The sequence below is a fragment of the Gymnoscopelus braueri genome, assembly GCF_963280865.1.
Source record: "Gymnoscopelus braueri genome assembly, chromosome: 2".
NCBI lineage: Eukaryota > Metazoa > Chordata > Actinopteri > Myctophiformes > Myctophidae > Gymnoscopelus > Gymnoscopelus braueri.
In genome coordinates, this window is record NC_137604.1 from 15,740,709 (window position 1) to 15,884,887 (window position 144,179).

At 41.7% G+C, this 144,179-nt stretch overlaps 12 protein-coding genes across 14 annotated transcripts in view; 9 read left to right on the top strand and 3 right to left on the bottom strand.

The window, feature by feature from the left end:
• LOC308074347 (annexin A11-like) overlaps positions 1 to 8 on the top strand; it is a 12,060-nt gene extending 12,052 nt beyond the window's left edge. Inside the window, exon 12 of the mRNA XM_080413763.1 lies at positions 1 to 8. This exon is cut by the window's left edge and continues 280 nt beyond it. The gene's annotated coding sequence lies outside the window, so the exon portion shown is untranslated.
• Positions 9 to 4,674: 4,666 nt separating this feature from the next.
• Positions 4,675 to 11,148, top strand: LOC308074323 (GTPase IMAP family member 9-like). The gene is made up of 3 exons (XM_080413731.1): positions 4,675 to 4,798; positions 7,191 to 7,245; positions 9,417 to 11,148. The coding sequence occupies exons 2-3, from the start codon at positions 7,212 to 7,214 to the stop codon at positions 10,451 to 10,453; spliced, it is 1,071 nt and encodes a 356-aa protein (XP_080269857.1). The 5' UTR covers positions 4,675 to 4,798; positions 7,191 to 7,211; the 3' UTR covers positions 10,454 to 11,148.
• Positions 11,149 to 18,292: 7,144 nt separating this feature from the next.
• Positions 18,293 to 19,354, top strand: LOC308094419 (GTPase IMAP family member 7-like; the record flags this gene model as incomplete). Its single annotated transcript, XM_080441064.1, has 1 exon — positions 18,293 to 19,354. The coding sequence occupies one exon, from the start codon at positions 18,293 to 18,295 to the stop codon at positions 19,352 to 19,354; it is 1,062 nt and encodes a 353-aa protein (XP_080297190.1).
• Positions 19,355 to 24,783: 5,429 nt separating this feature from the next.
• LOC308074241 (uncharacterized protein) lies at positions 24,784 to 31,518 on the top strand. Of its 2 annotated transcripts, XM_080413612.1 has the most exons (5): positions 24,784 to 25,767; positions 27,659 to 27,796; positions 28,087 to 28,256; positions 29,235 to 29,301; positions 29,956 to 31,518. In XM_080413612.1, exons 1-5 carry the CDS (start codon positions 25,563 to 25,565, stop codon positions 31,122 to 31,124), a joined length of 1,749 nt encoding a protein of 582 aa, XP_080269738.1. In that variant the 5' UTR covers positions 24,784 to 25,562; the 3' UTR covers positions 31,125 to 31,518. The 2 variants fall into 2 exon arrangements, with proteins under 2 accessions (XP_080269738.1, XP_080269739.1); XM_080413613.1 differs by lacking the exons at positions 28,087 to 28,256; positions 29,235 to 29,301.
• Positions 31,519 to 34,437: 2,919 nt separating this feature from the next.
• On the top strand, positions 34,438 to 36,594 carry LOC308094428 (uncharacterized protein; the record flags this gene model as incomplete). The annotated part of the gene is made up of 2 exons (XM_080441077.1): positions 34,438 to 34,558; positions 35,226 to 36,594. 2 exons carry the CDS (start codon positions 34,438 to 34,440, stop codon positions 36,365 to 36,367), a joined length of 1,263 nt encoding a protein of 420 aa, XP_080297203.1. The 3' UTR covers positions 36,368 to 36,594.
• Positions 36,595 to 42,334: 5,740 nt separating this feature from the next.
• On the top strand, positions 42,335 to 48,528 carry LOC308074225 (uncharacterized protein). Its single transcript, XM_080413582.1, has 4 exons — positions 42,335 to 42,851; positions 44,363 to 44,448; positions 45,409 to 45,535; positions 46,942 to 48,528. Exons 1-4 carry the CDS (start codon positions 42,542 to 42,544, stop codon positions 48,351 to 48,353), a joined length of 1,935 nt encoding a protein of 644 aa, XP_080269708.1. The 5' UTR covers positions 42,335 to 42,541; the 3' UTR covers positions 48,354 to 48,528.
• A 1,039-nt stretch (positions 48,529 to 49,567) lies between these two features.
• LOC308074255 (uncharacterized protein) lies at positions 49,568 to 59,705 on the top strand. Its single transcript, XM_080413630.1, has 4 exons — positions 49,568 to 50,075; positions 52,121 to 52,221; positions 53,198 to 53,309; positions 55,400 to 59,705. The coding sequence occupies exons 1-4, from the start codon at positions 49,751 to 49,753 to the stop codon at positions 56,473 to 56,475; spliced, it is 1,614 nt and encodes a 537-aa protein (XP_080269756.1). The 5' UTR covers positions 49,568 to 49,750; the 3' UTR covers positions 56,476 to 59,705.
• Positions 59,706 to 72,390: 12,685 nt separating this feature from the next.
• On the top strand, positions 72,391 to 76,775 carry LOC308074436 (uncharacterized protein). Its single transcript, XM_080413879.1, has 4 exons — positions 72,391 to 72,481; positions 72,619 to 72,927; positions 73,849 to 73,958; positions 75,348 to 76,775. Exons 1-4 carry the CDS (start codon positions 72,427 to 72,429, stop codon positions 75,630 to 75,632), a joined length of 759 nt encoding a protein of 252 aa, XP_080270005.1. The 5' UTR covers positions 72,391 to 72,426; the 3' UTR covers positions 75,633 to 76,775.
• Positions 76,776 to 77,092: 317 nt separating this feature from the next.
• On the bottom strand, positions 77,093 to 83,860 carry LOC308094436 (P2Y purinoceptor 12-like; the record flags this gene model as incomplete). The annotated part of the gene is made up of 4 exons (XM_080441088.1): positions 83,769 to 83,860; positions 78,667 to 78,868; positions 78,181 to 78,570; positions 77,093 to 77,587 (listed from the first exon to the last, which is right to left on the bottom strand). The coding sequence occupies exons 2-4, from the start codon at positions 78,847 to 78,849 to the stop codon at positions 77,093 to 77,095; spliced, it is 1,068 nt and encodes a 355-aa protein (XP_080297214.1). The 5' UTR covers positions 78,850 to 78,868; positions 83,769 to 83,860.
• A 2,976-nt stretch (positions 83,861 to 86,836) lies between these two features.
• Positions 86,837 to 91,798, bottom strand: LOC308074315 (uncharacterized protein). The gene is made up of 3 exons (XM_080413719.1): positions 91,711 to 91,798; positions 88,951 to 88,992; positions 86,837 to 88,463 (listed from the first exon to the last, which is right to left on the bottom strand). Exons 2-3 carry the CDS (start codon positions 88,970 to 88,972, stop codon positions 87,199 to 87,201), a joined length of 1,287 nt encoding a protein of 428 aa, XP_080269845.1. The 5' UTR covers positions 88,973 to 88,992; positions 91,711 to 91,798; the 3' UTR covers positions 86,837 to 87,198.
• Positions 91,799 to 95,545: 3,747 nt separating this feature from the next.
• Positions 95,546 to 122,369, top strand: LOC308074205 (uncharacterized protein). Of its 2 annotated transcripts, none has more exons than XM_080413549.1 (8): positions 95,546 to 96,120; positions 103,458 to 103,546; positions 106,241 to 106,352; positions 106,880 to 107,061; positions 113,431 to 113,542; positions 114,124 to 114,239; positions 118,933 to 119,365; positions 120,509 to 122,369. In XM_080413549.1, exons 1-8 carry the CDS (start codon positions 95,793 to 95,795, stop codon positions 121,252 to 121,254), a joined length of 2,118 nt encoding a protein of 705 aa, XP_080269675.1. In that variant the 5' UTR covers positions 95,546 to 95,792; the 3' UTR covers positions 121,255 to 122,369. The 2 variants fall into 2 exon arrangements, with proteins under 2 accessions (XP_080269675.1, XP_080269676.1); XM_080413550.1 differs by having other exon boundaries at positions 114,130 to 114,239; positions 120,509 to 122,368.
• Positions 122,370 to 131,539: 9,170 nt separating this feature from the next.
• Positions 131,540 to 144,179, bottom strand: part of LOC308094445 (transmembrane protein 132C-like) — a gene marked incomplete at both ends in the record, with an annotated part of 13,851 nt that continues 1,211 nt past the window's right edge. The window contains 12 exons of the mRNA XM_080441101.1: positions 131,540 to 132,484; positions 132,812 to 133,003; positions 134,128 to 134,347; positions 135,563 to 135,765; positions 136,217 to 136,360; positions 137,499 to 137,694; positions 138,814 to 138,954; positions 139,575 to 139,841; positions 140,329 to 140,445; positions 141,210 to 141,442; positions 142,019 to 142,231; positions 143,045 to 143,271. Coding sequence (XP_080297227.1) covers positions 131,540 to 132,484; positions 132,812 to 133,003; positions 134,128 to 134,347; positions 135,563 to 135,765; positions 136,217 to 136,360; positions 137,499 to 137,694; positions 138,814 to 138,954; positions 139,575 to 139,841; positions 140,329 to 140,445; positions 141,210 to 141,442; positions 142,019 to 142,231; positions 143,045 to 143,271 — 3,098 coding nt within the window. The remainder of the gene's footprint in view (positions 132,485 to 132,811; positions 133,004 to 134,127; positions 134,348 to 135,562; positions 135,766 to 136,216; positions 136,361 to 137,498; positions 137,695 to 138,813; positions 138,955 to 139,574; positions 139,842 to 140,328; positions 140,446 to 141,209; positions 141,443 to 142,018; positions 142,232 to 143,044; positions 143,272 to 144,179) is intronic.

Below are 144,179 nucleotides of genomic sequence, written 5' to 3' on the forward strand. Positions count from 1 at the left end.
TAATTATCTATTTTTGTATTTGTTTTATTATCCTGTTTTGCATTGTCATATAATAATCCATGTATTCCTGTGACATTGATTAATTAGATTAGATCTTTTCAGGGTAGGTACATAATGGTCCAAAAATTTGATATATAATGTTATATATATATATAATGTTGGACTGTATGTCTTCCTTATCCAACATTAAACAGCAAACTGCATGGTGTGTTGCAAGTAACTATGTCTAGATATCTAAGTATGGCAAACAATAATAATCCTATACTATCCTAATTGATTGATTAGATGCTTTAACCATTTAAGCCCTATTTTATACTTACATCATATGATTATGTCACACAAAAATTACTATCTACAAGCTCACAAGTCGGTGCAATTGTGATGTATCCTTGTAGATCTGCTATTTTTTGCAATTAATGGGCTTAAAGGACATCGATCAAACATATTGTTTCAGTCACAGTGTTATTGTTGTGTTGATATGATTTATAATAACCACTAGATGGCACCATCTACCATATAACATTTACCATACCGTGCTATAGGCCACCTACAAACATTTAGAGAACATAGTATGTAGAGACATGATGAATGCTGTAGCTGAGCGACTTGCTACCAGTATTAAATAAATGACATTGAAAGAACCCCATCATTGAGAGAAACGTTAGATGGTACCAGGAGTGGGATACAAGAGTTTTCACAATTCGTCAGGGACAGGTCGATTTTTAAAGAAGGGTACCCCTGGAGAAAATATGTGTGCCCTAATCTAAAATGCCATGACCCTCCCTTTGACTAAAAAAAATCAATGGCCCTCCCCAAGTAATACAAAAAAAAAGATGAACCCTCCCCGCCTATAGGAGTGTCACGATATATTGTCCCACGATATAGCCTATCGTGGTATTAAAATGTGACGATAGGTATTGTCATGATGTCATACTGTATTGTAATATTGTTTTAATATTTTTTTTAATATAAGAAAAAAACTTTATTTTTTTGCCGGTGAAAGTTATAGGAGTTCTTGCTGTACGGTATGAAATGTAAAGCTTATCATAATCACAGTAATTATTAATCATGTCTTCCATCATATTCAAGGTGTTTTGGAGAGAAATGTAACAGACTCCAGTCACTTTCAGTTTAAAGCACTGCAGAGGGGGGAGGTGTTGTGTGTCAGCTGATGCTCGTTGACGCTTGTTAATGTGACATGCATCAGAGCAATTATGCCCTAAATAATTAATATGAGGTTTGTGGAATTTACAGTTATGCAGTGTTATATCAATATATATATATACATATATCAACACTCCTGGATCCTGCAGGAGTCTCCTCGATTTTGACCACGTCTCCTGACAATCTCCTGGATTGTCAAACTCCCAAAATTCACCAGAACACAGGAAATTACATCTACTGTGTTAAAAAGTTTCTGCGGGAGGACCCCCAGACCCCCCGCTTGGGCATTGTGGTCAGTGCATGCAATCATACAGAGATATTCACTTTTAAGTAATGAATGGTTATTATTAAAGATGGGTCTTACATTCAGTCATCAAATGAATTTCTGTAGGCCTACTTTAAGTGGTTTAATGGGTGAAATTGTACCCATTGTCCAATGCTAGTACAGCAAGCCTGATAAAAGTATCAAACTCACACAAAGATCTTTGTTGTACCGTCTGTCTGTCTGTCTGTCTGTCTGTCTGTCTGTCTGTCTGTCTGTCTGTCCAGCCTGATCTCCAGAGCAGCCCAGCCAGCCGTCTGTCTGTCTGTCTGTCTGTCTGTCTGTCTGTCCGTCTGTCCGTCTGTCCGTCCGTCCGTCCGTCCGTCCGTCCGTCCGTCCGTCCGTCCGTCCGGATTGTCAAACTCCCAAAATTCACCAGAACACAGTAAATTACATCTACTGTGTTAAAAAGTTGCTGCGGGAGGACCCCCAGACCCCCCGCTTGGGCATTGTGGTCAGTGCATGCAATCATACAGAGATATTCACTTTTAAGTAATGAATGGTTATTATTAAAGATGGGTCTTACATTCAGTCATCATACATTCAGTCATCATACATCCATCCGTCCGTCCGTCCGTCCGTCCCTCCCTCCCTCCCTCTCCTCCCTCCCTCTCTCTCTCTCTCTCTCTCTCTCTCTCTCTCTCTCTCTCTCTCTCTCTCTCTCTCTCTCTCTCTCTCTCTCTCTCTCTCTCTCTCTCTCTCTCTCTCTCTCTCTCTCACACACACACACACACACACACACACACACCACACACACACACACACACACACACACACACACACACACACATGAAGTAAGACACAGACACAAGACAGACATGTGTGCAGATTCTATAAGCAAAAAGAACGATGAAGGTATATTGTTCTTATCAAGATAATATTTCACTGAAAGGAAAAATATATAGTTACTCCACTGGGCCCTCTACAGATCTGGTCAATGGAAATTTTCTATTGACCAGATTTTTCTAAACAAAAAGTTTATTTTAGACGTGAGGTGGGGGACTCCGAGTGTGGGAGAATCCAGCAAACAAGAACAGACAACAATGATGAGAGTAATAAAAACCCTCTGACCTAAGTGCAAAGGTGAAAAAGGTGACAACATGTTGTTTTCTTTCGGGTCAGGTGTCACACAATTGCCCTATTTGGGTTCAAAAAGGTGACTGTAGCTGAAAATTGACACTTTTGCATGTCTGTAAGTGTCATCTGATAACAAGGCGTTTGAAGGAAAACAGAACTTCAGTTCAGATCTGATCTCCAGCTGTTCAGGTCAACATAAATACCTTCACATAGTGACCATTTTGCTCTACATCATACATGGGCAACTGGCAGCCCGGGGGCCACATTTTCCCCCCACCTTCACTTAATGCGGACCACAGGTTAATATCAGAATACTGATATATTATTGCTAGCTGTTATGATTCCAAACATGACCCGCTTTAATTACTTCAGTCGAAGTTCTAAATTCTAAAATTGTCTTTTTTTATGTCCAATGTATTTGTATTTAAGTTCATAAGGCTAACATAAGTATAAGTAAATGCATTTGAAATTAAATACAAATTTTACTTTTCAGGATTCCAATTCAAAAATAGCAACAAAAAAAAAACAGAATTCCAATTAAAAAAAAGCAGATCTATAAGTTTGTAGATCTGCTATTTTTGCTACTTTTGTGTGACATAGAATGTCCCGACAGTATATGCTATGTGGCCCTCTGGAGTGAGTGTGGAAATATAGGGGACCTCTCCATCATCAAAGTTGCCCACCCCTGCTCTACATCATACTCTACAATGATGCAATGATACAACAGGGGTCGACATTACTGTAAGGCTTGTCCCACTTGTCCTGACAAGTAATAAATCATGAAGGACAAGTCCATTAAAATTGTACTTGTCCTTTGGACAAGTTGAAACGTTTTTTTTTATTTATTCAGACCCCCCGCTTGGGGGTTGTGGTCAGTGCATTCAATCATACAGAGATATTCACTTTTAAGTAATGAATGGTTATTATTAAAGATGGGTCTTACATTCAGTCATCAAATCAATTTCTATAGGCCTACTTTAAGCGGTTTAATGGGTGAAATTGTACCCACCATTTCCCAATGCTAGTAGGACTACAGCAAGCCTGATAAGCTTGGCTAGTGGCCACGCCCCCCAGCCCCCCAAATAAAATCTCCTGGATTCTGACAGTCCAATGTTGGCAGCGCTGTATTATATTATATTTGTTATATTAGTGTCTATGTGTCCTCTGAAACAATGGGTTTATAGTTAGTGAGAACTTCACTTCTCCCTTAAGCTTGCACAAATGTATTTATTTGTGTGTACAAAGCACTTTGTAATTGTTTTTTAAAGTGCTTTATAATTGTTATTTTAAACTAAAGATGATGGCCAAAAAGCTTTGTTGTAAACCCTTCCAGTGAAAGTGTATAGAATGTTTATTTTGCAATGCAATGCAATGTTGGCAGCCCTGCAAAAAGTTTTGGACGACGTGAGGTGGGGGGCTCCAACAAACAAGAACAGACAAGAATGATGAGAGTAATAAGCCACACCCTCGGACCTAAGTGTCATCTGGTTTGAAAGAAAACAGATCTTCAGTTCAGATCCTGATCTCCACAGAGCCAGGTGTTCAGGTCAACACAAGCAGTTAATACCTTCAACATAAATACCTTGCCCTCAAGACCCTCATATCTCATGAACTTTCCACAGCTGCTTATGGAGAGAGGATAATGTTTTGCATATTTGAGTTAATTTAAATGTTCACATCTCAGAATTATTCGGATAAAAGATAATAGTCATTGATTGTGTTTATTGCACAATCTGTCTTCACAGTCTTCATATGCAGATCTATTGTTATAATAATACCAACATTCTCTGTTCGTCTGTCTGTCTGTCTGTCTGTCTCTCTCTCTCACATGAAGTAAGACACAGACACAAGACAGACATGTGTGCAGATTCTATAAGCAAAAAGAACGATGAAGGTATATTGTTCTTATCAAGATAGTATTTCACTGGAAGGGGAAAAAAATAGTTACTCCACTGGGCCCTCACAGTAACCTGACTCTGCCAGATGGGTGCGGTATTGAGTAACCACGTTCCTCAAGCTGTGAAACAAATGTGTGACGCAAGCTTCTTGGATCTGGAAGCGTCAGGTTAGCTCTCTGGCTCCCCCCATCAAATGAATGACAGACTGTAATGTATAAATGCAGGGAGACAACAGAGCCGTGTCAGTGAGCTGGTCCGTGTTGATGAAGTTTCATAGCCTGTCTTTATACTTCCTCTGTCTCTCCAGACCTACACCAGGATTTCAACATTGAAGCAGGTAAGACACTGAGACCTCTTGTCTTTTAATGACATGTTGATGGGAAAGTGTGACTTAACCTCTTTAATTGATGTTAATGCCATCATTCATTTTACAAATGACTTTACTTTTAATACATTATGACAGTGCTTATAACAGTGTATAACTATATTTATAATCACTCATAAATATTTTATAGCTATTTTTGGAGCACGACACCTGTACACAACCAAGCATAAAATGACTTGTCTTATACAGTAGTTCTATGGGATCTCTAACATTTTAGTCTAGTTTTTATTTATTATATTCATTTATATATTTAGTCACAGTTTTAGTCATCATAGCTTAGTTTTTATTTAGTTTTTATTTAGTTTTCATCAGTGAAAAAAGGTAATCGACAACAATGTTAGTCATAGTTTTAGTCGACGAAATTAACACTGGTAGGAAGGGCCTAGGCCAAGCAGTGCCTTAAATGTGGGCCTAATCAATAAAATCTTTAGAAGTGATTCTAAAAATGGTAACCAAGGAAGAAAGGCAAAATTGTGGTAATGTGCTTTTTGTTAACAGTCAAGCTCAGTGGTTCCAAACCACTGGGTCGGGACCCAATTGTGGGTTGTGGACACATGATATGGGTCTTAAATATCCCATTACTTTTCGTTTCCTACACTTTGTTTTTAATTATTATTTCAAAAGATTTTCAAAAAATTCAAAAAGAAAAGAAAAAAAATCACAATTGTTCATTAATTCAAAATGGAAATGATCTACAAGCTCACAACACATCGCACGTCCTTTGGGTCTCGAGCTAAAACGGTAGAGCACTTTAGATTTTACTTTAGATTTACATTTAATTTACATTTCAGAGATGTTTCTTAGCTGGTAAAAACAGGACAGAAAGACTCTGATCACTGTCAAAAATCGCCCCTAAATTGTGGGGTGTAGACTTTACATAATAGACTTTATTGGCAGATTATTCAGCAAGTTTATGACACATGCAGTGCACTACTGTGTAGGCCTACTATAGCTTATAAAGTCAAGTATCATAAGGCACGTTTCACTGTTTTAACCCAGCAACCCTATGTAAATTACGCCACTGCTCAAAAGCATCCCAGCCCAAACAGTAACGCAACTAACAATTGGGCTGCGCGACCGGGAAATGACCGTAATAATCCTAAAACGGGAGCAAAAATATTTTTCTTTTTTTTGGGGTGGCCCACCGGCCGTTTGCCCTGTCTTGGCGGCCTGGATTGGCGCGGCCGTTCTGGAATTGTCCCACATTTCCCAGTGGCCATGCACATCCCTGAGTCGGGTGTCAGTTCATAAACCAGTGGTGGAAAAAGTACTCACATGTTTTACTTAAGTAAAAGTATCAATACTGCAATGTAGAAATATCCCTTACAAGTAAAAGTCCGTAATTCAGAATGTATTTCAGTAAAGGTACAAAAGTATTGGTAAAAAAAATTACTTAGACTGTAAAAGTGCTCCTTGTGAGTTATTTTACTCACAATTTACATCGCATGCATCGTAGATCAGCTATTTTGATTTATTTGATTTATTTTGATTTATTTGATTTGCACAACAGTTACTTAAACATAGGCATACATACTAGCTCTTTCCATGGGAAAGTTTACAGTATTAGTTGTTGTGCCGGTGAGGTAAGAAACCCTGGGGGGCTTATGCGAGTACCTCACCCTTTACATTATATATATTGATTTATTTATTATTAAAAACAAAAACAAAATAAAATAAAACATAACATTTTTCAAATGGCCGAAATGTATATAGGGCTGAGATCTGCTATTTTCAAAAGATTTGTAAACATTTTAAAACGTGAAATGGCATTCTGCATAATGAGTGCTTTTGTTTTGCTTTACTTTGGGTACATTTTATACTTTTACTCAAGTAGTACCTTTGACACAGGGGGGTTGCTCCGTTGTGCAACCAGTAGTATGCGCCAGTGATACGCACACACATGTACAGACGCGCGCGCGCGCACACACACACACACACACACACACACACACACACACACACACACACACACACACACACACACACACACACACACACACACACCATGTTGTTCGATTCTGTTGAAGGTGTTTACCTCATGGGCAAACGGATGCATCTCACAGAATGTACCCTGGCCTATACGTCTGTCAAACATCCTGCAATAGTTGTCAAATCATTGTCAAATTGTAGCCTACGCCACATTGTTTGTCTGTGTTGCCAGTAATAGAATAGGCCGACAGGCTAATTTTCATAGAAAAGACAATTACACACACTTCAACAGACTATTCATTTTATTTGGTAGCCTACATTGAAAATGTATTGAGAATAAAATGTTGTCACATGACTCGTATTTTGTCTCTCTCTCTCTCTCTCTCTCTCTCTCTCTCTCTCTCTCTCTCTCTAGAACAAAAGCCCCAAGACAGACATGAGTGCAGATTCAGGAAACATGGGAGATACAGGTATGTAATGCATTAAATATACACTGTACACAAATGTTCTCTTCCGGGCCGAAGGCGTGGCCGAGGCAAGAATATGTTTTCCCCCTGTCTGTCTGTCTGTCTGTCCGTCCGTCCTGCGTGCTTCCAACAGGGGTTGTGTCGCAGGCCCCACCCCTGGAAGCCAAACGCCGCCCACGCCTGTTTCCATTGGCCCATAGGACCGCGACAGAATGTTTTGATATTTATTATGATGTTATGAGTACAGTGAGTTTGTTTTGATTCATTCATTCGCAGTAATATTAACGGCTGTTTGTTATGAGTCGGCTACATGCACACTGTGCGCAATTATGAAGGGACATAATCATTTTCCTATCCACCACATATCTTTGGTGCAAACTCACAGAAAACAGCAGGTCTGCTGCCACTCTTAGTTCTTTTAAATGACACCTTTCTGTTTGCCGCTGCCACTTCTGGTGGATTTGTTTTTATTAATCCGCCAACCTGTAGCCTATGAATGAGGTATTAAAAGTTTAGTCTGACATAAGCCGCTTTTTAGACTTGTGTATTTGCAGACGCAAAATTATCTTAATAAGTAGGCCTATATGCCACCCAACTTAATAATATAATGTAATAATGTTTAGTCCTAGTTACCATTCACGCTGCTAGAACTTCTATATTGAAGTACATCAAATGTCATGTGAAAGCATAGAGATGAGTCACTATAATGTATGACTGTACAGCAGAAGCATGCTATGTACATGAAATACTACATGAAAGTACATGAAATACAGAATACATAGACAGAATCAGGATCTTTATTTGTCCCTGTTGCACAAATATAACCAACAGAATGATTACCATCACATCATCCATAACTGCTGTTGTGATTTTGGTTAACCAACCGTGTGGTCATGTAAGAGTCTGTAAGGGTGGTGAACGATGTTTCAGTTGAGTTGCACGCGCAGAGAACATGATGACACCAGGCAGTATCACATCAAGATCTGAAGTTTAATACACATAGAGAATATGTATACAGTATTGGACACATTGCGTGACCAGAAGATATGAGACAAGAACATTAGGACACATGCATCTTGTATCATTATGCACAGACTGCAGAGTAGGTGAGTGATTCACTGTACTGGGTCGAGCAGATAAAAGGTCATAAATCATGACAACTGCGTCATCACAAAATATATATATGCCACCTAACTAAAAGGCTAATAATTATATATTTAGCTGATGACAGAAAGGTGTTTAGCTGTGATTTAAAAGAACTAAGAGTGGCAGCAGACCTGCCGTTCTGAGAATTATAAAAAATAATTATGTCCCTTCATAAATGCGCTCATAACAAACAGCAGTTAATACTGCAAATTAATCGCATAATGAAAACGTATGATGTCGCTTCATCGCCTCGTTATAACAGCACTCATTGTGCATATACTGAAAACATTCTGTCAATCGTGGTCTACGGGCCAATGGAAACGAGTGTGGGCACTGTTTTGGTATACATTATCTCAAGACGTATCTGTCACATTTCTCATATTTGATTCTGATTGGCTATGATTGGCCTCCAAAGTTTGCGGGGTGGCCTGTTTTGCACAAAATGCCACACATCATGATTGCAGTGCCGATTGCTGGTAAACTTTGCACGCACATTCCCAATAAGCCAAGGAAGAATCTCCATCCCACATTTTTCAAATCTCCTCATGGTGGTACTACAACAACCCTCTTTACGTTTTGGCCTATAATTCTTGAATCGTAGGTCATACAATCAACATATTTTTTCCCCATGATTCCTTGGATCATTACGTAATGTATAGGCCCTGTTTGTGCCAGTTAAGAATTTATGCCATTGTGCAAACACATTTTTTGCTACTACTCCTACAGATTTTGTCCAAAACTCACACATACACATTATCTCTGGGGTCATGTGCTCAAGATGTATGACTCAGATTTTTCAGATCCCATTCCAATTGGCTAAGACTGCCTTAAAAATTTAGCGAGCCCTGGGTTGGCAACCCGGCTTGGTGGAGACCTGTGCTCAGAGGAGCACACTTTTCTAGTTTCTTTATCAAGACATTAAGAAAATGTCCAATGAAATCGAATCCTAGATTGGCATAGAGTAATGTAACCCTATTTTTGGAAACCTCAAATGTTTCTCATCAATAACCATAATTGTAATCCACCAGATCTCATAATCAATGATGAAGATATTCGGATTGTGCTGGTTGGGAAGACTGGAGCTGGAAAGAGCGCCGCTGGAAACACCATCCTGGCTTCTGATGATTTTGAATCTGATTTATTGGGTGAATCAGTGACGGTTAGATGTATGAAGGCCAAAGGTGTAGTGGCTGATAGAAAAATCTCTGTCGTTGACACTCCAGGCTTGTTTGACACCAGGTTCAGCAAAGAAAAAGTCATTAATGAGATCAAACAGTGTATTTGTTTTGCTGCTCCTGGTCCCCATGTGTTCCTGGTTGCGATCAAAGTGGGAAGATTCACAGAAGAGGAGCAGAACACTGTGGAAATGATTCAAAATATATTTGGCCCAGAATCAATTAAACACACAATGTTTCTCTTCACTCATGGTGACCTGCTTAAAGATAAACCAATAGAAGACTTTTGTAAAAGTTGTCCAAAAAAACTACAGGGATTGATCAGTAAAGGTCACTATCATGTCTTCAACAATGAATCCAAGGATCCCTCTCAGGTCACTGGGCTGCTGGAGAAAATCAACAACATGGTGTTGAAGAATGGTAAAAGAAGCCACTACGTCAGTGAGGTGTTCCAAGAAGCAGAGAAACTGATAGAGATAAAGAAAAATAAAATTCTTCAAAAGAAGAAAAATAAGAAGAAAAAGAGGGAAGAGGAAGAAAACCTGAAGAAAGATTATGCAGGTGATCCGGAACAACTGAAACAAGAACTGGAAAAGATGAATGACCGATTCGAGCAAGAGGCAAGAAAGAAAGCTGAGGAAAATAACAAATTCTTGAACTATGGATTGTTGTCTGGAGCTGCTGCTGGAGCTGCCGTAGGAGCTTATGCTGGGGTTTATGCTGGACTTGTGTTCGGTCCACCTGGTATTGCAGCAGGGGGTGTAATAGGGGGTATATTTGGAGGGATAATTGGCGGTGCAGCAGGGGCTGGTGCAGCTATTAACCCCCTAGCTGCAGAAGCAGGTGCTCGGGCAGTGAATGCAATGAAAGACAACTGCGTTACCCAATGAAGGACAAAACTTCAATGATATATATCCATGTAAGTCACCGTCACAATAAACATCCCTTTAAATAGTTTATGTTTGGAAAATTGTGCGACAAATTCAATTGAAGTCAACACTGAAACAAGAGACAATTCATGAATGGAGAAGGGGTGAGAATAATTATAAGGAGGGAAGGAGCGCCACTGGAAACACCATCCTGGGTCATAGAGCTTTTAAATCCAAGATTCTGTGAAAGTGTCACTGGAACAAGTGTTGCAATAGCAACTGACCTAGGTGGAAGTGCCGCAGTTGTCGCAGGCCCAGTTGGTGCAGCAATAGGGCTGGTGTAGGGGAAGCAGTTGGAACTTCAGTCTACTTGTACGAAAAAACAAAGACAAAGACAAAGCTTCAATAGGATGTAAACGATTGGAAAGTAAAGAATTTCCTGAATCTCCCCAAGGGGCTGAATAAAGTCTGTCTGTCTGTGTGTTGGTAAAAAAAAAAGATTGATCAATGAAAAGCATTAAAAAGCGCTTCTGACAAAACCAGCTAACTCCATTGGATCCTCAAATGTTCTGCTAAACCCGCGAAGTCCACCGGAGTTAGCTGGTTTTGCTGACTCCTGGCTCCACCCCCTTTTGACCTCCTACCTCATTGTGAGCTTGGAGGTCCATTCAGCCGTTTTTATCAATGATGACCAAACTCCACTTTTTTTAATTTCCTGAAAAATGAACATTTTGGAGTTAGCTGGTTCCTGCCGGACAGCAGAGATATCAGACATAAACATTTGTTTGTATTGTAGATATTTGAACCTTTCCTAACTTTCTCTTCTTGTACTCTGATCATTACTTGCATAAACCTTGCTACTTAATTATCATAATTATGTTGCATTACAATATGTTAATCTTCCAATAAACTGATGTAAGACTTGATGTGTTACGTGTTGACTATATATGATTATGGACAAAATATATTACTTTGGTCTGAAAAAAAGTGAAGTAGCTGAGGTGCACCTGGTTTGTTAGACTAGAACTATCAGTTTTGTTCATGCTTTGCTTGTCCATCACAGCTAAATTAATAGTGGGAATGATGAACATGATCAGAGCACAGTGGGTTGTATAAGATAACAAGAGACAACAGCGTGTGCTTTCTATGTTAAAAATGTTAAGTGAAGTTTTATCTTAACACCAAAATCGTACATTCCTCCAGTATTTACAGCAGGAAACTATTGTTCCTTTAAAGTCAACACTTTAAAAGTGGTAAGTAATTTTTCTTTGTTAAAAAATATATATTAAAGTATTAAATAGCTCAATATTCTGATAGTAATCATTAATAGAGTGTTTGTTCAGTAACAGTGGTTTCCACGTCTCTCCAGCTCTTTAGTAAACGGAAAATGCATTTTCAGGTCGGGATACCAATTTTATCCAATCAGGAGAGAGAACTCACACAGGACACAAGATGAAGATGAAGTTAATTTGGGAGTAATTACATTAAGAAATATGCTGACAAAATTGGAACTGAAATATTAAATGGGCACTCTGTCCTGATTGGCAGAAATTTGGCCACCCACCTGAAAATGTATTTTCTCTTCATTAAAGAGCTGGAGAGACCGGGAAACCCCTGTTACTGAACAAACACTCTAGCAATGATTGCTATCAGAATGTTGTGCTCTAACCTTTTAACAAAAAAAAAACGTTTTGTTTTAACCAAAAAATATCACGCTACGACCTTTAATCTGTTAATGCTATTTTCATCCCTTGTCCTCATCACACTCCATTTCAGCATTAATTCATGTATTAACATGTAGGGTTAACAGACTCCTCTCTATTGCATTATTGTTCACGCAGCTTCTCTCACGCTCTGCCTCCGGGTGTTTTACGACTCCGCAAGGGGATCTGAGTTCATAGTGAAACTATACCAACCACTGTACTTTCCTCTCCTTGCCGTACATGTCTTGTCCCAGCCTGAGTGGTTGTGTTCTAGTGGAACGTGTTGTGGCTGTTTTGGCAAGATATCTGTGGCTGTTTGAACATGCCCAATTCTCTGTTAGTAATGGGGTATGCCAAGGGGGGATTTTGTCTCCTGTTTTATTTAATGTTTATATGAATGATCAGTTGAACTAAACAAGTGCAATACGGGATGTATGGTAGGAAACTCTATCATCAATCACCTGATGCATGCTGATGACCTGGTTGTACTAAGTCCGTACAGTGGAGGGTTACAACAGCTACTGAAAAATTGCTCTAAGTATGGCACTGACCATGACATTATATATAATGCAAAAAAAAGTAGTGTCATGATTGTGAGAAGTAAGGATGACTAGAAATTGGCTTTTCCAGCCTTTTCTTTAAGTAACAGTCCTTTATCATTGTGTCAGGAAATTAAGTATCTGGGCCACATCTTTACTGACAACCTCCAAGATGATAGAGATATCTCTAGGCAGTGCCGCATACTTTATGCCCAGGCCAATATGTTGCTTCGAAGGCTCAGCATGTGTTCTGATCCTGTTAAATGTGCTCTATTTAAAGCATTTTGCTTTGCATTTTGCTTTTTCAAAGTTTGAATTGAATTGAATGATCTGTGATGAACATACTGTACATTCCTCTCCTCGTCACATGACCCAACCTGTTGGTTATGTGCGTTTTATCAGTATTATATCAAAATGTTTGAAAATACAGTAATGATAAAGAATAGTGAGGAAAGGACTTCGCCTTTGCGGTGGAGGTTCTTCCTGGGCTTACTGGGAGTGTGGTGTAAAGTTCCACGCCCCTCTGCCAAAACTGCAAAAATAAGTAAACATCGCTGAATCCCAAAAACTAACACAATGAGAAAACTAGAAAAAGTGCTCCTCGGAGCAAAGGTCTCCTGGCCTGATTATCAGCCTGAAGCTGCGTGGAGATTACCAGGGGGAGGGGATTCAAATTTCCCTAAACCAATCACAAGAGATCCACGGATCCGCTTACATCTGACGTCATCGCACAGCTTGTTTTAGCAGATATTCGCTGATTGGCTTGTCGTTAGACCACCCCCACCTCCGACTCTGATTTGACAGGTTTTTCTTCGACCGTGAAAATCCATAGGCTCACATTATGACACCAGAACAAGAGGAGCAGTCCACTCAGAGAGTGGGCGGGGTCTATGGTCTGGAACCAGGCTACAGGTCTCCGCCAGGTTATTGTGGCCTTCTGGTGGCGCTATAACAGGCCAATGTGAAAAGGATGGCATTTCTTCCTCTGCCTAGTGGGAATGTGCGTGCAAAACTTTCACGGCAATAGCACACTGCGTTGATGATTTGAGGCATTTTGTTTAAAACGGACCAATCCTGCAAACTTTGGAAGTTAGTGGATGTTAGCCAATCAGGATGGAATATGAAAAATTGGACAGATCGGTCTTGATCACATGACGATAGAGATACTGTGTATGGATTTGCGTGATGTTTGGACATAATCTGTAGGAGTAATATTAAAAAGAATTGTTTTGCAAAAATAGGCCTCCTGGTCGCGCTATAACAGGCCGATCTTAAACTTTTGGGCTAGAGGTTCTATAAGAGATCAGCTGTTCTTCGCTTCCTGCATGAGGCCCACTTAATTTATTCACTTATATCGTAAGTGATACAACAGTTACATTAATGATCTCTCTCATTAAGTCTCTTTGTTTAGGCTAAACATGATCTCTCTATTCTATAACAACTGGGAACCCATTTGGTAAAAAGACAGATTTGAAACAAATCAGATTCGCTTCCTGGCTTCTGTCGTTGTTGTATTATTTTCAGACGGGGGTCTGCGGTCAAATACATATTCATTTAGGGGTCATGTTATTGCCTGCCTTTCATTATTTTCAAGGTAAAAAAGCAAACCCTTGTCAACTCTCTTGTCTGCCCCCTGCCTCTGTCTGTCTGTCTGCCTCTCTCTCTCTCTCTCTCTCTCTCTCTCTCTCTCTCTCTCTCTCAATAGAAGAATGGCTGAGGGCGAGCAGTCCGCAAAATAAAATGGGGGCAAGTGTGTTTTGGGGCGAGTCTTCCGGTTACCATATGAAGCATAGCCTACATCAGCCATAGAACCTGTCCATGCCCTCATGGAGAGGGGACTCATTGCGACTGCTTTAAAAGTTGACCCCGACCGATGCCAGATTTTTTTGTCCAATGTTGATACCGATTTTGGAGAGACCACTGATTACTGATGTTTTGACCGATATAGTCAGAAATGTTTACGATTCCAAATTAATTTGAAAAACTTTTGTATTTAAGTTGATAACATTTAAACAAAAAGCAAGCAAATAAATACAAATAAACACAAATAATGTTTTGATGGATAAATGCAAAAGATGAAATCATATATATCCTCGCTGTTGGGCAGAAATAAAACCTTGTATCTCCATATTTCAACTTTTAATGTTTTTTCATAAATGAATGCTCTACTTTGTTAGTGAAAATAGCACATCTACAAGCGCACAACTCTCTCTGAGCTTGTCGATTGGCTATTTTCACGATTTCAAATAGTTTTTAAATAATACTAAATAAAAAGGAACTGTTTCGGACATCCACCCGACAGCAACGGCACGTGCAGCACAACAGGTAAACGCAATTAACTTCAACGTGGACTGTGTTGCACCAAAAACTCTCAAACAATGTCAAACTGTCATGAAGATTCTAGCAGATGAAATAAACTTCCCATCATTGTTGACAAAGGAACAGAACATGGATGTTGTTTGCAAAAACTTTATATTTCTTGTCCATTAGAGCACGAGGTCACAACTTCTGATATTGATAGCCTAAACTTTTCATTTGTTTGCAGTTATTAATTTCAATTGCTTGCTGAATATTAAGACTCTCATAATTTTGGTATTTTGCTGTATTTTGTCACATTTATTCATCTATATTTTGTTGTGATCAAACGTGTATAGGCTAATGTTCGATGTGCACACATGCACTGCCACTCAAAGTCATGCTTTGACGACAGTAGTGTAATTATGGGTGATACAACAGGGGTCGACATTACTGTAAGGCTTGTCCCACTTGTCCTGACAAGTAATAAATCATTAAGGAAAAGTCCATTAAAATTGTACTTGTCCGTTGGACACAGGGGCGGCCTTTCCTCTGTTTCACCCGTTTCAATTTAAACGGGCCCCGAACCTCAGGGGGCCCCAGAATTTTCTTGAAAAAAAAAAAAAAAAAAAAAAGTCTAGATTATTTTTATTTTTTTTCAAAATACAATTTAAGATTTTTTCGCAAACAAAATCCGCAAATTCCGCAAACAAAATCGGGGGGACCGTGTTTTGGGGCGATTATTATTATATATAATATATTATATATATTTTTTGGGGGGTGGGGGGTTGCATAGGGGGCCACATATTAGCTCTTGAAACGGGCCCCCAGATCACTAAGGCCGCCCCTGGTTGGACAAGTTGAAACGTTTTTTTTGTTTTTTCAGACCCCCCGCTTGGGGGTTGTGGTCAGTGCATTCAATCATACAGAGATATTCACTTTTAAGTAATGAATGGTTATTATTAAAGATGGGTCTTACATTCAAATCAATTTCTGTAGGCCTACTTTAAGCGGTTTAATGGGTGAAATTGTACCCACCATTTCCAATGCTAGTAGGACTACAGCAATCCTGATAAAAGTATCAAACTCACAAAAAAATCTTTGTTGCAACTTGCAATGTTATATATTGTGTGGGTTGTGTGAGGGTGCTTGGGGGGCGGAGGGTGCTTGGCTAGTGGCCACGCCCCCCAGCCCCCCAAATGAAATCTCCTGGATTCTGACAGTCCAATGTTGGCAGCCCTGTATTATATTATATTTGTTATATTAGTGTCTATGTGTCCTCTGAAACAATGGGTTTATAGTTAGTGAGAACTTCACTTCTCCCTTAAGCTTGCACAAATGTATTTATTTGTGTGTACAAAGCACTTTGTAATTGTTTTTTAAAGTGCTTTATAATTGCTATTTTAAACTAAAGATGATGGCCAAAAAGCTTTGTTGTAAACCCTTTCCAGTGAAAGTGTATAGAATGTTTATTTTGCAATGCAATGCAATGTTGGCAGTCCTGCAAAAAGTTTTGGACGACGTGAGGTGGGGGGCTCCAACAAACAAGAACAGACAAGAATGATGAGAGTAATAAGCCACACCCTCGGACCTAAGTGTCATCTGGTTTGAAAGAAAACAGATCTTCAGTTCAGATCCTGATCTCCACAGAGCCAGGTGTTCAGGTCAACACAAGCAGTAAATACCTTTAAATACCTTGCCCTCAAGACCCTCATATCTCATGAACTTTCCACAGCTGCTTATGGAGAGAGGATAATGTTTTGCATATTTGAGTTAATTTAAATGTTCACATCTCTATTGTTATAATAATACCAACATTCTCTGTTCGTCTGTTCGTCTGTCTGTCTGTCTGTCTGTCTGTCTGTCTGTCTGTCTGTCTGTCTGTCTGTCTGTCTGTCTGTCTGTCTGTCTGTCTCTCTCTCTCTCACATGAAGTAAGACACAGACACAACACAGACATGTGTGCAGATTCTATAAGCAAAAAGAACGATGAAGGTATATTGTTCTTATCAAGATAATATTTCACTGGAAGGGGAAAACAATAGTTACTCCACTGGGCCCTCTACAGTAACCTGACTCTGCCAGATGGGGGCGGTATTGAGTAACCACGTTCCTCAAGCTGTGAAACAAATGTGTGACGCAAGCTTCTTGGATCTGGAAGCGTCAGGTTAGCTCTCTGGCTCCCCCCATCAAATGAATGACAGACTGTAATGTATAAATGCAGGGAGACAACAGAGCCGTGTCAGTGAGCTGGTCCGTGTTGATGAAGTTTCATAGCCTGTCTTTATACTTCCTCTGTCTCTCCAGACCTACATCAGGATTTCAACATTGAAGCAAGTAAGACACTGAGACCTCTTTGTCTTTTAATGACATGTTGATGGGAAAGTGTGACTTAACCTCTTTAATTGATGTTAATGCCAGCATTCATTTTACAAATGACTTTACTTTTAATACATTATAACAGTGCTTATAACAGTGTATAACTATATTTATAATCACTCATAAATATTATATCGCTATTTTTGGAGCACGACACCCGTACACAACCAAGCATAAAATGACTTGTCTTAGTTCTACTGGATCTTTAACATTTTAGTCTAGTTTTTATTTATTATATTCATTTATATATTTTGTCACAGTTTTAGTCGTCATAGCTTAGTTTTTATTTAGTTCATCAGTGAAAAAAGGTAGTCGACAAAACATTTTCGTCATAGTTTTAATCGCCGAAATTAACACTGGTAGGAAGGGCCAATAGGCCAAGCAGTGCCTTAAATGATTCTAAAAATGGTAACCAAGGAAGAGAGGCAGAATTGTGGTAATGTGCTTTTCGTTAACAGTTAAGCTCAGTGGTTCCCAACCACTGGGTCGGGACCCATTTGTGGGTTGTGGACACATTGTTATGGGTCATAAATATCCCATTACTTTGTTTCCTACACTTTGTTTTTAATTATTTCAAAAGATTTTCAATAAATTCAAAAAGAAAATAAAACATCACATTTGTTCATAAATTCAAAACAAATTCAAAACGTTTTCGTGGAAATAGATGATCTACAAGCTCACCTCCTTTGGGTCTCGAGCTAAAACGTTTGGGAACCACTGGTCTAGCGTGCTGCTCCGTTCAGTTGGAGACCAGATATAAGAGAGAGTATATGGATTTGCAGAGTTACAAAATACTTTAGATTTTACATTAGATTTACATTTAATTTATGCTATGCAGATCTATTGCTAATACCCCCCCCCCCCCCCCCCCCTCTCTCTCTCTCTCTCTCTCTCTCTCTCTCTCTCTCTCTCTTCAATAAAGTAAAACAAAACCTCAAAACAGACATGAGTGCTAAGAAGAAGAACCATGAAGAAGTTCGGATTGTGCTGGTTGGGAAGACTGGAGCTGGAAAGAGCGCCACTGGAAACACCATCCTGGGTTCTAAAGCTTTTAAATCAGAGTTTTCTCTTGGATCTCAGACAATGAGCTGTCAGAAGGTCAAAGGTGTAGTGGCTGGTAGTAATGTTGCTGTTGTTGACACACCAGGATTGTTTGACACCAGGTATAAGGCAGATGAAACCCTTCAAGAGATCAAAAAGTGTATGTGTTTTGCTGCTCCTGGTCCACATGTGTTCCTGGTTGGGGTTAAACTGGGAAGATTCACAGAAGAGGAGCAGAAATCTGTGGAACTGATTCAGGAAGCATTTGGCCAAAAGTCAAATAAATACACCATGATTCTCTTCACTCATGGTGACTTGCTTGAAGGTCAACCAATTGAAAAAAGTCTGGAAAGTAGTCGAGAACTACAGGAAGTAATCAGACAATGTGAAGGTCGCTATCATGTCTTCAACAACAAATCCAAGGATCCCTCTCAGGTCGCTGAGCTGATGGAGAAAATCAACAACATGGTGTTGAAGAATGGAGGAAACCACTACAGCAATGAGATGTTCCATGAAGCAGAGAAAGCAATAGAGGAAGCGAAACAGAAAATTCTTGAAGACAATGAAGAGAAGAGACGTAAGGAGGAGGAAGAACTGAAGAAAAAACACGATGGAGAGGCTCTGATAGAAGAACTGAAAAGGTTGAAAGAACGACATGAACAAGATGCCAGAGAGAAAGCTGAGAGAAAGAACAAATTTTTGGCTTATGGATTGGTGGGTGGTGTTGCTGCTCTTGGAGCTATCGGTGGAATTGCCTACGGAGCTTTTGCTGGGATGCAAGTTGGACTTGTGTTCGGCCCAGTTGGTGCAGCAGCAGGGGGTATAGCAGGGGCTATAGTAGTGGGTGTACTAGGGGCTATAGGAGCAGCTCAGGAGGTAGATGATAATGATCGGGTTAGAGCAGCTTGTGCTCAGACAGTAAATGCTGCAGCAAAAACTGTGAAACAATACTGCATCACCCAATGAAGCTTCAATGATATACAGTATGAGAGATATATCAAACTCAAGAAATCCACATCACAATAAACATCAATTTATAGAGTCTGGAGACTATGTTTTTGCCCCTGTATGAGTGTCTGTCCGTGTGTCCATCCATGTGTCCCTCCGTCCGTCCGTCCGTCCATCAGTCTGTCTGTCTGTGAACAGCTAGTCTTCAGCACCTTTGGACCAATGGACATGAAACTTTACACGCACACTCCCACACTCCCAAATGTATCAAAATTGGCCTCATGGTGGCGTTATAACAGGCCAATTCACGTTTTGGTGTATAACTCAAAGAACTCATCATCAGTGAATTTATTAAAGACAATAACCTGGATTTCATTTTTCTTACCGAAACCTGGCAAGAACCCCTGGACTATCTCTCACTAAACAAAGCAACTCCCCCCGGTTACTCATATATGGACAAACCTCGCCTGGATGGGAAAATTGGCGGTGGAATTGCCGTCATCCAACGCTATGAGATCAAAACGACTTCAATTCCCATCCAGGCCCCCACCTCATTCGAATCCCTCTGCCTTAAACTATCCGGGCCCAAGCCCCTGGTCATTGCCGTCATTTATCGTCCCCCCAAACCCAACCCTACCTTTCTCTCCGACCTGTCTGAATTCCTCACCCAGCTCTGTGTAATATAATTAATCTTCCCTCTCCTCATCCCTCTCCAACACCATTTCCGATTCCTCCTTCACTCTGACTGTTTCCCCCACTGATCTGGTCAAGATCTACAACGACTCACTCTCCTCCTCCGAGTCCTCCCTGGACCAGCTTGCACCCACTCAAACACGGTCTGTCTCCTTCACCCACACTGCCCCCCTGGTACACAGATGAATTACACCTCCTCTAAAAAAAAAGACAGCTAGAAAGGCTTGCCAAGAGAACCGGTATCACCATTCACAATGACATCCATAAACAACACCTGCAGCTCTACAAAAACACCCTCGACTCCACCCGCTCCTCCTACTATTCTGGAATCAGACCCCCCCCCCCGGACCTCAACCATTCCCTACTCACTCCTTCTCCACATTCCTTGATATAACCCCATCTGACCTCTTCTCTGTTGTAGCAGGTATGAAGTCCTCAACCTGCACCCTGGACCCCCTCCCCACCACCCTCCTTCTGAGTGCCAGAGTATTTTCATAATATACTCACCCAGTGCCAGCGATTTTTGTGTTTTATAACTGTTAGAGTTAAAACTATGTATTTTGTCGACAATATTGATATATATGCCATCATATCCTATTTTAGTGTGCCATCTTCGCATAACTCAAGTTTGCCTACCAATCTTATGATTTTATTAAGTTCGAGGTTGGACAAAACTAATCCTAGTATCAGGTCTCTCCTTTCCTCTAGAGACTGCATGTGTTTTGAGCTGTACAGAGCGCAGGCCCTCCAAGGTCACTGATTATCTCTGGAGGAATACAATAACAGCTCATTGGAGTTAACTTGACCATCTATTGACAAAGCAACAACACCTCCAGCGACGCCGGTCAGAGTTGAGGTCAACGTGTTGTTTGAGACATTTGGACGCTGTTTGTCCAAGATAAACTGTCACACCATCCGCTTGCCATCTTCTCTCTCAACCTACGAGCAAGGCTCCTCATGGCCAGATGTCATCGTCAGAGCTGATAACAACTTCATTTGTGTATAACTGTTGTGATCATTGACTGTTTAGTCAGAGAGATATTTTTGCTGTAAGGTGCCTCGTGGATTGATTCTTTCTCTTAATACAATGTCAACCTTTTAATTTGAGAACCGGCCTGTGTCTGTCTTTGATTTCGTCTCATCCTTTTTACACTGGGTTTTCAAGCTGTTTAACTACAAATAGTTTTAATTAACATAGAGCAGGATTTACGACCCTTTATCAACTCTATTAATTGGTCCTTCGACGGTATAAACACCTGTCTGAGAAAATTATTACAATTATTATTAGTGTTTTTCTCGGTGTGTTTAGAATCAGCCTTAAATATTTTTTTTTTTCTCCATCTCCACCAAATTTTACTTTTCAGGATTCTAATTAAAAAATAGCAACAAAAAAAAACAGAATTCCAATTCCAAAAATAGCAGATCTACAAACTTGTAGATCTGCTATTTTTGCTATTTTTGAATTGGAATTCTGTTTATTTTTGCTACTTTTGTGTGACATAGAATGTCCCGACAGTATATGCTATGTGGCCCTCTGGAGTGAGTGTGGAAATATAGGGGACCTCTCCATCATCAAAGTTGCCCACCCCTGCTCTACATCATACACTACAATGATGCAATGATACAACAGGGGTCGACATTACTGTAAGGCTTGTCCCACTTGTCCTGACAAGTAATAAATCATTATCCGTAATAAATCATTATCCGACTCAGTGCGTTCCGAGTTATGTACCGATAGGCACAGAATCGTAAATCATGTTTTGGGCTGAGCGTTTGCCCCAACTTTCATCAACCCACAGAATAACGACAAAACACCTACTGAGCCCCGTCGGTAGCTCTGTATCTCACCTACTTAGACCAATCAATAGTCTTATTAAACGTGATAATCTCCCATTCAGTGCATTGACAGCATCCGAAGCCGGTGCTATTGCACATGGTACCTGCACACACAATTGCATCAGGTGAAGACAACAAGACAGCTAAAAGAAATGATTGTTACTAGCTGCCTCAATTCTTTGAATATAGCAAAAAATTAATCTTTCTTTTCTTAAGACAACGGATTCATGGAGTGTATGTGGTGTGGTCAGACAATTAAATGATAAAAGTCAACTGCATGTGAGGGACCACAGTGAAAAAATGGTGCAGGAAAAGAGCAAAAACAGAAGGCATGTCATCTGTTCAGATTGTCTTTTGAAAAGCCAGCAATCTCTATATTAGCCATATGATGTATAATACGCACCCACTCACCTTTGCAGCTAAGTGGCCCTTTTGAGGTTGAAGCACTGTCTGTACTGATGAGACTCAATTATTATTTTCCAAAATAATTAGGATTTAATCTGTTGGTCATTAAGTGGCTCAGTAGTTAATGCAGACATACTATTGTTTTAAAATGTGCAGCACATTGGTATAGACCCTATGACACATTATGAGTCCATTAGTATACATTTAGGGCCCATGCCCATGGCAAAAATTTAATATTAATGAAAATGTCCATCACAAACTGTCATGGTGATGACCCCTGCTCAAATGTCTTACTGTAGGATTTACACTCAGAGGCAAACATTGTACTTTTTACTCCACCACAATTGTTTGAAAACATTAGTTACTATAGTTGCTTTGCAGATTTAGATTACTAAGCATACATTTAGTGTAATGTTATACTTCAGCTATTCGAAAATAGTCGATCTACAAGCTCACAACCCTTTAAAAAAAATCTAATTTTGAATAATCCAATAACTTTTTTGGTACTGTAAGTATATTTTGGCACCAATTCTATTATACTTTTACTCAAATAAAATATTTAATATAGGCCTTTACTTGTAGCAGACTATTTCTATATTGTGCTACTTTTTACTTTTTAAGTAAAACATCAGAGTATTTCTTCCACCATTGCAGGTGAGCCACTATGCTCTTATTTTCAAACTTGAAGTGTGTCATTAACCCTCAAATCCACTGTGTGTAAAACAGTGTTTGTTTTATGCTGCAGATCTGGAAGTTGATAGAGAGATTTCATATTGAGGAGGCAACGGTGGAGGAAATCTTGAATAAATACATAAATATTAGGTTGGAAGAAAGGAAACAAAACCAAGTGGGAAACAAGGATGGTAATAGGCAAGAAGAAGTAGGGAAAGGGATGACATGGAGAGAGGAGGGAGGAACACATGACAAATGCAATGTCTCTTTCAATGTTGTCTTCAGAATTGTATATAAATGAAAATAATAATAAATGACAAACACATAATAGCAAAAGGCCCCTGAGTCATTGGTGACTCATTAATTTCATTGTCATAACATATGATACATGTGGTTGTGTGTCATTTTCAGTTGCTGTCTCTTGACTCTGTTCATATCTATCTTTTTAATTAAGTCTTTATTAAGCCCAAGTGATTGCAATGCATTACATTGGATTTTTAAGTAGTAGAATGGATGATGGTTTATTTGTGGATAATATTGTAGTCCATCTCTTCAACACAGATTAACGTTGCCCTCTCCACATTACTCTTTATTCATAATATTTTCCATAATCTCCAAATATGTGATCTGGAACTTGAGTCACTTCCTATGAAAGCATCAAACCCCATACATATAACAGAAAATTACATCTACTATGTTACATCCAAAATGTAGTACGCTACACACAAACAAATAAACAAAAACTGTCTGGTGTTCAGAAGCCCAAACAAAGTGTGATGGAAGGACAGATAGACAGATAAATACATAGATAGATAGATAGTGATAGATAGATAGATAGATAGATAGATAGATAGATAGATAGATAGATAGATAGATAGATAGATAGATAGATAGATAGATAGATAGATAGATAGATAGATAGATAGATAGATAGATAGATAGATAGATAGATAGATAGATAGATAGATAGATAGATAGTTGTAGCACTTGTACTGCTGTTGCCATCTTTTTCATCCCATCAACTCCCCAATGCGCCGGTAGGTGGCGGTACAGTCCCGTGAAGTCGGTTTGCGAGCCGCCAACACATACGTAACAGTCTGGTTTATACTTCGTCGTACTGCGGTGTACATAGCCGATCTATAAGCCCACAAGGCGTCACGCGCGTGCCGCGTTGTGGGCTTGTAGATCGGCACTGTTACCACACGGCCGTACGACGAAGCATATAATCAGCAGTGTTGCCATGTCGGCTTATTATAAGCGACCTTGGGCTTCTTTTTCTGTAAAGCTGCCCTGTAAATATTGCGGGTTGCGGTTTTGGGGGGTTTGTTTCTAAAGTGTAGTTGCTTATTTAGGCTTGTTTCCAACTTCTCTAATTATTATCTAAACCAGTGGTTCTCAAATATTTGTATGAACATGTTTTGTGGCACAGGGTAGCTCCAATCGGAACCTCTCCCTCCGCTCCGAGATGAGCTACATAGCGGAGGGAGAGGTTCTAAATGGGGCTATGCCACAGGGGAGCATTAGTGTTGTTAGAATGTTTTAAAAAAAAGATTCCAAATATTCCACATTTTATTGCAAGAGTTTTTGTTTTGTTTTTTTAATATCAAATCTAAAAGCTCACAACGCGTCGCGACGTGTTGTGAGCTTAGATCGGCTATTTTCAAATTGCCGATGCAAAGAGGTTTAAAAGTGCGCATGTGGCCATAGTTGCTTCTTTTGGCCTTGTTTTCCTAGACCTGGTTGCTTATTTCTCTCACAAAATATGGCAACACTGATAATCATGCATTGAGAGGACTGACATCATCCAGAGAGACACAATCAAAACAATCTGGATTAAAAAAAACGTAGATTGTTGCATTATTATAAACAAATATTATTATTAAGTCGTGCTTTGGATGTTAAAGTTTAGATTAAAACCATCATCAAGACGCAGGGTTGCTGAATATACTCAACCAGAATTAAATCATGTATTATTGTCCTTTTAAAGTTTGTAGCCTGGCATCGAAACCATTTTCGTGTTTGTGATCCGGTCGGAGCGGAAATAGCTACACGTCATCAGGTGGCCGGGACCCATGACGGGAACTTCCGGTGCCGTGCACCTTCAAAATGATTCCCCTATAGTTTAAAATGTGTTTAGTTTGGTATAATAGTTTCGTTTCTTTTGGTATAACTATCGTTAGGTATGTCTTTTATTTTAACTCGTGGCGAGACTAAACTACTTGATTCGCATTATGTGGGGAACAAAAACAATGCGACGCCAACCGGAACCCATCACCGGAACACGATAGTTGTTTTCCCCCTTTTTCCTAAACCGGATCACACAGCTAGTTTTAGAATGAATACCAGGCTTTTCCTCCGCGGTGGAAAGGCTGGTGACGCGGGGATAATGGAGGACTGACATCATCCAGAGAGACACAATCAAAACAATCTGGATAAAAACTTAGATTACTGCATTACTATAAGCATAGATTATGGATGTTAAAGTTTAGATTAAAGCCATGATCCAGACGCGGGGTTGCTGAATATACTCAACCAAAATCGACCGTTAAATCGTCCTTTAAAAAAAAAGCTTTTCTGCAGGTTTGTAGCCGGGGTGATCATTGTAAAAAAAAAAAAAAATATGTCTCATTGCTCTTCGTCCACGTTTCGTGCACGCGTGGAGCGCGTGCTGCAGGCGGTGATGGCCCACACCGCCACGGAGATGGTCCAGCTCTTTGAGGAGGCGTGCGTGGCTCTGAGGACGGAGGCGCTGCAGAGTCAGCGGCGCCGGAGGAACCTGGAGAGCATCCTCTGTGTCTCTGCGCACACTGCTGCTGCTGAGACAGGTCCTTAGAACATTGGTTCTCAAAGTGGGGTCCGGGGACCCCCAGGGGTCCTTGAGGGAGTTCCAGGGGGTCCCCAGCTAAATGATGGATTAGGCACCCAAATGGCAGCTGTAACTCTGAGAGTGTACACATGGAATCAAATGGACCCTATCCTATCGGGTCCATTTGGTTCCATTTGTACACTCTCAGAGTTAAACTAACATCGATTTTACAATATAATTGGGGTCCCAGAGATAGAAATGCCATTAAATGGGGGCCCTTAGCCTAGTGCATGTCAAGCTGGGGGCCCTTGAGATTAAAATGGGGGGGGGGGGGGGGGGGGGGACCTGTCTGCTGCTGAGACAGGTCCTTAAAACACTGTCTGTTAACATCACTGTCTACTGTATACTCTGAGAAGGTGCAAATGGAACCAAATGGACCCTTCCGGTCCATTTGGTTCCATTTGCACCTATCCCAGAGTTACAAATGGACGTAATTTCTGAACGCACTCCTGCAACAGGTTCTTAGATGTGTTTATCACCGTTTAAGACGTGCACTCTCACAGTTACATCGGTGTCATTGTCATCTCTAAGCATAAGCACCCTCCTGCAACAGGTTCTTCAACGTTACATAACACTATTTAACTCTGAGATGGTACATGATGGAACCAAATGGATCCATTTTGTACCATCACAGAGATTTAAGATACCATTCTGACAGTTGACACACCCTACAGGTTTGGATAACACTAACGCTGTGTTTAAGTGAGTTATTATGTATAACATTTTGTTCAAATAAGTCTTAAATAGCTCTATATTCCCATAGTAATCATTGAGTTCAGTAACACGGGGTCTCCTTATCTCTCCAGCTCTTTTGTAAACAGACAAATACATTTTCAGGTTTTATGATGCCAATGACCTGTCTGAGAGAACTCATACAGGATACAGGATAAACAAGTGAAAGTGATGAAACAAACAAAAATTATAATGAGCAGACAAAACTGTAACTGGAACACTATGACGTTTAAGCTGATAAATGATCTTGGGAGACTGCAAACAACCACTGCAGATGTGTTGTATTAATACTCTACCATTATAGCTTCAACTCTGAGAGTGTACAAATGAAACCAAATGGACCCATAAGCGTCCATTTGGTTTCATTTCTCGGAATTACACAAATTGGCACTGAGGATTTTAGCATCAATTGTGTGTGTGCATTCAAAACATACAGGTACTTTATAGGAAACCTCAGAGGCTTATTAGTTGCCCTCTCTTCTGGCCACAGAGTTCAGAATAGGCCGGAACATCTTGCATGATCAAGGTCAAGTTTTTGGGGTGCAGGTCCATTCAGGACGGTCTCTACAAGCTAGTTGGCATGGCTCCCAGAGTGACTCAATTGATGATGTACATCGTTTTTTGAGGGAGTCCTTTGCGGTTTTATAATTTTAGCATTCCATTACCTACATTTCATCTTTGCACTTGTTTCATGTGGTCGAAAGCTGATATACTGTAGTTGGTTAATCCATTAAGACCGGGAACGAATCTGTGTCACATTCATAGCTATGTAGGTATTTGGCATACAAATTGAGGTATGACATTTTTTATCACACAGCCCCATAAAGTTAAAAAGAAAAATGGTAAATTGAACGGTAATTGAAATTTTAACTTTCATAATGGACGATTTACTTTTCGGGCAAGTGGGCATGACCTTTGGGCAAGTAGAACATGACCTGTACTTGCCTGATGGCAAGTGCCTTTGAGACCTTAATGTCAACCAGTGGGTTAAAACAAGTAAAAGCCATGCATGAGGGCTGGTTTTTGTCTGCCTGTCAGCGATTGTTCTCGAGGGCATTCGTCTTGAAACACCGACCTAAGAGAAGGCTCAAGACATTGTGTGTCTCTTCTTATCACAGCTTCAGACAGAAACGCGATGGGTCCAGAGGTTCTGCCTGCAGTGGAACAGGTGCTGAGTGGAGAAGAGGCTCTCTCTTTGTTTGGACCAGTTGAAGACGATGACTGGACCGTAACGGAAAGCCCTGGTCCCTCACAAGGTTATTATGGTTTAGAAATGTCATTGTTTTTTTTTCTGTTTTGACTTCATTTAATTTGTTTTTAATGTGGGTTTGCTAGTTTAGTTTAGTTTAGTGCTAGTTTTAGTCAGTTGTTTTATTTTATTGCAGCTTTGCTGAGCTTTACAAATGTTGCTATTTTTTAAGAAAAACATGTCTCAGATTATTGTTTATTTTAGTTAGTTGAAAACGATACAGTTTCAGTTAGTTATCGTGTTTTTTCTTTCTTTTTTCAGTTGACTAAAATGTTTTTTTCCATCATCACATTGCAGCCAGAGATGTGAATTTGACTGGTCCTTCGTCACATACTGCTGTCAGGGGACGTGTGAAGATGGCTGGACCTCCACGCACTGCAGTCAGAGGACGTGTGATGATGACTGGTCCTTCATCACGAGATGTGGAGCACAAGGAAAACATGGGAGCTACCAGTGTGTCAGAAGAGGTGTGTACAATGCACGATTAGTTCAAAGTCAGCATGACTACACCGTTTAAACATGAACAGTTACTGTATGCTTGCGAAGACGGTTGTTGATGTTTTCTCTGGCTTAGTCAGCATAGTGAAGGAAGTTTTCTTTCTCTATTAAATCACCTTCAGTGATGAAGGAAACATTCATTTATTTTTATATATATTTTTAAACTAAAGAATATGATTTACATCACCATTAATCAGGCTGTTAAGCATTTACCTGAGTCATGTATGACATGTAAGGAATGTAAAAGACAGCCAAAACCTGGGTCTGCAGTACATTTTATGTTTCCTAATTCCCACATATAGTTTTATAATTATCATTTTAAAAGATTTTTTTAAAAATACACAAAAATATGTATTTCTAAGGGCACGCTCTCACCAAAAGTTGGCTGGCCGCTGTTAAACGCAGGTTGTGCGCGGCCACAGTTTTTTGCAGCCAGCGGATTCTAAAAAACGGGAGTGACGCGCCTGTCACTCACTTTCAGGACCCTCCCCGTAGCCCGCACCGCCTGCTGCCTTGAGCACCATGGTGCTTCCTGAGTCTTGGGACACTCCGCCTTCGACTCACCCGATTGGACAGAAAGGGAAAATCAGCTCCTGCCTCCAGCAGTTTTCTGCTTCAAATGGACAAGTCGTCTAGAGCAGATAAACGCAAGGTCTGCGCGACAGGCGGAAAAATCCGCTCTTGCGTGAATCCACGCATTTACATTGACAATGCATTGGCAGATTCTGCCCCAGAGGTAAAATAAAAGTGCGGTGAGAGCGCGCCCTAAATTTGGATCCAAAGGAGACGCCAGATTTATCTTTTTGGTCTTGAGCTGGAAAAGGTTTGGGAAACCCTGCTGTAGAACAAAGGACCACAGAGATAACACACTCACTTCAGGCTAACAATACTTTTAGTGTGTCTAACAATACCAGAAGACATTTATGACTCTGCTTCATTTCTTAAAGGGATCACAAGCATTCTCAGTGACGGCTGTTAAAATGGAGAAAGATGACATGGACGATGATCATGAAGGTCAGTCTAATGGTGACACTAGAGAGAGGCGCATTCGGTCAGCAAAATCAATAGGGATCAACCAGCAAACGGCAAATTCCGTGGCAATTGAGCCAGTAGTTTATGATGCGTAAAACACCAAAGTGGTGAACGAACTGACATTGTCATCCTTATACAGCCCTGTCTCTAATGGGACTAAAAATACATGTGATAACATGACCAAGAGCCCCACAACTGATTACTGTTATTCTAAGGCTCACTGTTGATGTGATATGACCCATTTATATCAACAGAAGGAGGCCAGAAATGTAACCAGTTTATCTGGTAGACCGGGGCCCACCAGGGTTTTTTACTTGGTCCCCTCCTTTTTCCCCCTAAGTGTTTTGCCAAAAATAGCCCAGTTATAATCTCACGACCTGTTGCAATGTGAGTGACACATTGTGTGCTTGTAGATTCTATTTTCGGTAAATATTTGCCTATTATGACATGCTGACAATAGGGACACTAGGGTTAAAGTGGTTAAAAATGATACGTATATGCCGAGTACAAATATGAGTGAGGGTCGCTCATTGATGACACATGACTATGCAGAAAAATATGTTTTCTTGTTATCTGAGATGATGTTTGAACATGATCCCTCCTGCCAGGTAAAATCGTAAATTATTTGTGTTGCAGGTTATGATGACTCTAGATCTTATGCGCAACCAGAATACAGATACAACACTAATGAAGAGTTACCGGAGGATGACGATACCTCCTACACACCTAAGAAGAGGAAGAGGACGAGAGGCAGGAAGCGGGGCACCGAATGTCGCCTATGCAAGACGTCCTATTTCTTCGGACTGGCTGAACACCAAAAGAAATGCAGAGGTGATTTGGTTTACACGTGTAATTACTGTGGCAAGACGTTTGACAACCGATCCAGTTTGACCCACCACAAGATCAGCCACAACAGCAAGAGATACAGCAGCAAGAAATACAGCTGCACTTTCTGTGACAAGACGTTCGTTTACGACAAGTGCCGTGTCGTCCATGAGCGCAACCAACACAGCAACACGAAATACTGGTGTTCTGATTGCGGGAAGATGTTCCAGGAGCGCTTGGAGCGGGACCAGCATGAGTGCATAGTGTTCACGGGGAGTTTTGCATTCACCTGCACGGAATGCAACAAAGGATTCAACAGGCAGTATATCCTTAAGAAGCACCAACTGGCAGAGCATCCGGAGATTTTTAGCAATAACCAGAAAGTACAAGTAGAAGTGGGTGAAGTCCATGTGAAGATAGAAGAGGATTATGAGCAGGACATGGACCCTACCAACTATGGTTATGAGCAAGACATGGACCTTAACAGCTACTTTAGTTATGAGCAAGACATGGACCTTAAGAACCAGGATTATGAGCAGGACATGGGCTTTGAGATCCAGGATTATGGGCAGGATGTTGGTCTTAAAAACCAAGATAATGAGCATGGCATTGGCCTAAACAATCAGGTTAAGGAGCAGGACATTGACCTGAACGACCAGGTTAAGGAGCAGGATATGGACCTTAAGAACGATGTTTGTAAGCAGGACATGGGCCTCAAGAACGATGGTTATGAGCATGACATGGGCCTCAAGAACGAGGGTTATGAGCAGGACATGGGCCTTAAGAACCAGGATTATGGGCAGGATATTGGTCTTAATTACCAAGATTATGAGCATGACATTGGCCTAAACAACCAGATTCATGAGCAGGACATGGGCCTAATTAACCAGGTTTATGAGCAGGATATGGGCCATGACGGTTATGAGCAGTATATGGGCTTCATGAATCTGCCAGAGAAGGGGCATTTTAATCTGGAATAACATTGGACAAATGCATGTGGAACGTTCCAGAATAATAATAGACTAAACAGTTGAAGTCAAGAGTATGGTGTAGAGATACAAGTACTATAGTTCATCACTTCTCAAAAAATCTGAACATTACATTACATGAGCCCAACCCTACAGGAGATGGGGTGATAACAAGGATAATTGTAACACTTCTTTCAACTGGAGATTGCCCTTTTCAGAACTACGTTTGAAATCAGAGAACAATTAACCCTGATATGACAGCTGTTGCTAATGAAATGCATTTGAACCTGGCTATGTAGATGAGTCTTATATTTTGCAGCTATTTTGCCTAATTACTCATTAATTGTATGGGGAAGGTTTAATGGGTTCTCTAGCACACTATATTGTCATTGTATCTCTAATATGTTTATTTAGACTAAAAGGATTTCTTGAATTTACTTTTGGTATAACTCAAGTATTTGTTTTGTTTTGTTTGTTTGTTTTTTGTTTTCATAAGAACATGATTTTAAACTCTCCCCTGTGACAACAGATGAGGTGTTTAAAGGGATTGTAGGTGATTCAGAGATAAACAAAGAAAAAAACTCCAGCTGTTCGTTTCCCCGACCACCAGGGGGTGACGCACGGAGGACTTCCATAGAGTTAAGGGTACTTCTAAACGGGCCATGCCGAATATAGGTTACTTTATTCGGATACAATTCGCGGAACTGGCCGCCCCTGCCGGTTCTCTGAATTTTTATTTTTAAATAGGCTCTTTCATGACAAATTGACCACATATATGAAGTTAAACAACTAAATTCTATCCAAACGCTATCTGAAATGTAAATTATGTGCCTCAAAAACGAAGTTTGAGAGCATTTTAAAACCGAAAGTAAAAAGTTCACACGGACACGGACGCGCACGGATGCGCACATGCGTGCGTTAATTTACGGCCCGCCACAAACATAAACAGTAGGGAAATACGTATTTCAGAAAGAGGACTGTTTCAATGCAGGAAAACACCCCAGCATCATTATATAGTGGCTGATAGAGGGGAAAAAATGCAAAATGTATATATAGAGATATTTTTCAAATTTAGGCTTAATGTTGCCAACAATCCCTTTAAAAAATTGAGCGCACTACAACAACACAGAGCCACAGGCCTCGACAATATCCCCTCCAAATTTCTAAAAGACTCAGCCGCCTCCATTGCTCCAATCATTACTCACATGATAAACCTCTCCATCATCCAGGGACGGGTCCCTAACGACTTCAAAAAAGCAAGGGTGACCCCTCTGTACAAAAAAGGAAACCAATTAGACCCTGGCAACTACCGCCCTACTTCTATTCTTAGCTCCATCTCGAAAGTCATGGAAAAAATTGTCTACGAACAGGTTGATAAGTATCTTGCCGAGAAAAATCTAATTTACAAATTCCAATCTGGTTTCAGAACAAACCATTCCACTGACACATGCCTTCTCTATTTGAACGACTCTATCAAACAAGATGTCGACAATGGCAAATATTGCGGCATGGTCATGCTGGACCTCCAGAAGGCCTTTGACACCGTTTACCCAATTATGATCGATAAGCTTAAAGCAATAGATGATACGTCGGTGAGCCGGATGAGATCCTACCTGGAAGGGAGGGAGCAAGTGGTGGAAGTAAACGGCACCCAGTCCCCTCCCCTCCCAGTGACTTGTGGTGTTCCGCAAGGAAGTATACTAGGACCTTTACTGTTCCTGATATATGTGATTGTGAACGATATATCTTCAGCTTGCGACTGCAAACTGTTCCTGTTCGCAGATGACTCGGCTCTGCTGGTCTCGGACAGGGACAGGCTGCAGGTTGAGAAAACTCTCAGCTCTGAACTCGACAAGATCTGTATCTGGCTCTCCGACAACAAACTATCATTACACCTGGGTAAAACTGAATCCATCTTCATTGGGTCCAGTTCTAACCTTAGCAAGGCTGAGAGTTTCACGATCAAAGTAGGGGATGATGTTATCACAAGAAAGGATGAAATTACCTACCTGGGTTCCATCTTGGAGGCAAACCTCTCCGGTAACAAAAAAGGCAGAAAGAGTGATCAAAAAGGTCAACCAAAGAATACGCTTTTTGTAAAGGATTGGACGTCTAGTCAGTAAGAATACTCTGAAGATTCTTGCAGGGGCCCTCATACAAGGTTATTACGATTATGCATGCTCCTCATGGTATCACAACACCTCCAATGCCTTAAAAACAAGCCTCCAAACATCCCAAAACAAACTAGTAAGGCTACTTCTTGGCCTCAATCACAAAACCCATCTAACCCCTGCTCATTTTGCTAGGATTGGATGGCTTAGGGTTGAGGACAGAGTACAGCAACTTGCTATGGGCCTGGTCTTCAAGATACACCACAACATTGGGATTCCCCTGTATTTGTCAAAATACTTCCACAACGTTAATGAAGTCCACGATAATAACACCAGAGGCAGCTCCACGAATCATGTTCAACGCAGATTTGGCTCAACAAAGGGAATGAACTCGTTCTCATGCTATTCATCAAAAATGTGGAATGCCCTACCAAAAGGAGTAAAGGAGTGTAAAACCCTACTCACTTTCAAAACTGCCCTAAGGATACACCTTCAGGAGGCTGCAATTCGAAAATGGCCCCTGTCTAAGTCTTAACCTACCCCCCACCTCCCCTTTTTTTCTTCTCTTGTATATATTCTTCATTCTACATACCAGTAACCTCAAGCTCAGTTCTTAATGAGTCTTCCAGTTTAGTAGACCTTGTATTGTGAATTTGTACTTCCATGTACTGTTGTTCTCATGTCTTACTAAATAAAGTACATCAATCAATCAATCAACATTTCATCTTTGCACTTGTTTCATGTGGTCGAAAGCTGATATACTGTAGTTGGTTAATCCATTAAGACCGGGAACGCATCTGTGTCATTTTAGATTTCTTTGGCTATTCAAAAATAGCAAATCTACAAGCTACGAGCTTGTACATCTGCATTTTTTTTTAATATCGTGAACATTTGTGCAAATATTTGATTTATTCCAGGACCCCCCCAGAAGCAAAGATTTGAGTTACAAATGTTTTTTTTTTTAATCGAAATTTGCACTTAATGTTCAAGATTTTTCAAGTATAAAAATAATGGTTATAGCTAAAAATCTAAAATGGCACGGATGCGTTCCTGGATTGAAAGGGTTAAAACAAGTAAAAGCCATGCATGAGGGCTGGTTTTTGTCTTTCTGTCAGCGATTGTTCTCGAGGGCATTCGTCTTGAAACACCGACCTAAGAGAAGGTTCAAGACATTCTGTGTGTGTCTTCTTATCACAGCTTCAGACAGAAACGCGATGGGTCCAGAGGTTCTGCCTGCAGTGGAACATGTGCTGAGTGGAGAAGAGGCTCTCTCTTTGTTTGGACCAGTTGAAGACGATGACTGGACCGTAACAGAAAGCCCTGGTCCCTCACAAGGTTATTATGGTTTAGAAATTTCCACTGTTTTTTATTGTCTCCGCCAGGCCGAAGGCATGGAGGAGAGTATGTTTTCACTTTGTCAGTCCGTGTGTGTGTGTGTGTGTGTGTGTGTGTGTGTGTGTGTGTGTGTGTCCGTCTGTCACCAGTTGTGATTGGCTAGAGAGACACATGATGACATGATGACATCACTCATATCATACCTACCTGACCTGGCGGAGACCTGTGCTCCGAGGAGCACATCTTCTAGTTTTTATTCTGTTTTGACTTCATTTAATTTGTTTTTAATGTGGGTTTGCTAGTTTAGTTTAGTTTAGTGCTGGTTTTAGTTAGTTGTTTTGTTTTATTGCAGCTTTGCTGAGCTTTACTAATTTTGCTATTTTTGAAGAAAAACATCTCTCAGATTATTGTTCATTTTAGTTAGTTAAAAACGATACAGTTTCAGTTAGTTATCGTATCGTAGTTTGCCTATTATGACATGCTGACAATAGGGACACTAGGGTTAAAGTGATTAAAAATGTTACGTATATGCCGAGTACAAATATGAGTGAGGGTCGCTCATTGATGACACATGACTATGCAGAAAAATTGGTTTTCTTGTTATCTGAGATGATGTTTGAACATGATCCCTCCTGCCAGGTAAAATCGTAAATTATTTGTGTTGCAGGTTATGATGACTCTAGATCTTATGCGCAACCAGAATACTACACTGATGAAGAGTTACCGGAGGATGACAATACCTCCTACACACCTAAAAAGAGGAAGATGAGAGGCAGGAAGCGGGGCACCAAATGTCGCGTATGCAAGACGTCCTATTTCTTCGGACTGGCTGAACACCAAAAGGAATGCAGAGGTGCCTTGGTTTGCACGTGTAATTACTGTGGCAAGACGTTTGACAACCGGTCCAGTTTGACCCACCACAAGATCAGCCACAGCAGCAAGAGATACAGCTGCACTTTCTGTGACAAGACGTTCGTTTACGACAAGTGCCGTGTCGTCCATGAGCGCAACCAACACAGCAACACGAAATACTGGTGTTCTGATTGCGGGAAGATGTTCCAGGAGCGCTTGGAGCGGGACCAGCATGAGTGCATAGTGTTCACGGGGAGTTTTGCATTCACCTGCACGGAATGCAACAAAGGATTCAACAGGCAGTATATCCTTAAGAAGCACCAACTGGCAGAGCATCCGGAGATTTTTAGCAATAACCAGAAAGTACAAGTAGAAGTGGGTGAAGTCCATGTGAAGATAGAAGAGGATTATGAGCAGGACATGGACCCTGCCAACTATGGTTATGAGCAAGACATGAACCTTAACAGCTTCAGTTATGAGCAAGACATGGACCTTAAGAACCAGGATTATGAGCAGGACATGGGCCTTGAGATCCAGGATTATGGGCAGGATGTTGGTCTTAATAACCAAGATTATGAGCATGGCGTTGACCTAAACAATCAGGTTAAGGAGCAGGACATTGACCTGAACGACCAAGTTAAGGAACAGGACATTGACCTTAAGAACGATGTTTGTAAGCAGGACATGGGCCTCAAGAACGATGGTTATGAGCATGACATGGGCCTCAAGAACGAGGGTTATGAGCAGGACATGGGCCTTAAGAACCAGGATTATGGGCAGGATATTGGTCTTAATAACCAAGATTATGAGCATGACATTGGCCTAAACAACCAGATTCATGAGCAGGACATGGGCCTAATTAACCAGGTTTATGAGCAGGATATGGGCCATGAGGGTTATGAGCAGTATATGGGCTTCGTGAATCTGCCAGAGAAGGGGCATTTTAATCTGGAATAACATTGGGCAAATGCATGTGGAATGTTCCAGAATAATAATAGACTATACTCTTGACTCAGAAGTCAAGAGTATGGTGTAGAGATACAAGTACTAGTTCATGACTTCTCAAAAAATCTGAACATTCCATTACATGAGCCCAACCCTACAGGAGATGGGGTGATAACAAGGATAATTGTAACACTTCTTTCAACTGGAGATTGCCCTTTTCAGAACTTTGTTTTGAAATCAGAGAACAATTAACCCTGATATGACAGCTGTTGCTAATAATATGCATTTGAACCTGGCTATTTAGATGAGTGCTATATTTTGCAGCTATTTTGTCTAATTACTCATTAATTGTATGGGGAAGGTTTAATGGGTTCTCTAGTACACTATATTGTCATTGTATCTCTAATATGTTTATTTGGACTAAAAGGATTTCTTGAATTTACTTTTGGTATAACTCAAGTATTTGTTTTGTTTTGTTTGTTTGTTTTTTGTTTTCATAAGAACATGAATGGGTGACACAAGTTTACTGACAACTATGATTTATTTATTTTTACCACCAATTTTTATTAGGGCAACTAAATGTCAAGATCTTGTGTTAATACATTTCCAGGAAGAACAACGACTGTACTTGAGTGAATTGTTTGCAAGCATTGGTTTATACATAAAAAATGTAGCTTTTTCCATTTTCGACAGCCATTTCAACAGAATGTAGTTACTTGTTTTTCTCCTTTCACATAAACCACGTGTTCCAGTGAAACTTATGTGAAGTTTTTGTAAATAAAAGAACAAGCATAAAAATATGTTTGTGTGCTGGTTGGTGTGGTGGAAGAATCAAGAGGCAGTATTTGTCACTCAAACAGGTACAGCAGCAAAATGTTGAACAGTAACAATTACAAGAGTTTATTTTTGCAGAAATCCACAAATGGCAACAAACCGCTCCGTTCCCATTGAAAAGCATTGGCAGAATCTGCCCTCATAGGTAGAATTAAACTTCGGTGTGACTGCGCCCTAATAATACCTTAATAATTATATTCGAAAATATAAAATAAAGTTTGAAATAATGCAGGGAAGTAGCAATGCAGAATATGGAGTGACAATAATGTAGCAGAATATATAGAATGTGCAATAAAAGGTATACATACAGTATACACACATACAGTATATTGTGTGTACTGTGTGTGTATATATATATATATATATATATATATATATATATATATATATATATATATATATATATATGTGCACACACACACCAAAAATATGTAATGCCATTCTTTGTACTGATCTTCATTATGATAGCCTATCCATTCATATCAGCGCACATGTTTAAAACTGAAAGGTAAACACTGTATGGTGTCCACACAGTAACTATGTTTGTATTGTTTACTGGGGCACGTGCACCAGTAAATTAGGTCAAGCGACGTCCCTGTATCAAAGTAAATAAACAGTGCATTGATGTCTTATCGAGACCGTAATGATAACAAGATTCAGAGATGAGAGCAGAGAAAAGAGCATAATGATTCCTTCATAGTGGAGTGCATCAATGTCTTATCCGCCTGATAAGACTTAATAAATGACACCAAGACGTGTCATTTATTCAGCATTACATTACATTACATCAGCATTGTGGGTCTAAAATGCAGTGCATATATTTGCAAAGCACTTATGAAAAACCATTACCTATTGTCAGTCATGTGCATGTGTACACACACAACCATTGATTGATTGTGAATCATGGTAACATTTCTGTTGTTACTGTTCTATTGGATCAGTTCTTTTTGACTGGGAACACAATAGTAGGTGACATGAAATGAAGATTGAGCTACACAGGAACAGTGCACTGTTCGCTGCCCACTGAAGACAAGTTACGGTGGCCCACTGTAGGTAGCGTCCACGTTCATTTTCACAGATTTTATTTCTTATTGTCTCCAACAGGCCATAGGCATGGCCGAGACTATGATTTTGCCCTGTCTGTCTGTCCGTCAGTCCGTCCGTCTGTGAGCTCCGGCACCTTTGGACCGATCAGCATGAAACTGTGCACCCACACTCCCTGGAGGCCAGAGCAGAACATCTGCCTGTTATAGCACCACCAGGAGGCCGATTTTTGCACAAAAAATATGTAATATTACTCCTACAGATCTTGTCCAAACATCACGCAAATCGGTACACAAATCTCAATAGGCATGTGATCAAGACGGATCTGTTTGATTTTTCATTCAAAACTTTGCAGGAATGCCTCCTTTTGCGCAATCATGAACACACACTGATCCCATTCCAAGTGGCTATGACTGCCTTCCAAATTTTGCGGGCCCTGGGTAGGAAACCTGGCCTGGCGGAGACCTGTGCCCAAGGAGCACACTTTTCTAGTTCAGGTTTATTCTTTCTTTTGTATTATCTCATTTTAGTGGACTTATGGTTGTTTGTACTTTGTTGTTTGTTTTAACCTTATTTTATTTTACCTACATTTTATACTATTCAGTAGGCTATAATACTCTGGACAGAAAATATGACTCTTGTTGAAAAGTGAAAGACAGAACAACAGTGGCATGGTGGCGAGTGTGGTGGTGAGTATGACTATGAATGTTGTACATTCATTATTCTTGCTGTGGAAATGTAGATTATGGTGAATTGTCCACCATCTTTATTCAGGTTTTATTGGGGACTGGCATTGATTTAACTACACACAATGCCCCCGATCGGTGACCCAGATATTATTGGAGTTTTTGTAATTTACAGACAATCATAATAACAAGATATTATACTGTATAAGGGGGGAATAATTCTCATAGTGATTTTTGGGAAGGTATGCAACCCAAGTGCTAGGAAATATGTTAAAACCCTTCATCGGTGGTAGCTTTCTGTGTGTTATCACTCCATTTATAACAACATGCCAAAACACAGTTTTCAAAATCCGAATGAAGCATTCTACTTCAAACTGATTGTTCTCTTATTATTGACCCTCTCTCTTTGAAAAATGGTTGGGATACAGCTCAAACTACATATTTTCAGAAAAGTTGTTAAAACTAGCGTCTATCTATTACGGTCAGGCAGTGACAACATAGTGACTAGTACATGAGATGTATTGTTTTCACAGAAGATGTAACACAAAGGTTTCATCTGTGTCACAGTCTCAGACTGTGCCCGTCTAGGTGTTGTATTTCTATGTTGTGTTCTAGTCGTTCTGGTTCTATGTTGTCTTCTCCAGCTGTATCTCATGTGTAATCAGCCCTCATGTGTATATTAGTCTTGTTCCCCAGTCAGTGCTTGTCGGATCATTGTTTGTGTCACATCCTCTGTCTGTATGTTAGTCTTTAATAAAATCCCAATCTTGGGTTTGAACACTACTCTGCCTGGCTGTCCTCACCACACCACCAGATCGTGACAGAATGATCCGACCAGACTGGACCCAGCGGACAGCACCACACACCTTGGTCTTCCTCTGACCTGGAGACCCCTACCTACCCTCCTACCCTGCCGACCAGCATGTGCCCTCTGCCCCGCGGCGAGCGTCCAAATGATGACCCGCGCCAGAGCCCTTGCTGGCCACTTAAAGGTGCTCTCTGCTCCACTGTGCCAGAGCCCTTACTACCCATCCACCCTGATGTGGAGATGTCCTCTCCTACCCTGACGTTCAGCTTGTGCCCTCTGTTCCGCGTCGATGCGTCTGGAAGATGTTCCGCGCCAGAGCCCTGGCTAACCGTCTTCCCTGATGTCCTCCCTGATTGACCAGCATGTGCCCTCTGCTCCACGTTGAGCGTCTTCACGATGAGCCGTGCCAGAGCCCTTGCTGGCCACTTCCTCCCTGTCTCTGTCCCGGCTCCTCGCCTGCCGTCCGGGCCTCTCCGGCCGCCTTCCGGCGGCCGTCCTGCCTCGAGCTCCTCTTCTCTGCCCCGGTTCCTCGCCTGCCATTCCGGACTTCCCCTGCCGCTGTCCGGCCGGACCCGGGTGGCCATCCCGGCCTCGACCCGCGCCTCTTCTTCCTGCCCTGCCTGCGCCCTCTGCGCCGAAGCCCTCAGCGCAGAGCCCTGGCAGCGGTCGCCCCCCCCCCCCCCCCGCGCGTCCTGTCCTGTCCTGTCTTGTCTCTGCCCTCTCCCCCCCGGAGGTTCTGGCCCGCTTCTCTGCCCCCATCCACCCATCCACCCATCCACCCATCCATCCATCCATCCATCCCATATTCCGGTTCTGGGACGCCTGGAAGTCGTCCCGTGGGGGGGAGGTACTGTCACAGTCTCAGACTGTGCCCGTCTAGGTGTTGTATTTCTATGTTGTGTTCTGGTTCTATGTTGTCTTCTCCAGCTGTATCTCATGTGTAATCAGCCCTCATGTGTATATAGAGCGTCGCATTTCCATTGACATTTCCAAAAATATTTATATCTATTAATTTAAGCCTCGAATCAAGCCATCATGACATGACATGAATCATGACCATAAACGTTTGATTCTGTGATTTTTTTTTTTGTTGAAAACGGCAAAACAAAGGGTATTTATTAAATATAGTATATCATATAATTAAATATAAAATAAAATAAAATCACAGAAAAAAACGTTTTATGGTCATGATTCATGTCATCTCGTGATGGCTTGATTCGAGGCTTAAATTAATAGATATAAATATTTTTGGAAATGTCAATGGAAAAATGCATTGAGTTTTTTCTTCCGGCACCAAAAAAAACAGGAAGTGGGCGGGAACTGCGACGCTCTATTAGTCTTGTTCCCAGTCAGTGCTTGTCGGATCATTGTTTGTGTCACATCCTCTGTCTGTATGTTAGTCTTTAATAAAATCCCAATCTTGGGTTTGAACACTACTCTGCCTGGCTGTCTGCATTTGGGTCCTCACCACACCACCAGATCGTGACAATCTGTAAATAACCATATACATAGATTCTAAGGAAATGTAGATTGAAATTCAATAAACAAAATATAGTGCAAGTGTGTAAGATATCCAAACGGCCACTGAAAGCCTGGCGGAAATTTAACTTTTGATCTGCGTGTCCAAGAATGATGTGTAATACCTCTTTAGGGTTTTCATGTAATATATATATATAACATATTCCTGATATGTTTTTTATATCAGGTTAATCTCACGCGTTAAAGATCATGGTTAAAGTTGACCTCTGGGAGAACAGCACATGGAAACAACTTGACATTCATGGTTCACTTTAGTCATGATTTATTTTTGTTTATTTTTGTCATTAACATGTCACATTCATAATGTGTGTAATTTTTTTTTTATCTTTTGCAACTACATTCAATATCTGTAAGCTCCAACTCATCAGGATCAGAAAGTCCACCCACCACATCCTCCTGGCCCGTGCCCTCCTGATTTGCACACACAAAATTATCTTACCCACATCCTGGTCTACCTCATCCTCCAAAGTATCCTCCTTATCGACATCACTAAATCATCTGTAGCTTGAACATATCATACATCAGTAACCATCTTCACCAGAGCAGTTACAGTACCTCAGTGATGCACTGAGGGGGGGGGGGGGTGAATGGGTGTGTGTGTATGGGGCGGACGCATGCTTCATGCGAGTGTGTGAGTCCGGCCTGCAAACTCTTTAAATCCAGAGCCAAAATAGTAGTTTTGTGTCTCCCCAGGACCCAAGCTAGTGAAAAAAGCAGATCTACAAGTTCACAACGAGCTTGTAGATCAGCTATTTCCACTACTTTTTCTAATTTATGGAATTTCTTTGATTTGTTTTTTTATTTCATGAAATTATTTTGGAAAATCATTGAATTTGTTTTTAACTCAAGAAAAGCTTTGCATTTTTTAGGTTTTTTTTAAATAATATATTTTTTAAATGTACAAAACAAAAAAATTATGGGATATTCACTCGTGACCCATAAAAATGTGTCCGCGACCCACAAATGGGTCCCGACCCAGTGGTTGGTAAACAGTGAATTATAGCGTAGCCTACCCAATTTCAACATGCCAGGCTGGAAGTGGTGAGGCACGTCTACACGCATACTTACGGTAGACACCCCGGAAGTAAACAGAAACGTAAAGATCCACGAGATCTCGGTCCGAGAACAACAACAAACATCAGTTTTGGGATTGAGCTATCATCAATATTATTATAATTGTATCACTATATCATTGCACCATGTGACGATCGCCGCTGTAGAGCCGTTTCGTTCTGAATAAAGAAAAGCATCACAGCCAGACAGACAGACACGATCATGGCGAATAACACTAATAATAATTACGCGAGTTTCCACAACCAGCTCGCGTCCATCATGGAGGTGCTGGCCAACGCCGCGGTGGCAGAGATCTGCCAGCTGGTGGACGACGGCTACGGCTCCCTGAGGCTGGAGATCAGCAGGACCCAGCGGGAGAACCTGGCCCTGAAGAGCAAGCTGAGGCTCATGGAGATCCGAGCACCACGACCCGACAGGACAGCAGCATCATCAACATCATCCTCCTCCTCCTCATCCACGAAGAGACCACCCACCGTGACCCCCATGCTGATGGTCACCTGCACCAGGAAAGGTAAACTCAATGGTGTAAAGTTATTAAGTGCATGTACTCACTACAATTTACAACAACAATAATAATAATAATAATTGTATAATGTACAATTTTGAGGTATTTTTTACTTTACTGGAGTATTTCCAATAATCCATTTTTCAATACTTTTACTTCTACTCCACTACATCTCAGAGGCAAATATTGTACTTTTACTCCACTACAATTATCTGAAAACTTTAGTTACTTTGTAGATTTGTATTATTATTACAAAACATACACTAACCACTTTAGCTCTATATACATTTCGGCCATTTAATGGCCGATCTACTAGCTCACAATGCGTTGTGAGCTTGTAGATCTGCAAATTTCAAAAGATTTTAATACATTTTATACATTTCAAAACCTGCTAAATGGAACATTCTGCATATTGAGTACTTTCTACTTTTGGTACTTTAAGTACATTTTGATACCAATACTTTTGTACTTTTACTCAGGACAATTTTTTATTCCGGACTTTTATTTTACTTTACTTAACAGAGTATTTCTACATTGCAGTATTGATACTTTTACTTAAGTACATTTTTTTAGTACTTTTCCCACCACTGGGTAAACTGTCACTGTCACATCTCTCTCCAGCGCTAAACTTGCAATCCACAAGTTGCATGTCCTACGTGGGATTCGAACCTCTTGTAAACTATTGTAGGCGTCCTACCTAACTATCCGACTCAGGGTCTTGGGGGTTCTCAAGCTTTTTTAATTTCAAGGACCCCCAGTTTGGCATTTGACTTTTGGCCACAGACCCCATTTGGTTCCATCTGTACATTCTCAGAGTTACAGACCTGTAAGGTTCCATTTATCCTAACTATCAATAATTTACCTGTGGACCCCTCTGAAACCCCCTCAAGGACCATTAGGGGTCCCCGGACCGGGCCCCACAATGAGAACAACTGGTCTAAAATGTCTCAATGACATAGTATGGAGATCACTGCAGATGTACTAATATTGTATTACATACTCTGAGTTGTTAAAACTATGTTTTATTCTGGAAAATTATTAAGTTAATAATAATAATCAAGAAGACTACACTGTGGCTGTGCTGCTTGCCAGTAAAATATTACACTAGTAATAGTACAATTATGGCAGGGCTTTATGGACAAAATCACACATCACAATATAGTATTTTACCAAATACCTCAATATCAACAATGGTGCTTTCACAAAATATTTACACAATGTGATTTTTAAAAAAAAGAGAAGAAAGAATCATCAGTAATGCCTGTATAATAACTAAGTGGTTAAAGGCAAATATACTGTTTTCCAGCTAGAACAGTCAGGTAAGAATCAGAATGCAACCTTTAAAACTAAGAAACACTTACTTGCCATATGATGATATTAAACTATACAAAAGTGATAAAGATATACACACATTTTGATGTATTTCCCAGCCCTAGTAGTGCATGCAGTATCTGTGGAATCTGTCTTGGGACGTTGTTCCTCATATCATTAATTCACAATCATGTTCCTTATGTCAGATAATGTTGGAGAAAAGCGTCCAACCACTTTGAAAACAGCTGGAAGATCGTCCATACTGGAGAACACTGGCTCTCACATGTCAATGGTAAGTGTTGCGATGACATTGCCTATAATATGGTTAAGCAGTCTCGTTCTGCTTTACTCTAGCTCTCTCCCCCAAATGTCTTACAGAGTTATGAAAATGCTTGTAATTTGTGCTTCACATAATGCAGATCTTGTAAATAATTCACCAGCGTTTGAATGGTAGTAGAATTGATCTGCTGTAATCAGTTTGATGTACTGTACATACAGATACCCTGCTCAGTTTTGTGTTCATCATGCTGCTGATGTTATATATCGTTGCTGTCAGGCCGAAATCTTGTATCTCCATATTTAATCGTTTTACGTTTTTTCCTAAATGAATGCTCTACTTTGTCATATGACAGTGTCACACAAAAGTAGTGGAAATAGCTGATCTACAAGCTCACTAAAGTGTCACATCCCAAATGTGTTGTGAGCTTGTAGATTGGCTATTTTTGATAGTTGAATAAACCTATTTCACATATAGGGCTTCGCTGCCCTATATAGCATGTGTTCCCAAACTTTTCAGCCCCCGACCCCAAAATAATGCGGCCATTGACTTGCGACCCCACCTAACCCTGGAGGGAATTTATGCACATAAACTTGCACGTTTGGTGTGCATTTGTAATGTATTAAAATGGTAAAATGTACTATTTGTAGAGTGTATTTCATCCATTCTGTTGAATTAAACCAAAATAATTTCGCGAGTTAAGTGGTTAAGTTCGTCTGTGGGTTTTAATGAAACGTTTTAACAAGGGCTTCATTGGAACCACTGGAACACTTTTCAACATTTCCTGATATATAATTTTGGACATGCAAGGTTTCTTCCCGACAGCAACGATATGTGATGTATGATAAGTGTGTGTGTGTGTGTGTGTGTGTGTGTGTGTGTGTGTGTGTGTGCATAAAGACATTCATATTCACAGTTTCACACAGAACAAAAAGAGCCACATCAGTGACATTGACATTGATGTTTGTGTGTCAGTCTGTGGTTGTGACAGACACTCCAGTAGATCCCGATGTGATGGTGATCAAGGAGGAGAGGAGGCTGGAAGATGAGCCCACAGGCTGCAGCGTGGCAGAAGACCATCACAGGACACTAGGGAGCAGCAGTACGTATTAGAGCCAGACTGATACTATATCGGCCATTACGCAGACACCGAGTTGTAGTTTTCAAACATTTGTTTTGCAGCTACGATGCAACAGTTAATCAAACTAATTGATTATAAAAAAATATAAATTTGATTAAAATAATCAATTTAGCAAAAATAGCCGATCTACAAGCTCATGCGTTGCAATACTATGCATTGTGAGCTTATCACCTATTTCACTATTTTTGTTTAATCAGACTAAAACGTTGACTAAATCGTGTTGATTCATCGATGTATATGAATATATATATAAAACAATAAATAAATAAAAACATGCTTCTCAATAAATCGATCAATCAAAAAGTAATTGACCAAATAATCATGAAGAAGATAATAGATATTTGCAGCCCTAATCTGGGAAGCTATTGGCTCAGTATAGAAGGCGGTTCTCTTTACTCTGGGAGCATTCCTCCTGAGTGACCTCATCAGTAGCTCCAATACCATTATGTGAGACGTAATTGTCTATCGTCATTCAAATGCTATTTTAGAGACCTCTCCATTCCACACACAGTGTGGAGAGTTTACGAGTTCACGTGTTTAAAGAATGGAACTGTTGATGCAGTCATTTAGGCCCTGGAGCAGTGGGGTTATGGGGCAGGGTTTATGGGAGGAGAGGTATTTATGTAAATAGGATATTTCATATTTAAATGCAGTGCGGCACACTTGCGGTAACCTTGAATAAAGTGAAGTTACATTACAATCACAATCACAAGAAACTTTAAGAAAATGCAGTGTGCCATGGTGAAGTCCCACCCTCACAAAAAGGCTGATGTTAAAGTGGAATTCCACTGAAAATGAAATTAAGATAATTTACCAAGTGGAGACATAACTGATTAAGTTATTACATTTGTATAATTATTATGTTGGAGTATGGACAAAGCCATCTCTGCACAGAACTAGCAGGAGCGGTAGGAGCTACTAGCGGTACGTTGAGTTCTGTGTTCAATTATTGTCACATGCCTACACTTTATTTATTTTTTTAAAGCTGAAGTCCTTTGTAATGCAGGAAGCTGGAGCATGTGCAGTAGGTCAGGGCTGTAACCGGCTGTTAGCTCAATTTACTCTGTAGGTGAGAACCATTTCAAATAAAATACAAGAGACCCAGAATGGCATTCCTCCTTATACGACACAAATCTCCCCCTAGCCAAAAATAGCTGATGTACATGCTCACAACACTTTGCGACGTGTTTTGAGCCTGTAGATCAGCTATTTTCACAGAATGTTCGCCTGTTATATGACATGCCCAGAATGGCGATGCTACGGTTCATGTGGTTCACATCCACCACAGAATATCTGAATGTAAATCCAGTCATCTCCATCATTATGACATTCTCTTGCTGACTTTTTTTCCTCTTGTTCTCTTGAAGTTGGACTTATGAACGCCGATGCGACCCCAAGCATCAGTGACACGGAAATGCCCAGAATTAGCCTCTCCGGGCAGTACGAAACGGAGGACTTCACCGAACCCCCGCCTCGACAACGACGAGACGGGACCGAGGAGGACGACGACGATGGCCTTAAAGCTCAGAAGGCAGACAGCGGATATGACACCGATATACAGCAAACACAACAGTCGGACCGAAACTGTAGACTACTAACAAGGGACTCCGCTCCAAGCTGTGCAGTGTACGGTGGCAGAGCCAGTGAAGTCGCTGACTTGTCGACGTCACAGCAAGACGTGGGAGATGTGGTTCTGTGTGGCTCGTTCTCTGTCGATGCCATCGCCACAGAGTTCGGAAGTAGCACAGGGACTGATGCACAGACTCCACTGGCAAAAGCATGCGATACGGACGTGCCAACGCTAAAGACCAGAACAAACGGTTTGTACGGCACGCTGCCACCGTCTCTAGTGGCAGAGTGGAAAGTAGAGGAAGGCACCACAGCTGTTAAATTAGAGGCAGACACGCTGTCGCCTTGGTCAGACGGGGGCGCTTTTAGCACCGGCCTGTCTTTAGTTCCCCTTCAGAGAAATGACAGGGACGACATGCAGATGATTAATAGTAAATTAGTGACTGACAATGATAACGGCCTGTCCTCGCCAAGTCACCACAGAGAAAACGACTCGTCCGGGAGTAAAAACAGCGAGCTGGACACCGGCGGCTTCGACTCCTCTTCCTTCGACGACCTGTTCTCGTCCCCAGAGGTGGCCAGGTCTCTGACGGCTCCTCACAAAGACTCGGACGCGGACGGACCGGAGGAGCGGCTGCCGCCGCCGCCGCCGTCGTCCACTTTTCCATTCCTGTCCACTTTCGGGAACCCGTCCGCCTCCTCCTCCTCCTCGGACCGTCGGGCCGACGGCGGCTTTCGCAACCCTTCCTCCGACTCCAGATGCAGGCCCTTCATGGTCAACCCGGAGCACGTCTTCAGCTGCCAACAGTGCGGGAGGCTCTTCACCAACACCAGGGACCTGCTGGTGCACCAGAGATCCCACGCCGGGGAGAGACTCTTCCACTGTACCATCTGCCGGAAGCCCTTCCTGCACCTGCACCAGCTCAAGACGCACCAGCGCGTCCACACGGGGGAGAAGCCGTTCAGCTGCACGCAGTGCGGGAAGCGCTTCTCCCAGTCCAGCCACATCAAGAGGCACATGAGCGTCCACACGGGGGAGAAGAGGTACAGCTGCGGCCTGTGCGGCAAGCGCTTCTCCCAGTCGTGCAGTTTGAAGGTCCACCAGGCCGTTCACACGGGAGAGAGACCCTATAGCTGCACACAGTGCGGCAAGAGTTTCTCCGTGCTAGGGAACCTGGTCAGACACCAAAGTGTTCATATCCGGAAGTAAAACGAGGGACAAATGATATGTTGTTAACACAAAATGGGTTCTACATTATTGATGTTGAGTCTTATGCAAGTGTAATACGTGTATTAAGTCAGTAGAGGTCCTTATCATCTCTGTTCATATTAGGGAATGTTTTATGTGTGCCGTCTTCGCTGAATAATGTGCACTGTTGCAAATGACAAATGTATTTATATGAAATAAAGTGGTATTTCAAACATGTACAGTTGTACTTTTTTTAGGTGCCACAGTTATGAATAAGCGGGATTTCCAGTCGTTGTACTTTTGTGTATATTTAAATTATTTTAACATTACAATAATGCAGATAAAAGGGAATCCCCTTGTCCTGGGGTGATATTGTGCTTATGATCTTCAGGCAGTATTACTTGTCAACCAACCAGTAAGTGTCCTACTCATTAGAGCTATGGGGTCCTACCAAACACCGAGGGCTAAATGTCTAGTAGAGTATGGAGACCACCTCAACCACTGCAGATGTCCTAGTTATGTCCTAGTTATGTTGTTGTTGATATACTCTACCATGCAGTTAAAATAATGTTATATATATATATATATATATATATACACATACATACACACACACACACACACACACACACACACACACACACACACACACACACACACACACACACACACACACACGTCACACACACACACACACACACACACACACACACACACACACACACACACACACACACAGTGGTGGAAAAAGTACTCAGGTTTTTTTAAGTAAAAGTATCCATACTGCAATGTAGAAATACTCTGTTAAGTCAAAGTAATCAAAATGTACTTGAGTAAAAGTATCAAAAGTACTTAAAAGTACCAAAAGTAGAAAGTACTCATTATGCAGAATATCCCATTTCACAAGTTTTCAAATGTATACAAATCTTTTGAAAATAGCAGATCTACAAGCTCTCAACAAGCTTTGTAGATCTGCTATTTTCAAATGGCCGAAATGTACACAGAGCTGAAGTGGGTAATTTATATTTTGTAATAATCCAAATCTAAAGTAACTAGTAACTGAAGTTGCCAAATAACTGTAGCGGAGTAAAAAGTATAATATCTGCCTCTGAGAGGAGAATACCAGTTGCTGCACTTTGGAAATGATGCTGAATAACAAACTGACGTCATCAGACGGCGACCGTGTCTCGCACCCCCGAGAAGCGCCAGCAGCAGCAGCCAGCCAGCCACCACAACAACACAGAGAACAGATCTGATCTGCAGCAGGTCGACACATCAATCACTGCACGCCGATCAGCCTTTTATATATGTAGATCCGTCTGGGACCTCCGTCCCCGTCCAGCGCACAGCAACAACAACAGTGCGTGTATGCGTGTGTGGTGTCTATGTTGCGCGCACATGAACGGCTAGTTAATTAAATGTCTCTGATGATGGCGGACTGTGTTGGCTTCCAGGCGCAGATCGCCTCCATCATAGAGATCCTGGCCAACTCGGCCGTGGCGGAGGTCTGCAAGCTGGTGGACGACGGCTACGCGGCGCTGCGCTCCCAGATGGACCGGGAGCGGGAGAAGAGCGAGAAGGAGAACGACGCCCTGCGGCACCGGCTGCGAGAGATGGACGTGAAGATGAGGAGCTACGAGAGGAAGATGAGGAGAGGACGCCACAGCAGCAGCAGCAGCAGCCAGAGCCAGAGCCAACAGCAGCAGATCAGAGAAGAGGCGACGTTTAACAGGCCAACAGAAGGTATGGTCGGTGACTGTCTGACATGGTATAGATGTTCCTCAGATCATGGAGCACGAGCATCCATCCATCCAATCAATCCATCCATCCAGGATGGATGGATTGATTGGATGGATGGATGCTCATGCTCCATGATCTGAGGAACATCTATTGCGTGTCAGACACTTGACACTGTGACACTGTCTGTTCATCAGGCACTTAAACCCCAACGCCCCCCCCCCCCCCCCCCCTATTCTGAGTGGAACATTAGCCAGACATAGCCTGTCTACAGGCTTATGAGCTCGTATTGTGTTGTATTGTATTTCTTGGCGAAGAGATTTGGCGTGTAGACGCAGGAAACAAGAGCAGCAGACCACGTCCAGTTGCAACTGGACCGTTTTGGTAACCACAGAGGGTGTGAGTGGTTACACTGTAATAGACGATGCGTGATATTATTAAGTAACAACAGCGTCTGTGACAGTGCTTAGCCTGTTAGCCAGGGTTTGCTCGGGGGACAGATGGCACAAAAGTGTCTAGCTTGTGTCTGTTCTTTTTGGCAAGCGACACTGTAGTACTACGGAGTATAAATCCTTTTCATTCATCAGGCATCCTCCTCCTCCCTCCACCCAGCTGGATGCTGACAGCACATGGCCATCTCTCTCTCTCTCTCTCTCTCTCTCGCTCTCTCTCTCTCTCTCTCTTTCTCTCTCTCTCTCTCTCTCTCTCTCTCTCTCTCTCTCTCTCTCTCTCTCTCTCTCAGCTGTCATCTACCAGTGAGCTGGTTAAATTGAATGTGGTAAATGGGGGCACATCTTTTATTTAATTTTAATTTTATGCATAGGCACGTTGTTGTGAAACAAAAAATCTGGACACCAACTGAATAGCTTAAAAACGTCCCACAGTGTTCGAAGGGCATATGAGAGGATAAAGACACGATACAAATACCCCCTAAACCATCAAAGTAAACATAGTACAGTTTCACATGCATTAAATGGCTCTCAGGCGACACTTTTAGCTCATTGATGAACCCCTCCATGACACACCATTGTACATCCCTGATTATGTATAATGACTGACTTTAGCCTGAAACTATCATTAGACTACAACGATGCAAGTCGGGAATACATGACCGCCCGTTTGTGAAATGCAACATGTTGTCATGAACATATTGGCGCAGTGGCACAAACGTGACGCAAATCTCAGCCAATGCTCCGAGGGGTCGCGTTGGCCAATCAGGGAAGCTGTTGCGTGCCTTACACCCCTTCCGAAACACAGGGATTCGGTTCGTCCTCCATAGTCCCGGGGACAGACAGATACAGACATTTGTGTTTTTTTTTTGGTTCTCAGAAACCGTTGGTTCGACCAACATGCCCTTGGGCACTGCAGTGCAAACCCCAGGGGCACGTGATGGGACACACTCGCCGAGTTTGAGGCCATTTCGGTCGGACGGCGCCCGAGTTATGCGCTGGACACACAGACAGACATGCAGAGATTCCATGAATTAATAATATTGTTATTACTATTTGCTTGCACTGCAGTGTTTGAGACAAATGTGTTGTTTTTCTTGTCATTGTCTTAATGGTGTAACACGAAGGCCGTTTGTTCCCTAGGCATAGAGTCATAACCTGTCTGTTCTTGAGCTCCACACGCTGATCTTATCATTTTAAATCCATCTTATCTTTCTAGCTGATATGTCGTTATTATTGTACCTGTACTGGCAGAGCTAAACTGATTGTGAATCAGCAGTTCTGCTCTGAGCTGCTTGATGAATGGATAGACACTGTTCCTTTGGTACTACTACTGCCTGCTTGCCTGGACTCTCCTCTTATGATCTTTGATGGCTTTGGGCTTGGATATGTTTTCACAGAAATTGGCATATCATTGTACCACAACAGGCTACTGGAGTATAACCTGTTACTATACAGGCTATACCTGAGTATATTGGAGTTGAAATCCATTATCACATGAACACAACTACAGTGTATTTGAAATTGTTCATTATTAGGCTACCTAATTGGTAAAACCCAGTCTTTGTAATGACAGTGCTGTACTTTATTATGACCCTACAGCATCCTGTGGTAATTTCCCAGTGACAGAAGATCATCAGCCAAGGGTGGCTCCTCTTCCTGTCGTCTCTGAAGACATCCAGACATTCCAACACATGGCAAAGGTGAAGTCAGATATGAGCTGTGTTTTATTTATTTATTGTTTTTACACACCACTATTCATTTCCGAGTAAGACAGATGACTTTCCTTCTATTTATTTCAAACTGCTTCGTATTTTGTGTCTCAAGCTGGGTTGTCGTACTTTTTAATGCAGCAGTATGAAACCTAGGCTATTCCAGGTCAAGGGGACAAATTAGAATTTGGTTGGAAAACTTCAAATTAAACTGCAGTCTAAGGCCATGTTCACACTGTCCTCCCTTAAAACAGACCTGTTTACATTAAAACCTATGCGAAATGACCAAAAGGCGACTGCCTTTAAAAGGCACAGTCAGCTTTTTTTGGTCAAGCAGAGAGCACTTTCAAAATCTGAGACAAGTTTAACTATTTGAGAAATGCGCATATGACTTGGACCACTCAACAGGTATTCAAATTGCCCCTCGCTTATCCTGAAGTAAAAGCTTTAAAACGAGCTTCCTCCAGACGGAGCTCCTGGATGAGTTTGTGTCTGTAATTTTTCAGCATAAAAAGCACTCTAGGCAGCGCTTCTTCTTCATAACAGGCAGTGTGAACACTACCTCTCAGGTAGTTTCTTTGTACTATTATAATGCTATAAAAAGGCAAAGAGTCATGACAGTCACTCCATTAAAAAATACAAATAAAATGATTATTTATTCACAAATGTCTTTAGTAAATACAAAGAGCTTTTGTGCCTCTCTTGCCATTTTCTTTAATATGGATATTTGTCGTTTTTGTTGTTGCTGCTAATAAAATACGACACCGTGTGAGACCTTGCAGGTTTTTGTTCTTTTTAAGTCTTAATATTTGTAGTTGCCTCTCGCTGTTTGATCACCAACCTTTTTTTTACACTCTTATAAATGGTATTCAGTCCACTGTTGTGCTGGTCTGGATCTTGCAGGTTTCACGTTCAAAGTGAATGGGGGCAGACAGATGTGTTTGATTTTTGGATTTCATCCCAACAGGAGGACGCTCAGGCACTGCCACTCGTCAAGCAGGAAAGAGTAGAGAGAAGTGACTGCAACCTGGACCTCAAAGTGGAAGTCAACATCCGAGCAGAGTGTGGCCTGTCTTCTGGTATGTATGTGTGCTACTCAACTGAACTGCTTGATTAATGGACTCGAAGTAGGGGTGTGCCGATACACTAATTTCACGAAACGATACGATATTGGGCTCACAACTTCGATACGATTTTGATACGATACGCACTTTTTTATTATGAAAATATATGGGGGAGAAAAAAAGCAAATGCAAACAAATAATTCTGTTTTTGCATTATGCAAACTTGTAGCTTTTCAGCTACAATAGCCGTTTTGAATCCAAATAGGGCAATAGTGTGACACCTGACCCGAAAAATAACAACATGTTGTCACCCTTTTCACCTCAGGGCTGTTTGCGTGCCTGATTATTATTAGGCTATTGTAAAAAAAAAAAAAAAAAAAACGATATATTTTTTTCCCAAAACGATACATATCGTCACGAAAACGTATCGCGATATATCGCGGGACGATATATCGGCACACCCCTAACTCGAAGGCATTTGTTAGTTTTTTTTTAATAAAGGTTCTGAATCCATCAAATGTTTATAGGACCTAATGATGATATAGCGGCAATTCTCAACCTGTGGGCCGGGGACCATTGGTGGTCCGTGAGGATATAGCATGTGGGCCCTCAAATAATTGGTATATACAGTAGATACAGGCTACTATACTGCAGATTGACTCACGTATATCTCTGCTGTCGGGCAGAAACCAGCTGTGTCCAAATTATTAACCTTTCAGGAAAAGTAATAGTAATAACACAATACTGCCTCATCAAAGTTGGTATGGTGACTTCATACGTTGTCAGATACTTGAATGTGTCCTTATATTATCACTTTACCCGAATAGGGTAATAGAGGTTTTTGACCATACCATTTGACCATTAATGTTATCGTCCAAAGTTGGAGTTAGGAGTGGTTTGACCGACAGTTTTGAGGAGCCAATGGAGTTAGGAGGTTTAGTCAGAAGCGCTTTTTAATACTTTGCATTGGTTCAATATTTGTAAAATCCACACACAGACAGATAGCTGGTTTCTGCCCAACAGCGACAACATAATGTACATACAGGCTACTGAGAGATTACATATATAAGGGTATATAGACACAGGCTACATAGATACATACACATACAGGCTTCCAAGATCTAAGATGTCAGTGGTAGGCAACAGGCCCACCAGCTATAATATCTGGCTCAACAAATGAAGTTGTAAATAACATACAATATCTGACTGACAGTCCCACAAATGTAGGATATGGACAGCAATGGTTATACATTGTTTCTCTCTGTTCTGAGAAGAGACCTTGAACCAAGAAAGAGCTCTTGTTCAAAAAAGGAGTATGACTGTAAAATGTTTCCAAGTGCCACATTCAAGGTGGCCTGCGCAAAATTATTCCACAAGCAATTCTGTATGCACCTGTAAAATGTGATTCTACACGCATTTCTATTTCTATTTTCATCTTAATGTATTAACTTTCATAGTATTATAGCTATTATTGTATATAAGGTTGCATGTTACAGGTCCTAAATTAGCCAGAGATTGTGTTTTTTTTCCACATCTAATGGCGTGGAAAACAATCGGGCCGAGGCCAAACATTCACTGTTGATAGGCCCATCCAATGGGCTATAGTACATCAGTCGTATTGCATTCAAAAGGGTTTTGTTGAAAGAAAGAAAGAAAATCAAATGTTTGAAAATCTACCTCAGGGTGGCGCTAGAGGAAAGGCCATGGGTTTCACCAAAATCAGTTGAGTTCCTCCTGCAATCTGCCAACAATTAGATCATGAGTTATCTTGTGTGCACAGTAAAGAGCAGCGCAGAGTAAGGTATGTCAATGAAGTGGTTAGGGTTTACCTTCCAAGGAGATTGAATGAGGGAAGGCCACAGGGTCATAGCAGAGCTTGTAGATCGGCTACTTGAGTATATGTTTTAAGTGGTTAAGACCAAGATGTGCAAGGTTTTCAAGATTAAATATCCATGCTGCTTCTCTTCTCAGTAATGAGATTTCCATGAGAAATCTTTCTCAATGGCCACACAATGTAAAGAGAACCAGGTGACCACACACTGAAAAAAAACAAAAGACTCTCTGACAGTTTGTTTCTCTCTCATCTCATCTCACTCATCCATTAGACTTGGAACCCAACGAGGACGCCAATAGCAACGAGAGTCCTCTCTCCACCAGCGTTGGCGTGCCGGCCATAACGCAGACCTCCTCTCCCTGCGCCGAAGCCACCATGGACTTGACCTGCAGGCCCCGAGCCAAACGCAAGCCCGCCAAGCCCGTCGGCTGTTTGGTCCCTGCTGGCGGCGGGATGTCCGTGGCGGGCAGAAGCTTGACGGACGTGGCCCTGAAGCTGGACGCCGAGTCGGACGAAGCGAGCGAAAACGACCACCAGACCTCTCAGCTGTCGGGCGGCTCGTCGTCGGACGCGCCGAGCCCAGAGCGCCTCAACAGCCTGGGGCTGGACCTGGCCTGGATGCAGGAGAGGGTCAGCCACCTGGGGGCCGCGTTCGCCGTGGCCCAGCTGGGCCTGGGGAACGTGGACGCGGCGGGGGGCCACCCCTCGGCCGCCTTCCCGTCTCAGGGCGGAGGAGCGGACAGCCTGGACGCCGGCCCGCCCGCCATGCTGTTCCCCGGCGGCGCGCACGAGATGGCCGCCTTCGCCGCCTCGTTTGACATGGCGTCGGCGGCGGCGCCCCCGCCTCCCCTGCCCCCGTCGGCTCCCCCCGCCGCCGCCACGTCCGCCGGAGGCCAGAGGCGGCCTTTCAGGAGCGGAGGCGGCGGCGCCGCCGCGGCCGGGGTCAAAGATCCGGCGGCGTGCGCGGTGTGCGGCCGCGCGTTCCCCAGCCCCGCCGCCCTGGAGCTCCACCAGCGGGTGCACACGGGGGAGCGGCCCTACAGCTGCCCGCACTGCGGGAAGGGCTTCGCGCAGCCCAACAACCTGCGGGTCCACCTCCTCATCCACTCCGGGGAGCGCCGCTACCACTGCTCCCTGTGCGGGAAGAGCTTCATCTCCTCCAGCCACCTGAAGCGCCACCGCACCGTGCACACGCAGGAGAAGCCCTACACCTGCGCGCGCTGCGGACAGTCCTTCAGCCAGATGTGCAGCGTGCGGCGACACCGGCAGCAGTCGCAGTGCGGCGATTTTATGGATAGTTGCGTGCGGGTGTCGGGTGCCGAAAATAATAGATCTACAAGCTTGTAGGAGCTTGTGTTTTCGATGCATGACACCCGTGCACAATCAATCAAACAATGTATAAATCAGGTAAGAGAGACCCAGAGCAGGCGCCGCCGGCTTCCTTGTAAAGGACGGGCTAACTACGCCAACGGTGAAAGGAAAATCCACATCACCCTGTAACGGAGTTCCCACGTCCCACCGATGTGGTCTGACGATATCTGTGAGCATGAAAGCAACCTCTTTCCTTATGCTAGAGACCAGAGAACCAAGGTTGTGACATGAACAGATCAAACTTTGAACCCCTCAAAAAAAAAGAAAGAAGCACTTGTTCATTGAAGTAGTTCTAATCAGTGAATTCTGTTTTAGTGTGGATTATTCCAGTGACATAAACATTGTTCTTGTTTTCAAGCAGAGAGGCCTGGAGAACATGGCCGACTAGTGTTCGAAAGAGAGAGTGCAGTAAAGATGGAATCCATCCTATCGTAACAAAGAAAAGTCTTTTTGAAGACTATTTTCAACCATCTTGGTTTGATGTTTTAAAGAAAAACATGGCCACAGTGGGTTAACATTCTATGTAGGTTTACACTTAAACTTTGGAGAAAGTGTGTGAATTCTGGGCAGTAGTCAAACAAACGGATGGAGATGCTACAAACTAAGTCGATTTAAAACATGCTCATGTGGTCTTTCCACATGAGATGTGTCCCTTCAATTCTGTTTATATCAGACTGACCACTTAAACCAGATGCATTCTAGTAGATGTACTTTTATTTCCCTTCAGTTTAAGGACAGCTTACACTACAAGATTTCATTACTTACTGTACAGGGAAGTTAGTGTGCCGGTTTTAAGATACAAACGTTCTGCTATTAAGATGAATTCAGATTTGTTTTGTCACACAGTGGGTGAATGATTTTAAGCATTACAGCTCTAGCAAAAATGCACATGTTCAATCATATCAAGATTGATAAAGAAAACAACATTATTTTCTGGTCTGCGATGGTTCAAAGAGTGCTATAGTTTGTTAGAATTAGACTCTATACATGTTTTGGATTATTACAATTATGGCTGCATAACTACTTCAGATGAAGACAGTGTTGGCTGCAATATTTTGTTCGATGTAAAGTTGTTTCCATAGTTTAGAAGAAAAAAAAACATCTGCTGATGCTCTGCAAAATCAGTGGACAAAAGTGTGCATTGCATGCGAAAGAAAATCTTTATTTTTATTCAGACTACTAGTATTACCATCCAATATTCTTTAAGCACTGAGTAGAAAATTATATAGGACCCAAGCCTTTTTCCTTTTCATATAGTGAAGTCACAAGTGGATTTGACTGTAAGCACTGTGTTCCTACTATCTAGTAGTACTTGCTAGTGGTCAACTGCACACTGGGCCTTATGTTGACTGCAAGCTGATAGTGTGTAAGGCTATGTTCACACTTGCAGACCACATCTGATTATTGGCCTATCCAGATTGATATCAGATTGGTTTATAAAGTCTGAACAGCAAAAAAAAAGAGAAGAAAAACACGTGGAAAGTGATTTTTAATAATCAGATTTGAACCACATTCCTATGTGGTTTGAAATGCGATTCAAATTTGATTTCCTAAAATGCGTATCAATTGGATACTGGGACAGGGAAGCCTGATTTGATGGTAAAGTTTGACTTACAAGAGTCAAGTAAAGTAAGAGCACATTAAAACACGAGGACGCTATAATGACGTGACTGCTGATGGAACCTGTGACATTCCATATTTTAACGGGTATGTTATCATATCATGTTGATGTTAAGATATCGCTCCAGTCAGGCCATCATGTAAATTCACATACTGTAAATTGTGGTGTTCCCAGGAGGCTTTCTCAAGACACACATAACTTGAAATTCTGGTGAGACGGTACATTTTGGTGCTTTCTTAGATGAAATCTTGTAGTGTGAGTCCATCTTATGGGGCAGTTTCAGTGAAAACGCTCCTGGCTTTGCACTTTCCCATAGCAGTTCATGTAGGTTTGGTGGTTACTGTATGTACATCGCACTAGATGTGTAGTATACTTTATATCTTTATTATGCCTTAAGAACAAATCCTGATGTGCTTGTTCTAATATTTTAATATCCATATTGTCACTGGTGATTACTCCACACCTTACTTCCAGAACATGGATATTGTCCTTTTTTTTGTTTGTTTGTTTGTTTGTTTGTTTTTTGGAAGGTGAGTTAAAGTATAAATGTCACAAGTTGACTTGAAGATGAACTGAATTAGATATTTGTGCAGTACAGGGTGCTCGGGTGGGTAAACTTCCTACCCACCACCACAGAGACTAGGGGTAATAGGGGTTAAAATCGTCTGTGGTGCATCAGGCTTGGCTGCGCGTTCCAACAAACACAATTGGCCATGTTCGTGGAGGGGGACAATCTTTGTCGCTGCACCAGTGAAACTCCTCACCGGCAGGTGAAAAGAAGCGACAAGCCATTCCATGGGTATCACCATACCATCAGTGTAAAGACCAACCAGTAGGGGTCAGCAGGGAGAGGATTGCACATTTGTTGGGGGAAATCAGGGAATTGGCATAATGACTATATTGAAAGAAAAGGGGGAAAATTGCCACGCAAAAAAAAACTATAATTGCGAGCAGCAGCCGAGGTGATGAATTTGGCTGTACGGAACAGATATCTCTTTCGTTTATTTTCAGTTTTTGTATTCTGCTCCTGTGAGAAGGCAGCCAAAGTGCACTCAAAAATCCTTCACTCATAATGCCACCTTAATCTCAAGACCACAGCGATCCAAGTGATGTAGGTCATAAACGTACTACTTTTGCTAGAGAAACGTCTTTTAAAAAGAAAAGTACATTTTCTTGAGCTAAAATACCTGTTGGCTGGATTTGATAATTTGACATTTTAATGGACAATACTGTCAGTGTGTGATCACAAGTGTTTGAGTGCAGCCGTTGGCAGGCATCAGAACCATTTTGATCAGTCTGTGATTCTACTGGTACAACCGTCTTTGTCTTTTCAACGTTAAGGCTGTCTACCCCAACATTTTCAAGGTTAAAACCTGAGGGGCAAGAATCCTGTTGTCTGAATTAATGGTTTATGATTAAAGACTGTATAAATGTAAAGAGAAAAAAAACAACTTACAACAACAACAAAAGTGTTTGTATGTGTAGCTGTATGGAAATATTTGGCACTAGCTGTAGCATTCACAACCAGAAAACATTTTGCCTTCTAGTATTATTTGATGACATGTTATAGTGTTTAAAATGTATGGCTATTATTATTAAACATATAAACGGTTTGAAGATACCATGACTCTTTTATGGATTCATGTTCTTATGTATTTCTATTTTATAATGAAGTATACCGTCAGGCGGAAACCTTGTATCTCCATATTTCAACTTTGTATAGTTTTTTTTCATAAATGGAATGCCCTACTTCACACATCATACATATACAGTGTTGCAAAGTATTAGTGAAAATAGCCGATCTACAAGCTCACAACGCGTTGCAATGAGCTTGTAGGCTGGCTATTTTCACTACGTTATTATAATTATAAATAATAACAAAAGAATGGTTTTGGACATGCAAGGTTTCCAGCCTACAGCGACGACAACATGTTGACTATTGTCTCAATTTGGTGTATTATTAAGTGCATGGAGAGATACACCACTTTCCCTGATGTGTTCTATTGCGTTTGGCTGGAACCAATCGTAGGCCAGGGATGACGGCAAAGTAATATATTGTGCTCACTGTTTTTCAGCGTATTCCGTGCTATTGGAGTTTAGGACACGGCAGACAGTGAGACCTCTGCAGCACCGCCGCAGTGGTGGAAAAAGTACTCAAATTCTTTACTTAAGTAAAAGTACCAATACTGCAATATAAAAATACTCTGTTACAAGTAAAAGACCAGAATTCAAAATTTACTTGAGTAAAAGTACAAAAGTATTGGCATCAAAATGTACTTAAAGTACCAAAAGTTAAAGTACTAAATATTTGAAAATAGCAGATCTACAAGCTCACAACGCGTCGCATGTGAGCTTGTAGATCTGCTATTTTCAAATAGCCTATGTATAAAATAGGGCTAAAGTGGTTAATGTATGTTACGTAATATAATGATTTATATCTGAAAAGTAACTAGTAACTAAAGTTTTCAAATAAATGTAGTGGAGTAAAAGTACAATATTTGCCTCTGAGATGTAGTGAAGTAGAAGTAAAGGTATTGGAATTGGAAATACTCAAGTAAAGTACAAATACCTCAAAATTGTACTTAAGTACAGTACTTAAGTAAATGTACTTAGTTACTTTCCACCACTGAACACCGGTGAGGGTTTTATTGAAGTCAAAAACTAATAGGCAATATTTATTAGCTGGAGTTGCAATTGTCAAGTATCAAACTACGGCTGTGCTGAATCTGTCACACAGTCACACGGTATAAGGTGGATATTCATCATTCTGTTCTCTTCTATCTCGGTGAGATCTCTCTTTAACCCATGAAGACCGGGAAAAGCATCTGTCATTTTAGATTTGAACCACTTTGACCATTATCTTATACTTTGGCTATTCAAAAATAGCAGACATACAAGCTCATAGCGCGTCACCGAGTGCCGCGCTATGAGCTTGTAGATCTGCTATTCTTTGAAAAACCATGATTTTTTTTGCAAATCTTTGAATATATTTTTTAAAGCGAACATTTGTAACTCAAATCTTTGCTTCTGGGGATTCTACAAATGTAACCAAAAAAAGTACAAAATAATATGTATTTGGCCGCGGACCCCCATCTCAAAATATGTTGTTCCAGGGACCCCCCAGAAGCAAAGATTTGAGTAAAAAGAAAATAGCTTTAAAAAAATATATATATTCAAAGATTTGCAAAAAAAAATCACGATTCAAAAGAAATAGCAGATCTACAAGCTCATCACTCTGTGCCGTGCTATGACCTTGTAGATCTGCTATTTTTGAACAGCCAAAGTATAAAATAATGGTTTAAGTGGTTACACAGATGCGTTCCCGGTTGTAATGGGTTCTCATACATATGCTCTGGTCTTTCAGTCCTTTCTAAAATAAAAAGTGTGAAGTGTGACAGGATGTTTATCTGCTTCCTGTGCTCACCAAGAGAAGCCTGTCCTGTACAGGGTCAGGTTCTTCTGTTTAACCAATAGTTAAAGTCTCGAGAGTAGTCACTCTCAAAGTGCAGTCCAGGGGCCATCAGGGTTCATTGTGGGGGTTCCAAATTGACCCTTACAAGTCTCTAACTCGTCTCTGAGAGTGTACAAATCCTCACAAATACTGACTTAGAGACAATTAAGAGGAACTGCAGTGAGACAATTAGGAGGCATCATACAGTAATACTTCAGAAACACAGAAAGTCAGTGTAAGATAAAACACGGGAGACAATCCAAAGTGTGGATGATATGAACAACATGGAGATGGTTCTCCTGACCATGGTCATTCTTCTGGATGGTAAGTACTTATATATTAATTATACCATAGACCAGTGGTTCTCAAACTTTTTAGGCCACAACCACCAAAAATAATCGTATTTGAACTCGCCCACCCTGAAAAACAGGAGTTGAGGCATTACATTTTGTTTTACTTGGTTCCACAGATAAAGATTGTGAAAATAGCCGATCTACAAGCTCGCAATGCAAGGCGTTTTTCAAAATGTTTGCCTCTTTCTTAGGTAATATTTGACATTTTGGCCAGTGTTTGACAGTTTTTTATAGTATAGTTTGTTGATTACCTTTGACGCAGTAATGGTATTATTATTATTTTATTATCATTATTATTATTATTAAATTATTTTAGGTATTAACATTTAGTGTCCTTAAATTGTGCAAAAACCTGTATACACTTATATGTTGGTTTGTTTACTGTTGAGTGAGAAAACAATGTTGCACATTAAGCTAATCATCTGGGGACCCTTGGAGACCCCCCTGGGGGTCCCGACCCACAGTTTGAGAACCACTGCCATAGGCTACCTAGCACCCAAAACACGCTGTCTCTCTTTCTCACTCCCCCCAAATTTGGCTCAAACATGTGGGAAAATGCACTCTACTATATGTTGCCACCATAATGTGGAATGAACTACCGAAATCTATTAAAAATCTCGACTCCCTACCCAAACTCCAAAGTAAAATAATGGCTGACCTCAAAATACAAGTGTTCATAGTTTAACTCCTTGAACACCTTGGTAGTAGCATCCTCTACTCCCCAGCCCCACCCTCCTTCCTCTGTAAATATACCTGTTGATGCTACTGAGTTTTCTACCAATATGGTGTAAAGTAACTAAGTACATTTACTCAAGTACTGTACTTAAGTACAATTTTGAGGTACTTTTACTTTACTGGAGTATTTCCAGTTTTCAGTACTTTTACTTTTACTCCACTACATCTCAGAGGCACATATTGTACTTTTACTCCACTACAATTATTTGAAAACTTTAGTTACTAGTTACTTTGCAGGTATAAATTATTACATTATAAAACATACATTAACCACTTTAGCCCTATTTTATACCAATGCTATTTGAAAATAGCCGATCTACAAGGTCACAACGCGTCGCGATGCGACGCGTTGTGAGCTTGTAGATCTGCTATTTTCAAATATTTTAGTACTTTTACTTTTGGTACTTTAAGTACATTTTGATGCCAATACTTTTGTACTTTTACTCAAGTAAATTTTTAATTCTGGACTTTTACTTGTAATGGAGTATTTTTATATTGCAGTATTGATACTTTTACTTAAGTAAAGTATTTGAGTACTTTTTCCACCACTGTGTATTGTATTGTACAGTATGTATTATATGTATCACTGATGAATTGAGTACAATGGACCACAATGGAAACAAGCCCCCTGGGGCTTTTTGTGTTATCCTTTTAGCACCACCTTTGACTGTAGGGTCCCTACTACCTGTACTGTTAACAAACCTGTAATAAAGTATTCAATTCAATTCAATTCAAAACATGAAGTGATTGTTAACAGGGATATTACTGACCACTGTCCACCATTGTTTTCTGTTGACAGGGCTCTGTGGCGTTGAGTATCAGTATCATGTAAGAGTGGAAGGGGTGCTGGGAAGCGAAGTCACAATTAAATGTGCTCATGGCTGCACAGTTCAGGCATGTTTGAAATACTTCTGTAAGGAACCATGTTACGATGATATTATCAATAGCAGAAATGAAATTTCAACTAGGAAATACAGCCTTCATAATGGAAGAGACAACTTCTTCGTAAGCATTTTTGATCTGGCAACCAGTGATTCAGGCTCCTACAGGTGTGGTTTTTACTGGATGGACCGTAACATCCGTACAGACGTCCGTAACATCTCAATACATCTCAACGCTAAAGATGGTGAGTTTTACAGTATCTAGAGCAATGTTATTGTTATGTTATTTGTTATGTCATATCGTACCATGTATACAGTTAAAGGGGTGTTTTACTTTAAACACTTCTGGGGTCATTTTAAAGTCTACTCAGGCTTTTGTTGCCGGTTTCAATATCTAGATATTTGATATTTATTTGATCCCCTCTTATATAAGCCCATTCAACTTAAATCTCCATTTGACCATGTTAGATTCATTGAAAACAAACGTCCCTGGTTCTGGTGACTGATATTGTCCTTCTAAAGCGTGAGAGGGCCTTGTTTTTATATTTACTTGTTTTAAGTAATTGAAAATGTAAAAAAACACATAGAAGGACAGTATCAGGCACCAGAACCAGGGACGTGTTCTTATATGTAGGAGAAAGGGCGTGTCGGACATAATTAATAGCAAATATTAAAATATTTAGCCAAGCAACTTAAAAACTGTCTGGGGTGCACACAAAAGCCTGAGTACGAGTAGACATTAAAATGACCCAAGAAGTGTTTTCAAGGATAATACACCTTTAAGTTTGCATCGATCTTCCCTGTTTGTTGTTGTAGCAGCTGACACATCGTTTACAGTAAAGGTGTGAGGTCAGATTAGACTCAGAAGGGTTCAATCAAATATTGACATGCCTAGTACCTGCCCACTATATATATATATATATATATATATATATATATATATATATATATATATATATATATATATATATATATATATATATATATATATATATATATATGCTTTTTAGAAAAAGGGGTATCCTTTCCCCCCCCCCCCCCCAAAAAAAAATCCCAACACTCCCTACTAACAGGTGCCGCCCCAGCCCGTAGGACTACGTGCAGTGACAAATATCACCTTCCCCGCCCGGCTTCCCTTCCCCGAACAGGGGCCAATTGTGTTCGCATATGTCAATATATATATATATATTGACATGCATGTAAGATGTACTGTAGGATAATATGATGACTCTTTGAGTGATGCATAATGTATGCTTTTTGATGACAAACCCACCACCACCCATTGCAAGACTTACCCAACACCACAACCATCACCCCCAGGCTTGATGATGCCACTTGCAGGGCAGCAGGTAAGCTAGGTGAATCACACAAAAATGAGACCCTACCGCTTAACGACTTAACCCATTTAGACCTGAGGCCAACTCTGCAAAAAAAAGCCTTCCAAATCCTAACCTAAGTTTTCTGAAAAACTTCAATTAAAGTGACACAGATCCTATCGTTGAGCTACAACAAATATTGAACATAGCCGATCTACAAGGTCACAATGCATGCGTGCACTTGTGCGCGTGTTTGAGTGTGTTTGCTGCATAGAGTTAAAAATGTGTGTTGGCATGTGTTGCGCGTAATAAGCTTCTAAGCAAATATCTTATAATACATGTATGTACATGCATGCATACATGTGAGCATGTGAGCATGTGTGCACTGTGTGCAGTGTGTGTGTGTGTGTGTGTGTGTGTGTGTGTGTGTGTGTGTGTGTGTGCGCGAGCGAGCGAGCGAGAGAGAGATAGATAGAGACAATCGGGTGTACTGAAGTTGCCTTTCTCCTTTCCAGGGTATCAGCTGCCTCTACTACTGATAATGTGTGGAGCTGCATTGCTGTTTATTGTGTGTGTTGTCGTACTGCAGCTTCTCAAATACCACAACTCAGGCTCATGTCAGGATGAAGAGGTTTGTTTAGCTTTGTTTGTCCACGTCCAAGGAAAACTTTAGCCTCCAGTGGTTCGCAAACGTTTTGGGCTCAGGGCACCAATATTGGGCGGCCACAGCTGAATGGTTGGAGAGCCTGCCTGGGAAGCTGGAGGCCCCGGTTATCCCAGGATCAATTCCAGGCCAGCAATGTGTCTAAGACAAGTGTCCCTGAGCAAGACATTTAACCCCAAACTGCTCCCCCTCCGCGCTCCTCTGTGGGCAGCGATCAGCTGGGTGAAGCTGAAAACTTAATCACAATGAATTATTAATCATTCATTCATTCATCCATGGCACCAAATACATTGTTACTTTTCACTCTACCACTTTATAATGGCATCTATTACTACTTTTATATTTAACATAGCAATGATAGTCTCTACTATACCTATTTGTATCATAATTTGTGTTATTATTATTATTATGATTATTATAAGATGAGGATGGTCAAAGATGAAAGTGTACGTTCAGGGGTATGTAAATGCATTTTACTTTCCTTCCAGATATGTTTTGAGGAAAACTTGAGATCCCTTTCGGTTAAAACCGATTGTATAATTTGCCTGTATCCCCCACCCAGATGCAGATCCCTTCAGTCTATATGACGATGAATCCCATTGGAAGTGTTGGACTCCCATTGGAAGTGTTGGACTAGCTGCGATCGTGTGCCATCAGACAACATAGCAGCAGCATCATTACCTCCACCACCACCAGTGGTGGACAGTAACTACTAAGTACATTTACTTGAGTACTGTACTTAAGTAAATGTACTGCATCAGGAGGACCACAACTGATTGGACTCCACTTCCACTCTTTATGAGTACAGACCTGCAGTGATGGAAGAAGTACTCACAGAAGTACTCAAAGTACAAAAGTATTGGCATCAAAATGTACTTAAAGTAAAAGTACTCATTATGCAGAAGGTCCCATTTCACAAGTTTTCAAATGTATAAAAATCCTTTGAAAATAGCAGTTCGACAAGCTCACAACGCATCGCTTTGCGACGCGTTGTGAGCTTGTCGATCGGCTATTTTCAAATTGCCAAAGTATATAGGTCTGAAGTGGTTTTGTAATAATAATCAAAAACTACAAAGTAACTAGTATCTCAAGTTTTCAAATAATTATAGAGGAGTAAAAGTACAATATTTGCCTTTGAGATGTAGTGGAGCAGAAGTAAAATGATTGAAATTAGTAGTACTCCAGTAAAGTAAAAAATACCAGTACTTGAATAAATGTACCTAGTTACTTACTCCACTGGAGACCTGAGTCATGCAAAGACCTCACACACCAAACGAGAGAAAGGGGAAGATGATGCAGTGTGAAATACAGAGGAAATGTCAACCACTAAAGCCCTATATTTCAAAAATAGCATTTAACCACAAGCTCACAATGAGATATATTGCAATGCGTTGATGAGGATCTGATGAGAAGCATAAGAAAACAGGGTGGCTGGTTTGCACTGTAAGAATGATTCTTTACAGCCAGGTGTCCTAAATAAGATGTTTGTTAACATTTTTTAAATACTATTTTCAGATAAATAAAAAAAGGAACACAACCGAAACAATCACAGCTTCATATCGGTCGAACTGTACAACATAAACGTGTTATGTTATGCTTGGCTAATGATGACTGGTGAAGAGAGACAATATTGTATTAGTATGTCTCTCTATCAGTGGATGTCTCCAACCATTGACATATTAACCACTTTTAACATGCCATCCCTATAGTTGAGTCATTATAGCCAAAAAAGTTAAATGTCAAAGATTTTCAGAAATAGCGAAAATAGCTGATCTGCAAGCTCACACCATGTTGTAATACGTGCTGTGAGCTTGCAAATTGGCTATTCGCCCCCCCCCCCCTTTGTGACACCATTGTACAAAGTATAAAATAGGGCCTAAGTGGTAATGTTCCTGTCCATTGTGATTCATGCCTCTGCTTTAAATACCCCTCTGGTCATTAATTTCTTTGGCCGATGGGGATATTTTGTTTTATGATATTCTGGTCAGACTGATCATTTCTTTTTGGGAAATGTAGACTGTAGTCTGATGTGTTTGATATTCATATTTGATCATTCCTGTTGTTTTCTTACTCTTTTACAATTTGCATAGTGCCTTTTTGCTACCCCTTTAAAACTGTTTTGCTCTTCCATTCTCTGTTGTTTCCATGCTTTTTCAGAGTTGCCCTTGAACATTTGTTTAATATTTATATTTAAAAAAAAATTGAATATTCATTAAATGTTTTTGGTAGATATTTGTACCAAAAAAATTGTATTCATTATTATGACTCAAAAAGTAAAAACGTTTTAGTAAGTAAATAAACAAACATGAGAAAGAAAAAAAAGGAGAAAGCAGAACAGCTGGGTGACAGAACTCTTAAGAAAACTATAGGAAGCAGTCACGTCAAAGATAGACGCAACAAGAAAACTCAAAGGAAGTCTTTAAAAAGTGAAAGAAGTTAAAAAAAAAAGTTTTAAAAAAAGAAGTAAAGTACAGTGTAAACTGGGGGCCCTTTTGGGGGCGAAGAATTGTAAACTCGGCCTGAGAGTGGGACACTGTGGATACATGGCCTAGTCTGAGCACAACAAAATAAGTGTTAACGCGGCACACATGCCACAGGTAGAAATATTGAAACAATAGGAGCAGGAAACAAGACAATTCCGAATGAAATCAGTGAGCCATGCGATGACAGTGGAAAGAACGTACATTTCCCACTATCTTCCACTCTTTCCTTATAGAGGAACAGTCACAATACAATTTGTAGGGAAGGAATTGGGCACCCCTGAACCTAGGGCTCAACAGGCGCTGGCGGAAATGCAAGGTTTGAAGGGCAAGTTAAAGACACTGCATGCAGGGGAGAGGACTAAAGGTCCCTGTCTCTGATGAAGGATGAATGGAGATAGTGATGCATTGAGATGATTTGTCGGTAGGCATAATATGCCATGCCACCCCACCAATAGGGTCTAGGGTGGGTCGCAATCTGCAGTTGATCAGCTTATTGACATGCTTCTCTAAGCATTTTCTCAAAACCCATGTCTAACTTAAGCAAGATAACAGTATCTAACCTTAATGAAACCACACCAAAGCCATGACCGATCTTAACAAAGATGCATCGCTTTTCTGGGCATGTCAAGTCGAACATTCTGTGAAAATAGGTGAACGTTCGCCAAAAATAGCCAATCTACAGGCTTGTATGACATGAGTTATTCAGAACTCAGGAAATGTAGTCACTTTGTGTGTGTGTGTGTGTGTGTGTGTGTGTGTGTGTGTGTGTGTGTGTGTGTGTGTGTGTGTGTGTGTGTGTGTGTGTGTGTGTGTGTGTGTGCGTGTGCGTGTGATGGGGGGGTGAACAGCTTGAAGGTGGGGGAAGACCAGAAGAAACTAGCCACAGAGATACTATAAGAGGACACATACACAGTGATACAATGTCTAGCATCACCCATTTGCATTGAGAAACAGGAAAAGTCAGGGTAAGATACGACACAACGTGTGGATTTTATCAACAACATAGAGATGGTTTTCCTGATCATGGTCATTCTTCTTGGTGGTAAGTACTTATATACAGCCTAATAGAGCACTGAAGTCCTGACGTCACTGCCGCTAGAGGGCGCTGTTCCGCTGGTTCGTGGCTTTATTTTTTGTGTTGAAATACACATCGGGGAATCTTGGATCGCCTCAGATAAGAACTGTGTTCGAAAAATAAACACACCATCTCGGCAGTATATCGATTATTTATCGCGGGAGGAAATATCGCGATATATCGCGATATCGATATATCGTCCCACCCCTATGGATTTTTTTTTTTATATTATATTGTTTAGACTGATGTTACGTAGGTTCTTGTTAACCTATGATCCTAGATTACTGAGGCACTACAGTACACTGTCTCTATGCATTTGATGTGATGTATGTGTTGTATAATATTGAATGTGTTGTATATTGTTATTGTGTATGTTGTCTTTTACACTGCTGTATCTATACATACAGTACTTTTTTATGGCTCTGTAATCTGTATCTTATCTCACAGCGCGTTGTGATGCAACGCTTGTGAGCTTTCAGAAAGAATTGTGAAAAAAGGGACAGATAACATGTTTTCTATGCAACTTATATGTCTTGTTTGTAAAGTTTGTATAAAAAATATTTGACTGCAGATGTCTTTATTTGGTTGATGTTTGGATCCTCCCCAAAACTCTCCAAAAGGGACAGCATCTGTCTTACACATGTATCTCTGGAAATAATGGTCAGAATGTTAACTGTTCTGTTCTGTTCATTTATAAACTTACCTCACAAATATAAATATTTTAGGTTAAAACCAAAAGTTTATTGTTAAAATGTTAAAGCTCTAACATTTCCTTATCATTGTTTTAGACTGTTTGTTCAGTAACAGTCTCCCCATCTCTACAGATTTTGAGTATGTATTGAATGTTTTATGTTTGTAGACATGCAGTACCTTATTATTTGGATGTGTCAATTAGCAAATGTGGTGTCGTTTTGTTCCATTCAATGGCATAGCAAGATTGTTGTTTCTAACACTGTGTAGTCATTCTAGCTGTTGATATATTGTGTTCTCTGTGTAGTTATTCAAGCTGTTAATACATAATTGTATTGAATTTATGTTTATAAGATGTTTTGTTGTAGTTTCACCCTTTTGAAAGCCAGTAAACCTGTTGATTACAAACAATGTCTCCAGAGTCGTGGTTAAGAAAGGCATTTATCTGACTGTTGGATTCAAATTCAAATAAAAATACATAAATAGCCATACATCTCTAAAATCAGACTCAGAGAACAAAACAAATAGACATAGAGCGATAAAGACAGACAGACAGACAGACAGACAGACAGACAGACAGACAGACAGACAGGCAGACAGACAGGCAGGCAGGCAGACAGACAGACAGACAGACAGACAGACAGACAGACAGACAGACAGACAGATAATCACAGTTTTACAGCTACAAAACCACATCTGTTTATACAGTATGTTTTTTTTTGTTTATACTATAGTAATGTTGCATCCTCATTCCCAATATTCCCAACTGATGATCCAACATAATGTGTTCAAATGGCACTTGCCACTTCCTGTGGGAAACTCACATAGACCACATCACTTTCATTTACTGGAAATAAAAGGATTGAAATTTAAATTGTAAATATGCTGGGAGAAATAGTGCTAGACACCATGCAACATGCAATTCAAATTTGGTGTTGATTGAATGTTCCCCATATGAGTCGAAGTGACATTTCTTTTGGTGCTGCCTTGACATGTTCATGAGTTTTGGAATTGTTTTATTTGAAATAGGCCCCTCCGACTAACTTTGGAAGCCAATTACGGCCAAGCGGTATGGACTATCAAAACTCAATTAAGATTAGCCACGCTTATTCTTATTTTCTCTGGCCAAATGTCCGGGGGGAAGAAACAATTTAGCAATCCACTGCCAGCTGCACCTTGGTACTAGCTATACTGAAATGTTGGAGTTGTTAGATTTAGAATTCTATAAGCCTGGAAGCTTTACTGACACATCTGTCAAATCATTTATGTCCTGGATGGTGGGATGCGCTGATGAGCTCGGCTGTCCGCGCAACCATCTGCAATGTTTTGTGGTTGAGGTTGGTACACTTCCCATACCAGGCAGTGATGCAGGATGCTCTCTGTGGTACCTTTGTAGAACCGTTGGGACCCATAAACTTCTTCAGTCACCCGAGGTAACGTGGTGAGGTGAGGTGATGCGTTGCTGTGACAGGTTTGGTTGGAGAGAGAAAATGTGCATGAGGACACAAAGTCACACACACACACACACACACACACACACACACACACACACACACACACACACACACACACACACACACACACACACACACACACACACACACACACACACACACAGACACACAGACACACACACAGACTCAGAGATAGTGTTGAAGTGCAAAGTCAGAGGGAGAGTGAAGAATACCTACGTCTTACAATGTTACCGTTGAAAGGATAGTTGCTGATACTATGATTTTCAGTGACTGTTAATTGTCTATAATAGCTGTTGTTGATACTATGATATTCAGTAAATGTTCAAAGCAATAACTAATTGTATTGGGGGTGAATTGAATTGAAACAAAGAAGAAGTAGAAAGCAGACAGTTTGACTCTTAAGAAAACCAGAGGAAGCGGTAGATGCAATAAAAATACTCCAAGAGGAAGTCTGCACAATGCGAGACACTGTAGAGACAGGACCTTGGGGCTGATTCCTATAGGTTTTTGCGCTTGGTGTCGAGTCTGTAGGGGACTATGGTGTTGAACATTGAGCTGTAATCTATAAACAGTCTTCTCACTGCATGAGTTCCTTTTCTCCTGGTGGGAGAGGGCAGTGTGTAGTGTCTAGGGCAGGAGACAACCTGCAGTCGATCAGCTTTTTCACACGCTTCTCGAGGAATTTGCTCCAAACCCATGCCTAAACTTAAACAAGCTAACAGCGTCTAACAATGACGGAAATGTAATTAAACCACGTCAAACCCACGACCTTAATGCATGTTCAACTGATGCATTTAGTATTTGTGGAGGATAAAAGGAAGAGAGGAACAGTTCATCTATACAGTTATATTTAACACCCTCATAACTCGGTACTCAGAAAATGTGTCACTTTGTGTGTGTGTGTGTGTGTGTGTGTGTGTGTGTGTGTGTGTGTGTGTGTGTGTGTGTGTGTGTGTGTGTGTGTGTGTGTGTGGTGTGTGTGTGCGTGCGCGTGTGAGGGGCTCTAAACAGTTTGTTGAAAGATGGAAGACCAGAGGAAACTGGCTGTAGAGAGACAATAAGAGGAACTGCAGAGACGATTACGAGGACACATATTGTATCACACAGTGATACAACATCTAGCATCACCCGTTTGCATTGAGAAATGGGGAAGGTCAGGGTAAGACGAGACACAAACGTGTGGATGATTATGAACGGCATTGAGATGGCGCTCCTGAATATGGTCATCCTTCTGAGTGGTAAGTACTTCTATGTTATACCGATACCGTATACCTCCCACCCAACACACACTCTCTCTCTCCCTCCCTCAAAACATGAAGTGATTGTTAACAGGAATATCTGGTGACCACTGTCCACCATTGTTTTCTATTGACAGGGTTGTGTGGTGCTGAGTCTCGAGATGTGAGAGTGGAAGGGGTGCCAGGAAGCGAAGTCACAATCAATTGCTCTCATGCCTGCCCACCTGGTCGTTTGAAATGCTTCTGTAAGGAACCGTGTTCTGATCCTCTCTATAGCCAAGAACTAGGAATAGTTTCAAATGGGAAATACAGCATTCATAATGGAATAAGCAACTCGTTCTTTGTGAGCATTATTGACCTGTCAACCAGTGATTCAGGCTCCTACAGGTGTGGTGGAGGACATGAATGTCACACATTCCATAAAGTACATCTCAACGTTAAAGATGGTGAGTTTACAGTATCTACAGCTATGTCGTTTTTTTTGGTAGGACAACATTGTGTAATAATCTCCCTTTCATAATAGCTTGTCTACAGTTGAGATTACGTTGAGCTTCCCTGTTTGCTGTAGTTTGATGAACCATTTACAGCAGGGGTTCTAAGAGTGGGGTCCGGGGGCCCTTGAAGGGGCTCCAGGGGGTCCCCAGCAAAATTAGTTAATATACTGTAGCATCAAAATCTATTTGACCCATTTAGCCCTATTTTATGCTTCAGCTATTAAAAAATCTGTACAAAAAAAGATCTACAAACTCACAATGTGCCATGATGCAATGCGTTGTGTGCTTGTAAATCGGGGTTTTTTTTCTCTTAAAAAATTTGGAATCTTTTTGATTTTTTTTTTCTTCACAAATCTTCTCTTAGGCCTATGTTGGGCTCATATTTTCAGATGGGGTCTGCGGCCAAATACACAACCTGGGGGTCCTTGACATGAACAGAAGAAAACTACCGCACACCGTCTTCAATTGCAGGAAAATACTTTCATGGGAATATTACAACGTTTCGAAATTATTGTTGTTATTTTTCCATTAAAATCATTTTAAAGCAGACAGTGTGTGCAGAAGTTTTTTCTGTTCGCGTTTGGGCCCCAGCTTGATCTTCTCCTACGCACCTGTCGCCTTTGTAGGTGTACAAACTACTTGCTTTTTGTAGGGATCCTTGACATGAAAATGTTTGAGAACCACTGATTTACAGTAAAGGTGTGGGGTCTGATTAGACTAATATTGACGTGTGCGTGCGTGCGTGCGTGCGTGCGTGCGTGCGTTCGTGCTTGCGTGCTTGCGTGCGTGTGTGTGTGTGTGTGTGTGTGTGTGTGTGTGTGTGAGAGAATCCTAAACAGCAGGTGGACTGAACTTAACCTTCCTCTTTTCCAGGGTTTGAGCTGACACTTGTTGTGTTACTGTGTGAAGTTGCACTGCTGTGTGTGTGTGCTGTCACACATCATCTGCTAGTCAAACACCACAACTCGTGTCAGGACAAAGAGGTTCGTTTAGCTTTGTTTGTGCCAGATTCAGTTTTTTTTTCTTCTTATCAAGTTGTAAAGGATATATTATCTTATTCATTATTATATCATATATTTGTAATCTTTCATTTTTGTGACAAATTTCACCATATAATGACATGCCTAAAATTGGGCCATGTTGACGACAGATCTGGGCCATGTTGAAAAGTGCTTAAAGGGTAAGACCACTTTGGTAGAGGTTTGGGTTGTGTAGTTACCTTGCCATGATGTAACTCCAAAGGTGGGCAAGAAATAAAAAATTATTGCTCCATTGATTAGAAATTGAATGATAATTCAAAATATGCTCCTCATTGACTTACATTGTACGGTAAAACAGCTCTCAAAGTCACTCTTTTAGCACATAAATGAACCCAAACATAGTTGATTCAGACAATATAGAGCATCACCAAACCCAGTACTGTTTGTTTTTTTAATAAAAATGTCAACTTCCTGTTGATTTTACTATTTGAAGATCTGGATCCGGATCCGCGGATCCAGTCCAGGTTTTCTACTTATTAAAAATGGCAAAATCAACAGGAAGTTGACATTTTTATTTAAAAAAAAAACAGTACTGGGTTTGGTGATGTTCTATATTGTCTGAATCAACTTAGTTTGCGTTCGTTTACGTGCTAAAAGAGTGACTTTGAGAGCTGTTTTATCGTACAATGTAAGTCAATGAGGAGCATATTTTGAATTATCAATTTCTAATCAATGGAGCAATTATTTTTTATTTCTTGCCCACCTTTGGAGTTACATCATGGCAAGGTAACTACACAACCCAAAACTCTACCAAAGTGGTCTTGCCCTTTAATTCATAAAGAGGTGGTGCCATGGTTTTGCACTTTTTCTGTTTTTAATGTGTCTATGAGGTTGATAGAACTTTATTAAGCCCCCTGGTGGTGTTTTTATGGTGTTTTATGTCTTCTCTGACTATTTTGAGTTTCTACCTGGAGGCTGAAACCTTGAGGGTCAAACGTGCCAAAAGAAAAGCGCTTTAGTGACATAGTAAAAACATACCCTCCCCCTCATTATCATAACAGAGCAGGTGTGGGCATGAGGAGGAGGAGGGACTAGGACAGGTGGGTGGTGCTAAGGTGGTGGAGGAGGTGCTAAGGTGAGAACCAGGTATACTTAATGAACTGGAGGCGTGTCCACATAAAAACATAATTTTAACAATTTCTGTACACTTTTTTGAAAAAAATCTTCCTCCTAGTTAGTATAACCATAATACCTGATGATTATGTTTAGGGGGGGGGGGGGGGGGAATCACGGCACCCCGTCTATAAGCGTTTCTGAACAATGCCAGCATGGTAATAGCGCAATGTTGACGAATCAGGTTGTTTAGCTCAGACTACCTGTTTTTTCACCCAGATCCAGCGCCGGATGTCATCTGACTATGTTACGATGAGTCCCGCTGGAAGTGTTGGACTTCAGCCTAGCTGTGGTCATGTGCCGTCAGACAAGACAGGAGTAGCAGTGTCAACACCTCCTCCACCACCACCACCACCACCACCACCACCACCTCCACCCACCTTCTCCTCCCAAATCAACCTGATCATTGGCGAGCCTGTGAATGTCAGCATGATGACAGTGCCCAAGTCTCTGCCTGCCGGAAGCCCCCCATCTATCATCACCTCAATTCAACAACCATACTGACAGATCTGGGAGGTACTAAAGGGATATTTGACTTTCAAACATGTTTGGGGTCATTTTAACGTCTACTCTGGCTTTTGTGAGCACCCCAGGCAGTTTTTTTCAGTATTTAGATATTTGATGTTCATTTGATCAGACACGCCCCCTTTCCTATACAAACCCATTGTAACTTCATCCTTGGGTTCTGGTGATTGGTATTGTTATTTCAATTACTTTTTAAAATGAATGAATTAATACATTTTTGTGTTAAATTATTTTCATTTTCCACAAAAAAATCTAAAAAAGTAATTGAACCCCCCCCCCTCCACCCACGCATTAGAAGGACAATATCAGTATCGGTATCACTTCATCACTTTGAGTAGGTTATTTGACTATTCACTTAAACCTCTGATGTCACCACCTCCTAGGCGGCTAACTTTTGCAGCCAGCAGCACTTAAAACTGAAAACAATGGCACCTTATTGGTGTAAATTGTCACGCATTTGCTCATTACATAAAAATACCAGAGCCATTACTTTCCAGACTACCTGAGCAGATGAGATTATAGCCATGCCAGGTGAGCGGTTGTTTGCAGTTGAGTCTGAACTGTCACAGTCCATGACAAGGGACTCTTTGGTGCAGATTGAAGTCTCTTTGCCTTTTGTCGCCATAGAGCTCCCCCTATAGGGCTAAAGGAGAACCAGAGCCAAGCACCCTAGTTCTTACCACCTCTGCATTCTGCCAGTCAAAGTCAGCATCAGCACCACGACTGATTGGACAGTGGACTTCACCTCCACTCTGCATGAGCACAGATCTGAATCAAGGCCTCACACACAGAATCATGAGAAAACAGGCTGTCTGGTGTGCTCTGTAAATTTTTACTTTTCAGGCAGTTGTCCTAAATAAAAGGAATACATTTAATACTTTATTTTCTATTTCCAGCTATACTTTTAAATTTAAAATGCACTGATAAGGTAACTTTGACCAACATTTGCACATATATGAGAGACAGACAGACAGACAGACGAGAGACGAGATAACATGCGAAGGAAACTTGTAACAACAAAGATATTTTTTTTAATATATACTTTATTTTTGTATAATTTCGTTTTTTGAACATGTAGGTCATCTAAGGTAGCACAGTCCAATAAAAAATACTTACAACTCAGAGGTCTTGAACCCTCATTATGTTACGGGCTATTCAGACCGAAAGTCCCCATAAAAGCAAAAAGAATGGGTTCCCAAAATAGAGCAACATCAGGCATTTACTGAGTTTATTAAGGCAATGTTAGTAAATTAATTTACGCAGGATGTTACACTTCATAATCATTGTGAAACGATTGTGAATTGTGGATTATAGCCTACTTAGTTGCACACTGGTGTCACACAAGCCCCTTTTCCACTGGGTTGAACCCGCCTAATTGTGTTTCCACTGAAAATGAATTGGTCTGCTTCTGTGATACATCTGACATGTGTCTGATGGAATCAAGGCATTTTCTGGAGTGGACACGGATCAAAAGTAGCTGAAATTGAGGGATTTCCTCCTGTCACACACTGTGACATCTCTTGCTCCGTTGAAGATGCTGCATCCATAGGGCCTTGTGTAATGGTCTTACAGGTCAGTGTGGCCACCAGTTGTCTCCGGAATTTTTTACAAAGGAATATGTAGATGAGCGAATCCAAACACACACTCGTGGCCGACAGCCACATGGTGATCTCCTTGGCGATGTTAATGGCGTTCACTGCTCTGCAGTCCTTAACTGTGTTTCCGGTTTGATATAAGAGCGCATAGGGAACAAAGACAATGTTCATGGGGACGAAGCAGATAGAAAATACTGCTACCACCACAAAGACTTTTGCTTTGATTCTGTGACTGGTCGCTTTGGAGCTGCTCCTTGAGGCTTTGTAGGACTTGTACACCTTCCTGCTGATGGAGGTGTAGCAGACCACCGTCAGAGCCAGGGTACCCCAGAACACCACCTGGACACACAATACAGCAATAGAACAAGCACAACAAAACACTGAGGTGATCTGTTTGGACCTCACACGCTCTCACTGTCTTTCACCTTTGGTTAGTTAAGAGCAAGGGTACAACAACTGTTGGGGAGGAACCAAACTTCACAGGAATTATGTGTTGGGTCATGGAATTGTGTACAGCAACATTACAATGCAATGCTTTTAGTTTTTGGGGCAGCAGTGGCCTAAAAGTTAGAGGTACGCGCTTGTGGCTGGAAGGTTCCTGGTTTGATTCCCTGGATTGGAAGGTAAAATCATGGGTGGGGAAGTGTTTGGCCACCAGCGGTGAGTGGTGATCACTTTGGCTTATCTGAGTGCACAAAATAATGCTTTATTCCTTTCTTTAGCTTTTAATTCTGAAAACATGGCTGTTTGGCAGCAGTCAAACAATTAATTGTCAATTAATTATTATGAATAAAAGCAAGCATGATAGGGTCATTGCTGAAAAGGTTAGAGTGAAGTAACAAATTACTTTCCCCTGAATATGGCAAACAGTAATACAGTAAATCACAATAGTTGCATTTAGACTATTACAGTGCAACATTTGGATGTGTTACCTGACAGACGTATTTGGATCCCGCATACATGATCAGACCAAACTCGCTCTTCAGGGACATGCATGGCGGTCTATCTCCCGGGAGCTGTGGTGGCTTGTTAGTCAGGATGATGTTTGCCAGCGCTAGAGATAACATCACCACCCAAACAGTTGCACTCAACCCCTGACCAACCCTGACCTTCTGCAGAGCATATTTCCTAAATGGCCGGACTATCTTCAGGTAGCGGTCCAAGCTGATGAGGCCCAGAAAGAGAATGCTGATGTACATGGAGAGGTAGAACAGAATGGCTGAGTATCGACAGTAGATGACACGCAGGTGCCAGGAGCCCACACCAGCGTCATTCAGAACCTTCACAGGGATGGTCAGAGTCATAAGTATGTCAGCCACCACCTATTGGTGAAGAATCATATTATTAATCACTTTGTCGTGTTTTTTCAATATTTCTGCACTGATAAATATATTGCCAGCACAAATCCCTTCACTCACCATATTCTTTAGATAGACCACAAATGTGGAGGCAGTTGGGATGTTGAAGAAGATCCATGCAGCCAGGCTGTTCAGTGCCAAGGACACCAGAAAGAGGATACTATACAGACAAGGAGTAACCACTGCGGTCACAATGGGATCTTTAATGCACTCGGTGGAGTTGCTGGATAGTGTTGCGTTCATCTTCACAACCTTGGTGGGCCTTGAGAGTGGAAAGGAGGTCAGAGATGAAAAGAAAGATGATGGAGAAAAAAAAGATTGGTGAGCAATTGGGTGGCAATACACAACTGACTATGTCATTTTCAGTTTAGTTTCAAATTATACATTTATTGTTGTGCAGCAACAATTGCCGATCTATGCATCAAACATAGTCAACAAAAAAACAACTGCAATAAATACAATTCTTTTCAAATATTACTCATTTTATTTATTTGTGCCGTAACATCATATTCAACTGTTGCTGCACTTGTGTGGCCATCCAGTGCGCAAGCATGGATGGCCGCAGCAGTAACAGACAACGACATTGTGTTAGCCACAAATAATGAGAAATTGACGTTGACAAGTGCTTTACTAGTAGCCTATAATGTATTTTAGGAACTTGAATAGGAACTTAAATATAGCCCACGGGACAATATAAATGTATACAAAAGCAAACTGTTGTAATTAGGATATTTTAGGGTTTCCTACATTTCTCAAATTAGGTGTTCAGAGGAGCTCCAGGCACATGCAACACATACGTAGTAGTAAACCAGTGTTGCCTGATTACCTTCATAGCAGAAAGTGCCCTTTTTATGTCTACATAATTCCCTCATTCATATCTCTCCTGCCTTGCTATCATTCAAAACAAAGGCTATAGGCCATGTCGTTTTGTTTCCCCCTCCTCATAAGTCCGGTTTTAGCAAAAGAAAAGAAAAGACAAATTAACTGGCTTGTTCAACTCAAAAGTATCATGATGAGTGCCAACCCAAGATCAGATCAGATCTCAGATATTGTTTCTGGAAAAAAAAATGTTTTTTTAGACAAAACATAAAACACATACACACAAATATAGCTCAGGTCCCTAGATATGTTATTTGCATTTACACGTATTTTGGTCCATGGGGGTATAAACAGCATTCAGCAGATCTATAAATGTATATAACATTGCAGATAGTTAGTGTCGTACGTCAGTCACCAATGTTAATCGTCAGAGTTACAGAAAGGAGACAGAAATTAAACTTAAACATAAACATAAACCCTGAATGAACATAAACATAACCCTGAAAATGACAACCAGTTGTCTTCATACCACCCTAAAACAAATTTAGTGGTTTCTCCCAGATTCTAGAGAACAGGTGCACTCTTTCATTAATACGGTATCTCAATTTCTCTAGAGTGGCAGCATCGGATATGGTTTTCAAGGTACCATGGACTGGGTCAGGGAGAGGTTGAATAATGTGGGGAATACTGGTGCCAGGAGATCAGCGCAGGACTCGATGACTCGCCTAGAGATGCCCTCTAATTTCCTGATATTCACCCTAGCACTCTCCTCCTCGCATCCTGCTCAGAGAGGTTGAGCGTGTTTACTGCTGCAGGATTGGAACACGCCCTTTCAACAATGGCTGCCTGGTCAACCATGCCAGCTGACAGGTTTGCACTCATGGTGTTAGCCTTGAGACTTGTGTAGAATATATTACGATCGTTCTACCTAGTTTCTGGTTAGGGAAAAAAAAAGTAACTTAACCAGTGTTGCTATAGCCTCGATCTCCAGGCTTTTATTTTCCTTCACGTTTTGCTCAAAAAGAAAGCCTGGACCAAGCTGTTGAAATTTCTGGCATAGGAAGTGGGAGTCAACCTTTCATTTCCCCAACCAACCAGAGTGCAGTGGGCGTCGCTCCAAATGTTGTGACGTCAGGGCTCTCAATGTTGCACATTGGGGGAGGAGGAGAGGCGCGGGGCGGGGCGGGGGCGGGCGCACAGATCGGTGAACCAATTGTTTTCACCGGTTGTTTTCACCGGAGATTTTGAATCCGCCCCTCTAGACCAGATATCAGACGCGCTGGGGCAGGCTAGTGTTGCTATGACGCTCGGTACGACTGGGGGCACTTACCACGCCCCAAACCCAATACATTTGTAAGTTAAGTTCCGAGAGGAGTTCTGAAATTCCGTCCGTCCGTGTGTGTGTCCGTCTGTGAGCAGCTAATCTCTGGCACTTGACGGATCAGCGTGAAACTGTGCACGCACACTTCCTGGAGACCAAGGAAAAACCTCTGCCCCAAACTTTTCACATCGGCCTGTTATAGTGCCACCAAGAGTTTTGCAAAACACATTTATTTATATTACTCATACAGATTTTGTCCAAACATCACGCAAATCGGTACACATGACCTCTATCATGTGATCAAGATGGATCCGTCCGATTTTTCATATTCCATCCTGATTGGCTAAGATTGGCTTCCAAAGTTTGCAGGAGTGGACCATTTTGAACAAAATGCCTCAAATCATGAACGCAGCGCCCGATTGCCACACAGTTCCACTAGGCCAAGGACGAAATACCACCCTACATTTTTGTTTCACGTTTTGGCCTATAACTCTTGAACCGCAGGTCATACAATCAAAATTCTTTTTTACCCTGGATTCCTTGGAGCATTACGCAACCTGACAATACCTGACAATATTAACGCCATTTTGTGTTTCTTTGCAAAATACAGTTTCTGCTACTACTCCTACCGATTTTGTCCAAACACCTTATCTCTGTTGTCATTTGATCAAGATGTATCTGTCAGATGTTTTGGATTCTCCATTCACCAAATTGTTTTTCAAATCGGCCTGTTATAGCGCCACCATGAGACAGATTTTTGTTACAGATGTTTTGTTACTACTCCTACAGATTTTGTAGCCTGGTAAACCCTCCCTCCAGAAATCTCATTTGTATTTTATTTCAGGAGTGAGTCTGGCATGAGGGCCTGTTTGGCTTTTTGGCTGTGGGCTGGAGCTGGGCGGGAGTAATGAAGCTTTGATGTCCAAGTGGCCCTTTGATGTCCAATTAAGCCACTTTAGGCTGCAGTGATTATCACCAGGAGCAATTGGTTTGTCTTTGATGTTAACGAGCAGCTTGTATGAAAGGTGTATTGATTAATGATGTGTGAACCACTCGGGTTCCACCTGATTGGCCTACCTCCGCTGTCAATCACAAAACAATGAGCGAGGACGCTGATTGGAGAGTCCATTTGTTGGACGAGCAAGAAACGCCCAGATAAGCCTTCAGGCCAGACTCACTCCTGAAATCAAATGGAAATGAGAATTCCGGAGGGAGGGGCTTTACCAGGCTACAGATTTTGTCCAAACCTCACGAAATCGGTATACATTATCTCTGTAGTCATGTGATCAAGACTTATCTGTGACATTTCTCATATTCCATTCCGATTGACTATATTGGCTTCCAAAGTTTGCAGGTGTGGCCCGTTTTGCACGAAATGCGACACATCATGAACGCAGCACCCGATTGCCATGACACTTTGAAAACACATTCCCTCAAAGCCAAGGAAGAACCTCCACCCCAAATCTTTCAAATCTCCTCATGGTGGCGCTACAACAGCCCACTTCACATTTTGGCCTATAACTCTTGAACCATAGGTTGTACAATCTCACAGAATTGGACAGGCAACCCAGCCTGGCGGAGACCTCTGCTCCGAGGAGAACACTTTCAGTTGCACAATTTGCATATTCTAGTGGCTTTAAGGTTCTTGTTGAACTGTGCACTACTTTAAAGCACAATTTAATGTTTTTTCTCCTTATTTTGTCTGCATTCAGGAGCTTATTTTTTCATATATTTTAATAGTTTAAGCTCAGTTTGGAAGTTTTCCCTCACTGTTCTTTATATTTGAAATTCTATTTGGTAAAATACTGATAAAACCCCAAACCTGGTTGGGTCATGTGACGAGGACAGGAATGTACAGTATGTTCATCACGGATCATGTCAAAGAGCCACACATATAAATATATATCTGTAATCAAGGCCCATAATTACAGATATCTTAAGGCTGTAATTAAGGCCTGTAATTAAGGCCCGTAATTAAGGGTCATATACAGTAAACACAACAAAAAACAATGGACGTGATCTATTTGGGGAGTTGTATAATGATCCAAGGACTCCAGGGGGGAAATATTTGTTATTGTATGACCTAGTCTCAAGGGTTATAGGCCAAAACGGGATTTGGCCTGTTACTGTATAACCCCACAATGAGGCCAATTTGAAATATGTAGGGTGGCATTTCTTCCTTGGCCTACTGGGAATGTGAGTGCAAAGTTTCACCACAATTGGACATTGCAAAGATTTGGACCAGAGGTTCTTCCTTGGCCTCCTGGGAGTGTGTGTGCAAAGTGTCACACTGACTAAGAGAATGGAATAAGGGTAACCGTGGGATAGGAATAGATCAGTGATTCTCAACTTTTTTTGAGCTCTGGACCACTCACATTTTTCAGTTAAATAATGCCTGGCCTTGATCTAATTTGTTGCACATAGTATCGTGCAACAAATTAAATTAAGCCCTTAACAGTCATTATTTAATTGCAAGCTTTCCACACCACACCTATTAATTCAAATATTTTCTTCACTTTATTTTAATACATTTAACAAAGGTATTTTATTTATGTATTTACATTTTTTAACATTTTCACATGGACCACCTGCAGGCCTAATTATGCCATGGACCACTTGTAGTCCGTGGACTATTGGTTGAGAAACAGTTTGGATGCGTAGACATGGGATGCATAGCAAGTGTTACCAAAGCACTAATCTTAGTCCATATCCCCACCCAACACAATAGTGGTCCCCAGGTTGATTCTTAGTCAGGGTGGTGGTCCCTGGTTCACAATCAGTTGAAAACCCCTGTACATAGACGATTCGATCATTTCATTTAGATACAGCTGTAGACGGCAAACGTTTTGAAATTATCTGAAAGTATCAACAATTTCACAGTCTAATTTACATTTGGAAAATATAGACAAAATGTCACCTACTGACCAATGAATGAATGCTGTTGTTAACATCAATATTAAAGCAGACCATCAATATTATATTGTGGACATGTCACTAAAAGACAAGAGGTTGTGTCTCTTACCTGCTTCAATATTGAAATCCTAATGTAGGTCTGGAGAGACAGAGGAATTATGAAGACAGGCTATGAAGCTTCATCAACAAGGACCAGCTCACTGATACATCTCTGGGGTCTCCCTGTAAACTTATACTGTACAATACATTATACAGTCTGCAAATCATTTGATGGGCATTGGAGGGAGCCAGAGATCTCTCTCTCTCTCTCTCTCTCTCTCTCTCTCTCTCTCTCTCTCTCTCTCTCTCTCTCTCTCTCTCTCTCTCTCTCTCTGTTGTTTACAAGAATTGAAGATATTTCTTGTAAATGTGAGAGAATGAACTACATAATTCTGAGACCAGTAGCCTAATGGCTCATGTTCTGTTCTGCCCATCAGTGGACCACAGGTGGTCTGTGAAGGTATTGCATGATGTGGTCCCTGACCTTTAGTCATGTAGAAAGTGAAAGTGAATATTTTCTTTCGAGGAACAGCTGCACTAAATGACCTGGTGACGATGATGATGGGTCAATGTTGTCAGTTTCTGGAAAGTTGGCAGTCAAGAAATTCCACAGAAAATCTCAAGAAGGGGAGGTGTACCGGATTGCCTGATTGAGTCATCATCATTAGAAAATGTGCCCATATAATCACATGTGCCTGCTCACTCATACATAAGATACAAATCACTATATCAGTTAACATGAGTTTAGTGGAAGGTTGGATAAAGTAAGATAATGGAATAAGGGTAACCGTTGGATAGGAATAGATCAGTGGTTCTCAACCTTTTTTTCTTTTAGCTTGCTGGACCAATCACATAATTCAGTTAAATAATGCCTGGGCTTGATCTAATTGGTTGCACATAGTATTGTGCAACAAATTAAATGAAGCCCTAAACAGTCATTATTTAATTGCAAGCTTTTTCTCCCACACCACACCTATTAATTCAAATATTTTCTTACATTTGATGGACTTATTAAATATTATTTTAATACATTTAACAACAGTATTTTATTTATGTATTTACATTTTAGAACATTTTCACATGGACCACCTGCAGGCCTAATTATGCCATGGACCACTTGTAGTCCGTGGACTATTGGTTGAGAAACAGTGGGATGCGTGTTACCAAAGCACAGTAAGCACTAATCTTAGTCCATATCCCCACCCAACACAACAGTGGTCGGGGTCCCCAGGTTGATTCTTAGTCAGGGGGGTGGTGCCTCCCTGTTTCAAAATCTGTTGAAAGCCCCTGCTGCACTGCATTATGTAGGCTACATTGTCTAAGAAAGGTTGTTGTATGTATCGTGTCGTGTCGTGTTGTGTCGTGGCAGAGAGAGACAGAAGTATTTCATTTTATTATTAAGTTAAACTGAACAGACTTCATTACTTGAATTAATTACTCAACACACACAAAATGTGTTCAGACACGTTGGGAGTGGTAGCAAGACCGATTTTATTTGTCACATGCTCATACATTTATGTGCCAGCCAGCTCGTAGCCTATAAGCAACAATATGTAAAACAAAAAGGTTATAAAAAGTTACATTACAAATATGGTTCTACTAGTAATAATACGCAATACAGTAGGTAATACAAAATTGAAAAAACAGCATCAGTATACTGATGTATACTGCTGTATATAGACATTGTGGTAGTGAATGACCATACACTAATAATATTATGTAAAATGTTGAACTTTGAAATGCCTTCTCTGGATTACTGGGGGTGGGTTACAGCCCCCAAAAATTATACCAAATATAGAATATACTATGAAAGAAAAATGGTCAGGTTTACAATAGTAAAACATGGCTATTGTATGGATGGATTCCTGTCTTTGCGTATTTCTAGCAAGCATTTTTGGGCCAAAGTATATAGCTTTACCGTAGGTGTGTTTGGACAACATAGTCTCACTCTCAAGTCATATAGTGACGGCATGGGACACAACCGACCACAACAGCAACATTTGCAAACTATAGGAAAAGTGCTTCTTGGAGTACAGGTCTCCGCCAGGTCAGGTAGGTTATTGTGGGCCAGCAATGTTTGTGTGTCATGTGTTTTGCAAAAATCGGCATCCTGGTGGTGCTATAATAGGCCAATGTAAAAAGGGTGCCTTTTCTTCCTTGGGTTGTACCTACATATCAGATTTACTCGACCCCTATGTGCCATCCCGCAACCTCAGATCTTCGGGCAAAGCACTGTTGATCATTCCAAAGCGCCGCTTGAAAACAAAAGGTGGCTGTGCCTTTGCAATTATTACATATATCCAGCAGATTCATTCATAATCCCAACAGCAGGATGAACGGGCATCCAAATGAATCAAGACATTTACTAAATAATACCAACCAATATTTATAAAATGCATCCACCCATACAAACTAAGTTTCACAGGGAAGGTGAGTTTGTCCATCTTGTATATTTCTTGTACAATGGCTATCCACTTCCCCCTTGTTAAACAATATGATTCTAATGTCATTCATTCCACGCCACGACAACCCAAGAGAAAAACAAACAAACAAATCATTCTGAGAGCTCAACAAATCACCCCACTCAGTGACAGCACCTCTTGGCAGGCTACCAACACCTGGCTCAGGTACCCTTGTATTACTGGAAGGCCCACTCCTTTCATTTCATACAGATCACAGTAGTCAATTGATTTACACAGTGTTACACATTTCACAACAGGCTGGATCCACAAGTAAAACACACGCACCAATTGTTAGTTACTTATAATACATCTATGATTTACATTTGAATCATACAAAGTTTTGATAAATTATTTTAACAAAATCCCAAGCAATCATGTCTCCAGTACCACCCACACACCCACACAGACTGAGTCTGAAATTCCATGCTAACATACAGTATGTCAATGTAGTATTTACGAAGGAACAGTAGCAACTCAATAGTATGTGAATTGCATGCTAAATTCTGGAAATATTACAGTAGCCTATCCCTATAGGACACTATACTAGATATATCTAGTAGTGGACACTACGCTGGTAGGAATGTCCCACAATGCAATGTGGCAGTGACGACAACAACATAATAGAATTTACATGAAAACACATTATGAAGGTGTCATATGTGGTTCAAATCTCCTGCTGAGCCAATCAAATTAAGCTAAATAAAACAGAACATGAAATAGGTAAGCCACCTTATGGAAACCGACTACAGTTAAGCACAAAGCCTATTTAGATCCTGTGGTTGGTAGGACTAGTACCGGTTAACAACAAGTGTTACTGCCTAAAGGTCAAACTTCAACTTCTCTCCTGAGCAAGCAAGTGTGCTCTACTGACTCAATTATATCGTTTTTGGAGCTTGTGCAGAGGACCCAGGTTAGAATCGGATAGCTTGCAGCCTGAATTTGGCAAATTATTTTTCAAACATGAACTCTATAAACTGATGTTTATTGTGATGTGTATTTTTGACTTGGATATACAGTATCTCATTGATGCTTTGTCGTTTATTGGGTAGTGCAGTGTTCTTTCACTGCTTTCCCTACAGAAGCCACTGCCTGAGCACCAGCTTCTGCAGCCTGAGGGTTCCAAGCTGTACCAACCCCAGCTACACCCCCTAATATACCTCCCAATACACCTCCAAATATACCCCCTGTTACTATACCAACTGGGCCAAACAGAAGCCCAGCTGATGCCCCAGCATAGGCACCAGAGCAAGCGCCAACAACAGCAGACACCAATCCGAAAGCTACGAATTTGTTGCTTCTCTCAGCTTTCTCTCTTGCTTCTTGATTGAATCGTTCGTTCAACTCTTTCAATTCTTTTTCCAGAGCCTCTGCTTCTTCTTTTTTCTTCAGTTCATCCTCCTCTTTATGTTTCTTCTCTTCATCCTCTCTATGAGATCTCTCTTCTTGTTCAAATTGTTCAATCAGAGCCTCTCGCTCATTCTCAAAATGTTTCTTCAGTTTTTCCATCTCTTTGCGTTTTCTCTCCTCCATCTCGCTAGCATATCTTGCTTCTTGTTCCTGTCGTTCTTTCATAATTGTCTCTGTTTTTTTCAGAGCCTCTCTCTCGTGTACTTTCTTCAGCTTTTCTTCGTCTTTACCTCTCTTCTTTACATTTTTTTTTATAATTTGCTGTTTCTTTTCCTCTATCTGTTTCTCTGCGTATTGAAACATGCCATTCGTGTAGTGGAATCCCCCTTTCTCCAACACCATGTTGTTGACTTTCTCCAGGATCTTAGTGACTTGAGACGGATCCTGAGTTTTGTTGTTGAAGACATGATAGCGACCTCCACATTTTGTGATGAATCCTTGCAGTTTTGGACACATTTTCACAATGTTTTCAACTGGCTTAGCTTCAATCTGGTCACCATAAGTGAAGAGAATCATGGTGTATTCATTTGACATTTGGCCAAATACTTCCTGAATCAGTTCCACAGATTTTTGCTCCTCTTCTGTGAATCTCCCCAGTCTGATTACAATCAGGAACACGTGTGGACCAGGAGCAGCTAAACACATGCACTTTTTGATCTCTTCAAGGGTTTCCTCTTTGGTGAACTTTGTGTCAAACAAGCCTGGTGTGTCAATGACAGAGACCTTTGTTCCAGTCACTTCACCTCTGACCTTCTTACAGCATTTCGTCACAGATTCAGTAAAAAGCTCGGATTCAAAAGCTTTAAAACCCAGGATTGTGTTTCCTGTGGCGCTCTTTCCAGCTCCAGTCTTCCCAACCAGCACAATCCGAATATCTTCCTCATTTACTATGAGAGCTGGTGGATTAAATTGATAGGATTATGGATGAGAAACATTTGAGGTTTCCAAAATCATGGTTTAATTACTTTATGACAATTACATTAATTAACTAGAAAATGTGCTCCTCGGAGCACAGGTCTCCGCCAGTACTGTTCCTGATTAATCCTGTCTTACCTATTTATGTTACATATTGTCACATGTCACTTGACCAATGTTACCTTGACCAATGTTACCTCACTTCAAAGAACATAAATGGCTTTTTGAAGTGACACACCTATTTATAGGATTTTATTTCGTCATGCGTCTCGCTAGCCAATCAAAAGCATTGGTGACAACATATTGTCACGTGTCACGTGAAGCTTGACCAATGTTAGCTTGGCTGGGGGGGGGGACACACAGCGGGACGGGAACGAAAACATACTCTCCACCTCTGGCGGAGACAATAATTGCATTACAGATTTTCTTTGTGAAAACAATTGTTTTATCTCCTGGCAAAATACATACCTTCACACTTCTCTGCACTCATGTCTGTTTTGAGGGTTTTTTCTTAGAGAGAGAAAGAGAGAGAGAGAGACAGACAGACAGACAGACAGACAGACAGACAGACAGACAGAGGGTATTATTATAACGATAGATCTGCTTAGGAATAGAGATGATGTTATAAACTCAATCTACAGCATCACTTCATCAAATGAGTTGGAATGGACAACCTTCACCTTGGCATTGTCTCCGCCCCTGTCCGTCTGTCCGTCCTTGTGTCCTTTCGTCTGTAAATAGCTAATCTCCGGCACCGTTGGACCGATCGCCATGAAACTGTGCGCACACACACTCCCTGGAGGCCAAGGAAGACCTTTTGCCTTTTCGGCCTGTTATAGCACCATCAGGACACCAAACACATTTTTTTATATTACTCCTACAGATTGTGTCCAAACCTCTGTCGTCATGTGATCAAGACTATCTGTCAGATTTCTCGGCGGAAAGCGGAAGGTGAAAAATGTACCAATATGTAAGCAAGGATTAAACCATATGTGAATCTTTTTCCAAACTTTCTTAGGACATACCAATGGATAAGATTCAACACTTAGGTAGGTATAGACAATCAGAGCAGGGAGAGCAGAGCAGAGATATACTTCACTAACCGATCTACTTGCCCACAACGGGTGTCCGCTATGCGTTGTGTGCTTGTAGATCTTCTAGTTCGGCGCACGATACCGTCGTAGGACAAAGAACAAATTGGGCATGAGTCTGTCAGTGAGAGAGCGAGAGAGAGAGAGAGAGAGAGAGAGAGAGAGAGAGAGAGAGAGAGAGAGAGAGAGAGAGAGAGAGAGAGAGAGAGAGAGAGAACTAAACAGAGAGACGGGACAGTTGGCTCAGACTTGTAGAGTGATGTGCAACTGCCCCCCCCCCCCCACCAGCCCCTCTTCATTGCTCCAGAGCCACTTTCATTGGAGCCACCTGCCCTCAACCCCTTCTCCACTTTACTGCAATCTCCACAGTTTGTCATGTTCCTCACTGTAACACACCCACACTACACTGACTACACTGGTGCGGTAGTGCATGGGGTTGGAGAGACACACAAGGAAGACACAGGCCCAACAACACCTGTGTTCTCCACTGAACACAACACATATACCAACACAAACACTAACACACAGGTTGGGACAAATCATTTGTGGCAAGGGAAGAGGTTGGCAGAGTGGAACTATGAACTCAGATACCCCTTGCAAGTCGTAAAACACTCACCCAGAGGCAGAGTGTGAGATAGGCTGTGTGCTCAATAAATCAATGGAGAGAGGAGCCTGTTAACGCTGTTATTTGTTAATGAAAGCCAATCGTATAGTCAATCGGAATGAAATGTGAAACATCTGAGAGATACATCTTGGTCAAATGACTACAGAGCAGATAAGGTGTACCGATTTGTGTTTTGGACAAAATCTGTAGGAGTAGTAGCAAAGAGTATCTTTTGCACAAAAGATTTGCATGACCTATATGGGGAGTTGAATAATTATCCAAGAATTCAGGGGGGAAATAATTTTGATTGTATCTATATGGCAGGGCTCAAGGGTTATAGACCAAAACATGATTTGGCCTGTTATAGTGCCAACATGAGGCCATTTGGGAATGTGCGTGCAAAGTCTCACCCCAATTGGACATTGCATTCATGATTTGTGGCATTTTGTGTAAAATGGGCCGCAAACTTTGGAAATCAAGCGTAGCCAATCAGGATGGAATGTGAAAAATCTGAATTATAGATAGGCCTTGATCACATGACCATAGATGTGTACTGATTTGCGTGAGGTTTGGGCAAAATCTGTAGGAGTAATATATATGTTCGTCTATGATGTATTATAAATGTACTTATAATGTATTATAATCTTCTTTTAACACTGCATGATTATAGTTATAAGAACTCATTAATGCTCATAATGTTTTATAACAATAATCATAACACATTATAAAGCATTCTATAATGACTTATAAGGTCAATTATTATAATTGTCTCTATAATCTGTTAAAGCAACGAATGACAACTTATAGTGACTTATAATGACAGTATAATACATTTTAACAGTGTTTACAATGCGTTATGAGGGCGATTATAAAGCATTATAACAGGATTATAATGTCTTACAACTATGAGAATTAACATGGGATGCATAGAAAGTGCCATTATAAAATGTTTTATAATGTATTGTATTATGATCAGTGTTGTATTGGTGATTTTGTTAGTGGTGGGGTTCTATTTATTTCTTATATCTATAACTATACAATGTTATAATGTTATTTGTTATAATGCATTATAGACATGGTTTTGCATAGCAAATGTTATATTACCAAAATCTTTGTTTTTGCAAGAATTGGCCTCCCGGTGGCACTATAACAGGCCAATTTGAAAAACATTTGGGGCAGAGGTTCTTCCTTGGCTTCCTGGGAGTGTGCAAAGTGTCACACCGATTGGTCCAACAGTGGAGATTAGCTGTTCACAGACAAATACATGGACACACAGACAGATGGACAGACGGGAGGCGAAAACATTGTCTCACATAGACAATTAGATCATTTCATTTAGACACAGCTGTGACGGAGACGTAGTCAGCAAACGTTTTTTTTGCTGAAATTGTCAAAAATTGTCTCATTTTAAAATAGCTTTACAAAAAGTCACCTGCTGACCAATGCGTGAATGCTGTTGTTAACATCAATTAAAGCAGATAATCAATATTATATTGTGTACAAGTCATAAAAAGACAATAGCTCATGTCTTACCTGCTTCAATATTGAAATCCTAATGGTCTGGAGAGACAGAGGAAGTATGAAGACAGGCTATGAAGCTTCATCAACAAGGACCAGCTCACTGACATGTCTCTGGGGTCTACTGTACCTGTCATTTTATACATTATGCAGTCTGCAATTATTTTGATGGGGGGAGCCAGGGATCTCTCTCTCTCTCTCTCTCTCTCTCTCTCTCTCTCTCTCTCTCTCTCTCTCTCTCTCTCTCTCTCTCTCTCTCTCTCTCTCTGTTGTTTACAAGATTTGCAGATATTTCTTGTAAAAGCTGTGAGACAATTAATTCCAAAGTTCTGACAACAGTTAGCCTATGGCTCCTGTTCTGTTCTAGCTCCTCCCATATCAAATAAAATAAACTTTACTAGAGCGTCAAATCACACATCACCTGCTCCATGTGGTGACACCTCCATGCACCACACAGTATGTTGTTGTTGTTGTTGTTGTTGTTGTTTATAAAATATGTATTTAATATTATCTTATTATTATGTCTACACAGGTTGTTGTATGTGTTGTGTTGTGTTGTGTTGTGTTAGAGAGAGCCAGACCACCAGAAGTATTTCATTCCATTATCCTAGTGCATACCCAGTGCATGGGCAGGCGGGCGGACCACGGCCACATCACTCTGACTCAGACATAACCATAAAAAAAAAAAGATTCGCCCATAGGCAGGACCACAGGTCACGGTCGGGCGGATACAGAAATCTCCATATGGGCATAAAAGGGACACAGGTAGACAGACAGATACAGAGATCTTCATATGGCCACAAAAGGCCCCTGACACTATGACTCAGACATATCGGTCGGATCGGTGGTGAAACGTAGATATGATGAGGGCCGCGTAGTTAAGTTAAACTGAACAGACAGACATTACTTGAATTAATAGATATTCCTTCCATTTACAAAGTAGACATCATCTGAATCTGTTATTTCATACCAGACATCAGTTTGTCCTCAACACAAAATCTGTTCAGACACGTTGGGAGTGGTGCAACATTCAACCGATTTTATTTGTCACATGCTCATACATTTGTTAAGTAATTTCTCCATGTCTCTCCAGCTCTTTAGTAAACAGAACATTTTCAGGTGGGTTACAAAATTCATCCAGCCAGGAGAAAGAATACCACATAAACCATTCATCAGCTTGTGTTCCAGTTCCAATTGTGTCTGCTCATTTGTTTGTTTCATCGCTTCCAATTTCACTTGTTTATCCTGTATTCTGTATGAGTTCTCTCTCCTGATTGGATGGAATTGGTATCCCTGAAAATGTCTTTTCTGTTTACCAAATAGCTGGAGAGATCTGGAGACCCCTTTTATTGAACAAACACATACTATAGCAATGATTATTTAACTTTGACTATTTAACAATTATTTTAACAAGAATAGGACCTTTAAGGTTATTTGACAATTCACTTCATGTCACCACCTACTAACATGTAGGGTAGCTAGTGCGGCAAGCACTTCAAACAGAATACAATAGTGCCCTATTGGTGTAAATGTGCATGCTAGCATTTGTTAATTACATTAAAATACCAGAACTATTACTTTACAAACTAAGTACCTGAACAGTCTTGCCAGGTGAGAAGCTGTTTGCAGTTGACTCTTGCCTCAACACTGAAACGCTTTGGTGCAGATTGGACTCTCTTTGCATATCCATAGAGCGCCCCCTGCAGGGCTAAAGGAGCACCACAACCAAGCTCCCTAATCCTTACCACCTCTGCATCCTGCCAGTCAAAGTCAGCATCAGGACCACGACTGATTGGACAGTGCACACCACCGTCACTCTGTATGAGCACAGACCTGAATCAAAGCCTCACACACCAAACAAGAGAAAGGGGAAGATGGTGCAGTGTAAAAATACAGAGGAAATGTTAACCACTTAGGCCCTGGCGATATACTTTATTGTACAGTGAATAGGGGAAATAGCAAATCTACAAGATCTTTTCGTGAATCCCAATAAATCAGTGATCAGTGAGGGGGGTTCCAAATGGACCCTTACAGGTCTGTAACTAATGGAACCAAATGCACCCTTTCAGATCTGTAACTCTGAGAGTGTACAAATGGACCCTTAACGGTTCCATTTCTACACTCTCAGAGTATGGGGTTCCTTGGAACTAAAACGTTTGAGAACCACTGCAAAATTTGTATTTCAAATACTTTTTTGTATTTTCTATTTTTTTTTTATATTTGTATTTGGCTGGGACGAGAAAAAAATAAGTAATTTGTATCAAGATACTTACATCAGATCTTACATGTTCTGTATTTTAAATACATAAAATACATATGTTATGTACTTTTATTCTCAAATTGACACATTTTAAGCATTTACACAGGTTTATACCGTGGAATAGATAAATAAATAAATAAATAAAACGATGTGAAATGTCACTTCTACTCCGACTCCTAAATTGAATTGAATTGATCAGTATCCTGGTGTCAGTATCCTGGTCAATGTCTTGGTCAGTATCCCGGTGTCAGCATCCTGGTGTGGTGTCAGCATCCTGGTGTCAGTATCTTGGTGTCAATATCCTGGCCAGTACCCCAGGGTGTCAGTAAGTATTCTGGTGGTTGTATCCTGGTGGTAGTATCCTGGTGTCAGTATCCTGGGCAGTATCCTGGTGTCAGTATCCTGGTGTGTCAGTATCCTGGTGTCAGTATCCTGGTGTCAGTATCCTAGGCAGTATCCTGGTGTCTGTATCCTGGTCAGTATCATGGCCAGTATCCTGGTGTCTGGGAAGTACAGGCATAGAGGCAGCTCTGTGTAGGATTGTGCATTCAGTCTCATGCATATAGAGTTATAATGGTCTCATGACATAGTTATTGTCTAGCAACAATGAGGTCACTCTGGCCTGCGCTGCGTTCTCACATACAGTGGTAAATGTAACCATAAAACACTCTGCTTGGGTGGTCAATTTAATTCTTAGAAATTCTTGCAAAGGCAGGTTTTTCATAATGTATTTTCATGTACAAACTACGTATTTTTGTCTCAAACATTTTTTCTCAGACCAGTAGTTTGTATTGTGATTGTGACATTTTTGACCCAGTAATTTGTCATTTGTATCAAATTACCTTTTGATGTATTTTTGCCCATCTCTGTCTGTAAGAATGGTACTTTTCAGCAAAGTATCCTTATAAGGAGCTATACTTTTTTAAAAAAAAGTTCTTTAAATGGGTTTGATTGATTGATTGATTGAATATTTTATTAAGTACAGCGGTCCGTTTCGCTCAATTTCTATACTCTCAGCGTTCCGGGGGTCCTTGGGATTAAAACGTTGTTGTTTTTTAACCAAATAAATGATGTGTTAACTTTACATGAATATCATTTTCACGATTCCCATCTATTCGGGGTGTTACGGTATTCTTCTGGCCCACAACCGGACATGACGCATAATGTTTGCAGAGCGGTAGATGGCAGCGTTGCCATGTCCGCTTATTATAAGCGACTTTGGGCTTCTTTTTCTGTGAAGTTGCTGGTTATAATAGCTAGTAGTTGCGTGTTGTGGTTTTTGGGGCTTATTTCTAAAGTGTACTTGCTTATTTACGCTTGTTTCCTAAATTTTTGTTTATTATCTAAACCAGTGGTTCTCAAATATTTTCATGAAAATGTTTTGTGCAGGGAGCATTTTTGTTAGAATGTTTCAAAAACGTTCCAAATATTCCATATTTTAGTTTTTGAAAATAGTGAGCTTGTAGATCGGCTATTTTCAATGTGGTTTAAAGTACTCATGATGGCCTAGTGCCCTAGTTGCTTCTTTAGGGCTTGTTTTCCTAGACCTGGTTGTTTATTTCAATCACAAAACCTGGCAACACTCGATGGGGGTCGCACACAGGCAGGAGGAGGAGGAGGCAGAACAGCAGATGTTTGTATAAACAGCACACAGAATAGACAGCGAAAACACCAAACGAACCGCCATACAACCGCCTCGGAGGTTATGTTTTCAACATTACACTTCCATAGGACGTTCTTAACGGCCGCGTGAAACGCCGAAACCGACGAAAAAGGAGCCTCGCTTTCTAACCGAAGCCGCCGCCGCGTCCCAAGCTCAGCTCAGCTCAGTTCCAGGATGTCGAACAACCGCCTCGCCTTCCAGACGCAGCTGGCGTCCATCATGGAGGTGCTGGCCAACGCGGCCGTGGCGGAGATCTGCAAGCTGGTGGACGACGACTACGCCGTGGTGTCGCTGCAGATGTCCCAGTGCCAGCGGGAGAACAAGGCCCTGAAGAGGAAGAACAACCTGCTGGAGCTCAAGATGGCCCGCGGCTACGCCGAGCGGAGGCTGCAGAGGGAGAGCGCCATGAGCCACGGCCACAGCCGGCCCCGGGTGTCGCTGTCGCTGCACGGAGTCCACCATGCCGCCGACAGGTTCAGAGACAACTCGCCCTCTTCCACCGGTGAGTGGTGGTTGTAGTGTGTGTGTGTGGGAAAACCTAGTGGTTCTCAACCTTTTCAGGCCGTGATGACCCTCCCCCCCAAATGATCATATCTGAACTGGGGACCACTAGACCCATTGGGTCTAGTGGTCCCAATCATATTTGAATTGGGGACCACTAGACATAATCATATTTGAACTGGGGGGACCCCACAAAATGATCATATTTGAGCTGGGGACCACTAGACATAATCATATTTGAACTGGGGACCATTAGACATTCATGTTTGAACTGGGGACCACTAGACCTAATCATATTTGAACTGGGGACCATTAGACATAGTCATGTTTGAACTGGGGACCACTAGACCTAGTCATATTTGAACTGGGGACCACTAGTAGACATAATCATATTTGAACTGGGGGACCACTAGACACAATGTTATTTGAACTGGGGACCACTAGACATAATCATATTTCAACTGGGGACCACTAGACACAATGTTATTTGAATTGGGGACCACTAGACATAATCATATTTGAACTGGGGACCACTAGACCAAATCATATTTCAACTGGGGACCACTAGACACGATGTTATTTGAATTGGGGACCACTAGACATAATCATATTTCAACTGGGGACCATTAGACATAGTCATGTTTGAATTGGGGACCACTAGACATAATCATATTTGAACTGGGGACCACCACTAGTGGTCCCCAGTTCAAATATGATTATGTCTACTAGTGGTCCACTAGTAGACATAATCATATTTGTTCCACAGATAAATATTGTGAAAATAGCAGATCTGCAAGGCGTTGTGATCTTGTAGATCTGCTATTTTAACACATTTTGCCTCTTTCTTATTTGGCCAATGTTTGACCAGTTTTTATAGTATAGTTTGTTGATTACTTTTGATGCAGTTATGGTCTTTTTCTTTTCTTTATTTTTTTTGTTGAGGTATCATTTCAATGGGGCTTTATTGCCACACAGAAAACGTAACGTTTACATGGCCAAAAGCAAAAGTGAAACAAAACAGTAAAAATGAAATCATATATTGTTGCTGTCAGACAGAAACCTTGTTTCTCCATGTTTCAACTTTTTACGTTTCGTTGTGATACCCTACGTCATTAGCCTTGGATCAAGACTGTGTCATAGATTTCTTTTATCGAGGCTGACATTTGCATATCTATGCAAAATATGTCAGGCTCTATAAAAGTCTTAATCTATATGACAGTCTTGATCCAAGGCTACTTCTATATCATTTAATAGTCAGTGTCGCACAATAGTGGTGAAAATAGCAGATCTACAAGCTCACGAGGTTGTGGAGCTTGTAGACCGCATATTTTCCACTATTTTAAATCTGTTTTAATAATGAAGTAACGGTTTTGAACTAGCAAGTTTTCCACCTGACAGCAACGATATATACAATTAAAAGGGAATAAACACATGTTTGAACAGAGCTATATTACATTGCAACTTACGAAAACTAGCTTAAGTTTCAAAACCATAAGAATTGTGCATTTGTTGTCAAATAGTTATGTATACACACAGTTATCTATATGTAGGAAAGGTTAAACAGATGGCATTATTATTTAGATGTTTTGCATTCACCTATAACCTGATCACTTCTTAAACCCTGTATACTTAGTAGTGATACTGACCTGAGTTGGAACTGTACTTGGTATGCTCTTTTTTTCACCAAATCTATCTGTCAAACATAGCCGATCTACAAGCTCACAACACCCCAGAATAGTCAGAGATGGGCAGCATTTTACATATCAAATGCGTATTTCAAATACTTTTTTGTATTTTTGTATCAAGATACTTTAAGATCTTGTATTTTCTGTATTTAAATACATAAAATAAATGTTTTTATTCTCAAATTAACACATTTTAAACATTTACAGAGGTTTATACTGTGGAATAAATAAAACACAATGTGAGATGTCAGTACTCCACCTCTGAATGGCTTACCCACCCTCAGAACAAATTCAACCACAAATGAGAGGTGGAGTAGGGTGGGTCTTAAGACAGACTTCATATCACATTAGTGAATGAAGCCTTGTGGAAAATGTCTTATGCATTAAAGATAACTTTTTTTGTGATAACTACATTAATTAACTGCATAACCCATTAATGGTCAGACAAGCCTAATATTTGATTATTTGTGATGCTATTGCGTCAGTATCCTGGTGTCAGTATCTTGGTGTCAGTATCCTAGTCAGTATCCTGGTGTCAGTATCAATGTTCCCTCTAATTTTTCATCGGTCTGACTCTGAGCAAACACTCTCAAACCCCCTGAGCGTAACATGAGAAACTGCTGAGCAACAACAAGCATGCCATGTACACTGGGTACACACCGTGGGCACCTTGACACCACCTGCCAACCCTAAGATCATGTCAAGTTATGGTCGTTTATTCAAAGAATCTAATAACGGAAGCAATTGCAGTTGGATTTCTTTGAACCTGTTTAGACCTGAGGCCGATTCTACACAACAGTTTTCTGAAAAACGTATGTTTATATATAGCTACATTTTCAAATCCTATCAAATGGAGGATATATGATTCTCTCTCTCTCCCTCATTGCGGGACATTGCAGTCAACTAAAATATGAAGAGAATGCCCAGCTTCATAACCTGGAGTAGGCCTACGTGTGTTATCTCCGCTGTGCTCAGGGGAATCAAGACGTTATGAAGTAAATAAAACTGCGCTCATTCATTATATCTTGATTTTTTTTCCAGTCGTTTTCCATACGTGACGCAAAAGTAGATGTTTGTTTTGTAGAAGTGACCGCACTTTCAAACTGTCGACTCACTGGAATGGTAGTCTTTCAGGTGATGGAAAACATTTGTTGTGATTCTGAACTAGCAGCTTGTCTGATCGCGTTGTTTACTGTGTGTGTGTGTGTGTGTGAGCTGCCCCAATGGGCTTAGTCGTTTACAGGACTTGTTGATTCAGACTGATCGTCTGATCGCCGTCCTAAATGGATTACTGTAGATGAGACTGGGAGGGACACACAAACGCTTTCACTGTGCGCGACAGATTTCAGATATGCATGTGAACGTCCAGACTTGTGTGTGTGGGCTCACGCTACGAGAAACGTTGGTCAGTATCATGGTCCTGGTGTCAGTATCCTGGTGTCAGTATCCTGGTGTCAGTATCATGGTCCTGGTGTCGGTATCCTGGTGTCAGCATCCTGGTGTCAGTATCATGGTCCTGATGTCAGTATCCTGGTGTCAGTATCATGGTCCTGATGTCAGTATCCTGGTGTCAGTATCATGGTCCTGATGTCAGTATCCTGGTGTCAGTATCATGGTCCTGATGTCAGTATCCTGGTGTCAGTATCATGGTCCTGATGTCAGTATCCTGGTGTCAGCATCCTGGTGTCAGCATCATGGTCCTGATGTCAGTATCCTGGTGTCAGTATCCTGTTGTCAGCATCCTGGTGTCAGCATCATGGTCCTGATGTCAGTATCCTGGTGTCAGTATCATGGTCCTGATGTCAGTATCCTGGTGTCAGCATCCTGGTGTCAGCATCATGGTCCTGATGTCAGTATCCTGGTGTCAGTATCATGGTCCTGATGTCAGTATCCTGGTGTCAGTATCATGGTCCTGATGTCAGTATCCTGGTGTCAGCATCATGGTCCTGATGTCAGTATCCTGTTGTCAGCATCCTGGTGTCAGCATCATGGTCCTGATGTCAGTATCCTGGTGTCAGCATCCTGGTGTCAGCATCATGGTCCTGATGTCAGTATCCTGGTGTCAGTATCATGGTCCTGATGTCAGTATCCTGGTGTCAGCATCATGGTCCTGGTGTAAGCATCATGGTCCTGATGTCAGTATCCTGGTGTCAGTATCATGGTCCTGATGTCAGTATCCTGGTGTCAGCATCATGGTCCTGATGTCAGTATCCTGGTGTCAGTATCATGGTCCTGATGTCAGTATCCTGGTGTCAGTATCATGGTCCTGATGTCAGTATCCTGGTGTCAGTATCATGGTCCTGATGTCAGTATCCTGGTGTCAGTATCATGGTCCTGATGTCAGTATCCTGGTGTCAGCATCATGGTCCTGATGTCAGTATCCTGGTGTCAGTATCATGGTCCTGATTTCAGTATCCTGGTGTCAGTATCATGGTCCTGATGTCAGTATCCTGGTGTCAGTGTCCTGGTGTCAGTATCCTGGTGTCAGCATCATGGTCCTGATGTCAGTATCCTGGTGTCAGTATCATGGTCCTGATGTCAGTATCCTGGTGTCAGCATCATGGTCCTGATGTCAGTATCCTGGTGTCAGTATCATGGTCCTGATTTCAGTATCCTGGTGTCAGTATCATGGTCCTGGTGTCAGTATCCTGGTGTCAGTGTCCTGGTGTCAGTATCATGGTCCTGATGTCAGTATCCTGGTGTCAGTGTCCTGGTGTCAGTATCCTGGTGTCAGTATCATGGTCCTGGTGTCAGTATCCTGGTGTCAGTATCCTTGTGCCAGTATCCTGGTCAATATCCTTGTGCCAGACCTCACATTGAGAACCAGTGCTATCGTGTTTGTTCAGTGACACGGACAGAGACGACTCACTATCCACCAGTAAGACCCCACTAGACTAGATCAGTGGTTCTCAAACATTTTCATGTCAAGGAAAGGACCCAGATTGATGTATATTTGGCCCCCGGATACCCACATTTGTAAAGATTTTGTGCCAGGGAGCGGGACCCCATAAGAGATTTGTCAACATTCTTTCGGGTAGTGTGGTGTTGTTTACATGCAGAAACACACTGGCCTCTCGCTGTAGTTTGTTTTAGTAGACGGGATGTTTTCGGGCTACCAGAACAAACGGTGGAAACACCAAAATACAGCGATAGGGCAATGTGATTCTGCAGGTAAACGGTAAACACCACCACACTACTCCAGTGGCTGATAACTGCTGGTATAGAGGGAAATATTGGGTAAAACATTTATATATTGTTTTATGTAAACACAGGGCAACGTTACATACTATGCCTTTAAATGTACAGTAACAAATACCTGTACGTGAGGTGATGGAGAAGTGCATTGCACGTTGAATGGTACACTGTTCACTTTGAATTGAATTTATTTGGAATGGGAATATTTTTATGAAAAAGGTTGTAGATTTTAACCCGAAATAAGTTCACTATTTAAGTTGAGATTTGTTTTTAATCAAAGCCTTTGTAAAATTCCCTTGCTTAACGGAATATGTGGAAAAAGTTATTGGGATTTACTGGAAAGGTGTTGTTTGTGTCCAACGCTGAGGAAGACCTATTAGGTTGAAACGTGCCGCGTCCGTTGTCGCCATTGTTGAGCCGTGCACCTTAACATTAAGACCTGGAACGCATCTGTGTCACTTTAGATTTCTTTGGCTATTCAAAAATAGCAGATATACAAGCTCATAGCGCAGCACCGAGTGCAGCGCAATGAGCTTGTAGATCTGCTAATTCTTTTTTTTTTCAAAAAACTGAAAATATTTTTTTAATCGGCCTCAGGTCTTAATGGGTTAAGAAAGTCATATCTCAGTTGTTTGTGTCCATGCCATGAATAGGCTCACTCAGGCAGGTACTGTATTATATTAAAATCATTTTATTCAAAAAATCTAAACATAAAAACATAAAAAAAACTGTTCTTGCCATTTCTTTTCTAATATGAACAACACAACACTAATGTAATGGACAGATGTTGTGAAGTGTCTTCAGGCTTTATTGGATGCTTCATCTTCAAATGTCTGTGCATCATTGTTCTTGTTTTGTGGTAGGTTTTGGCATTGCACAGCTTGCATTTAACATTGTTTTCATTAAATCTTTCATAATAGTTCCACAAGGAACTTCTCATTTGTGCTAATCTCTCCATCTTTGTAATGCTGTGTATCGCCCACTCGTGTTGAAAGTGTGTGTGTGTGTGTGTGTGTGTGTGTGTGAGAGGGCAAGAGTGCCCTCTTTTCTTTACTCCCAAGTTTAAATTTAATATCCAACTGCCGGCGGTGTGAACAGTTAATCAATGGCTATTTACTGCGCCACAGTATTAAAGGAGTAGTTCACCCAAAAAAAAACATATTTTCTATCAATTACACATCCCATGAAGCATTGAATTCATGGAGATTTTTTTGTTTTTGTCGCATTCCTAAGCCAATAATCTGATACCGGCTGCGTTTACGGTAGGCGACTCAAAGAGTCTCTTTTGAGTCTCCTGCCAGAGACATTAGCATCTTTCCGCCGGTCATCGAATTATTGGCTTAGGAATGCGACAAAAACAAAAAAAACTCAGAATTCAAGGCTTCGTGTGGTGTGTAATTGATATAAAATAAGATTTTTTTTGGGTGAACTACTCCTTAACCTATATTTCGATTGTAACAAAACCATTTATAAAAGTAAAAGAAATCTTCTAGTTATTACTTTACATTTCTATTAACGTTCTCTTTGTACAGCATGTGCTCAGTAATGTGCAACGACATGCGTTATGTGTGAACTTAACTTTGCAGGCGGTGGCACACCGCACAACACATAGCAGTAGTAAACCTTTACTTGAATTGTCAGTTGAAACTAGTGACACATTGTTTATGAAGAAGACATCTTGGTGGACCTTGTCACCTGACTCTCTTGAAAATTGGGGCAGAGACGCTTTTCTAGCATGAAGCTGAAACAGGACTCAAAATGAGTGGAATAGTTGCCTGCATTTCACTGTGCCAATTAATAATACTCTTTTGACTGATGTTGTTACTTAAATCCACAATCCGGGATGTATTGGAATGAATCAAACATTATCTTAACCCATCTGTAATTATGTAGAGTATGTTATATAACTAATATATCTGCAGTGGTTTGCGGGGGTCTCTCTACTCTTCTATTGCGTCATTTAGACCCTGGTGTGCAATATCTCCCCTGGACAAGCGGGGATTCCCTCTTGTCTGAGCGGTAGATGTTAGGTCTTTCATGCGGGAGACACCTGGGTTCAAATCCAGGACAGGACATAAAAGTTACAGATTGCTCCATTTGGAAGATTGTCTCATCACTCAAGCTATGATTAGGATGATTTTAATATAAATATAGATAATCTGTCTATGCAGAGTGTGCATGCAAGACCGGTAACCAAGAAGTCATTGAATAAATGATGGTATTTGTCAGATGGATTAGACTGCCTTTTCTTAGTCATGGAAAAAACATAAACATTGCTATTTCTTTTGTTTAGTTATGTGACTACAATGTTTAATGTGAATATTGCATGTGTACATTGTGATGCCAATGCTGAAACCATTTATTGTTTAGCCCTAACAACTTGAACTCACCATCATGCTGATCTAAGAATCACCCTGTGTTGATGTCTGTACATATGTGTTTGCATGTGCTTACCCAGATGGTGGCTTACATAGACAAATGGACATGGGACTGTGGCCCGGTGGATCGACGACAGTGGCTGTGACCAGTGCCTCCATCCAGAGCAAGGTAAGCTAGCAACAAGAGCCTGGACAGTGAAGGGTCACGACTTTTCCAGGGAGGCAGCGTTTTAATCTCACAAGCCCTATTTTATATGGTGTCACATATTTTCCACTTTTCGAAAGATTTCCTATAACGACATGCCCAAAATGGGGATGCCAGGTTGAAAGTGGTTAATTGTAAATCGCAGAGAATTGTCTGTACAAATGCCCACCCCCAACACACACACACCCCACCAGAGTAAGCCCCCACCCCCAGCCCCAAAAATCTGGTTCCTTGGTGAGGAATGTTAGAGATTTAGAGCATTAAACTAGCTGACTGCGTGACTCCTAATGGCTGCACTTATAAACACGGAACCTCAAGCATTAAGCTGCCGCAGTTGGTGCAGATTTTCATTGGGCGTGGTTTATTTCTAAATATACCATGTAAAAATTGTAAATGCCGCATTTTATATAGCACCTTAATTCAAAACGCTTTACCAAGTGCATTACATTCACCCTTTCACACACTAGGAGGACACCATGCAAGGCACCAACCTGTTCATCAGGAGTAGTTAAGGGTTCAGTGTCTTGCTCAAGGACACTTTGACACTAATACCAGGGGTTACCGGGGATTGAACCAGGAACCTTTTGATTCCTAAGCGGCCACTCTACCCCCTATCCCACTGCCGCCCCATGCCCTATGCCTGTTTAAATGACAACCTTGCCGAAGTGAAGAGGACATGAATCCGACATAACACTTCCCAGTGCATTTTGTGTGTCGGAGGGCTCACTCAGCACTGAATTCACTGCCAGCTTATGTTAAGTGCTGTGTTTGGGCTGTCTGTATGCTCAATAAGAGAATATCTTCTTCCTCTGTTAGACCTGCATTTTGCTGTGAAAATAGCCACCATTGCTTGGAAAATGGCTTGACTGGTCTTCGTGCCTGCCGTTTAAGCCATCTTTAAAAGGTTTTAATTGGTTTAATTCATTTTAACCTTGTTCTGTTATTGTTATAACTCAAGAAAACGTCAGGAACAGTCAAACTTTATTATTCACTCTAAACTCTGACAAGTGACTCTTCTTCTATCAACTGACATTCTCTATCTCCCAAAGCCCCATAGTCCACAGTACCCCCCTGAGGCACATAATTACCATTACAGTTGAATGAAGTGTACTCGGGTATGGAAAAATCTTGGCCAATGCGAATGCTGGCCCGCGGGGAGAGGGCAATCGTACTCGGGAACGGTTCGTATCAATCTGACCCAGTCTGAATCCGTCCTAATAGACCCTCACAGCACCTGACCACTCAAAAACACACAGACTAACCAAAGGCCTGAGAAAATAGGAAGTCTAAAATGTCACCTAAATCTATATTTGCATCGCTCAACCTAGAGCGTTGTGCTGAACAATCACATTTATATGTAATTTGCATTCATGCACAACTATATCAGTCACCTGATATAGTTGCATCTGGGCATCGCTGTTGACCTGGCCGTTGGTGACAATGCCACTGACTGCTGTTTGGTTCAGGACACCCAACAGCTTAAACTTTTAAGTTCATTTTCACATCACAAGTTTACACGAGTATAGGAGTGTGAAATTGTCTGTACAAGCTCCCAACGATTTGCAGTTACACTTGCAAAATATTATAATAATAATAGTGAAAGAAACTAAGTTGAGTCATAACGGGACAAAAATATCAAATGCATGCATACTCAAAAAGAAATCACTTAGCAGCACATATCAAATATGTAATTGTATCCATAAAGCGATAATGGCTGTGTCAACTATTACACCAAGACTGACATAGGCTCAGCGCTGGTTGTATTGTCAGGTGGAAACTGACCAGCCAACAGTTTTCTCAGCCATCTTAGATTTATAAACGTGTAGGACATAATGTATAGCATGTTATGGGTTAAGGCGGTTACACACCGGCGACTGTGCGAATATATGCAAAATTCGGACTCGTTCCGAATAATTAAAAGACGCTTTTTCGCTTCGCTTTTCCGCTTTTTCGCGCCATGTACGCTTGCATTGACTTTATAAGGTTTTTTAAAAAAGCGTATTATTCGCACGAAAAAATCGCCCCGGTGTGTAAGGACCTTTAGTGTGGGAGTTTTCTTAACCCATTGAGACCTGAAGCCGATTCTACATGTCTCCTAAATCTCGTATGTTGTAAAAACTTATGTTTCTATATCAGTGGTGCTCAATCTTTTTCATGTCAAGGACCCCCAAAATGATATGTATTTGGCCGCGGACCCCCATCAAAATGTGTTGTTCCAGGGACCCCCCAGAAGCAAAGATTTGAGTTAAAAATGTGTGCTTTAAAAATATATATATATTCAAAGATTTGCACACATTTTCACGATTTTTCAAAAATAGCAGATCTACAAGCTCGTAGCGCGGCACTCGGTGCCGCACTATGAGCTTGTATATCTGCTATTTTTGAATAGCCCAAAGTGTAAAATAATGCTTTTTAGCTCAAATCTAAAAATGACACAGTTCCAGGTCTTAATGGGGTAAAAAGAAATATTGGAAACGAGCAAGTTCATGTCCACACAATTCCACAGTGATTGCCACGACATGATTTATGATGGAAAAAAAACAGGTGCCCCATGTCTTTTCTGATGACGATACGCAGAGAAATGCCCAACAATGTTTTTTTTTAGTGCTTTCCTACATAAGAGCCCAAGCGTTGCTGACCATGTGTGTTGTGCTGCAGTCCCCAGATGTGCTGCTGGTGGAGCCTGACCCCCTGCAGGTCAAGGTGGAGAAGGTCGAGGGAGGATTGCTGGGACATGCAGAAATGGAAGTGTCACTCATCGGCGAGGATGGTGAGTGTGTGTGTGTGTGGGGGCGCACTTTTGTTATTGTACTTCTGATAGCCAAATGTTCCGAACAAGTACAGTGTTTTTCCTGTTCCTCACAAGAGAAATTATGTTATTTTTGTTCTTTTGTTTTTAGAGTTAGGCTTACAGTTAGAAAAAGATTCAGGACAGGTTGAAGATTAGGTATTTAGATGTTAGGTTTAAGGGTTAGGGTTTGAGTTCTGCCTGATTTATCAGAAATGGCAGATCTGCTCGCAACTCATTGCAACGCAAAGTATTGTGCTCTTGTAGTTTGGTTGTTTTCGGTACATGACACAGACACAGCTTAGGGTTAAAAATTGTATTAACATATTTAGTATAGTAATACAAACTTGCATGTGTTAAGAGTGAGAGAGAGATGCTGTGTATTCAAATTAACTGTGTGTGTGTGAGAGAGACAGAGACAAGACAGACAGACAGATACCTATTCAAACATTTACTACTTACGTGAATAAGAGTCAACACTCACCATTGGATCTCCCCACTTTGTGTAGGGTTGGTGGAATGTGGCCCTCGCGGAGCTGGAGGCCACAGGGCCAGCCTTCAAAAGCAGGACAACTCATCAGCCTCCTGCCAGACCCAGCCTTCAGCCAGCCTCCCCGAGACCGAGACCCATCTCTCCAGGGCCAAGCATTCCAGCCGTGGCGGCAGCAACAACAACAACAGAGGAGTGGAGGTCAGTGGCTCCTCTCCTCTCGTTAAGTCTGAGCTCAATACCTCTATTCAGGGCAGAGAATGTCTGCTTCACACCCCCCCTCCTCTAGAGCAACAGGAAAACACAAACCGAGGACACCATATCATTGACAGTGGCGTTGACGCCGGCCCACAGTTTGGTGCGTTTTGTGACACTGGGGAAGGTGGCGGCTCGCTGGTTGGGGAGTTTTTCAACGAGGCATTGAGGGAAGACATCGAAGCGAGGAGGCCGTCGTGCTCGTACGCAGCGCCGGCCACGTTCCCGTCGACATCCTCCGCCGTCAACGGGTGGAATCGCGCCTGCATAAGCGACGTCTCCAGTTTCCCTGCGGAGCAGCCCGCCGGCGAACACGGCAAAGTTCTCCACCGGACCAGCGGCAAGGAGAGGCTCTTTGTGTGCAGCTTCTGCGGCAAAGCCTTCAACCGGCCAAAGAAGGTGGAGATCCACCAGCGCGTCCACACCGGAGAGAAACCGTTCCGCTGCAACACGTGTGGGAAGATGTTCTCCGAGGCTGGGAACCTGAAGAAACACCAAAGGGTTCACACCGGAGAGAAACCCTACTACTGTGAGCTGTGCGGCAAGGGATTCGCCTGGATACGGAACCTTAAGACGCACCAGCAAAAGAACCATCCAGATGTTTATAAGGAGGACGAGGACGGAACAGTCTGAACTTTAGGGCAAATCCACCTCAAGCTGTGTATTTATAGCTGTTATTCTAGGCTCCAGTGACTGCTTTTAGAAGACTGCTCATGGCTGATGAGGGAACCACTGTGTTTGAGCTAACCATGAAATCAAGACGTGTATTGCACCCATATAAGCCAAAAAACAGTGGGGAATGCTACTGTTTGCCTTGGGATAGATACTCTTGCAAAGAAAGTCCACCTTTTGGTGCGTTGTGGAAAGCACAGCCTCGAATGCAGTTCAGAATCTTCTGTCAAGTTTTCAGTTGGGTTGAGATCAAGTTCCAGAGATGTTCACAGCACATGGCCGGTGGACCTGATGAAAGCAATCATTCTATTATATTCTAATAACCTATTCGTGGGCACAGTTGGACCTAAATATTTCCTAAAAAAACATGCATGTCACACCTTTGCAAAGCTGCAGGAACACTCCTTTTGATATACGTTATGTACTTCCTTTACTGCAGCATATACAGTTATACATTTTTGACCGTGGTCATCAATATTTGATTCATATTGTGAGCATACCCCCCCCCCCTTGAATTGATACCTCAATTGATCAAAAAGTATTTATCGTAGCATGAATTCACAGCATCACAGACAGCACCTGAAGCCACTTGCATGTGTACACCAAGGATATGAGCTGGACACACCGGCAGACATGAGGTGTAATGTTTCATTGAATGTTTTACAGTGCACTGTAACCTGACGAGTCAATGTTTTGCTCAAGTGCTCTGGAGCACAGAGGCAAAAGTGGGTCTTCATAGTTTGGCACTGGAAAAAAAAGGGAAGATTCTTCATTTCAGGGCTGTTCATATGTCAACATGATACTAACATGATACTAAATTCGCTGTTCGTACGAACACGTTTGTTTTCATGTTCTAAACACACCAAATTAACTAAATATTGTTACAAACCTTCCCTTTTAAGCAGTGCAGTAAAACATTGTCGATGTGATCATGCTATTTTTTATTATGACCGTTTTCTTTACGTTTTCCAAGTTAAAAGGGGATACATTGCAAAGTTAACTAAAGTTAGAGGTGACGATTTACTATCAAAATAAACAGGTTGTCAGATACTGACATATTAATCCATTAATGAATGACCAACAGATAGGCAGTGTCATTGGGGGAGTCTGCAGCCATTCCTGTCTGTTTTTTAAATTGTGTGCTTTTTGGGAATTGTGCCTCCCTGTGCAGGGGCGTCATTTAGGGTTCATGGGGATGGCAGTTGCCACCCCTTGGATCTCACATTTTACCTTTTACCATTTTAAAATTCAGGTATTTTATTATTCCTCCACCTCTGAAGTTTGTGGAAATTAATCTGATTTTAGATCAACACTTATACGACACTTGTTTTCTTTCTTCAACCGTACATTCATTAATCACTTTAATAACTGGCCTCCCTATTTTAGGTATGTCATTATCGTTGTCATTATCATTGACAACGATATCATTATTATCATTATTATGTCGTTGTTTTTATTTTTTTTCTGAGCTTGTAGATGCTAGTTTTGCCATCTTTTGAAATCAAGCTTAACCACTTAAACCCCAGCATCCGTATTCTGGGGGGGAACTTTCGCAGAAAATAGCCGATGGATAAGCTCACAACGTGTCGCAGTGCGGCGCGCTGTGAGCTTGTAGATCTGCTATTCTCCGTGAAGATATTTAATGTAGAGCGAAAACGGAAAAGATACTAGTACAGAGCCCCGAGGGACTCTGATCAACCATATAGGGTTTTAAGTGGTCACTTTTTTTGCCCCCCCCCCCTAGTTTCTTTATGAAATGACGCCTCTGTCCTGGTACAAGGCACAATGGGGAATGTGCTTCCTCCCTGCATAAGGCAAAATGGGCTACATCCTCAAGCAAACCAGCATCAACCCCCCCTTAACCACTTCAACTCTTATGTCCCCATTTTGTCTGGGCATGTCATAATCAGTGTTGCCAGATTCTGTGAGAGAAACAAGCAACCAGGTCTAGGAAAACCAGCCCAAAACAAGCGACTATGGGCCACATGCGCACTTTAACACATTGATTGCCAAGATCAAGTTTTTTCAAAAAAAATAAAATAATAATAATGTTTATTTTTATTTTTTTATTTGACCCAAAGACCAAGGAGATATGATTTTTCAAAGATCTAGACTCCCATCCACTTCCTTGTTAACTTAAAACTTAAAAAGTCTGTATCTCGGCTCCTGAGTACTTTTTTTTTTCAATGAAAATTCTCAGGCAATAAACTGCACAAAATCTGAAATAACTCTGGCAATCAATGTGTTAACAAATACATCAGCTATTTCAAAATAGCAGATCTACAAGCTCACAACGCGTCGCGAGCTTGTAGATCGGTTATTTTCAAATAAAATCTTGCGGGAAATTATAATATGCAGATCTGGCAACCCTGGTCATAATAGGTGAACATTCAGTGAAAATAGAAGATCTACAAGTGTTGCGATGCACTGTAAGCTTGTACATCAGCTCTTCTGTGCTGATGCTGTAGGTGGCCATAGATTGAGCCCTGAGGGACTCCTGTCAACAAAGTGGGGTTTAAGTGGTTATGCCAATACTTTTACATGTTCCATTATGTCAATAATCATGATTTTTAAAGACACTGACTCATTCAACATCAGGCAAAAAACATTTTTGGTTCCACTAGCACAGTGGTTCTAAAATGTTTTAATATCAAGGACTCTAACTCTGAGTTACAGACCTGTAAGGGTCTATTTGGAACCCCTCAAGGAACCCTGAGGGTCCCTGGACCCCTCCTTTGAGAACCAGTAGTTTTTCAGCCATGACAAATCACTGAACTCAGGCATGCTTTTTCAAATTAAATCACCCTTTATGGACATAAAGTCCACACAGTGTTATAGTTACGGCGTGTAATTCAAGTACCGTAATTTTCGCACTATAAGCCGCACCTGACTATAAGCCGCAGCAGCTAAATTGAATGTTTGGAACATATATAAGCCGCACTGGACTATAAGCCGCGGGTGTAAAATCCATAGATTTAGGAGGTCCCCTAGTGGCCGTTAGCTGTAAAAATCCATAGATAAGCCGCACCGTTATATAAGCCGCAGGGTCGAAAAATGGGGAAAAAGTCGCGGCTTATAGTCCGAAATTTACGGTATAATGAATTTGGGGACTCAGGGAAAAAATACGTTCTTTAGTTTTTGTCTCTAATTAATAATCCAAACGGATAGTAGATGAATACGTTTACTGCCCTGCTTTCAAGTGTGAATGATATAAGACATGTTTTATGCATCTGTAAATAAGTGTTCTTAGTTGCAGTTGGTTTCAGTGGTTTCTGCCAGGCTTGTGTATTAAACTATATTACAAGGAAGAACAACTGAATAGTTATAGTTTATAGTAACTTTGTAAGGAGCGCAGCATACTAATGTAAGCATTTAGTGTCATTTAACTTGATGTTTAAATGTTTGCTTTTTCGTATGCCACATAATGTTTTATGTGTCAGAATAAAAGATATTCCATAATCCATTGGAAAGTATGGCTTAGTTGTTTAATTATCGGCACGCTGCTTAATTTTCAAGTTTCCGTGATTTGGAAATGGAAGCTCAAGTTTGTCCTTGAATTAATCAATTCTCTCATTGCCTAGCATTCAGCCAGTGGTCATTATAACAGCGCTTGAGAACGGGTTTTTAGGTGTTTTTAGACACTGAAATAACTGTATTTTGCATTGTTAAAGGTGACGTTTTATAAAGGAGTCATGTAACTAAAATGCCACTGAGTGTTCCAGTTAAAACAAGAGGCCATCTTCTACAGAGTTGTGTGTATACAGTACATAATGTGTTTTCTACATGGCTTAGAGAAGAGTGGGAGATTTGTCCACATAGTGAAGTGGATGTGCTCCCTCTACTGTCAAGAAGGCCTACATGCAAGCTTTAAAGATCATTTTAAATGCTGAAAATTCTAATAAACAATAATATATATATATTTTTAAAGTGTTATCATTTGGCATTTTCACTAACTATATGTTACACGTATACGTTTTGGAAATCAGTATTTGAACAGCTAAACCTGCCCCACATTACACATACTCAAGGCTGTGATGTCAGGAGTGGAAGAAGATCCAACCTGGTAAACGCACCCAGGAAAATCCTTCTAAGTCAAGTGAATGACCGAGTGCACACCACAACTATAACGATTACAATGGTGAACGATGTAGTTATCGACTTATCGTAATGAAGCCAGCTCAGCGTATTTGTAGATTTTGTAGCAGCTACAAATGTCGGATTTATCTTTGTACTGTTTCTTCATGGCACTGGCTTCCATTGAAAATTAATGGTAGACTGTATCTTTGTAGCTGCCAGTGTGAACACAGCATATAGTGCTCAGTGTGAACTGCCCTTAAATATATTTAAAAATAAACTGATATTCTTGTCTAGTATATAAAGAGTTGTCCCTATCTATTACCCTATCTATATTACCCTATCTATTACCCTTTAAGCCCTATATACTTAATATAGTTGCACGCCAAATAGCGTAAATAGACAATCTTCAAGCTCACAATGAATCGCATTGCAACGTGTATAGATCTGCTATTTTAGATTTTTGTTTTAAAATATTTAACATTTTCATTGCATTTGATGCCTTTGTTTTCTCGAATACTTGAGGGAAATGTCCTCTAGCATTGTTCACAGGCCTCATACTTTAGAACATACCGTTTATACAAACCTAACCTCACGCTTTCAATTGACATTTTCAATTAGTGCAATTATGGTAATTTTTTTCGTTTGCAGCAAAACATAAAACAATGTGCTCACAATAGACAAAATGTCCAAAAACTATTGAAAATCTAGATCAGGGAAACAATTGTTTAATTATATTTTTTTTGAATAAATGGTGTGAGCATTGAAAGCAAAATTCAGTGACACAACAGAATGTGATAAAACCACAGAATACAGACCGCACACTATGTGCTGAAATATGAAGGGGATAACCACTTAAGCCTTGTTTTATATTTAGAGTTTATTTTAAAGAGAGCGAAAATAGGCAATCTACAAGCTCACAGCACACCGCATTGTGGCCCGAGCTTGTCGATTGGCTATTTTCACTCGTTGGGGTACCGGGGAGAGATGAAATGTCTCTTTCTGGTCTTGAGCTAACAAGGTTTGAGAACCACTGGTCTAACCAGTACAGAGAAGACCAGCTTGGACAAGAGTTCAACCCCTATAGCGAGGAATGCAGCCTGGAGCTCCCGTCCTTCAGCTCTGGCCGTGAAGAACTCACCAGATCCTTTGCCAACACACTCGCTCCACATGCTCCTTTGCAAAACTGGTCTTGGTAGAGTGTGATCCGATACCATAACCACTTCCAACCTGGCAAAATGCTCAAAAATAGCAGATCTAGAAGCACAGTTTTCCTGTATGACGACGTGCCTTGTTCGATTGTCGCCTTTCCCAAGTATATAGACGAGCAAGGCTTTTCATTGTGATGGGAAATAGGGGGGGGGGGGCTCTTTCCATTTAGCAAAATCTACTTCTGACATCTATCTTGACACTTCCCTCACCGACCTCACTCGAATAACTGTTAAACACAGTCTAGCCAAAATGCTGATTCATTCCTTTGATTCAATTGAAGTGTACAGCTTGGCGATGTGTCTATCTGCAGTGCAGTAACTTGTCATGATGTGTGTGTGTGTCTGTGTGTGTGTGTAGAGCGCCGCGGTCCAGAAGGAGGATGAGGATGCTGACTTGGTGCTGGTCAAGGTGGAGGAGGTGGAAGGCGTGACAGAAGGCCAGAACCAGTCCAGCCTCAGCATACAGGAAGGTGAGCTGTAACTTCCTTGTCTCCACAGTGTGTACTTGCTAGTAATGGTCACTTTCATTTGGTTCGGTTGGTTTACTAGCAAACAAACACGTGGTTAAAAGAATACTTCACCTCCAGAATGACTTCTTTTCTATCATCACTCACCATGTGACGCCTTGACTTGAAGGATAGTTTTTAGTTTGTGTCGTGTTATTTCACATCAAATTAATATAAAAAAATTAAGACTACTTGATAGACTGAAGTAAATTGGGATCCATGGTTAACAACCATAACTAAAACGAAACACATCACCTGTAGACTGTGCAGCCGTCTATGTTACACTAATGTTGATTCTGAAATATATCCAAAATCTCAATTTAAATACTCCATGAGTCCCTCAGGGCTCTATACTAGTGTCTTTATTTTTTTTCGCTCAACATTAAATATCTTTGCTGAAAAGCTCACAACTCGTCACCAACATGACGCCTTGTGATCTTATCGATATGCTATTTTCGGCCAACGTTTTCCAGAATATGTGAGGTTTTAGTGCTTATGGCTAAATGGTGGACTTAACCCTGTTGCTTTCTGTGCTCTTGTGTAAGGATTAGTGGAGTCCAGTACAGATGACTACAGAGCCGTGCTGCCGTTTGAGGACGCCGCGCAAAATCCCACCAATCGCCTTTCAGATCTCCAGGAATCTGGCCAGAGCTTCTCAGAGGTCAGCTATGGCCACTCGTCACTGTGGACCAATGGGGGGGATAGCTATTGCCATGACAACAGTATACCGGGGCCTTCCTCGCACCGTGCACCCCTCTCATACCCGCCCGGCACGCTCTTAATGGTGGAGCCCGGCGGTTCTGGGAGGGGATTGGCCGTTGAAAATTCCACAGGGAGGGGATTGGCCGTCGCGTGTTCAGCTGGGGGCGGATTGGCTGCTGAGGGCGCCGATGGATTCCAGTCTGCATCGTCGGTGTCGTTCGAACAGGCCGCCGTTATCGACCTGTCAGAAGAGTCGAGTCCCGTGCGAGTCGACGGTCAAACACAAGCAGGGCAGAGACCGGAGCACTTTCTGGTCCAAAGGCAGGGTCAGAGCGGCTTCGCCTCTGGCACCGCCGGCGGGAAACAGAAAGTGCCGCGCAAGAGGGAATGCATCTGCCCGTTCTGCGGGAAAGGGTTCAGCTCCCCGGCCAACCTGGAGTCCCATCTCAGGACCCACACCGGAGAGCGGCCCTACGGCTGCAACATCTGCGGCAAGAAATTCACCCAGTTTTGGAACCTGAAAATCCACCGCAACATCCACACGGGGGAACGGCCCTACCAGTGCCCCATCTGTCCCGAGAGGTTCTCAGACCCCAGCAACCTGAAAAAGCATCAGAAGCGACATCACACTCAGACACAGACATAAAAGCCTGAGTTTGTACCGCACTTGGTTGCGTGCAGGTGTCACGCACAGAAAATAGCCTATCTATAAGCTCACAACGCTTCGCGCAGTGTTGTGAGCTTATAGATGGTCTATTTTTTGTTAAAGGAGAGATCCGGACATTTTAAGTGTTATCTTTGATGTATCGCTAATCACTCACCAACATTGAAAGGGACGTTGAGTTATTCCAGAGAGTCCCCTGTCATCCAGTCTGGCGACCCCCTCCGTTGGCATAATGGGAGTGCAGAGATGACGCTGGTTGCTTGTTTCTCTCACAGAACCTGGCGTCTGTGGAAGAAACAAGCAACCAGCGTCATCTCGTTCTGCACGAACGATAGCTCGTTCGCGACATTCAGTGCATGTTTGAGTATCATGAGACTCCACGATGAGCAGTAGTAGAGAAAGAACTAACTTTGCATCGGTTATAATAGACGATTTTCACTCTTACACGGGCTCCCATTATGCCAACGGAGGGGGTCGCCAGACTGGACGACAGGGGACTCTCTGGAATAACTCAACGTCCCTTTCAATGTTGGTGAGTGATTAGCGACACATCAAAGATAACACTTAAAATGTCCGGATCTCTTTTAACGATGCCGTTTTAGGCTGTAATGTCTCATTTCTACTACGTCACACAACGGTGTCGTTGCTGACGAGAACTGACTGTTAGTTTGTAGATCTGTTCTTTCCAGCAGTCAACACTGTTGGGAGATGGCTTATGCATTGAGCTCAAGGGGCTATATCAACTTAATGTATTTATACCTGAAAGGGCATCCTCTACAGTTTCTTTTTTTTTCTCTAAAGTGTTTCTATTTTCTTTTTTTTCCTTTTACCTGGGCCCTATTTTTTAGATCATTTGGACCACAAACAAAGAAAGGGTGGGTGTAAAAACTATTGGAATTTGTCCATTCGGTTGCCTCTGAAAGTTTTGCATTGGGAGGTGGTAATTCAAATTTGCTGTTTTTCTTATTTTTTTGCACTTTCTTCCTTTCTTTTCTCTTTACGCCCAGGGACCACTGGAATAATGTTTTCAGATAGATTATAAGAATATAAGCCTGTATTTGGCAAAACACAAAACGAAGAACCCAGCATAATTTTAATTGAGTCCGGACATGAAACGATCGAAGGCGAACAGATACCTATACTTTTTTGCACCCAACCTTTTGTGGTCCAAATGATCTAAAGAAAAATAGTGGGGGTTTTCTTTAGAGGAAGAATCCATTTTAACAGGATTATTTGGGGGTATTATTGGCTTTACACGTTGGCTACCAATCTACTTGAGACGGATTTATCAAATGCATACTTAAAAACATAAAAAACAGCATAACGCAGGAAAGACCAGTTACTACCACCCTGGTTACCAGCAGAATTGCCATGGCTACCTACCATTAACCACCTGAACCCCAGCATGCCTATTCCGGGGGGAGGGAATGTTCGCCAAAAATGTGCAGATCTTCCAACTCAAAACGCGTTGCAACGCCACACGTTTTGAGCTTGTCGAGCTGCTATTTTTTGTGAAGATATGGTAGACGGAACTAAGCGGTCTGAGTAAAGTTGTAACTCCAGTCTGTTTCTCTAAGAATAGAGGGGGTTTAACCACATAAACCCCAGCATCCGTATTGTGGGGAAAGCTTTCGCAGAAGATGGCAGATCGACACGCGTCTGCAACAAGCTTGACCAATCAAGTTTCTTGTGTGAAACTCCTCATTGGACAATGCTAACTCAGTTTTGGTTTTGAAAAAGATCCTGGGTTTGAGGCAGAGGAACACTCACAGCTCATAAGACTGCTGCTAAAATATGCAATAAGTAAATACTAGCTTCCTGGGGCCTATATCGCAAATAACATATATATATTTTTTTCAAATATAGCTACTGTACGTATGGAGAAGCATAGTATCATGTCACTCCCGGCAGCCACTTTATGGCCCATCATTTTCCGCTGAAATGTAAATTTGGTCAAAACAACCACAGGTTCATTCTATGAATGTGAACCAAGAAATAAGCATGTAAAACAACATAACTAGGATTTCGTCTCGGGTGGAAACCTCATTTGTCCAAAACTGTTACTTTTCAGGATTCAAATTCAAAAATAGCAAAAGTATCAAAAACAACCTCGTCGATCTGATAGTTTTGATACTGTAGTTTTGACGCTGTAGTGTGATCAAGTAGGGCTTTAATATGAGAAAACACAAAAGTTAAAATTATGGAGATAAGAGGTTTCTGCCCTGACAGCGACGATAATATATAATATAACATAACTAAACAACCAAACCTGCCATCTATCAAAGTATCTGTCTACAAGTAAACAACATACCCAGTAAAATGACCTCAACGCTAAGAAAATATCAAATCGTGTATTTAATCCTAATGACTTTACTCAGCAGAATGCACTGAAAACAGAAGTTGAACCACCACATTGTGGGTCCCAATGTATAGAATGAATCCCAATGACCTTACTCGGCAGAATGCAATGGGAACAGAATAGAGCAGGTACTGGGAACAGAACAGGTACTTAATACTGGGAAAATGTTCTCAATGAAATCCCAAAGCAAAGACTGTCACTGTACACAAACGAATGCCTTTCAACTAAAGGATCGGACATGGTTTCAGGAAATGAGGGGTAAAGCTACCCTGTATGCAGATTTTAATGTATTTTTTTTTAATTATCTTTCAACGTTCTTCCAGCTAAGCTTACGGATGGAAAGCAATGAGTTGAGCAAGACATGCTTTTTTTTTATGCGACTACAACTTTTTTTATAATGTGTGTTAAGTGTGAAAATACTGTGTGAAATAATGTAGATCTTTGTTACACGAGACTAGCTTTTTCTATTGTGTCACAATTTTGTAAAAAAAAAAGAAAGAAAAAAATGAAAAATCTGCTTGATGTCCAAATCCTTTTAAGTGATTAAAATATTTTAAAACTGAATTTGTGGTCTTTATTATTTATTTTTGTAGTATTATTAGTTTTAGTGGTGTAGTAGTACTCAAGGATAGAAGGCAGTGAACTTACAAAATTGTGACACAGTATTCTCATATAGAAGCACTAATGCACATAGCCTACACCTCACTCACACCTGACATGAAGTATAAAAGATGATGCTTTTAAACAGACTACCAGTTATAAGCAAGAATGGAAATGTTCCTTCTTATATAGTCTTGTTACCTGTGTCTCCAGTAATGCCTAAATTGAATGCTTAATTTAATAGAGGTAAAGCTTCAATGTGCGACTGTGTCGAGCACCAAAAATAGCCGATCCACAAGTTTGCGAGGCGTCGCATTTGTGATGCCTTATGAGCTTGTAGATCTGCCTTTTTTCAGTGCATACGTTGGTCATAAATTAGGCATAAGTTATTAGATTACACATAAACGTCAATACCCTGGAGTAGCAGTTTAGGCTGACTGGTAAAGCTGGGGGACGGCCGGTAGTTAATTAGTAGTTATATATATATATATATATATATATATGTATGTATGTATGTGTACTGGAGGTGTGGTGTGGTGGTTTAGAGATGTGATGGTTGAGCCCTTCCGGATGTACTGTATGCACACTAAATCAATTGGACACTGATGGGATTTACACATATGACAATACGGGTAGACACCCATCACAGGTCAATAGCTCATGGGGAGACTAATATATCAGATCATACGTCACACAGTTCTTCATATGGCAGCTACAAATCTGGTCTGTTTTTAAGTATGTTTCAGAAATGCTGATATGAGTCCTAGTCAAGTACATCTAACCTCAACCTAAACCTCATCAATCATTTTATGCCCTTCATGTTTTTGTTTCTTTTTAATGTATTTGTATTTTTATTTAACCAGGCAAAACAAATTCCGAACAGATTCTTATTTACAATCGTGGCCTGGCAAAAGGCAAGGCCTCTTGAGGACAGGGAGAGATAGGGCTAAAATAATTCAACACTCAGGTAAAAAAAAAAGAAAAAAAGTTTTGCTCATCTCCTCTCCCTCTCCTTATCTGTTAACACAGTCTGCGGTGCCAGAGGCCAGCCCACTGATAACGGACGACTCCTGCAGCATCATCTCTGTCCAGACGAGGGCGCCAGACACCAACACACCGGCCAACTCCAGCCCGCATCAGCAACAACACAGACCCAGCAACAGTGGCTCGCTCAGTTCAGACTACTCTCTGTTTGAACTGGAGACTTTCTTCACACGCTGGGCCCCCGACAGGGACTCGGCATCGCCCTCCGGTGGCCATGCCAACGTCTCCTTCGCCGGCAACACCGCAGAGGAGCATGAACAGGACGGGGTTATCATCGTGGAGCCGGAGCCCGATCCCCCGCTCATGATGCAGCCGCCACAAGCTTCCACCTCCTCGGCGGCCAGGATGGCAGCAGAGGGAGGCCAGAGTTTCACCTCTGTGCGGCCCAGAGTTCACACTCAGGGAACTGTTCCACAAGGTACATAAGTCAATGATAATCACCTCATCAGTTATTATTTTACACTTGTTGTGTTTTACCAAAATATTCTCCTACCAGAGTTGTCTCTTCTGGCCTCCTCTTAACCACTTTCAACCAGGCTGGCGCCCCTATTTTGGGTATGACATTATATAGGCAAAGTTCTTCAAATTAATCTCCACATTTTTCACAAATGTCTAAAACAGCTAGATCTGCTATTTTTGCTTTATAAGTGGTTAATTTCCTGCTTTCTGCTATTGATTGAATACTTTATTAGTCAGAAATGTAAACAGCACGAGGTACAGTCAGACATTAGGCTAAAAGGATAACATTAAAAAAGTCCTGGGGACTTGCTTTCATCGATGAAATACTTGATCATGTCCATGTTCTACAATGCAGAACAGGGATTCCCAAACCTTTTCGGCTCGAGACCCAGGTATTTCCCTTTAAAACACTTCTGGGGTCATCTTCTCAGGCTTTTGTGAGCAGTTTTTAAGTTGCTGGTTTCAATATTTAGATATTTGACATTTATTTTATCAGACACTTACCCCTCTTTTATAAGTCAATTGAAGTTCAAACTCAATTTCAACCATGTTAGACTCATTGAAAATGGTTCAAATGGAGTTTGAAGTTGAATGAGCTTACATAGGGGAGCGTGTCTCAATCGAAATATTAAATCGAGCAACTTAAAAATGGTCTGTGGCGCACACAAAAGCCCAGGTAGACGTTAAAATTACCCCAGAAGTGTTGAGTGAAATACATTATTGTTGCGTGCCAAAAACAGCCGAGAATAGCAGACCGAGGGGCTCAACGACAACGTGTCGAAATTGCGGGGGGAGGCGGAGGGACGCGGCCAGTTCAATTCATTTCCTATGGGAGTCACGTGGTTATCAAGCGTCCGCCGTGCCGCGACCCGCTCCTCCCCCCCGATGCGGCAGGTTGGACGTGAGGTAGCACGTGACTCCCATTGAAAACTAATGTAACCTGATGTTCCCCCGCGGCTCCGACACGTTGTCGTGCGCCCACGTGAGAGCGGCCCCCTACAAGCTTACAATGTGAGCTTGTTGTGAGCTTGTAGGTCGCCTCTTCTCAACGTGCAACGAAGTATGAATCGGGCTTAACATTTGCACCTGCCTGCCTCACCAGGGTCGGCACCTGCTGTGAAGATGCAGGCTCCACCCTCTCAGCTTCCCTGGAGTCGAGCGGCGGCCATGATGAGATCCTCGCAGACCCACTCGCTGCTACAGCACCAGCGGCGTTACGCCAACAGGTTTACCCCGCGGCAACCACGCGACATCCACTCCCCGCACATCACCCTGAGCGCCGCCGGCAACACGGACAGCGGCAACGGCTCGAGTCTCGGCGCAGTCGGTAGGACTATGCATCCTCAGATAAGTTTACCGGTGAGGGCCACGTCTGGCATGGTCAGGGGTTCGGCCAACGACGTCGCTCTCAATACTCATCAGCAGCATCGAGCCGGCCAACTGAACGTCAGCGAAGCTCTCGCCGCCGCCGATCGGCGTAGGAAAAGCTACGTGTGCCGAGCCTGCGGCAAAGCCTTCACGGGGCTCTCCAACCTGGAGGCGCACCAGCGCGTCCACACGGGGGAGAAGCCGTTCCGCTGCGCCACCTGCGGCAAGCGATTCTCGGAGGCCGGCAACCTGAAGAAGCACCAGAGGGTTCACACCGGGGAGAAACCGTACAGCTGCGAGCAATGCGGCAAGCGCTTCGCCTGGATCTGCAACCTGAGGACGCACCAGCAGTCTGCCACAGGCTGCGGCCAGCAGCCCGTGGGAGGGGAAGGCTTAGGGGGCATGGCTCACTTAAACCTGCAGCACACTACTAACGACCAAGTGGAACTGTTTTCGGGTTCGGCGGACAAAGTTCTCTGAGGACGATGCTGTTTTAAACTCCGGTGGTTCTCAAACGTTTTCATTTCAAGGATCCCTAGTTTGGTAATGCGTTGGGCCAGTGATGCTCAAACTCAGGCCCATGACGCAAAGGAATTTTGATTAGCCCCCAAGCAATCAATCGAATCATTTACATTTTAATTCTTAGTATAAGAGAATTACCAAAATATCTTATCTTATCTGTAATTATTGAATTACATTACTATTAATAGTATCACACATTTGCAGCAATGAGCAGCAGCAAGCACTGAAAGATTGATGCCAAAAACTGTCACTTTAACCCCAAATGGACAGATGACTTAGTTTTTTTTTTAACCGTCTTACGCCAATCATTTAGCACCGTCTTTGATTTGTCAAAATACAGTGTCACCATTATGGCCACAATTGTATCCACAATTTGTATTGATGCAAGAACAATGGCTTCTATTATAGCATGCTAACTTTCCAGGAATAGATAGCTTGCAGTTTCTATTAGCTTGGATTCCCCAGTGATGATGACACTGGTAGGGTTTCTGAAATGTCCACTGCCCTCCTCTGAGACACAGAGTGAGTAGACAAAAATGGTACCTCGTTATAATGAGCATTAATGAGGACCAGTTATATGAAGAAAGGTTGAAAATGGCTGAAGTCGTCCTTTAAAGTTTAAGCTATTTGAGTATCCCTGCATTAGGCAATGGACCCCCATAACTCTGAGTGTGTACAAAAGGAACCAAATGGACCTGTAAGGGTCCATGTAAGGGACCTGTAAGGGTCTCTGTTTTTGCCAATATTAATTTCCTTTACCTGGCGCATGCTCCAAGGCCGCCACATGGTGAATTGAAGGCGTTGGTGACGTGGCTGAAAAACTGCAGCTCCTTTGACACAGTTCTGGTGATAACTGTACCCTTCCCTCTGCTGATAGGCCCTCACACGTTCCTGGACCATTTGTACACTCTCAAGAATTACAGACCTGTAAGGGTCCATTTGGCTCCATTTGTATGCTCTCAGTTACAGGCCTGTAAGGGTCCATTTGGTTCCATTTGTACGCCCTCAGTTACAAACCTGTAAGGGTCCATTTGGTTCTATTTGTACTCCCTCAGTTACAAACCTGTAAGGGTCCATTTGGTTCTATTTGTACGCCCTCAGTTACAGGCCTGTAAGGGTCCATTTGGTTCCATTTGTACGCCCTCAGTTACAAACCTGTAAGGGTCCATTTGGTTCCATTTGTACGCCCTCAGTTACAGACCTGTAAGGGTCCATTTGGTTCCATTTGTACGCCTTCAGTTACAGACCTGTAAGGGTCCATTTCCATTTTGGTTCTATTTGTGCACTCTCAGAGTTACAGACCTGTTAGGGTTCTTTTGGTTCCGGCCCATTTGGTTCCTAACTATCAATAATTTAGCTAGGGGGTCCCCTTGGAACCGCCCCCAAGGACCCCACTTTGAGAACCACTGTTATACTCAAACTCAATCCATCTGCACTCTGAGTTCTGAACGTTACATGCCGGCCACTGTATACAGGCGGGAACGGTGCTTTTACCACAGACCCTTGTGCTCTGATGGAATTTGTCTCGCGGATTTTAACCCATTTCTGGCGACAGACACAGTGGGAAACATGGGCTATCTCTCTCTATTGGTTAATTGCCTTCAGGTTGTGTTTGTAGTCGCTCAGAGGGGGATTCTAGAGGTGTGTGTACCTCCTGACCTCCTCAGCCAACCTCTCTTCGAAACTGTCCATGTTGCATGGCTGGCAGATTTGCGGAAATAAAACGACATAAAGCACTGATTCTCAACCTGTGCCCACTGGTGGGGTGAGTATATTGCAAGTGGGCCCCCAACTAATTGGCAAAACATTTAAGATTTTAATGTAACATTGTTTTAAAATGAATGTAAAAAAAAAAGTGTGGTATTTTCTCTTTACAACTTTGAAAAATGAGTTTTACATTGTGATACCGATAAATAGGAACTTAATGTTAGGTTCCATTGATCCAAGCCAGAACACAAATAAATAAAATACACGCAGCCCACCCATCCCGACCAATTAACCACTGTGGTGACGTTCGGCTAGTTAGAAAATCTTGGAGGTGAAAGAACTGGCCTTGTTTGTTTGCTCCTCAATGATGTCATTTTGATCTTATTTATCTGCCAAATGTTTTACTTTGTTTGGAGTATGCTGCTGACTAGGTGGTGTGGCTCACCACCTATTTTATCCTATGTTACAGGACGGGGTCGCTTGCCAACAAGAACTTATCTTAAAGCTAACAATATGTCCCATCGCGTCACCGTCTTGCGATGGAGCATAGATTGAGCTTAAAATGAGCAACTATATTGTTCAGGCTCTCATAAAAATGGTGGTAGCCTAATAGTGAATATAATTTTGGGCTGTCGACTGTTCATGGCCTCTTGTAGAGGTACTGCGTGATTAAAAGTAAATCAATTCTATTTATATATGATGACTTTATATTTGACCATGACACTACTGTGGTTTCTCACATTCTACATGAACTGTCAGTTACATTTCATGGACGTAATGAGCTGAGCCGAACCCGTGCTCTGCCACTTACATCATACTTTTTATATTGTTGTTTAACTACAGGTTATAAAATCAAAACTGCATTGGTGCCCATAAAAATGTAGTCCTAAGCACTTAGCCTGAAGGACAGTGTGCTAATCCTTTTTTGTGTCCAGGAAAGGTAGACTGTAAAAAGCGAAGAAATAAACTCTTAACAAAATGTAACTTGTCCAATGTAACTTGTTTGATTATTTCAAGTTGTAGTTTTGTGTCTAACTACTGCATTTGGCTCCCTTTATGGCGTGGTCCTGCAGGAGGCTAGCCATTGAGGGTGGATTTGTGTGTGTACAGCAAAGTCTATGCAACCAATGAAAACAATAATTATTTTAATTGTGGCGATAACTACAGCGGAGCGTGTGACAGCAGGGGAATGCAGTCTCGCAGGCAGTGCACAGTGCACATAGTAGTACCCATTTTTTCCGGGTGCTCACATTTCCTTAGTGCCCACTCTTCCTAGTGCCCAGCTTTCTTGGTGCCCACTCTTCTCTAGTGCCCACTCTTCTCACCCCCAAAGTGCCCACTCTTCCAAGTGCCCACTCTTCTCACCCCCAAAGTGCCCACTCTTCTCACCCCCAAAGTGCCCACTCTTCCAAGTGCCCACTCTTCTCTAGTGCCCACTCTTCTCACCCCCAAAGTGCCCACCCTTCCAAGTGCCCACATCTCCCTAGTGGCCACTCTTCCAAGTGCCCACTCTTCTCACCCCCAAAGTGCCCACTCTTCCAAGTGCCCACTCTTCTCACCCCCAAAGTGCCCACTCTTCCAAGTGCCCACTCTTCTCTAGTGCCCACTCTTCTCACCCCCAAAGTGCCCACTCTTCTCTAGTGCCCACTCTTCTCACCCCCAAAGTGCCCACATCTCCCTAGTGCCCACTCTTCCAAGGTGCCCAGTTTTCCCTACTGCCCAGAATGTTTTGGTGCCCACCTTTCCTGTTACCCAAGGGAATACCTTCACTATTTTTTTTCACACATCGTCTCTGTCGGGTGGAAGCCATTATGTCTAAAACTGTTACTTTTCAGGATTCAAATTCAAAAACAGCAAAAGTAGCAGATCTACAAGCTTTGCTACGCGTTTTTCGAGCTTGCAGATCTGCCAATTTTGATACTTACTGTGTGACGCTGTAGTATGATCAAGGAGGGCATTAATCTACGAAAAAAAACACAACAAGTTAGGATATGGAGATAAGAGGTTTCTGCCCGACAGCAACGATATGTTAGATCCTTTCTGAAATACTTAAATTACATTTGATATAATGATGTAAGTTAATGGGGGGTGGGTCGGGCTGAAACCCCTATTTAGATTATATCAGGTGGCTGATGTCACAGCTAGGCTGGTCACATGACGTCAGAGGTCCACATGAAGCTATGCTGTGGATCTGGATCCTGAGACATGATTAGATGTTGTACTTCATGTTTCATGCTTGTATCATAATCATACAGCTGTGATAATCCATGTATCATAATAAAATACAGCTACCTGTAGTTGAACTGTTTTGCATCCAGAAATTATCACTAGTTTTTAGGCGTCCTAAACAATAGACTATAATGTAAACATACCAAAAAATATGAGGTAAACAGGTGGAAAATAAAAATTCATGATTTATGTTTGACTGTAAGCCAGGCACGTATGGTTATCAATGTTGACTTTAGCTTGATATTTGGTCAACAGCGACACCACCTGTTGACTAAAGGTAGTCATTTTCCACATAAGATGGTGCCTTGGTGGAAAGTGGAAACTAGGTAGCCTACATTTCAAATAACCGGCGTGAAACATTATCTTCTCTATTTCATTAATATAGTGATGAACCTGTGAGAATTATAGTTTTGCAACTCTGTGCCATAATTTATAAAATAAATAGCAGAGGATGGTTTCGATCCATCGACCTCTGGGTTATGGGCCCAGCACGCTTCCGCTGCGCCACTCTGCTGTACGGAAAAGCATATCACAAGTGTAGATATATAAACCTACGTCATATCCAGCGTTGCCATGTCGGCTTATTATTTTAGCGACTTTGGGCTTCTTTTTCTGTAATTTTGCTTGTAAATATTCATTGGTAGTTGCGGGTTGCCTTTTTTTGGGCTTGTTTCTAATGTGTACTTTCTTATTTTAGGCTTTATTTATCTTTTCTGGGAATGTGTCTTGCATATAGCAGTATCTTCTGATTTCTGGACTGATTTAAGTAATTCAATACACAGATAAATCACTATTACCAACGATTAAATAAGTAATTACTGCGATTGTGCGTGATATCAAATGTATTGTGATTCAACAACGCTGGTATGTTATTATGCTATGGTTATATCCCACGCCACCCACTATGCAACGTTGACGACAACAATAAGTACCGTTGCCAGGTTTTGTGAGAGAAATAAGCAACGAGGTCTAGGAAAACAAGCCCAAAAGAAGCAAATAGGCCACATAAGCACTTTAAACCTACATCGCACAAATGCTCCCCTGCGCATGAAACATTTTCATGAAAATATTTGAGAACCACTGGTTTAAATATATATCTTTGTTTTGTTTTTGGAAGCAAGTCTAAATAAGCAAGTACACTTTAGAAACAAGCCCCAAAAAACCGCAACCCGCAACTACCAATGAATATTTACAAGCAACTTCAAAGGAAAATAAGCCAAAGTCGCTTATAATAAGCCGACATGGCAACGCTGGATATGACGTAGGTTTATATACGTAAATTTGTGCTCCAACTTTCCGTACAGCAGAGTGGCGCAGCGGAAGCGTGCTGGGCCCATAACCCAGAGGTCGATGGATCGAAACCATCCTCTGCTAGGCGACCCCCCCCGCCCATTCTTTTCTATAGACGTTTTTTGCTACTAGTGTTGATGATTTCTTGTCTGCTATTGTATGTCCTTCAGTGGTGGAAGAAGAAGTGCTCAGAAACTTAAAGTAGAAGTAGCTAACTTAAAGGGGAAATCCACCCATTTTCAATATTTAACTATGTCATTAATATAGCATAAAGGAGTTGTGTGGAAATAAGAAAAAATTAAAAAAAAAATTAACATTGCAAAAAAATGTAACATTGCAAAAAAATTAACATTGCAAATTACACTGTGATGACTCATCATGGTGTAATTTGCAATGTTAATTTTTTTGCAATGTTACATTTTTTTGCAATGTTAATTTTTTTTTTAATTTTTTCTTATTTCCACACAACTCCTTTATGCTATATTAATGACATAGTTAAATATTGAAAATGGGTGGATTTCCCCTTTAAGTAGTTAACTTAAAGGAGTAGTTCACCCAAACAATGACTTATTTTCTATCAATTGCACTCCCCGTGAAGCCTTGAATCCATGGATTTATTTTAGTTTTTGTGGCATTCCTAAGACAATAATTTGATTCCCGTCTCCTACCGGCTAATGTATCCGGTAGGAGACACAAAGTAGATTATTTGTGTCTCCTACCGGATACACACCCGGTCATCAAATTATTGTCTTAGGAATGCCACAAAAACAAAAATAAATCCATGAATTCAAGGCTTCATGGGGAGTGCAATTGATAGAAAATATGTAATGTTTTGGCTGAACTCCTCCTTTAAGTAAAAGTAGTATTGGCATCAACAATGATGAATAATATGTTGATGCCAACATATTTAACTATATTATAGTTAAAGTACCAAATGTAAAAGTACTGTTTGAAAATAGTAGATCTACAAGCTCACAAAGCATCGTGATGTGAACGCGTTGTGAGCTTGTAGATCTTAGATATATAGATAGATTAGATAATCATTTCTGCAAACTAGTAGTAACTAAAGTTTTCAAATAATTGTAGTGGAGTAAAAGTACAATATTTGCCTCTGAGATGTAGTGGAGTAGAAGTAAAAGTATTGAAAATTCGAAATACTCCATTTAAGTAAAAAATACATCAAATTGTACTTAAGTACAGTACTTGAGTAAATGTACTTAGTTACTTTGCACCATTGATGTCTTTAAATGTCTTGATGAATTGAATACATAGGACCACAATGGAAACAAGCCTTTAGGGCTTTTTTGTGTTCTCTTTTCAGCATCATTGTATAATTGCACCACTGTACTATTTGCAAACTGTTAATTAAGTATTCAATCAATCAATCAAAAATGTAATCTAACTTTTAAATTTTTGGACGCCAATCTACATTGTTAAATGTGTTAAGTTAACTCTGGGGGTGTACAAATGGAACCAAATGGACCTGTCCTGTAGAGGTTTAAATTGTCCACTGGGAGCATGCGACTTAGGCCTAGGCCTACTCGGTCGCTCCCAAAAACTGTCTTCAAAAATAATTCCCTCCAGACGGTTGTAAAAAAATGTACATGAAGTTTTACTTCTCAAAACACAAAAAATAATAGGCCTATTCCACAGGTTTACAAAGGTGAGATAAAGATGGTAAGAAAAGTGTATGCTTCCAAACTCCAAACTGCCTGAGTGACACAGACTCTCTGTTCCACTGTGAACAGCAGCTGAGTCTAATCATCAATATTTCATGGTGACAAAATATACACCTGTTCTTAATCAACACTAATTATCAAAGGTGTTCTCTTAAAGCAAAAGTCCTCTAATGTCAATACTTGTACACATATACAATGAAGCAAACAATTTAGCAATTATTTAACTACTTCAAACATTTAGCTTTTACACAATTTTAAACTGTATGAATGTGTGTATTCATAATACACATTTTATGAAATATCAATATGAAATGTTATCTCTGTGGTTTGGCTTCCACAGACCAGTAAGGGCCCATTTGGACCCCTGGGTCCCCGGAGAAGACCTTGAGAACCTGTGGTTTAGGCATTCATCATTTAGTATTTAGTACTTATGTGAATGCATTTATGTCGTATTCAGATGTGATCTAAAGATGATTTAAACATAAACGTCAGTCATCTATGCTGTAGCCTATCCACAGTATGATGTATGATTATATGGGCAATGTTTTAGTCCTATCTGAGCCTCATTGACTAACATTATAAAATGTAAGTTATATATTTCAAAAAGGTAGGATATAAAACACAGGCTATGTGATACAAAAACATGCATGGAGGTGCTTCCTTTGTCTACTGGCAGTGTGCACAAGGTTGGTGGTGATTGGTCCACAGCAGTTTGTGAGACTAGCTCTGGACACAAACTATTCTAACCCTACTTACTTACAAAATGGGGTTGATACCAGATGGGTTGTGAAGGGGCGGTAAGGGTGTTATTATATAGTGTGTTACTCTGTTTCAACCTGCCATGGATCATCAGTCCATAGTCTGGTGTTTTACTCCGTCGCCTGTCGTGGATCAGTCTATCGCTTGGCGTTCTACTCCGTTTCCACCTGTCGTGGATCAGTCTCCTGGTGTTCTTTCTGCTCTTACTATCTGTTCGTGGATCAGTCTATCGCCTGGTGTCATATTCTCTTTTCACCTGTCGTGGATAGGTCTATAGTCTGATGTTCTAACTTCTACTCTGTTTCAACCCATCGTGGATCCGTCTTTACTAGTCTGGTGTTTTGCTCTGTTTCAACCTGTCATGGATCTGTCTATAGTCTGGTGTTTTACTGCATTTCAACCTGTCGTGGGTATGTATGTCTATAGTCTGGTGTTTTACTCTGTTTCAACCTGTCGTGGATCCAAATAGAATGATGTGTTTCCGTTTCAACCTGTCATGGATCCGTATACACTCTGGTCACCAGAGTGTATACGGATCCATGACAGGTTGACACCAGAGTCTGGTGTGTTACTCCATTTCAACCTTCATGGATCCGTCTACCATACCCTAAAAATGAGAAATTATGAATAATGTGAAAAGAGATACTAACACTAGCATGCAGCATCTAGCTTCATGAGGGGTCCTTCTCTCTTTATATAATGTCCTATCATGCGTCCGAAACCACATTCTAAAGTACTACATAGCCTACTAACTACACAGTGTCCTATTTTCAGCCCTTCTATTTAGTATCTGCTAACCAGTAGGATTTCCCTTCGGACATTCTAAAAAGTAGTTTGGCATACTAAATAGTATGCGATTTCAGACAGGGCTGTGTGTCCGAAATCCCATACTTAACGTACGTGGCCAGTATCATGGTCAGTATCATGGTCAGTATCATGGTCAGTATCATGTCAGTATCATGTCAGTTGTGTTCCAGTTCAAACATGTTGTAATAGTGTCCGCCTGGCAGAGAGTGGAGACCAGTGTGCTTTAAGGAGCACACTTTTCTAGTTTTGCATTATGAAACCACTTCCTCAGTTAACAAACCAGCAACCATTTGGGGATCCTCAAACAAGCTTTTATTGCAAATGGATTCATGACAAATATACATATAGACAAGATACGTTGAAATTCAAAAGTTTCATATATGCTGGAATTCAAAAGTTCCAGGTTTATACTGGTTAACTTGTCACAGCTTTGCATTGCTGTCCCTGTTCAGTGTTCACACAGGGAAACCAGTGTTCCACACCACAGGCGCTTTAAACTGGGCAGTATTAGTGTCCGTGTATAAGATAAGAAGTAATGATTGATAAAGAACAGAATCAAATAAAACATATGTTTAAACTGAAAGCTTAAGACAAACACTCAAAAACACACAGTCACAAAGAAAAAGAGACAAGAACATAGGAATGAAAGTACTTGTGATGTACTGTGGGCCGCCATCAAAATCGTTCACGGAGTGACAACATCAGCATTTGTCTTAAGGGGCATAAATAGATCACTGGTTTAAAAACATATTTGTGTCACGGACCCCCAGTTTGACTTTCATTAGTCTTTTGTCCCCATTTCAAGTGATTTTGTCCTATAGGAATAAATAATAGTTTTTGCCTAAATGTCACAACCTATAGATTCATAGTGGTGGCATTAATATTGTATGTAATATGTGCTGTTGGAATAATTACTCACACTGTACATAATTTGTATTGTAATGATTCAAGTTAATGGAATTGTAGTGAAATCAACGCCTCAAATCAAGGACCCCTGGTGGTGGCCTAGATGGCAGGTGCTACTGTAATGATCGAGGTTTTCCAGACTGCGGTATGAAACTAGCCTGGGATCCAGCCTGCTTCGCTACGTTTGGCGGACTTTATTTTCTCTCTTCGCTTCTCAGTCTGGAAAGCCTCCCATTGGGAGGTTTTGCTGAACTACACTGGAACTACATATGTTACGTTGGGCAACGTCGTTGCTGATTGGATGTTGTTCAAACGAATGACGAATCACAACGATCACACTGTTTTTTTGGTCCCGCCCCGCACCACAGACCAATCAGAAGCCCCAGGTTCGATTCGAACCTTTTGGCATGTCCCGCCTCCCTTGGAGATAGGAGGCTTTCCAGACTGAGAAGCGAAGAGAGAAAAAAAAGTCCGCCGAACGTAGCGAAGCAGGCTGGATACCAGGCTAGTATGAAACTAAATTCTTCCAATTTAACTTCCACACAGTAAAAATTCCCTTTAACCCTGTCAGAGTTAAATGAACCCTCAGGGTTTTACTGTGCAGGGTGTGACAGAAGATCAACAGTACAATACCGCTTTATGTACAAATATTTACATACATTAACCACTAAAGCCCTCCTTAGTGAAAATAACCGACCAACAAGCGCACAGCGTGTGGCATCGTGATGAGCTGTGAGCTTGTCGATCTGCAAATGTTTGACTATTTTTGTGATTAACCAAAGTGGTTAATAATTCTGGACCAGGAAGAGGTTGCTGTTTTTCCCAAGAATCTCAGTGTCATCTCTCCTCTAACTGAACAGCGTCCATCAACAAACGATCTCCACCTCCTTAACGTCTTCCACTTTCACTTCCTCCGTCTTCTCCTCTACTTCCTCCTTCTTCCACTCCGCATCCTGTTCCTTTACCTCCACCTTTCTCCTCGGCCACTCCTCCTCCCCCTGCTCCTCCTCCGCCCCCCTCCCTTCCCTCTCCCCGTCCGCCATCGCTTTCCTCCTCCTCCTCCTGTCTCTCACCGCGCAGGGCAGACAGTTTGCCAAAAAGAGGACGGTTGACAGACAGAGGAGAGACAGGATCACTGCCGCCCCCACCTCCAGCTCCCTGTCTCCCGGTCTTTGCACCTCCTCCTCCTCCCTCTCCTTCTCCCGACGGCCTCCTCCTCCTCCTCCTCCTCTCTCCTGGCTCGGGGAGAAGTACACGTCGCTCTCCCCGAGGTTCGGCATCAGCGCGGCCCGTTCCAGGTCGTTGCGCTGGACAACGACGCCTCGCTTCGCGCCGTAATAGTCTTCGGCGGTCGCGTTGCTGCCGGGCTCGTCGCCAAAGTTCGCCGCGTAGGCGCCGCCGTCCGACTCGACCAACATGTCGGAAAAGTCAAACTCGAAGTCCTCGCTCTCCCCGTCCTCGCTCCCCATTGGCCGGAGGAAGTCGGAGTCCAGGTTGACTCTTATCCAACCGGATCCCCTCGCCAGCCTCCTCGTCGGCCGTCCGGTCTCCTCCCCTTCCCCGCCGTCCCCTTCGGAAATGGAGTTGGAGGTGATCGGCGGGTCGACGCAGGCGCGCACGAGGAGCTCCGCCCGCAGCAGAGGCCCGCCTCCGTCGCCCTGGGCGATGACGTGCTGGACGCGGCCGGGGGTCACCACGACCACGGTCTCGGCCAATGAGGAGAGGCGTAGGGAGAAGGGAAGGCCGTCGAAGGAGGAGAGGAGGGAGGATGTGTCGTCACTGAACTGGAGCCATGTGCTGATGGAGGCTTCCTGGAGAGAGAGAGAGAGAGAGAGAGAGAGAGAGAGAGAGAGAGGGGGCAGAAAGAACAGTGACCCCTGTTTCTTTTATATCGTCTCTGTCAGGTGGAAAATGTCCAAAACTGTTACTTTTCAGGATTCAAATTCAAAAATAGCAAAAGTAGCAGATCTACAAGCTCAAAACGAGCTTGTGGATCTGCTACTTTTTATACTTAAGTGACATTGTAGTATGAAGTTATATACTTCATGTGTTAGGTTTTCTTTCGCATAGGACCCGCATAGGACCCAAACACGGTCATTCACACAGGGTGTATGTACAGGCAGTCACACAGCTCTAACCTGTCCATATTCGTAGAGGATGTTGTAGGCCGTCACAGTGGTCGTGATGACAGAAGGGTGGGCGGGGCTGGCCTTGATGGACATGCCGAGGCCGCCGACCACCTGCACAGAGAGGTCACCCAGGGTCACAGCTTCAGAGGACACTGTGATGTCACAACTCCCCAGCACCCCGTCCCACTGCTCCGATATGACCTGAGAGAGAGACAGACAGACAGACAGACAGACAGACAGACAGACAGACAGACAGACAGACAGACAGACAGACAGACAGACAGACAGACAGACAGACAGACAGACAGACAGACAGACAGACAGACAGACAGACAAAACAGAAAGAGTGAGAGTGAGAGACACACAGACAGAGAAACAGGGAGAGAGATACTGACCATGACTAACCATGATACTGACCATGATACTGACCATGACACTGACCATGATACTGACCATGACACTGACATGATACTGAAATGATACTGACATATTACTGACACTGATACTGACCATGATGACATGATACTGACCATGATACTGACCATGATACTGACACTGATACTGAAGCCGATACTGACGCTGCTACTGACATATTTACACTTGATTATACCAGCCTCAGGTAGGCCTACATTTCATGATTCAAAATGACAGCCGATAAGTTTCCCAAGGAGCTTACTGGGGGAAAGGGGGTGTGTCAAATATGGGCATCACTTCCTGTTGTCAGTCATTTCAATTCATTTGAGGGATCTGTGTCAGTCAATAATAATGTAGGAACACAACCTGACAGAAATCAAAAAGGGTCATATTAGTCTGCCTACTTACCCAACAAGATCTCCCTCCACACAGCTGATTCAAATTAATGATCAATGCTTATTATCAAGCGCTGAAGTCAATTAACAAGCACTATTCAATTCTCATGCAGAGATTCAGGTGTCACAGCAGCAACAGCAGCCAGTATGAAACACAGGACAGGAGCTTAGGCTACAGCTAACGGCAAGTGTCAAGAGCAATTGATCCTTAGCTTGAATCAGCTGTGTGGAGCCAGGGAGATCTTGTAGGGAAGTAGGGCAGGCAGACTATAGGCCTATGACCCTTTCTGATTTCTGTCTTTTATTGACTGACACGGATCACTCAAATTAATTGAGTGACTAACAACAGGAAGTGATGCCCAGGCCTCATGGGATGCATGCAAGGCCTCATGGGACACTGGAAACTCGTAGATACAGTTCAAGCACCCCTGGCTGGCCCAGCATTGCCGGGGTTATTGCGCTGACAATGCGACGTGTCAGTCAGCGTGTTCAGCAGAGTCATAAATCATCACCTACATGCAGCGATGTTCTGCCAGGTCGTAAACCAATCACGGTGCCTCGTTCCCCAAGGACGGCCATCTGAGGGTTCTCCACTCTCAGCCAGCTGTGGAGCAGCTCTGTCACGTCCACAAACCAGTCAGACGAGCCCAGCAGGTGTGTGGTGTCACCCTGAGCATCCTGGGCCGTGAACTGAGTCAGAACCTGGACTGTAGAACGCTGGAATAACGGAGAACAACTGGAGGGGGGGGGGGGGGGGAGAAAGAGAGAGAGAGAGAGAGGGGGCAGAAAGAACAGTGGCCCATGTTTCTTTTATATCGTCTCTGTCGGTGGAAATCCAAAACTGTTACTTTTCAGGATTCAAAAATGTGTGGGTCCTTGATATGAAAGAGTTTGAGAACCACTGCTACCTCACTACCTACAGTATATGTATTTATAGTTTGTTGTGTCTGTTGCTCTACTGAGTGGAACAGAATGGAAGCAGCAGCAGACATTCTTATTTGCACCAGTAGACAATATTTCAACCTTTGTAACATCTGGGGCATCACAACATCTGTCTAATCCCTTCTTAAGCATCTGATATTTTAAATCCCACCGCTCCCCCCCCCCCCCCCTCACACATTCATGTTCTAACATGTTCAACTAAACAGGTTTCATAAAGCTAGAAACACTACTCAACTAAGAGCTGTTTCCTATATTGGACAACTAACTACTTACATGCAAATCTGTATTATGTGACTTTTGTTTTTGTGAATGTTATTTTGTCCAATCTGTATGGTAGAGTATGTTAATACAAGCTAACTCATACAAGTGGGGTGGTTGTATTTGTCTCCCTGCTCTTATACCGAGACATTTAGATCCTGTTTGACCCAACCTTTGACCTACCTGAAGGTCAAAGGTCCTGAACAATTCAATTTCTCCCCTGAGCAAGTAGGCAGGCTCTATTAGCTCATTGGTAAAACAAACTAAAATAAATCAGCACTTGCGCAGGAGACCTGGATTCAAATCCAGGGTATATTTAACTAATCTAACTAACTATATATATTTAACTAATCAGTTAGCAGTTTTGATACAAACAATATGTTGTGAAACTGTGAATGTTTGCACTGTACAGTAAATGTAAGCAGCAGAGTCAAGAGAATCTGTACTCAGTTGACTTTAAATGATCGTACCCGGTTGTCTGTCATGACAACCCACTGGATTCCATTAATTTGACTATGATGTTTTTTACTAGAACAGTGATTATCAACCTTTTTTATTTCAAGGACCCCCAGTTTGATATGCATTAGGCCACGGACCCCCATTTTATACCATTTAAAGAAACATCTCTGAGACCCCAATATACGCTATGAAATCCTCAGAGTTCATTTAACCCTTAGAGTTATAACTCCTCAAGGACCCCTGGGGGTCCCCGGGCCCCACTTTGAGAACCACTAGTATAATGGTCTCGTACCCATTCTCAGTCAAGTGGTTCCAGCCATCTATAGCGTTGAGAACGGGGTCTGACAGGGACACTCGCAGGGGCACCGAGGGAGCCCACACTGACAGACACACGGACCCACTGAGCATGCCCAGTTGAAACTCCACCCGCACGCAGGTGCTCCCCATTCCTGATTCGCTGCCATCCACAAAGAGGGTGGAGCAATCACTGGACACCTGTTGCAGAGACAACAGGCACGCACGCACGCACATGTGCACGCGCACACGCACACGCACACGCACACGCACACGCACACGCACACGCACACGCACACGCACACACACACACACACACACACACAGTAAATATGATATCACAAATGCGATTAATTATTTGTGTGATCCTTTGCTCTGTCAGAAGTTGCAATGAATAAGCCACCTGAGAGACACAAGTATACGGATCATATGGAAATGTTTTGTGTCATAGTATTTTTCTTTTTACAATGTTTCTTTTTTACCTTTATTTACCCAGGGGAGGTTCGTTGAACACGACTACACGACTACACGCTCTTTATCAGCGATGCACTGTTTCTCAATGACACTCGCTGTGTGATTGCTATGATCCCTGAAACCTGAGTGTGTGTGTGCATGTGTGCGTGCGTGTGTTGACCTTGATAATGTGTGCTACCTTGATAATGTCTTCGTTGGTCGACCGACACCTGACAACCGTGGTGACATCAGACACCTGCCCATCGTGTCCCACGGCCAGCGCGATCACAGGGAGTGACACATGCTCGCCGGTCAAAATGGCCGTGTTTATGATTGTGTTACTCTTAAGAGACAAAGGAAAATAAATAAAAACATCCAATCACATCATCAGTATCGGTATTTTCAGCTGAAATTAGATTGCAGTCAAATGTATACAGTATCTCTTCCCTTGAAATTTCTTGAAAACTAACTGTTGACTCAGGTTTCCAGAAGGTGGCATACCCATTTCCTGTTCCAGTTCAGTGTCCCATAGCTTCATCTGATTGGCTCAGCAGTAGATTTGAACAGGAAACAAACGAAGTTATGAGAAAATGAACCGGAACAGGAAACGGGTATGCCATAGTGATGGGAACTGTCGTTTGTTTGGGTGCATCCACACATAAGATGCGAGATAACGCTAGTTGTCGCAAGCCCTTGATCCGGTTCCGGCCATTTCTGGCCATTACTCAAGGAAGAGCGGAACCGGGATATGTGCCTCAGACGCGCATCGGGACGGTCTTTCCGGTTTTCCCATAACATGGGAGTGGATGGAACGTCCGGTGATTTGCCTCTTATGTGTGGATGCACCCTTTCAGTGACTCAAGTCATTTAGTTCCTATTCACTTTAGTTCCAATAATTTGTTCACCATTCACCATTCAGTACTTCGGGTTCCGCCCTCCTCACATAGTTTAGTCCAATGACGGAAGAGGGGCAACTGACTGACTTAACCTCACGGCACCAGGCTTTACACATGGAGGAAAACAAACAACTCGAGGAATGATAGCGTTTGAGGAAGTGACCGAGATCGTTCCTGTTCACCAAAAATAACGAATCACTCGCAAACGTCACAACACTATTATGCCACCTTCTGGAAACCTGGGTCTACAGTTATGCACAGAGCCTATTCCACTCCAAAAATATACCTTTGTACAGCAGCCATATTGACATGAAATAGTAAAGACAGGTGTTGTAACCAATTACGCTAATTAAGGTTCCATTCCATTAGTGTATCATTTTTTTTTCTTTCCAGTGAGCCAACATACACAATAGCAGCACCCTGACACTGTTGAACTGAATGGTACACAACCTTAATTATAGGAGCAACTTCATAAATGTTGTTAGAAATGACTTGCCAGCCAATCAATATCAATGAATGGATGGAGGTTTATAGTGTGTGAATCAATCAAGGAATGTAGGGGATGAATGAAGGAATAATCTATACCTCTGTGATGGGAGCAATGCCCACGATTTGTCGGTCGGCAAAGGAGAAGGTGCTCACTGCTGCCCCGTGTGCCAAGTGGATGTTATTGCGCCCTGAGTACTCCACCCACCAATTAGCTGTTACTGTCATGGCAACACCGAAACTCCGCCTCAGGCCGTCAACTGAGAGACACGCCACCTGCTGGAGGACAGAGTGACTGCAGAGGGAGGGTGGAGGGAGGGATAGAGCGAGAAGTAAGGATAGATTGAACAATTTACACATTTGCTGTTTTTTTTTGTTCATTCATAAATATTCCATTTATAAAACATTAAAGGTATCTTGCATCTGAATGAATCTAACACTGTTTTAGTACTGGCATTCTCTCTGTAAGACAGAGACTTCAAGATATGCTCATTTCTATGTAATTGTGCTTTTCTTTGAACGGTAATACAACTGAGGATTGACTAAGAATGTCATTTAGCCTCCCCTGAGGGATTCCAGGCAACCACATAGGGTTTAAGTAGCTAAGGAAAAATATCTTACACATAGGGCTGTGGTGTATTGTGATCATATCATGACTAGTGGTGAAGTTGGCATGATGCCATCTTTATCAATGATCTGCATAATGTTCGTTTTGAAATAAACAAAAATTTAACCAATTCAAAAATAAAGATACATCTGCCATATTGGCCTCCATAGCCATGAATATCGTCCTAATATATCTCTGCTCTCGGGCAGAAACCAGCTATATGTCCAAAATATTAACTTTTCAGGAAATAAAAAAAGATCTTTAAAACAACACAATACTGCCTCATCAAAGTCGGTATGGTGACTTTATACATTGTCAGATACTTGAATGTGTCCTTATATCATCATCACTTTACCCAAATACAGCTTGACCATTAATGTGGAGATTTTTTTATTTCATCATTCTAATCAATGATGGAAAAAACAACTATCTCTAAAGTTGGAGTTAGGTGGTTTGACCGACAGTTTTGAGCATCCAATGGAGTTAGGAGGTTTAGTCAGAAGCGCTTTTTAAAACTTTCATTGGTTCAATATTTATAAAAAACCCCACACACAGAAGTAAAGGGCGTTCAATAGCAATGATTTATAAAAAGTTGAAAAATGGAGATAGCTGGTTTCTGCCCGACAGCGACAATATACTATACCAGTCTGATATATCAGACTATGTCTAGTTGTTGTATTCCTCAACAGCTACTAAACATGACTGTTTCCAACATTAGACTGTGATTGCAGGCTGTTGTTAATAAAAGCATGCAGTTTAACCACATGTTGCATCAACTATGGTGAACTACTGTATGTGTTAACGTACGTCAGAGGGACACGTTTATGACAGATGATGGAGATGATGTCATGCTTGGAGGCCTGGCTTCTCTCCAGAGTCACCGCCCACAGGTCAGAGGTCAACGTTCGCTGGGCCAGCATCGACACCAGGCCCTTCTTCACCTTCAGCCTGTGGATAGGATAACACACACACGCACACACGCACGCACACACAGACAACCCTCTTATTGACAGCTAGCCTGCTACAGAACCACGCCATAAAAAGTGTTGAGATTACAAAGTTCCTCTTAGGCGAAAAGCAATGCAAGCAAAGGGACAGGAATGCATGGCTCCATAAAACTGTCACTGCGTCATTCATTACATTTTCAATGTTTTATCTCAACCTGTGGCCCGGGGCCCACTGGTGCCGTGAGGATACTGCAAGTGGGCCCCCAAATAATTGGCAAAACACTAAGATTTTAATGATAATTTAACAATTATTACAAAAAACGTCATGGTATTGTTTTTGTTTTAAACCTTGAAAAACGTTTTTCTTTGTGATACCAGTAAATAGGAACTATACTATGTAAGTACAACTATGTTAGTTCCATTGAACACAATCCATTGTTTGACTATTAAAACAAACATGCTTTATTTTACATCCTTATTAAAACATGCTCTGAAAATGCACGCGTCACCCATCTGACCACTGGCCACTTGTATGTGGTCAGATGGGTGGGGAAAGGATGAGAAACCACTGTTTTATGAGGGTTTTTTGTTTGTTTGTTTGTTTGTTACATTTCCATTTACCTGATGACAACAAACTCAGAGCTGAAGTTGGCTCTGAGGTTGATTGACACGCCAACGGTCTGTCCTGTCCACACCGGGCCCTTATGGTAGCGAATCAGGACGTGGGGATCCAAGATAAGCTCCTCCTCTTCCTGCCCTTTCAAACAGGCTTCTTCCTCTTTGGTCCTATTCCTCTGTTTGTGATTCTTCTTCTCCTCCTCCTCCCTCAGCTTCACCACACCGATGTTGAAGAGCTGCCGCTGGGACTGGGGGAAGTCCTCCACACACCTGGATGGATGGATGGAAAATGGATTGATAGAAGAGGACCATTTCCTGAATTCAGTGGTTTAAAGTAAGTAAGTACATTTACTCAAGTACTGTACTCCACTGCAAGTATTTGACAACTTTAGCTACTAGTTACTTTATAGATTTTGATTATTACAAAACATACATTCACTTCAGCCCTATATACATTTTGGCCATTTGAAAATAGACGATCTACAAGCTCTCAATGCGTCGCAATCTCAAGGTGACGGCTTGTAAATATTTGGGTATTAGATTAGATTACATTGTTATTATTATTATTAATATTTGTGTTATATGTGTGTCAGTCTATCAGACAGACAGACAGACAGACAGACAGACAGACAGACAGACATACAGACAGACAGACAGACAGACAGACAGACAGACAGACAGACAGACAGACAGACAGACAGACAGATAATGCTTGACTTAAGTGTACATGAGCCAAATGGCCAGTGAACTGAACTACCTGGGTGATGCTGGTTTCAGGTTGGACACAGGGCCAAAGGAGGAGTAGTACAGCTGGATGTGGCTCCCCATGTTCCTGAGGGCCCCTGCTGCTGCACCCGCACGACCAGGCTGGTGTCTGGATACAAGAACAAACCAATGCATGAAATACATCTCTTGTATGGATCATACAAATGCCTGAAGACCACCACCACACCACTGCTATAGTAGTAGTACAAAGTTACTCCCATTAGAACGGAGGCATGAATGAGTTGTTCTCTGTCTGGAGGACTATAAGAATATGCTGAAATAGTATTGAGAGGTTTTGTAAATGTGGGATCCAAGTGATACCCAAGGGGAACAATTCCCCACATCTACAAAGGTTTTATGATTATGGTGGCTAAAGGTATCAAGAAGATGATGTATGTATGTATATATACAGTACTGTATGTATGCGTGCGTGCGTGCGTGCGTGCATGCGTGCGTGCGTGCGTGCGTGCGTGTATGTATGTATGTTAGTTTGTTTGTGATATGGTTAAATGTCTCTCTTACAGTATATTTGAGTTCTGTATCAGTTTTTGTTAAGTGGTAATTTGTCAAAAATGAAAATAAAATGATTGAAAGAAAGAGCTCCATTACGATAGCCTACACCTTCACTCACTAGTCGTAAACACTAGGGGGAGGACTGACAGACAGATAGAGTTTTGTTCATTTTATAGTAGAACATTCATCTTCTTTCTACATTTAGAATGATCACAACTCAGTAATAGGCGATATCATGTTTGAATGAGTACTTGTTGTGAATAGTATACTGAGGCAAGTCTGCAATTTAGGAAGTGGATGAAAAGATGAACTTCATGAATGCATGAATGAATGAATGAATGAATGAATGAGTGTATTCACCTGAGAGGAGCAGTATCTCTCGCTCTGCCAGTTCGATCGTTGTCACCAGTGTCACCACGCCAGCGGTGGTCACCGGCATTGCCGTGCCGGCTTCCCCGGCGGTGGCTTTGGCGGTTCGGTGCCCGGTGACGTCTGATTTGCTGGTCCAAGCCCCAATATGATTGGTCAAAGAGGTCCGACTCAAACCAGTCCCTGGGCAGGGTAAGGGTCACCATGCACAGACCCAGTGGGGGCTGGAAGACACAGAAAACATGACGGAATGGACTACGAACATGGACCATATGAACATTTCATGTCACGATTATTGTGGCCAAAATAATTAATTAACCATATTCATGCTTAAAACTCTCAACATGCCACTTTTGTTAACCACTTGCACCCCAGCATCCATATTGGGAAACGTTCGGCAACAATAGTAGATCTACAAGCTCACAACGCGTCGCAAGAACACGCGTTGTGAGCTTGTAGATCTGCTATTTCTGGTGAAGAGATGTGGTGTAGACCGAAAAAAGCGGTCCAAGTACAGAGCCAACCCATGTCCAGTGTATATGACTGATCATTTCACGATAAATTTAAATCTCTGCGATATGATTATTGTGAGTGGTTTTACAAACGCTATAAACGATAATAACGATTATCATCCCATCCTTAGAATGGACAGAGATGCCCGATGCGACACGTTGTGAGCTTTTGGCTATTTTCGCTGAGAGTAAATCTTACCCATGACCCTTTAACCTACAAGGCCACCTCTAACCAAGAGGACGTCAACACACACACACACACACACACACACACACGTGTGGCTGTACCTGTGTAACGCAGGAGGCCTTGTGCTCGTGGGTGTCTTTGAAGGCGTGCAGGGTGATGCAGGTGGCCGCGGTGCTGCCGTTGCCGCGCACGTGGAACAGCGCTCTCACCCTGTACCACTCCTGTCCCCCCTCCCCCCTCTCTCTGACCACACCCCCCGACAGCAGGGACGCCAGCAGCGGCGGAGACAGAGGAGCCACGGCCTCTGATATCAGCTGTGAAGTGAGAGAGAGAGGAGGGGGAGGAGGTCAAGTATTAGAATAGAAGGTCATCCTCTTTGATTTCCTGTTTGCAGACCTGCATAGTCTGTCTTGACAGACTGCTGTCCACAGAGAGTGCCATTTAATCCAGCAGGATTAGATTTAATCCAACTTCCTTAAGCAGGCACATCTGTCTGTCTGTCTGTCTGTCTGTCTGTCTGTCTGTCTATATGTCTGTCTGTCTGTCTGTCTGTCTGTCTGTCTGTCTGTCTGTCTGTCTGTCTGTCTGTCTGTCTGTCTGTCTGTCTGTCTGTCTGTCTGTCTGTCTGTCTGTCTGTCTGTCTGTCTGTCTGTCTGTCTGTCTGTCTGTCTGTCTGTCTGTCTGTCTGTCTAGCTATCTATCTAGCTATGTCCGTCGGTCGGTCGGTCAGTCGGTCAGTCGGTCGGTCAGTCGGTCGGTCGGTCTGTCCGTCTGTCCGTCCTGCCTACCTACCTACCTACCTGTCTATCTGTCTGTCTGTCTATCTGTACAATTTGCAATTTAGGCATTTAGCAGACTCACAATAAACACATCAATTGCAGAGAGACAGTGTAGCGCCTCAGTAAACTAGGATCACAGGTAAACCAAGAACCCAGCATCAGTGTATGTCTGTTTGTTTTTGGAAATAGGGAAGCACTCCATAAATGTTTGAACTGAAATTGTATATATCTTTATCCTGTGCTTCACAATAAAAAATATTTGAACCACAAAAAAAAGAAAGAACCCAGCGTCTGTCTGTCTGTCTGTCTGTCTGTCTGTCTGTCTGTCTGTCTGTCTGTCTGTCTTACCTGTGTAACCGAGTAAGGCCCAAACGAAGCCCGGATGCCCGGTTTGGCGGCCAGCCCGGGCGGGGGCACCAGCAGCAGGCTCTGGGAGAAGGAAAAGGGGCTGGAGTTGGAGAAGAGAGGCCCCAGCTCCGCCTGGGACAGAGGCAGGTGCCTCCAGGTAGGAGGCACAACGGACATCTGGACCGGCAGGGAGAGAGGGTGCGGGGGCTGCGTGTGGGACGGAGGGACTGGAGGAGGGGGGTTGTGAAGGAGGTACGACACGTCAGAACAGAAGAATGACCTCTAAAATTGCAGTGGTTCTCATACCTTTTCATTTCAAGGACCCCCAGTTTGTTATGCAATAGGCCACGGACCTGAGAGTGTACAAATGGAACCGAATGGACCCGTATGGATGTGCATCTGCTATTTTTAAACATTTTTTAAAAATTGTGAAAGTGTTTTTTTTAACACAAATCTTCTCTTCCAGGGGTCCCTGGCACAAAATAATTACAGGGTCTGCAGCCACATATATATATCAATTTAGGGGTCCTTGGCACGAAAAAGTTTGAGAACTACTAGTTAGAAGGCATTAGTAGAATCGGCCTCAGGTCTTAATGGGTTAAAGAACCATACCATTGACATTACTGTCAACCATGGTTTGTTTGATTCCCAGGGAAGCCACTGGATTCCATTCATTTGAGTATTAGAAATCAACATGCAGGGACTTATTTGAGAAAGGTAAACCAACACACTGTATTTTTGTCAAAGTTAAAACTGATGTTTGAGCATATGTTTGAATTCATTTTAAAGGGCAGATTGATTTGAGAAGTGTAGCTGAAAATGGCTAACTAAATGAAAAAATAATTCATGGCTTATTAGAGGTGCAATACTGCAATTAAATTTAATCAACACTTGACTCAATTACTGAGGCAAGTTCAGTACATAAACAACCGCAAAATATGAACATAAGATCATGTACGATACTTGGTCAAAGTTGTGAATGTGAAACAACAATGACATTGTATATTATATTAGCCCATATTGTGTATAGTTATTGCTATAAAAGAGGTATAACAGTGCTTTATCTCCTACAGTACAGTACAGCAGTGATACATGATATTAAACAACAAAATATGTTGAAGTGTATTGTAGGCTA

Coding starts and splice junctions, on each gene's coding strand:
- LOC308074323 (XM_080413731.1), top strand. CDS start 7,212: ATGAGTGCAGATTCAGGAAACATGGGAGATACAG. Junction 7,246..9,416: donor AGGAAACATGGGAGATACAG/GTATGTAATGCA, acceptor GTAATCCACCAG/ATCTCATAATCAATGATGAA.
- LOC308074241 (XM_080413612.1), top strand. CDS start 25,563: ATGTCTCATTGCTCTTCGTCCACGTTTCGTGCACGCGTGGAGCGCGTG. Junction 25,768..27,658: donor CACTGCTGCTGCTGAGACAG/GTCCTTAGAACA, acceptor TTCTTATCACAG/CTTCAGACAGAAACGCGATG. Junction 27,797..28,086: donor AAGCCCTGGTCCCTCACAAG/GTTATTATGGTT, acceptor ATCACATTGCAG/CCAGAGATGTGAATTTGACT.
- LOC308074225 (XM_080413582.1), top strand. CDS start 42,542: ATGGCGAATAACACTAATAATAATTACGCGAGTTTCCACAACCAGCTC. Junction 44,449..45,408: donor CTGGCTCTCACATGTCAATG/GTAAGTGTTGCG, acceptor TTTGTGTGTCAG/TCTGTGGTTGTGACAGACAC. Junction 45,536..46,941: donor CAGGACACTAGGGAGCAGCA/GTACGTATTAGA, acceptor GTTCTCTTGAAG/TTGGACTTATGAACGCCGAT.
- LOC308074255 (XM_080413630.1), top strand. CDS start 49,751: ATGTCTCTGATGATGGCGGACTGTGTTGGCTTCCAGGCGCAGATCGCC. Junction 50,076..52,120: donor GTTTAACAGGCCAACAGAAG/GTATGGTCGGTG, acceptor ATGACCCTACAG/CATCCTGTGGTAATTTCCCA. Junction 52,222..53,197: donor CATTCCAACACATGGCAAAG/GTGAAGTCAGAT, acceptor TCATCCCAACAG/GAGGACGCTCAGGCACTGCC.
- LOC308074436 (XM_080413879.1), top strand. CDS start 72,427: ATGATTATGAACGGCATTGAGATGGCGCTCCTGAATATGGTCATCCTT. Junction 72,482..72,618: donor TATGGTCATCCTTCTGAGTG/GTAAGTACTTCT, acceptor TTCTATTGACAG/GGTTGTGTGGTGCTGAGTCT. Junction 72,928..73,848: donor ACATCTCAACGTTAAAGATG/GTGAGTTTACAG, acceptor CCTCTTTTCCAG/GGTTTGAGCTGACACTTGTT.
- LOC308074315 (XM_080413719.1), bottom strand. CDS start 88,972: ATGAGTGCAGAGAAGTGTGAAG. Junction 88,464..88,950: donor GAGTGCAGAGAAGTGTGAAG/GTATGTATTTTG, acceptor TTAATCCACCAG/CTCTCATAGTAAATGAGGAA.
- LOC308074205 (XM_080413549.1), top strand. CDS start 95,793: ATGTCGAACAACCGCCTCGCCTTCCAGACGCAGCTGGCGTCCATCATG. Junction 103,547..106,240: donor GTGCCTCCATCCAGAGCAAG/GTAAGCTAGCAA, acceptor GTTGTGCTGCAG/TCCCCAGATGTGCTGCTGGT. Junction 107,062..113,430: donor ACAACAACAGAGGAGTGGAG/GTCAGTGGCTCC, acceptor GTGTGTGTGTAG/AGCGCCGCGGTCCAGAAGGA.